This window comes from Astatotilapia calliptera, chromosome 18 (genome assembly GCF_964374335.1).
Source record: "Astatotilapia calliptera chromosome 18, fAstCal68.1, whole genome shotgun sequence".
Lineage (NCBI taxonomy): Eukaryota > Metazoa > Chordata > Actinopteri > Cichliformes > Cichlidae > Astatotilapia > Astatotilapia calliptera.
In genome coordinates this window covers 5,053,656-5,197,485 of record NC_137439.1, presented here as the reverse complement: position 1 = coordinate 5,197,485, position 143,830 = coordinate 5,053,656, and the positions used below count along the sequence as shown (strand labels likewise).

Sequence of the window (143,830 nt, the reverse complement as noted above, 5' to 3'; positions counted from 1 at the left end):
TTTTAACCCAGGTCATGAAGTAATTGCCAAAGCCGAATTGAGATAGTACCTTATAGAGATAATTATGTTCGACCCTATCGAAAGCTTTTTCTGCGTCTAAGGAAAGCAGAGCCATGTCTAGTTGTTCTGAGTTTGTGTAAAGTACATTCAGTACTCTGCGAATCCCATGCTGCGTTTGTCGGCCTTTTACAAACCCATTTTGGTCATTATCAACAAGAAGATGAAGGTACCGTTCAAGTCTGTTTGCCAGTACTTTGCTTATTATCTTGGCATCAGAGTTTATTAGTGAAATTGGTCTATAAGATTCACATTTTGTAGGCGGTTTCCCAGGCTTAGGGAATACCGTTATAAGTGCATTTCGCAAGGAGGGGGGAAGCTCTTTTGAATCATAGCTTTCCACCAGCATGTCATACAGAGGGAATATTAATTTATCTTTAAATATTTTGAAAAGGTCTAGTGGAATTCCATCTGGGCCGGGAGTTTTTCCCATTTTTAATTTATCGATTGCATTGGAGAGTTCATTCATCGATAACTGAGAGTCTAATTCGCATCGGGCTTCTTCAGAAAGTAAAGAGGTACTTATTGAGTCAAAGAAGGATTCTAGTGATTCTCGAGTCGTATCTCCTGTTGAAGTATATAGTTGTGAATAGTAGTGTTCAAAGAGTTCACTTATTCTATGAGGATCTGTGATATTTTCGTCTGCAGTTCTAATTTCATTTATTGTTTGTTCGTTCAGTAGCGTTTTTATACGCCATGCCAAAAGTTTTCCTGCCTTTTCCCCTTGGTCATAGTAGGTCTGTCTCAGTCTAAATAGTCCGGCTGAGGCTTTCTCAGTAGTTAATTTATCGTATTTTGCTCTTAATCTTAAAAGTTTTTGTTGGTTTTCTTTAGAGTCATTCAGGTTTATCTCAAGTTCCACTTCTTTTATTTGACCTTCGAGGTCCAACATCTCAGTATAGTTTTTATTTGCTTTGTTTTTGGTGTAGCCTATCATCTGTCCACGAATAAAGACCTTAAAAGCTTCCCATCTTACTGAGGCTGTAGTTTCGGATTTGTTGAAGTAGAAATAGTCATCAATATTTTTGCCTACATATTCCAAATATTTTGATTGTGCAGCCAGTGTGGTCTTAAACGCCAAATAGGGTTACGTCTAAAAGCTGCTGTGACTGAGAAGTTAAGCGTGGTTATTGAGTGGTCAGATATAAGCACACTTTTATATGAGCAGCTGTTAATTCTGGAGATAAGAAAGTTTGAGATAAGAAAATAATCTATGCGACTGCGGCTATTATGACTGGCTGAGTAGCAAGAATATTCTCTCCCTGTTGGATTTTTTAATCTCCATATATCTTTAAGATTCAATTCAAACATAAAGTGTTGTATGACTTGTCTAGATTTTGGATGGGAAGAGTCTAAGCCTGATGATCTATCAAGCCTGGGCTCTAGGGTACAATTAAAGTCCCCCCCAACAATTATCTCACCGTGAAGGTCTGTAATAGAGAGAAATAGATTATTATAAAAGTTGGAGTCGTCAATATTGGGGCCATATACATTAACTAATATTAAATCTTGATTCAGCACGGAGCATTGTAGAATAATGAATCTCCCTGCGGGGTCCAATATGGTTTTTTTTAATACACATGGGTACTGATTTATGAATGAGTGTTGCCACTCCTCTAGCATGTGTTGAGAAGTGGCTAAAGAAAACCTGACCTGGCCATCTCCTCCTTATCCGGTCAGTTTCATTCACGAGTAAGTGTGTTTCTTGAATGAAGACTGTCTTTGGGTGATATTGTTTTATTCTATCCATTACTCTTTTCAGTTTAATATATTTTCTAAGGCCTCTTACATTCCAGGAAATTAGATCAATATTTGAATAACTACTCATACAGTTTGTACCTTTAGTAATCTGGGTTTGACTACATCTCGTCTCTCCTGTCGAGACTCACAAGTTGTTATTTCAAGAGCACTGCACTTTAAAAACAATCTCTTATAAACCAGAAAACAAAAGAAAAAAAAAAAACAACCCAGAGATCTTCCATCGGTGTAGATCTCAAAACCTTCCCCCCCAAAGTCATAGCGGATTGGTTATGCATCAGATCCGTGTGAAGGAGCTGATAGAGCGTCCTCATGATTGAAGTTACAAACTTAGGTCCGACCGTATTAACTAAAGAAGTGGCCATACAAATGTAACTGAATGAAAAGATTTAGACATAGCATACCTAAGGCCATCTATATCATACCTGTACACCAGCAGCCGTTATATGTCCGGTTTGGAGTTGTTCATCAGAGTTGCATATATTTGATGTAGCGTTTCTGAGTGGGCGTGAAGTTTATCCCTCGTTTTGTTGCCGGACTTTTCGCATGAAATCTTCCACCTCCGCTGGTGTGTGGAAGAGGAGCCTGTTGTCATGGTGGAGAATCCTCATTTTTGCTGGAAAGATCAGTCCGAAGTTTATATGCATTTCACGGAGTTGTTGTTTTACCTGGTTGTATTGTTTCCGTTGTTTCTGGACTTCCGTTGACAGATCAGGAAAAAACATAATGTGATGTCCGTTGTGCGTTATTTTTCCCTTCAGACGTGCCGCTCTCATCACCCTCATCTTGTCTTGATAATTCAAAAATTACATGATGATCACATGGGGTGGGCCATTTGGAGTATTTCGCCCTTGTAGTCTGTGTGCTCGTTCAATGATAGGTGGGGATGGGAGCGCGTCTCGTCCCAAAACATCAATTAAGAAAGTTTGCAAGAATATTGTAATTTCTCCTTGTTCAGTATTCTCAGTCAATCCGACGAGTCTCAGATTAGATCTCCGGCTTCTATTTTCGAGGTCGTCCACCTTTAACTGTAGTTCCTGAATTTTCTTATGAAGGGAAGTCTCTTTACTTACGAGGGAAGAGACGTCGTCTTCAACTTTACTGATGCGAGTTTCTGCGGAGGTGAGCCTCTCCGAAAACACTCCAATCGCCTCTTTTATTTCTTGGTTTGATATTTTAACTTCTTGCAGTTGAGCAGTGAAATGTACTTTCAACGACTGAATTGCGGCCAAAACACTCGCCTCGGTCTGTTGAGCACTAGCACTAGCGCCTTCCATTTTCTCGGTTTCAGGTTCGTTGTTAGGGCCATCGTCTGATCCATCCTTTCCGGCTGTTTTAGGCTTGGACCTATGTTTGGTCGGCATCTTGGTTGTTTAGATCAGAACAGAAGCTTAAGTCGGTGAGGCAGCCGCTAAAAGATTGGATTTTAACCGCTGTTGGGCGTAGGCAAAGGACGTTGAGGTCGGAGCTCGAAGTCTCACTGCCACTCAGGTGGACGCCATAACCAGTCTCCCTTAAATAGATCTAACTGATACAAACTGTAGGTTTAATATTAATGTTAACACTTCAGAAAAGCGATTACAGTTTTACCGCTGGTCTGTAAATCTTTCTCAGGTTTCCAGATGTTATGCAGCTGTCTGAGCCGCTCTTCCCCGCTCCAGACGACGATGCCTTCATCCTCGTGTTTCACTACAAGCTGTTCTCCCTCTTGACTGATGCAGAGTTCCTCCTGTTCCTCTTTGATCTGTGGGGGATCTGTGTCCTCCTGGTCCAGATTGAAGTTCCTCTCCTGCTTCCAGACCTGCTGGCCAGCCAGATCTTCCTCCTCCTTACACTTCATGTTGATGTGGGACTTGAGGAACAAAGTAAAAAGAAAAAGATTAGACAGGTAAAGGTGCAGCCTCAGTCAGCAGGGCTGTACACTGTGAGCATGTTGCTCACATATGTGAGAGAGGTTTGTACAAATGTTTCAGAAGCACCATGTGACTCCCTCTCTTTGTTGGAAAGTCTTATTAATTCACTTTATAACTATTACTTTGAAGATAAATTTCTACCATCACAAAAATATTATGACCTCTTTAAAAACAAACAACGGCAACTACATGACTTAAATTCCATGTTTAGATGAAGGTAATGGTCAATGCCTTTTGACAGGGGAAAAACCTCCACACAGAAGAATCTTACTTGGCTGAATCATAAATTATTCACCATGATTAAAACTGCAGATGAGCAATAATCTGCATTTTATTTTAGCCAAAGAGGAATGTTTCTGTTTGTCTGTGATCTGACTTTTTCTGCTGGGTCCAAATTTCATTTTATCCTGTGTAAGTTTGTTTCTCTTCCTGTTAACTAGCAAAGTCAAAATCACCTTGATTCATTTAACTTTAATTCAATTATAAATGTAATCATTTTATTGAACAATTAATTTCATTTCAATGAAAAACAATTACTTAAAAGAAAGAGATTAAGTTGGAGAGAGACATGTGGCCATCTTTTAGTGAGTTAGACCCTGATTAAGGGCTATTTTTAAAAGTAAAGCCCATCTCTCAAAGTCCCTGCCGGCCTGCCTCCACCTCGGGAAGTCTGTGGGTGCAGACGGAGGTGAGGAGCACCACAGGCGGCAGAGAACTGTCTGTAGCCCCGGAGTGAGGCGTCGTGAACCGAAGCAGACAGCGAACTGTGGCACAGTGCAGAAAACCGAAGCTTTCCCTCCCTGTTTGGTTTTGATGTGTCTCATGAAAGTCTATTGTTAAAAGTTTACCTTTAAAAAAAACGGACGCACTTGTTTGATTAGCTGCTCTCTGATTTTAGCCTGTTAGCTTACAGACTGAGCTCAGATCGTTCCTGTGTTAGTTCATTGAGAACATCACAGTTTTACATACCTGCTGCGTGACTTCATCTCGGGTCTCCGGCTGATATACAGCAGTCTGAGCCAGTGGCGGATCTCATCATCCTGGACGACTGTTTTTAATGTTTTTAACCACGGAGATTTCTTCTGCATCATCAGTCTCTCATTGTTAAACTCTCCCAGAAACTGAAGACAGTTGTGCCATTTCCGCGCTTCTTCTTCTTCTATTGAGTAGACGGCAGACTACACATGTCCAAGGGTAATACTGTCCTCCTCAGGCCATTGGCATCAAGTCAAAGCCTTAAAGTCTGGTACTTTGCGCATGGTCATTTTTTACGAACAGCAGAATCACAAGACAAAGCGTGCCAATGTTTATACTTTTCACTGTGACTGCCAAATAGATGAAAAAGTAGATGTTAAAAAACAACTTATAGTTTTGTCATTGGGCTGGTAGAAAGCTATGAGTTTCTGTCCCTTTGTCTGACCTTAGAGACTTATTTTAAAAGGAAACATTACAATCCTTTAAAGCAAGTATTTTCACCTCTGTTCCCCCCTCTGTACTTAGCTTTTTTGTTGTCATGTCAGTAATTGTCCAGTTGATGGCTCCCTTGGATCACAAGCCTGTCTCATGAGTCCAAGTGAATATATTCTTAATAAACAGCTTTGAAGAATTTGTGACCAACTTTGTTTAATTCGGAACATCATCATCATGAGTCAAACTCACTCTTGGATCTACAAAATATTTAACAAAAACAAACATCACTGAATCATAAGGTATTTGCTCCAACTCTTAGTCCAGAAACACATGAGTGAACTAGATCAGCTGCTCCTCCAGTTCAGCTGTGGATTTATATCATTATTTATATTTGTAAAGTGGATATGCAGTTTTTCAGTACTAATATAAGCATTTTATATCATTGCTTTATTGACAGATGTTTGGTGTTCAAGGTCAGGCATCAGTTTGAAAAAAACAAACAAACACACTGAGTTGAACTTGAACTTCCTACTGACAAAAACTAAAATTGGTGCAAAAATAACCAGAAACATATAAGAAGCATCCTGGAGGTGCTGCAGACAAGATAGGACCAATAACATGTCAACAGGAAATCCTTTTTACTAATTTGTTTATTTCTTTTTAGATTTTTACTCTCCATTTTAAGCCATGATGTTTGCTGATACTGTGTTCCTACTGTTTGTTCTCATTAATAGTTCTGTTTTTAACATTCTGTGCTGAAGCTGGAGGAAATGTTTCTACAGTGTCAGATGATACAGCTCCAAACTAAATAAGTGACTAACTAACGATGCTTTAATACACTTTACTATAAATTATGATATAGTGCACTTTCTTAAAATTTCTTATTGCTCTGTAATTAATTGTTTTCTTTATAAATGTACAAATGAGAATAAAATCTGTGTGATAAAGGAAGGTCTGTAGACTTCTCTGTTAAGATCAGTGAAGAGAAACAACAACATACAAATACCTAAGAAAAATATTCAGTAAACATTTAGAAGATAGAGAAGTTTATGTTGTCATGTGGAGAAATTTTTCAAATAAAAATATCCATAAGCATTGATAGTCTCCATGGCTGAACAGACACAGGAAAGAGCTCCACCTATAAAACGTAAAAACATCAAGACAACATGTTGAAGATGTCGAGGTACTGCCCATAATGTTTGACTGACATCTGATTTATGTGCAGCACATAAATACCACAATAATGATGGAGAGAAACTAAAAGGGAACTAAAATACAGATTTAAACTTACAACAATATGAAAGACTTCAGTCTATTTCACTTTAATCAACTCAGCAGTGGTTCCATACCAGTAAACCAACAGTCCAGCATAGAGCGGCTGAGTGAATGTGGTCTGGACTCTGTGGAGGAGAGTCATGGTTTCAGAGACGCTGTAGAAGGACAAAATACCTGCTCTGTGATCCAGGTACACTCCTACTCTGGAGGAACGAGGACCTGAGACAGGAGTTTGGATGTTGTTGTACCAAAATGTAAAACTGTTGTTGTAACAATTTAATGACCAAGATTTGTCATTCCATCCAAATCCACATTCATTACCCTCTCCTTTTCTGCTGATATTCTTGTATGCGACTGCTACATAAACTTCCCCTCTCCACTCCACCTCCCAGTAACAACGTTCAGTCAGACTCTCTCGACTCAGGACCTGAGACACTTCAGTGAATCTGTCTGGATGATCAGAATAAGACTGTTGTTGATTCATTACTGTTACTTTTCTGTTCCCCTCTGATAATAACAGCTCTTTGTATGCTGTGTTTGGATCCAGTGTGATTTCACATGAATATTTTAAGAATCCAGCTCTGGTCTTTGGCTCTGGTTGTGACAGTGAAACATCCACTTCAGTGACTGTCAGTGAGATGTTTGTCCATTCCTCTCTCAGAATGTCCTGTAGTTTATCTCTGACCTCTGACACAGCTGCTGTCACATCCTCAAAGTAGCTCAGAGGACGGATATTGATGCTGGATGAGTCTGTAGACTCACTGAGTGCTGACAGTGAGGGGTAGTTGTGTAGAAACTGGATGTGATCCTCTGTGTGTGAGAGCTGCTTCAGCTCAGCATCTTTCCTCTTCAGCTCAGTGATCTCCTGCTCCAGCTTCTCCTGAAGCTCTTTGACTCGACTCACTTCAGTTTCCTGCTGGGATCTGATCTGCTGCTTCACATCAGAGCTTCTTTTCTGGATGAGATGGATCAGCTCAGTGAAGATCTTCTCACTGTGCTCCACTGTTTGATCAGCAGACTGATTGATGGCCTCCACCTCCTGTTGAAGCAGCTTCACATCTTTCTCTCTGTCCTGGATTCTCTGCTGGATGTTTTGTCGACTCACCTCCAGCTCTCTCTGCCTCTCAGTCCTTTCTGCTGCAGCTGAGACTGTGTCGTGGCCTTTATGTTCATCCACAGAGCAGAGATAACAGATACTCTGCTGATCAGTACGGCAGAACATCTTCATCACCTCATCATGACGAGAGCAGATGTTCTCCTGGAGCTTCTTGGAGGGCTCCACCAGCTTGTGTTTCTTTAATGGAGCCACATCATAATGAGGCTGAAGGTGTTTCTCACAGTAAGATGCCAGACAGACTAAACAGGACTTGAAGGCTTTCATTTTTCTTCCAGTGCAGACATCACAGGCCACATCTTCAGGTCCAGCATAGCAGTGATCAGCAGGAGCAGCTTGGAGTCCAGTCTTCTTCAGCTGCTCCACTAAAACTGCTAAAATGGTGTTTTTCACCAGGACAGGCCTCGCTGTGAAAGTCTGTCTGCACTGAGGGCAGCTGTAGGTTTTCTTCTTTTCCTCTTCATCCCAGAAGCTTTCAATACACTTCATGCAGTAGCTGTGTCCACAGGGAAGAGTCACCGGATTCTTCAGTAGATCCAAACAGATCGAACAAGAGAAGGTTTCTCGGTCCAGCTGAACTCCTTTCTGCGCCATTTCTCCTCTTAGTGTCAGTGACTGTGTAAGTTTCACTTCCTTAATATAGAAACTGGTCTGACCTGATCTGAACAACAAGTGTTGCTGCTGTGAATGGGGCCTGCCAGCTCTAACACACGTTGGTTACACCCATCTTCATAATGTAGATCTAAAGGGGAGGGAACACAGAAAGATATGGACAGACAGGAGGTGCTTAGCTAGAGAGCAGGAAGAAGAGGAAGGGTTTTCATGCTGCGATTCATTCCAGAAAGCAGGAAGAGGCTCTGTGTTTAATTGTTTTTTGTTCAAACCTTTAACTAAATAATATAAATGTCAATAACTGGATGCCTCTCTATTCTTTTTGTTAATCTGCTAAATGAATAGTTTGTTTCTTTTAACAATTCAAATAGCAGAAATGAACAGCTGACAGCTTGTCAGACTCAGACTGTAAACCATAGAGACAGTTTATATATACATTTAGTCAGGGCAGTGCAGAGATGTTTAAAGGGGCGGGTGCTCACAGTTAAAAAGGGCACATAGAAGCAGGCTGAAGAACAACAACCCACATTCATCAAGAATCTAATATGGAATCACATCACACTACATCACTGTCATCAGGTGGGCACAATGCAAAGCAAATGTAGCCTATTTTTTACCTGATGGGGTACAATGTTGCTGTTTGGGGGGTTGCTTCTGCTCTTGCTGCTGATAGTGCTGGAGGGCAGGGCTGTGTTGATCTGAGACTGTAGAGATTAAACAGTCCACAGGAGAGAGGGTAGCTGATTAAACAAGTGTTATGAGATAATAATAAAACGCAAAGATTGGTCACGGCGCTTGGAACCATAAGGCAACAAAACTGGGAAATAAACTAAGCTCTGCCTGTGAATCACTCTTTGCCTCTCTTCTTCCTTCCATCTCCTCATCTCATCTATCACATTCCACTTGCTGTCCATCTGAGAACGAGGCACAGTTTGCTATTGAATCCATCTATTATTTAATTATACATTTTAACAACTCTTGCACCTAATCTTAGGCAGAGCAATGAAATGCACAGCTTTGGAGAACCGATCGATGATGGTCAGAATAACTGTTACCTGAGGATGGTGGGAGACCAGTGATGAAGTCCAGTGCGATATGAGACCAGGGGCATCTAGGAACGGGCAACGGAGGCCAGCAGGAGGTGAAACCTAAACTGGAAAAAACTAACACAACACAGAACTGAAACCTAAAATGGAGATGCAGGGAGACGACACAGAATGATGCAGGAAAAAACACAGATGAACCGGCGAGGAGCACACGAGGACACATAGTATAAATACACACAGGGGGGACATGGAATGGCAAAGACACAGCTGATCCTAATTGACTACACGAGACAGGGGAAATGTGAACAGAACACACTAACATAAGACATGGACCTTCACAATAAAACAGGAAATGCACAGAGACACGGTACAGACACTAAATAGAGGGGAACACAGAAACCAAACTCTAAGAACTAACTAAGGCTACATTCACACTGCAGGCGAAAGCGCATTAAATCCGATTTTTTTGACCCTATGCGACCCTATATCCGATCATGCTACGACAGTGTGAACGGCACAAATCCAATATTTTCAAATCTGATCTGGGTCACTTTCACATGTGGTACTGAATACTGAATCTGAATATGCAAATTAGGGGAAATTTACATCAAATTAAATGAGTAATGGCTGATTTGATGACCAAAATCAATGATGGTACTTAGAAACACATGACATTACACATTACATTTTCATGCAGTTAGAAGTTTGAACCTGCAGCTTTATTAAATGAACACCTGGTATCCAACAAGAGTTTAGTTTAAACTTTAGGAACAAAAAAGTAAGAATCAACAGAATTAAACAAAGAACCAACAGCACAGGAAAGTTTAATCTTCATGAAAAACACATGCAGTGACTTCAACGTCCACAATAACACAATGTGTTTGGGCTTATGTGTGTCAGTTTCCAGCTTTAATCTTATGTAACAAGACCTCTTTATAGGTCAATAGAGGAATGAAGTCATTGTTGAACTACAGCTTGTGTGTGTGTCACCTCCACAACCTACAACAATAAAATATGATCTTTGAGTAGTGATATGGGAGTAAAATATACCATACTGATGTGAATAGGAGGTCATCTTTTCCCTCGGCTGTTAGGGTACCTGGGCCGTTGACCCAGTGTTTTGTGTTTGTGGTTTTTTGAGTCTTGTTTAATCATTATTCTGTTCTCTGTGTATCTTATGTTTCCTAGTTATCAGAATCAGAATACTTTATTAATCCTTCAGGATTAATAAAGTATTCTGATTTACTTTATTAAATCAGAATTCAAGGGCTTACGCTCTTGAATTTATTCAGTATTTGTTGTTTAGGTTGTCTTGGTTAGTATTTGGTCCCGTTCATGTCTTTGTCTCGTGTCTTCTCTTGTCCCTTGCTCTCTGTCCTTTTTGCTCTGCTGCAAACAGAAGCAGAGAAAACTGGAGCTTCTGGTCTTGGCCAGATCTCTTTTGAAAAAGACATTTTAAAGTCAATGAGACTTTTTACCAGATAAATAAATAAAGAATATAAAAGTCTTCTACTTTATGATGGAAATGTTCTTTCTGGCTCAAAATGACATCATTTATCTGAATCTGTAGAAGAAGAAACAATCTTGGAAAGTCACTTTACTCTGTGTCTCACTGGATGTTCAACGTTTTTAACAAAAGAGAAAAAGAGAAGCATTCTTTGATTTTAGTCTGTTAGCCCACAAGCTGAGTTTTTATCAGAGTCCTGCATGAGTCAGTGTTATTTCACTGAGACTGTCATGATCCAAGCCGCCAGGAACACACAGGCACAAATGTAATCTTCAAAAAAAAAAAAGGGTTTTATTATACCCCAAAAAGGACAAAATTATTACAAAAATTCAAAATAACAAAAAATAAAGTTTGTAAGAACCAAGTGGGCCCATAAAAGAGGTTACCTTAACAGACCGCTACTCAAAAATCACTTAACAAAACCATAACTCAAACTGACCTGCCCAAATGAGAAACAGCTCCAGTTATATAGCAAATGAATAAACCATTATATAAACCAAAGGTGAAAACTAAAGGGATAACAGATAACCATCATTCAAGAAGAACCCCATTCCCCCTGCATGATCACAATAGATGGTCCAGTCCACTTTATTGGCTTCTGCATTTAAACCAGCTCCACCCTCAGCCTCCTCTTTCAGCCAAACCAGGAAGGACTGGAGCGGAGGTCAGGTAACTGAGAAAGAGCAGAAATATAATCAATATAACATACCTATATAAAATAACAAACAATGCAAAGCAAAGTCTATGCCACCATTTGGGCTATAGTTTAGTGCTGTCATGCATTACAGGTAACCTCAAAATATCAAATTAGTTAACTTATGATCACAGAAACTTTAAAGCATAACGTAAACATAAGACAAAAGACCAAATGAATATTACCTAAGTGTCTCAGTTGTGTGGTTGCATGCACCCATCACACACTCCCCCCCTTCAGCAGTGAGCTGGAACAGCGAGAGAGATAGTCCGCTGTGCAGTTGTTCCTGCCTGCGATATGCTGAATGGTAAAACGGAATGGCTGCATCGCAAGGTACCATCTGGTAATTCGTCCATTCGTATCCTTCATTTTCTCCAACCACTGGAGCGCCTTGTGGTCAGTTTCCAGTGTAAATTCCCGGCCTAGGAGGTAATACTTGAGGGAATCAAGTGCCCACTTGATTGCTAAAGCCTCCTTTTCCACCGTCGAGTATCTCGTCTCTCTTGGGAACATTTTACGGCTAATGAAAGCCACTGGGTGTCGCTCATTGGGTGGTCCCTGTAGAAGAACAGCCCCCAGACCCCTGTCAGAAGCATCAGTTTGAAGAATAAAAGGTTTCTCAAAATCTGGGGTATACAAGACTGGAGTCTTACTGAGGGATTGCCTGATGTCCTGGAAAGCTGCCTCAGCCTCCTCCGTCCACTGAATCTGGTTAGGGAACCTAGAACCTGTTAGATCAGTGAGGGGAGACGCCCTGGCAGAGAAATGAGGGATAAATCTGTGGTAGAACCCTGCCATGCCAAGAAATCATCTAAGTTGTTTCCTTGTCTGTGGCAAACTGCAGGATTCAATGGCGCTGATTTTGCTCACTTGTGGTTTTATCACCCCATTACCTATGACAAATCCCAGGTATTCAGTTTCTGCCTTGGCAAAAACACATTTTGCCGAATTAGCAGTCAGCCCAGCTTCTCTGAGACGCTCTAGTACCTTTTCTAGATGTTTGAGGTGCTCCTCCCAGGTTTGGCTGTAAATCACAATATCGTCCAGATATGCTGCCGCGAACTCTGACAAACCACACAGTACCCGATCCATCAGCCTCTGAAAGGTTGCAGGGGCTCCATGCAAACCAAAAGGCAGGACTGTGAATTGGAATAGCCCCCATGGTGTCCGGAAGGCAGTCAGTTCCCTTGAGCGCTGAGTAAGTGGCACCTGCCAATAGCCTTTGCAGAGATCTAGAGTCGTCAGGTACTGGGCTTTCCCAAGTCGCTCAATCAGATCATCAACCCTAGGTGTAGGGTATGAATCGAACTTTGAGATGGCATTCAAGTACTTGAAATCAATACAAAACCGCAGGCTACTATCCTTCTTTGGGACCAAAACCACTGGGTTGCACCACTCGCTCTTAGATGGTTCAATGATCCCTAGAGACAACATTAAATCCACCTCCTTCCTCAAAGATGTTAACAGCCGCTCTGGAATCCTATAACTCATACGTCTCACAGACGCTCCATCCTTTAATATAATGTCATGTTCAATAACATCCGTCCCCCCAGGATTCTCCTGAAACACCCCAGAGCTGCATAACTCTTTCACCTGAAGCTGTTTTTCTTCTGAAAGGTGATTAAGGTCCACCTGCTGGAGCACCCCTGAAGGAAGATACCGCTCCTCTACCTCTTCCTCCTCATGAATCTCCCTTATCAAAAGAACTTCTGCTCTCTTTGGCCTCTCCACCCACTCCTTCAGGAGATTTACATGCAAAACTCTACTGGAGCGAGAGTGACCCGGAGTTGCCAGCCGATAGGTGGTTTCTGCTGAATCTGAAAAGGTCCCTGCCATTTAGCTAACAGCTTACGGTCATCACTCGGAAGGAGTACAAGTACCTTTTGTCCAGGTTCAAATGACCTCTCCCGAGCTGACCGATCATACCAGACCTTCTGATGTTGCTGGGCAGCTCCCATATGAGCTTGGGCTAGCTCAGTCATCTTCTCAAGTCGCTCCCTCATCTGTATAACATATGAGATGACATTAGTAGCCCCTGCCCCACTTCGGTCACCCTCCCACATTTCTTTCAGCAAAGAGAGGGGCCCCCTTACTTCGTGACCATATAACAGTTCAAAAGGTGAGAAGCCAGTAGAAGCTTGGGGTACTTCTCTATACGCAAAGAGCAGATAAGGCAGCCACTGATCCCAGTCAGTACCAGTGTCATTCACAAACTTGCGCAACATCTGCTTCAGGGTCTGGTTAAAGCGCTCCGTCAGGCCATCCGTTTGAGGATGGTATGGAGTAGTCCTTAGCCCTTTGATGCCAAGAAGCTGGTGGACCTGCTTTAATAAAGTTGACATAAAATTAGTCCCACGGTCTGTCAGGATCTCACGAGGGAATCCCACCCTTGAGAAAAATTGCACCAGACAAAAAGCCACAGACTTGGCCTTTACAGATTTCAGAGGAAAAACTTCAGGGTACTTTGTGGCATAATCAGTTATTACCAGCATGTAACGGTTCCCTGCCCTGCTTTTCTCAACAGGTCCGACAACATCCATCCCCAACCGTTCAAATGGGGTGCTAATAACTGGCAAAGGCTGAAGTGGAGCCCTGGAGGGGGTTTTGATGGAAGTCTTTTGGCACTGAGGGCAGCTTTTACAAAATTGGGCCACGTCAGCACGCAGGCCCGGCCAGTGGAAATACTTCCTAATGCGAGCCATGGTTTTATGCTTCCCTAAATGTCCTGCCCACGGCACAGAGTGCCCCAAATTCAGTACCACCTCCCTGACTCCACTAGGAACCATCAGCTGTACCTGTGATCTTTGCCGGCGATAAAGAATGCCATCTTTCAGAAAAAATTCCTCACTGCTGTTAATATCTGGTTCCATCTCATGTCCTTGTTTTTTGGCTTTCTGAAAAAAGGGTGCTAATACTGGATCATTGTGTTGCATCTCAGTGATATTAGCTGGGACTTTAAAGTCCAAAGGCATCTCAGGTTCACAGACGGGAGATGCTTTCACAATAGTATGATGAAACTTCTCTCGCCTCCTCTCCCTGCGGGACTTGCGCAATTTCCCGGGTGCCGTCTCTAATTCTGCCTCATAAAATGGCAGAGCACTAAGGGTCTGAGTGGCATCTGCTGGCTTCCTAGCTTGAGCCCTAGTTACTGCAACATTGCATGTGTGGCTATAATCCAAAAGGTCAAACAGCACAGGTAGATCTCGGCCTAATATAACAGGGAATGGCAAATTATCCGCAACCCCAATATTCAGGAGATAAACCTGTCCTTGCACCTTGATGTATAGATCCGCTGTTGGATAAGGCTTTTCATCTCCATGAACACAACAAACAGGAATCGTTTCAGTCATATTAATACTATTTAAGGGGACAAACTGTCTGTGTACAAGAGTCTGTGTACTACCTGTATCAATTAGTGCCTTTAATGTATCACCATTAATCTCAACTGATGTCATCTTTAACCCTCTGTCTAATTTTATCTCAGTTATCATGGCTTCGGGGCACAAAGCACATTTGGGTTAATTTAGCTGAGTTTTCAGGGCACATGGGCTTTGTATGACCTTCCATACCACAAAGATAGCATACCAAGGTTTTGGCCGGGGACTTCAAAGACCCATCGGGTGAATGGCTATATGAAGCCCTACTCACATTGGCAGCTCGTCTCTGCGGGAGTGATTTCCGGCTGTCCTTCGTTTTCCAAGTCATAAAGCTCCAAGGCTGTCCCTTTTTCCGTGCCGCCACAAAAACATCAGCCAGCTTTGCAGCCTCTGCAGCAGAGGGTGGATTATGCTCTTTTATCCACACCTGCAACTCAGGAGATAGCATTCGTAAATATTGCTCAAGAATGATGATTTCCCCAATGTCCTGAACGGTTTTATCTTCAGGGTGGACCCATTTTACATAAAGCTCCTTCAGCCGTGCATACAACTCTTTAGGGCTTTCTGCAGGGTTTACATCAAGAGATCGAAATCTCTGCCTATAGGTCTCAGGATTGATATCATGTTTATAAAGAATAGCTGCCTTAACCTTATCATAATCCAAAGAATCATCAACATCCATATGTACATATGCACCTCTTGCTTTGCCCGTAAGCAGCGGTACAAGGTGAAAAACCCAATCATGTCTCCGCCACCGACAGGCCAGTGCAATGCGTTCGAAGGTAATCAAAAAATGTTCAATATCATCCTCGTTGGTAAGTTCTTGCAACTTAGGCTCCAGAAAATGGGACTGACCTGATAAACCAGTAGCTGATATACTAGGACCAGCTTGAGGAACAATGTCGTCATCTAGAGATTCTGGATCAGGTGATTCAGCTGCCTGACCTTCAGGCACTGGAGAAGTGCGGGCTTGTACTTCTACCTGTAACAACTGAAACTGGTGTTGAAGTGCTTTAAAATGTTCTTCTTGCTTTGCACTTTCCTCCTTCTGTTTAACCTCTCTGGCCTCCTGCTGCCCCATATGTGAACGGAGAAGAGAGATCAGATCCGATATCGTTGGTTCCCTACCTCGGCCCTCAGTGCTGTCTACCCCTCCAGAAGTTCCATTCTCCTCCTGTTCTCCATCGACTTGTCCTTCTGAGCCCATTTGCTGGCTTGGTACATCTCCTTGGACTGCTCTCGCACTCCGTGCTCCTCTGCATGGTTTGATAAGGAGTGGGGGGGAAAGAGAAAAAAAAACAAAAAAAACCTGTGCCTTTTTTGTGTGTGTATTTTTTCTTTTACACTGGCTGAATCCCACTGCTGCCACCAACTGTCATGATCCAAGCCGCCAGGAACACACAGGCACAAATGTAATCTTCAAAAAAATGGGTTTTATTATACCCCAAAAAGGACAAAATGATTACAAAAATTCAAAATAACAAAAAATAAAGTTTGTAAGAACCAAGTGGGCCCATAAAAGAGGTTACCTTAACAGACTGCTACTCAAAAATCACTTAACAAAAACATAACTCAAACTGACCTGCCCAAATGAGAAACAGCTCCAGTTATATAGCAAATGAATAAACCATTATATAAACCAAAGGTGAAAACTAAAGGGATAACAGATAACCATCATTCAAGAAGAACCCCATTCCCCCTGCATGATCACAATAGATGGTCCAGTCCACTTTATTGGCTTCTGCATTTAAACCAGCTCCACCCTCAGCCTCCTCTTTCAGCCAAACCAGGAAGGACTGGAGCGGAGGTCAGGTAACTGAGAAAGAGCAGAAATATAATCAATATAACATACCTATATAAAATAACAAACAATGCAAAGCAAAGTCTATGCTAGTGATGGGCAGATGAAGCTTCGTGAAGCACTGAAGCTTTTCATCCAATTGGTTCACCCCAGCGCAAAGCTTCTTGAAGCTTCATTTGCTCTAGTAGGACACCTACTGGACGTAAAAATAATAGCTGGCATGAATTTGAAGAGTGTGGCCTTTTGCACACAGCCTGTAAATGTCAACAACAAAAGGAGTGTGTAAAACATGTATATTGTAGTGATGGCAGTATACTGTGTATATTTATACTGGCAGTATGGAAAATGATTATTTGGAAATGCTTAAAATGCAAATGATCATTTACTGTGAGGTGAGGTGTGGTTGGGGTGTGGACAGTGGTTGTGCGGTTGTAACGTTGAGGTATGGACAGCTACACAGTCCTGCCTGTTCACATTTTATTCTGTAAAAACTAAATTTTCACTGCTTTTATGACCTTTTTAGTGGGGAGAACATAGCTAGGATTTAATGATTTAACAAATCTTTTGAATCCTTTGTCCTCCACAATGCTAACTGGCTGGGAGTCCTCAATCACCATGCTGACCAGGTCTTCATCTATTTGAGATTGTTCTCCTGAGGAAAGACAATAAAGACAAAGCACAAATATAAATATCACACATGTAACTTATTACAGTTGTATAATATTGTTATATCATTTAGTAACATTACGGCATGCTATATTATCATGGCATTTGATGGCTCACCTGGTCTTGCTCCACAATCGGTGTTCCCCTTATTCTCATGCAAAGCTCTGTAGTGCCTAAGCATGGATGAGGTGTTGTTGTTATATCCCAGCTCCCTGGCACATAGCAAACACTTCACCTTGTACAAAAGTCAAGACAGCTCAACATAAATTGTATTGCAGCATCAGTATTATGAAAATACATCTTCTGTAGAAATTTACATAGCTTGTTGGGAGGAATAAAATCACAATGTTCCCACACAGGGGAGGACATCCTCCTCTTCTTAGCTGGCTCCATTCTCTCCTGACTTTCTCTCCTCACTCTCATAAACCTCCAAACTGTCTCCAAACTCTCACTAACCGCAACTCTCCATCAAACACCCACATTTTGAATGAAGTCTGAGGGTTTATATCGCTGTCATATCTCGCGGCAAAGTTCGAACCACTTCATGAACCAGTCACGTGGTACAGCCGGGCAGCGAGGCTTCGGACGTCATCATTTTCAGCTCCTCCCATAAATGAAGCAAGCCTCGATACGCGCATCGCGGAAACGCCCCCTCAATTACCCGACACAGGCTTTGAAGCCTCGATACAGAACGTCACATCACTACAGGTAACCTCAAAACGTCAAATTAGTTAACTTATGATCACAGAAACTTTAAAGCATAACGTAAACATAAGACAAAAGACCAAATGAATATTACTAAGTGTCTCAGTTGTGTGGTTGCATGCACCCATCACAGTGACCATCACAGTTTTACACACCTGTTCTGTATGACTTTGTCTCAGGTTTGCGGTGATATCCAGCACTCTGAGCTGATGGCAGATCTGGTCAGTCCACAGTAGCTTCAACCACTAAATTATCTCTAACACATCACCAAACCAAAGTCTTCCTGCTAAGAGTACATCAAAGGTGAAAAGCGAGCCTAGAATGTCATCATTTCTGCTCTCCTCTTTCTTCTTCTTCTACTTCTGGACCGCACACATCTGTCGCTGCCCTACTCAGGTCGATCTAATGAAAATCAGCCAGAAATAATAATCAGAAATCCAAATGTAGAATTTATAGTTCCCCATTGATGCAATTTGGTTATTAAATTTAAGAAGCAGTCTGTAATGCTCACCCCAGCATAGTTGAAGCAGATCATCAAAGCATGCTGAACACTTTCTACCATTCCACATGTGCATTTTCTATCCAGGTACTCAACAGCACCAAACCATAATTGTGAATCCATGGCTTTGATCTGGTGAAAATCACCCTACCCCTACTGTTCATCTTTACACACAACAGATGGTGTTTCTGTATCTTATGACTGAATGAAAAGTAATGACAACCGTTATTTTCAATCTTCCATTGCTTCTACCTGTTGTTTCTCTGTATTATTGTCGGATCTTTACCTTCGAATAAAGTGCCTTCAATATAAACTGCCTCGAGGTAACTTGTTGTAATTTGGTGTTTTATTAAGAAAATTGAACTATTGTGGCAGAAAAGTTGGATGCAAACCAAGACTAAAAGTCCTCAGGCAGGAGTCATAGCTGGGCTTTAGCATCTGGGTCACCCACTTTACCCAGGGAGCTAAACCAGCATCTCCAACAGGTGATTTGTTTGTCTGGCAGTTTCAGGCTGGGAAAGCTTGTTAAACTTTAACAAAACATTATTTGGCACCAACGTGAATGATTTGGGTCATGTTTATCACGTCTGAGTCAGGGAGCAAAGGTCACCTCCTTTATGCAGGATTTCACCTTATGCCAACAGGGGAAAAAAATCACGAGTTCTTAAACAAGCTGTAGGTCATGTTACTACACACATTTCAATATGTAAGCATTTCATCATGTTTTAGAGTCTCAGAGTTATTTCAGCCTCATCTTCACATATTTTCACAAATATTCACATTATCTCCGAGATCCAGTTGTGAAATTTTTTCCCTCAGTGTAACCGATTGCAACACAACAAATGACTGACCAGTGATTAGTGTTTTACAGTGATTACGACAGAAAGCCTGTTTCTGCCACTGCTGCCAAGCATTTGCTCTTTTCAGCTTGTTCAATTGTGGAGGTTTTTACATTCTTTACCTTACAATATAAAGCACCTTGAGGCAACTGTTGTTTTTTTGGCACTATATAAATATAAATGAATTGAACTGGTAGCAACTTTATGAATGAGAAAATGAAAACAAGTGTCAGTCAGCTGGTTCATGTCCAGCAGGTGGGGAGGAATCAGTGAGTCTGTTACTCCAGTTACTTACTGAGAGGTAAAGTTAAAGAAAACGAGTTTCCTTCATCGCACTAAACCTGCCCACTAAACATGACCCTGAATGAACCCATATGTAAAGGACTGTAGGTTTTAAGCAGGCTCACGTAATGGCAACACAATAGATGAGGAAAGTGGGGGAACTCTGACGACATCTAGTGGACATCTTGAAGATGACGGGTCTGAACAGAGAGCAATGCAGGTCTGTGGAGAAGATTGCAGCACACTGTGAAATATGAACTATGAATAATATCTACATCTGTAATGATGTAATCAAAATAGGCTCCATGTAGTTCAAGTTCTGTTACTGTACTTATGAAGCAAACTGCACACACAGAGTTGGCAAACATTGAGTTTACTTGCATTTAGGCAAAATGATATAAACACTTATCATGAGCCAATATAGCACATTTAACTGCTTTTATTTAGCAGGGATTACACAATACACAAAATAAGTCACAAACATTTTAATCAAATCTTGCAACATGTTGCTAAGAAGAACCAGGACAACCAGGTCAAAGCCATACTGAAGTATAACCTTCATTAACATAAATCACAAAGAAAACATATTTAAATAAAAATTGTATACTTGTCTTGAACTTTTTTAAATCTTTAGTCCTGTGTATCAAAACTTATTTATTGGCTGATAAAAAGGAATCACATCATGGTTGTTACAAGGAACAAGTGATGAAAAACTCATTTTCATGTTTGTTTTCTTCTATACTGAAGAAGAAATACAAGTTTCTGTGGTAAATATTAAAAGAGCATCCATGTTCAATAAATATTTGTGTCACCTTTAAAGACCAATAAAAAAATATCAAACTTAGAGAAACATAAAGTCAGGGCTGGAACAAACAACATAGAGTGCCCTTCACTGCTGTGGACAGGAAATGTACCGTGACTTGGAGCATGAGGTCATTTTCTACCTCGGGTGCTGCAGTGATTTGGTTTGTCACTCAGGTGGATCCTTAGATGAAAATTCAGTCCTGATTTCCAACTGAATCTTTCCCCACAGGAGCTACAAATATATGGTTTCTCACCTGTGTGGATCCTTCTGTGACTTTTCATAGTCGACAAGTCTCTAAACTCTTTCCTACAGACGTTGCAAGAATACGCTTTCTCACCGGTGTGGATTCTCAAATGAGTTTCTAGTCCTGATTTCTTACCAAATCTTTTCCCACAGGTGATGCAAAAATATGGCTTCTCGCCTGTGTGGATCCTTACGTGAGTTTCCAATCCTGATTTCCAAATGAATCTTTTCCCACAGGTGCTACAAGAATGTGGCTTCTCACTTGTGTGAACTCTCATGTGTCTCGTCAGGTTGGATTTACACTGAAAAGTTTTTCCACAAGTGTCACAGCTTACAGATTTTTTACTTGTATCAGTTTCACTCCGAGACTTATCTGTTCGGTTTTTGTGACGTCTCCTTTTCTTCAGCTCCGCATTTCTAGTTGATCCCGAGTCCACATGCTGGTTTTCTTCCTGTTCCTCAAGCTCTGGTTCAGGAAAGTTAAGAGCAAGGAGCTGGTCATCGTTTGGTTCTGATTCACTGAGGTCACTTTCCTCAAAACTAGAAGTCACCATAAAACTATTGATCTCCTGCTTCAGTACAATCTCCTCCAGCTCCTGACTGGTGCAGAGTTCCTCCTGTTCCTCTTTAATCTGTGGAGGATCTGGGTCCTCCTGGTCCAGACTTGAGTTCCTCTCCTGCTGATTGGCGACAAACTCCTCCTCCTTACAGGCAGTTTGCTGGTGGAGGTCTAAACGAACAATAAAAAAAATGTAATTATAGAAAAACACTTCTGAGAAGATAAAGTTTTAGTTAAAGTCTGTAATGAGGGCATGTTGCTCACATTTGCAGGTGAAATTAAAAGTGTGTAAAAATGAAGTTATTTGTGCACTCTGATGCAAATGAGAACTTGAGTTCTGACATTTTTCAGCAACATTAAGAGTAAAAAAAACCTTTCAAACAAAAAAGAACTCACTTATTACTGACTGACTGATGATCTATTTTGGAGTTGATCTCGAAACTGATCTACATCTTGATATTTTTCAAAATAATCTTCACTATTGGGGGTGGCTGTAGCTCAGGCGGTAGAGCAGATCATCTACTGATCGGTTCGATTCCCGGCTTCACCTAGTCTGCATTTCAAATATCCTTGGGCAAGATACTAACTCCAAGTTGCCTCAAGTTGCTCTTTGATCTGTGGAATGTGTGTCTGAATGTTGGTAGAAAGCACTAAGAAAAATGTGCTTGTGCGAATGGGAGTGAGTGGGTGAATGCACAAGTTTTGTAAAGCGCTTTGAGTGCTCAAGATTGAGTAGAAAAGCGCTATATAAGAACCAGTCCATTTAAAACTCCCTGTCATGTTTTCACGAATACACATTAAATAGATCTGACTGATACAAACTGTAGGTTTAATATTAATGTTAACACTTCAGAAAAGCCATTACAGTTTTACCGCTGGTCTGTAAATCTTTCTCAGGTTTCCAGATGTTATGCAGCTGTCTGAGCCGCTCTTCCCCGCTCCAGACGACGATGCCTTCATCCTCGTGTTTCACTACAAGCTGTTCTCCCTCTTGACTGATGCAGAGTTCCTCCTGTTCCTCTTTGATCTGTGGGGGATCTGTGTCCTCCTGGTCCAGATTGAAGTTCCTCTCCTGCTTCCAGACCTGCTGGCCAGCCAGATCTTCCTCCTCCTTACACTTCATGTTGATGTGGGACTTGAGGAACAAAGTAAAAAGAAAAAGATTAGACAGGTAAAGGTGCAGCCTCAGTCAGCAGGGCTGTACACTGTGAGCATGTTGCTCACATATGTGAGAGAGGTTTGTACAAATGTTTCAGAAGCACCATGTGACTCCCTCTCTTTGTTGGAAAGTCTTATTAATTCACTTTATAACTATTACTTTGAAGATAAATTTCTACCATCACAAAAATATTATGACCTCTTTAAAAACAAACAACGGCAACTACATGACTTAAATTCCATGTTTAGATGAAGGTAATGGTCAATGCCTTTTGACAGGGGAAAAACCTCCACACAGAAGAATCTTACTTGGCTGAATCATAAATTATTCACCATGATTAAAACTGCAGATGAGCAATAATCTGCATTTTATTTTAGCCAAAGAGGAATGTTTCTGTTTGTCTGTGATCTGACTTTTTCTGCTGGCTCCAAATTTCATTTTATCCTGTGTAAGTTTGTTTCTCTTCCTGTTAACTAGCAAAGTCAAAATCACCTTGATTCATTTAACTTTAATTCAATTATAAATGTAATCATTTTATTGAACAATTAATTTCATTTCAATGAAAAACAATTACTTAAAAGAAAGAGATTAAGTTGGAGAGAGACATGTGGCCATCTTTTAGTGAGTTAGACCCTGATTAAGGGGTATTTTTAAAAGTAAAGCCCATCTCTCAAAGTCCCTGCCGGCCTGCCTCCACCTCGGGAAGTCTGTGGGTGCAGACGGAGGTGAGGAGCACCACAGGCGGCAGAGAACTGTCTGTAGCCCCGGAGTGAGGCGTCGTGAACCGAAGCAGACAGCGAACTGTGGCACAGTGCAGAAAACCGAAGCTTTCCCTCCCTGTTTGGTTTTGATGTGTCTCATGAAAGTCTATTGTTAAAAGTTGACCTTTAAAAAAAACGGACGCACTTGTTTGATTAGCTGCTCTCTGATTTTAGCCTGTTAGCTTACAGACTGAGCTCAGATCGTTCCTGTGTTAGTTCATTGAGAACATCACAGTTTTACATACCTGCTGCGTGACTTCATCTCGGGTCTCCGGCTGATATACAGCAGTCTGAGCCAGTGGCGGATCTCATCATCCTGGACGACTGTTTTTAATGTTTTTAACCACGGAGATTTCTTCTGCATCATCAGTCTCTCATTGTTAAACTCTCCCAGAAACTGAAGACAGTTGTGCCATTTCCGCGCTTCTTCTTCTTCTTCTATTGAGTAGACGGCAGACTACACATGTCCAAGGGTAATACTGTCCTCCTCAGGCCATTGGCATCAAGTCAAAGCCTTAAAGTCTGGTACTTTGCGCATGGTCATTTTTTACGAACAGCAGAATCACAAGACAAAGCGTGCCAATGTTTATACTTTTCACTGTGACTGCCAAATAGATGAAAAAGTAGATGTTAAAAAACAACTTATAGTTTTGTCATTGGGCTGGTAGAAAGCTATGAGTTTCTGTCCCTTTGTCTGACCTTAGAGACTTATTTTAAAAGGAAACATTACAATCCTTTAAAGCAAGTATTTTCACCTCTGTTCCCCCCTCTGTACTTAGCTTTTTTGTTGTCATGTCAGTAATTGTCCAGTTGATGGCTCCCTTGGATCACAAGCCTGTCTCATGAGTCCAAGTGAATATATTCTTAATAAACAGCTTTGAAGAATTTGTGACCAACTTTGTTTAATTCGGAACATCATCATCATGAGTCAAACTCACTCTTGGATCTACAAAATATTTAACAAAAACAAACATCACTGAATCATAAGGTATTTGCTCCAACTCTTAGTCCAGAAACACATGAGTGAACTAGATCAGCTGCTCCTCCAGTTCAGCTGTGCATTTATATCATTATTTATATTTGTAAAGTGGATATGCAGTTTTTCAGTACTAATATAAGCATTTTATATCATTGCTTTATTGACAGATGTTTGGTGTTCAAGGTCAGGCATCAGTTTGAAAAAAACAAACAAACACACTGAGTTGAACTTGAACTTCCTACTGACAAAAACTAAAATTGGTGCAAAAATAACCAGAAACATATAAGAAGCATCCTGGAGGTGCTGCAGACAAGATAGGACCAATAACATGTCAACAGGAAATCCTTTTTACTAATTTGTTTATTTCTTTTTAGATTTTTACTCTCCATTTTAAGCCATGATGTTTGCTGATACTGTGTTCCTACTGTTTGTTCTCATTAATAGTTCTGTTTTTAACATTCTGTGCTGAAGCTGGAGGAAATGTTTCTACAGTGTCAGATGATACAGCTCCAAACTAAATAAGTGACTAACTAACGATGCTTTAATACACTTTACTATAAATTATGATATAGTGCACTTTCTTAAAATTTCTTATTGCTCTGTAATTAATTGTTTTCTTTATAAATGTACAAATGAGAATAAAATCTGTGTGATAAAGGAAGGTCTGTAGACTTCTCTGTTAAGATCAGTGAAGAGAAACAACAACATACAAATACCTAAGAAAAATATTCAGTAAACATTTAGAAGATAGAGAAGTTTATGTTGTCATGTGGAGAAATTTTTCAAATAAAAATATCCATAAGCATTGATAGTCTCCATGGCTGAACAGACACAGGAAAGAGCTCCACCTATAAAACGTAAAAACATCAAGACAACATGTTGAAGATGTCGAGGTACTGCCCATAATGTTTGACTGACATCTGATTTATGTGCAGCACATAAATACCACAATAATGATGGAGAGAAACTAAAAGGGAACTAAAATACAGATTTAAACTTACAACAATATGAAAGACTTCAGTCTATTTCACTTTAATCAACTCAGCAGTGGCTCCATAATAGTGAAGCCAAAGTCCAGCATAGAGCGGCTGAGTGAATGTGGTCTGGACTCTGTGGAGGAGAGTCATGGTTTCAGAGACGCTGTAGAAGGACAAAATACCTGCTCTGTGATCCAGGTACACTCCTACTCTGGAGGAACGAGGACCTGAGACACGAGTTTTAATGCTGTTGTACCAAAATGTAAAACTGTTGTTGTAACAATCTAATGACCAAGATTTGTCATTACGTCCAAATAAACATTCATAACCCTCTCCTTCTCTGCTGATATTCTTGTATGCGACTGCTACATCAACTCCTGCCCCTCTCCACTCCACCTCCCAGTAACAACGTCCAGTCAGACTCTCTCTACTCAGGACCTGCTGCCATACAGTGAATCTGTCTGGATGATCAGAATAAGACTGTTGTTGTTCCATAAATGTTACTTTTCTGTTCCCCTCTGATAATAACAGCAATGTGTTTGCTGTGTTTGGATCCAGTGTGATTTCACATGAATATTTTAAGAATCCATCTCTGGTCTTTGGCTCTGGTTGTGACAGTGAAACATCCACTTCAGTGACTGTCAGTGAGATGTTTGTCCATTCCTCTCTCAGAATGTCCTGTAGTTTATCTCTGACCTCTGACACAGCTGCTGTCACATCCTCAAAGTAGCTCAGAGGACGGATATTGATGCTGGATGAGTCTGTAGACTCACTGAGTGCTGACAGTGAGGGGTAGTTGTGTAGAAACTGGATGTGATCCTCTGTGTGTGAGAGCTGCTTCAGCTCAGCATCTTTCCTCTTCAGCTCAGTGATCTCCTGCTCCAGCTTCTCCTGAAGCTCTTTGACTCGACTCACTTCAGTTTCCTGCTGGGATCTGATCTGCTGCTTCACATCAGAGCTTCTTTTCTGGATGAGATGGATCAGCTCAGTGAAGATCTTCTCACTGTGCTCCACTGTTTGATCAGCAGACTGATTGATGGCCTCCACCTCCTGTTGAAGCAGCTTCACATCTTTCTCTCTGTCCTGGATTCTCTGCTGGATGTTTTGTCGACTCACCTCCAGCTCTCTCTGCCTCTCAGTCCTTTCTGCTGCAGCTGAGACTGTGTCGTGGCCTTTATGTTCATCCACAGAGCAGAGATAACAGATACTCTGCTGATCAGTACGGCAGAACATCTTCATCACCTCATCATGACGAGAGCAGATCTTCTCCTGGAGCTTCTTGGAGGGCTCCACCAGCTTGTGTTTCTTTAATGGAGCAACATCATAATGAGGCTGAAGGTGTTTCTCACAGTAAGATGCCAGACAGACTAAACAGGACTTGAAGGCTTTCATTTTTCTTCCAGTGCAGACATCACAGGCCACATCTTCAGGTCCAGCATAGCAGTGATCAGCAGGAGCAGCTTGGAGTCCAGTCTTCTTCAGCTGCTCCACTAAAACTGCTAACATGGTGCTTTTCTCCAGGACAGGCCTCGCTGTGAAGGTCCTCCGGCACTGAGGGCAGCTGTAGATTTTCTTCTTTTCCTCTTCATCCCAGAAGCTTTCAATACACTTCATGCAGTAGCTGTGTCCACAGGGAATAGTCACCGGATTCTTCAGTAGATCCAAACAGATCGAACAAGAGAAGGTTTCTTGGTCCAGCTGAACACTTTTCTGCGCCATTTCTCCTCTCAGTGTCAGTGACTGTGTGAGTTTCACTTCCTTATTATAGAAACTGGTCTGACCTGATCTGAACAACAAGTGTTGCTGCTGTGAATGGGGCCTGCCAGCTCTAACACATGTTGGTTACACCCATCTTCATAATGTAGATCTAAAGGGGAGGGAACACAGAACGATATGGACAGACAGGAGGTGCTTAGCTAGAGAGCAGGAAGAAGAGGAAGGGTTTTCATGCTGTGATTCATTCCAGAAAGCAGGAAGAGGCTCTGTGTTTAATTGTTTTTCTGTTCAAACCTTTAACTAAATAATATAAATGTCAATAACTGGATGCCTCTCTATTCTTTTTGTTAATCTGCTAAATGAATAGTTTGTTTCTTTTAACAATTCAAATAGCAGAAATGAACAGCTGACAGCTTGTCAGACTCAGACTGTAAACCATAGAGACAGTTTATATATACATTTAGTCAGGGCAGTGCAGAGATGTTTAAAGGGGCGGGTGCTCACAGTTAAAAAGGGCACATAGAAGCAGGCTGAAGAACAACAACCCACATTCATCAAGAATCTAATATGGAATCACATCACACTACATCACTGTCATCAGGTGGGCACAATGCAAAGCAAACGTAGCCTATTTTTTACCTGATGGGGTACAATGTTGCTGTTTGGGGGGTTGCTTCTGCTCTTGCTGCTGATAGTGCTGGAGGGCAGGGCTGTGTTGATCTGAGACTGTAGAGATTAAACAGTCCACAGGAGAGAGGGTAGCTGATTAAACAAGTGTTATGAGATAATAATAAAACGCAAAGATTGGTCACGGCGCTTGGAACCATAAGGCAACAAAACTGGGAAATAAACTAAGCTCTGCCTGTGAATCACTCTTTGCCTCTCTTCTTCCTTCCATCTCCTCATCTCATCTATCACATTCCACTTGCTGTCCATCTGAGAACGAGGCACAGTTTGCTATTGAATCCATCTATTATTTAATTATACATTTTAACAACTCTTGCACCTAATCCATAATAAAGCAATGATAGAAAAATGTTATAGAACAAAAACTTTGTGTTTATTATGTCTGTGAAGGTTCTCAGTCATCCAGGTCATCGTAGTCAAATCAGCTTGCAAAGAAAAGCGTCTGGACTTGTTTAAGTTGCTTGAAGACTGTTGAAATCTCCCAATTCTTTGAATCTTTGGGCTGAAGGAAGGACAATACTCGGTGTATAAATGCTCAATCAACAATCATTTATTTCCATACAATTCAACAGTCAGAGCATTACAACGTCCGGACGGGAGAGATGCCTGCAGAGGTTCGACAGCATGTCTCAAAATGGTAGCAACTTTCACAGACTTTTATAGCTAGTCACAGCCCCCCTCTTTGTCATAAAAGCTGCATCTTCACATGTTTTTCTAATTCTTAGCGAGCCTGGCTCCTGACCTTGCCTCCCTGTCTTTCTGTGTGAAGCAGGAAGGGGGGTAAGGAATGTGGTTTTATCTCTTCTGCCCAGACACCTAGTTGGTCTGTGCACAGATTTTTGCCAATTTGTTTTTAAGATTTTGGTTCATTCTTTCCACTTTTCCCTGAGATTGTGGATGGTAAACTGTACCATATCTATGTTGCAACCCCAACATACATTCCACCTCAGCGAGATCTCGATTTTTAAAGTGAGTGCCATTATCTGATCTTACCTTCTCTGGGAATCCATGCCAGGGGACATAATAATTCACCAGACATTTGATCACTGTTTTACTATCCTCTCTGCGCGTTGGCCACGCCTCTGGCCAGCCAGTCAGACCATCCACACACACCAACAGATATCTAAACCCTCGAACAGTGGTTATCATGTCAGTGTAATCAATCACAATTTCCTGATCTGGTCTTTCTGGCAAAGGAAACTTACCCATTTCTGGTTTCACGGTGGGCTTCGGATTGTATTGTCCACAAATCAGGCAGGTTCTCACATGTTCCCTTACCAGGTTTTTCATGTAGGGATGCCACCAATGACACAAATCCCTTTCCATCTGGGCCACTCCCACATGACCTAGCCCATGAGCTTCTTTGATTTTCTCCTGGGCCACTTCTGCTGCGAGCACTGGCCGCCCATCGGGCCCTCTCCACAATCCTTCTGATTGTACGGCCCCTCTTTCCTGCCACACCGCCTTTTCCTCGGGTGAGGCTCCTCCTTGCGCCTTTTCGATGTCCTCTCGCTGTTGGGCTGGCAGGTCTCCCCATTCCATACCCATACTTACCATTTGTTTTCCTTCCTTATAGCCTGCCGCCCGTTTTGCTTCCTCGTCGGCTGCTCTGTTTCCTTTCGCCACCCAAGTGTCAGACTCGTCATGCCCTTTACACTTTATGATAGCGACCTCCAGAGGTTCTTTCAGAGCGTCCTCCAGCTGTCTCATTTCCTCCTCATGTTTGATCGGTTTATTTGTGGCTGTTCTGAATCCAGCCCTCCTCCATTGCCCCAGCTCCACATGTGCTGCTCCAAAAACATATGCTGAGTCAGTATAAATGTTAACTCTTTTTCCTTTCCCTAATCTCAGAGCTTCTATCACTGCAATAAGCTCTGCTCTCTGTGCTGACTGAGGCCCTTCTAATGTTCCTGATTTCTCCACCAGCAGCTGTTCTCCAACTCCTTTCACCACTGCATAGCCTGTTTTCAATCCTTCACTCGGATCTCTAAAACAACATCCATCTGTAAAATAATCATCTGCCTCACTCACCGGTTCTGCTCTCAAATCAGACCTTACTTTCTCTTCAACCTCTACTATTTGTGTACAGTCATGAGGTGTTCCCCCCCCCCCCCATTTGATCTGCCATGTTAATCCCTTCATGTGTGAAGGTCAAGTTTGGAGACTCCAGAATCTTAGTCAGTCTCTGTTGTCTCAGTGGGGTCATTGTAAATACCTGTGAGTTCACATAGGCCACCACACTGTGTGTTGTGAGCACTTTCAGTGGGTGCCCTCTCACAATGTGAGCCACTTTCTGAATTATTTTTGCTACCCCTGCTGCATGTTGTGTGCACATGGGGTGTCTTTTTTCTGTGTTATCCAGGCCAATGCTGATATACATCAGCACTTGTCTCTTTCCCCCTTTTTTCTGAAACAACACACCATTTACTACTCCATTTGTTTCAGAAACATCAACTGAGAAATCAGAGTTATAATCGGGGATTGCCAAATCTGCTGCACGAGACAGGGCCTGCTTTAATTCAATGAACCGCATTTCAGCTTCAGTGGTCCAGTTGAGATTAGCTGTGAGATCTCTCATGCCGTGTTCTTTCACCAAATCCCTCAAAGGTTTGGTTTTGCCCACATAGTCAGGAATGTAGTGTCTACTGTAACCTGTGAGCCCAAGAAATGACAACATTTCTTTAACTGTACGTGGCTGGGGGTGTGACATAATTGTTTCCCTCTGGGACGCCAACATGCCCACCGTCTGCATCGCCACCACACGACCTAGAAATGTAACTTCAGTTCTGACAAGTTGGAGTTTTTCTCTACTTACTTTAAAGCCTGTTTTAGCCAGCTGACGAAGCACAGTCATTGTCGCTTGAAAACAAGCATCAGCTGTTTTAGCGGCAATCAGCAAATCGTCCACATATTGGATCAGTGTGCATCCTTCAGGTAATACACATGGAGAAAGAGCATTTTTAAGTACCTGATTGAAAATGCCAGGTGAAAGGGCAAAACCCTGCGGCAGCCGTGTGTAACGCAGCTGCTGGCCCCTGTAAGTAAATGAAAAAATATCTCTTAAGGATGGATGCAGAGGGAGACAAAAGAAAGCATTTGCCAAATCTATGCATGTGAACCACCGCTGATCTGGAGATAAATTAGTCAGAGCTGTGTACGGGTTTGGTACAGGTACTGTTTGTGTCTTAAGGACAGCGTTTATTGCCCTAAGGTCATGTGCCATGCGATACTTGCCCGTGCCTGACTTTTCAACTGGGAGGATCGGAGTATTCCATGCAGAGGAAGACGACTCCAGCACACCCACCTGCAGGAGCCCTGAAATAGTTTCTGCAATCCCATTATCTGCCTCTGGGCTGTGTCTGTATTGTGAACGCCAAATAGGGGTGTCATCCTTTAACTCAAATGTGACGGGTGAACAAAATGTTAAACCCACATCAGTTGGACCTTTAGACCACAGAGTGTCTGGGAGTTCTGTTAAGCCTTTAACAGCTTCCTCATGATCAGATTTCTCCCTGCCATGTGTGCGCTTTAAAAGTTTGTGCTCTAACACACTCTGATCAGTAGCAGTCACAGAAATTCGATATGTTTTACAACTGGGTGAGTATGAGACATCAGTGAGTTGTGTTTGTTGCCAATCTGTGGCCCTTGTGGCTGTTCTCACCATGGGGCCTAAATCTTTTGCTTGATGACCCTCGTGCACTGCCAAAGACACATGGGGAACCGCTTCATCCCCCATTCTATACCAACTCATTTTATCTTCAGGGAGTGGAACAAACGCTGCCACTCCAGCTGTACCAACATAAATGTCCTGAGAGTTAAGCTCCCAAGTTGTCTCATCTAAACACTCATTAAACAATTCCTCAAACCACTCAGTGCACTCGCGATCGTAAAACAAGGTCACGTGGTAGGGGTCACGCAAGGGTGAGTAAACCGACATGGACATTATCCAGGGACGCCAGAGTTGGTACTGTGCCAGAATTCCATCTGATGTGGTCAGTCGCGCCCAGTAAATCTGCGCTGTGCGTTCACAATCCTCAGATAACAGCCACTGTCCTCTCATTCCTGATTGCAAACAGGACAGCTGTGTGCCATCTTTCAAAGTCACTGTTAATCCATCAGCTCCACACATGATAGTAGCTCCAAGCTTAATGAGCAGGTCCCTGCCCAACAGATTAACTGGAACTTGTGATGAAATCATGTATGAATGTGTTAAGGACTGGCGTCCTAACTCCGTCTTTAGAGGGACGGTCACTGGCAAGGTCATAGGTACCCCAGAGAAGCCGATAACACTGATTTTTGTGTCTGTGAGTGGGATGTCGTCAGGAGCCGTACGAATGGTGGAATACGTCGCTCCTGTGTCCACTAAAAAGGGCAGGTTACGTCCATGAACCCTCAGTGGCACCAGGGGGTCTGCCCCTCCCCCTATGCCCAGGCCTCTCTGTGGGGTGTGTCAGTATTGTCCCTGCTGCCAGTATTCCACTGAATACTGGCCTGGAGGAGCCATCTGTGAGTTGGGGGCCGACCATTGTCCACGCCCCCTTCTGGCCGAACGTGGCATGTTGGTATTGAACTGCTGAGGTGGTTCTGGGCACTCTCGAACCCAATGTCCAGTCTGACCACAGTTGAAACACACAGTACCTGGCACGTACGGACCTCTAAGCGCACCCCTTTGTCTACCCATGCCGCCGCCTCCTCCCCGTTGACCACCACGTGAACCCCAATTTCCTCTACCGACCCCACGGCCACCCCAATTTGTGCCTCGCGCGGGTCCCGGTGTGTCTACTGGCAATGCATTAGGATCAACATCAGTCCCCATTTGCTGGAAACCTTGAGCTACCATTACTTTTGCTATTTTTTCATCCTTTTTCTTGTCATTTGCCTTTCCCCTCATTTCACCCAGCTGTAATTTCAACAATTGCTCTTTCATGTTATCTGTCTCCTCAGTTTTAGCCATAACCTCATCATGAGCTGTCTGCAGGCGATGCACCAGATGTTTCTCCCACACGTGAGACTCCGCCCCCTCCATGTCGGGATTATCAGTCATGGCCACTCTGACCCTTTCGGGCACACCTTTTAACACAGCGTCTCTAAACCACAATTGTTGCATCCCCTCTCTACCAGGATGCTGGCCAGTGTTAAGGGCCCATGTGGCTTTAGCCTGTTCTATGTACTTCCTTGGAGTTTGATCAGGCTTCCACAACAACTTCAAAATCTTAGCAGCATTTGGAGTGGGATATTTTTCACGTAATGCATGAGATATTTCATTCACAACACGGCAGAACGGGGTGCTATCAACCATCAATGCTGTACCTGCTATTTTTTCTATGTCATCCAGTGCTGTGCCTTTGACACATCTGGCCACCACAGCTCTGAAATCACCTAGGGCCAGTTGAACACCTGTTGTTGCTCTGTCAAACTCTCTCAACCACCCCGCACCTCCGTCCGTAATAGGAGGTAATAACTCAGTCAATGCAGTTACATCTCCCACCCCGTATGGTTTGTATTTCATGTGACCCCCAGCGGTCACCACCAGGGGGAATGTCCCCGGCAGAGACAAAGTGTCCCTATCTTCCTGGCTCCGACGCGTCATGGGGTGTGGTTTGTTTGCAGGTTTGGGCTTGACTACTCTGCCTCTTCCTGATTTTTCTCTAGCTCCGGCCCTGCATCTAATTTCTGCTTTTCCCAGACACTTACTGGCGTATTATCATCCAGTGTGCCGGATAACCAGCCCTCGTATGCGTCCCCATCGGGCCCGCACACCTCACCTTTCTCAACCTGTGGTGCAACAACTACTCCACTACCTGCCTCATCATCATCAGAAATTTGATGACGCTGCTCTAGAGTTATTATAGCTGTTTCAAGCAGCCGCACAGCCCGCTCTTCTTCAGTCTCTACCTGCTGGGGAGACTGTTTCATGGGCGGTGACTGCACTCCGCCACAAGCTCCCTCCTCATTAACAAAAGTGGAGCTTTGCTTTATTCTTTCACTCTTCGGGGCTGGAGTAGGTCGTTTGGGCTCTTTAGATATATCACAATCCACATAACCTCCTGTCACTTCTAAAACTTGGCCATTCTCACCAGAGAGACAGCCCTGCTCCACCCTCAGCACAGGGTAAAGGGGGGCGGGGGCCTGATAGGGAGGGGGAAAACCAGTGAGCGATGACTTCACCGGAGAAGCCGGCAGCATCAGCTTCTCAGGCTCCTCCCTTCTCTCCCTCATCCAGTGCTCCACCCCCTGGCATGTCACAGCCCACCTCGTTACACGGGCTTTCTCCTCCTGAATTTCCTGCAACTTTTTCCCGAGTTTCCGCCTGCTCCAGAAAGAGGCCTCCTCTAACTGTGTACTAATCTCCTGCTCTTCTTCCTGGAGCTTCTGTGCTATTCCCAGAAGCAATTTTGCCAACGAACCTCTTGTTTCTCCTCTCACTCCTTCCTTATCACACAACTTTTTAACTTTCGCTGCCACAGCTGCAGCCTTTGATTTTTTTCTCACCCACGCTGCCAGGTCGCATGACCCTCAGCGCCCGCAACAACTCCTTCACCTGCTCATCAACAGTTTTCCACTCACCCTGCATCACTCCTTTTTCTATGTCAGATTTAAGACCCGACATATTCACACCACCACACACTTCTCACCCTCTCTCTCCTTTTTTTTTTTATAATACTTTTTAAATGTTTACACCACAGAGTAATACACCCAATTATGCCCGTCTATCTCTATGTGGCTCCAAATTCCCTCTTTATTCTAATTTCACACTCGTCAGGGGACAGGCACACAACAATTTCAACCACTGAAACGAGGAATTTTAACCTTTTTATTTCTTAACTAATCTAGACTCAACCTTTGTTCGCAAAATGTGTCTTGTTCTAGTCCGGAATAAATGTGAACCCGCGATTACGCTGCGGTCCCAGTGTTATTCTGTAGCTATGCGGGGGCCCTCACCTCCCCAAGTCACCACCTCGGCACCCGGACGCCGCCGGTCCTGGCCGCGCGTCCACGAACAGGAGGGTCGCCACTCCTAGGGCAAAATTATTTCCACAGGTACACTAGGCATCAACCTTTGATCCTAAAATGTGTCTTTGCTCTAATGTCCTCCTAATCAAACACATCAACCGTCACTGTCACTGTGTTCACGCTTCACACTTCACACAAAAAACACACTCAGAGCGCGCCTCACTCACACTCAAAACAACACCTAGAGCGCGCTTTACACACAAGACAGCACCCAGAGCGCGCTTCGCAGCTTCGCACACACTCTCACTCAGAGCGCGCCTTCACACACACACACACACACAACACTTTTCTTCAGCGGGAATTTTACACAGAAACCTCTGAGCTCAACTATTAGATCTTCTTAAAGCACACTGCACCATAGACCAAAATACCCCTTTCTCTGCGCTTATGACCGCCACAACGGGGCAAAGACGCATCATAAAAGTGATGCTTGCATCCCCGAAGTTATACCTGACATCATAAACCAGGTTTTGCTCTATGTACTTAAAATTTTACTTTGTATTATGACCGCAGCCCTTAAAACTCGACTGATGCCACAAACCACCGTCAAACCTCTATCCAATGTACTAAAACTAGCACCAACCACTACTGCACTTCACGGCCGCACCACCGGAACACGGGCGTATCATAAACCAAACCTACGGACGTGTTTCGCTCTCGCGTTGCCAGCGTTCAACTGCACCGTGAAGCCAGCATCTGCTTTTCCTTAAATCAACTTCTATTTCATAGCCGGCAAAAGCCAGGACGTCACTGACACCATAAACAAAATAAACAAACCTCGACTTCAATGTACTGGACTAATGGCCGCGTCTTCAGAAGAAATTCTAACGTATTATTGCTACAGAAGCCAGTATTAGACAAAATTAAATGTGGAAGGTAAAGTGGCTGCAACTAGCTCAACGTAGTATCTTATTAGTTTCTCGGTAGAAGCAGTTTATTTAACACACTGGAATTCAGCCTCAACTTATGTTGTTAGTATCTTGCGCCAAAAACCAGACACCGACAAATTTACTGTGAAAATACATGTGACTCAGCGAACAGATTAATTTGGAAAGCCCAATATGCACATTTGGTATAATACAACAGGCTGTGCTTACCTTTTTGTTGTTAGACCGGTCTTCCGTTCGCCTCGCCCCACTTCCTCAGCACACCAAAGATCCGGGTCACACGGCACCAAGTTGTTGAAATCTCCCAATTCTTTGAATCTTTGGGCTGAAGGAAGGACAATACTCGGTGTATAAATGCTCAATCAACAATCATTTATTTCCATACAATTCAACAGTCAGAGCATTACAACGTCCGGACGGGAGAGATGCCTGCAGAGGTTCGACAGCATGTCTCAAAATGGTAGCAACTTTCACAGACTTTTATAGCTAGTCACAGCCCCCCTCTTTGTCATAAAAGCTGCATCTTCACATGTTTTTCTAATTCTTAGCGAGCCTGGCTCCTGACCTTGCCTCCCTGTCTTTCTGTGTGAAGCAGGAAGGGGGGTAAGGAATGTGGTTTTATCTCTTCTGCCCAGACACCTAGTCTCCCTCTTGCAGCCTTCTTCACATGATTCAGCAATAAAACATCTCAAGAAAACAGTGTCAGACATTCACAGCTGATCAAGGATACAGAGTAATGCACACTTTGTCTAATGAACTACAAATGATTATGTTTCTTTTATTCAAGAGTATAATAGAGACTAAACTACATACATAGCACACCATTAGAACTAAAGGATAATATATGGCCTACAGCTGTTAAGCTAATTTACTACATTGACTACTGGTCATAAAATGGCATATGTTTAACTACTAGTCTCAACAAGACTTTTCACCTCTCATCACCTCTCATCCGAGAAGCTTCTTCAGTTCTAAGATCAAATGGTGGGGAGTCCCAGATTTAAAACTAGTGGGAGTATCCCCCCACAGAGGGACAAAAGGACCCCCTGATGATCCTCTAATCGCCTGAGCCAAGGTATGAAAGCCAAGGTGGCTTGCCTGTTCCATTTGCCCATTAGTTTGAGATGGAAACCGGATGGTAAGCTGACTTGAGCCCCTAGTTCCTTGCAAAACTCTCTCCAAACCCAGAACGTGAACACATGCTGTGTAAGAATCTGGCTGGTGTTCAGAGCTGATGGGAGCTTAGGCAGAGCAATGAAATGCACAGCTTTGGAGAACCGATCGATGATGGTCAGAATAACTGTTACCTGAGGATGGTGGGAGACCAGTGATGAAGTCCAGTGCGATATGAGACCAGGGGCATCTAGGAACGGGCGAAGGAGGCCAGCAGGAGGTGAAACCTAAACTGGAAAAAACTAACACAACACAGAACTGAAACCTAAAATGGAGATGCAGGGAGACGACACAGAATGATGCAGGAAAAAACACAGATGAACCGGCGAGGAGCACACGAGGACACATAGTATAAATACACACAGGGGGAGACATGGAATGGCAAAGACACAGCTGATCCTAATTGACTACACGAGACAGGGGGAAATGTGAACACTAGGTTTAGTTTAAACTAAACTTTAGGAACAAAAAAGTAAGAATCAACAGACTTAAACAAAGAACCAACAGCACAGGAAAGTTTAATCTTCATGAAAAACACATGCAGTGACTTCAACGTCCACAATAACACAATGTGTTTGGGCTTATGTGTGTCAGTTTCCAGCTTTAATCTTATGTAACAAGACCTCTTTATAGGTCAATAGAGGAATGAAGTCATTGTTGAACTACAGCTTGTGTGTGTGTCACCTCCACAACCTACAACAATAAAATATGATCTTTGAGTAGTGATATGGGAGTAAAATATACCATACTGATGTGAATAGGAGGTCATCTTTTCCCTCGGCTGTTAGGGTACCTGGGTCGTTGACCCAGTGTTTTGTGTTTGGTTTTTTGAGTCTTGTTTAATCATTATTCTGTTCTCTGTGTATCTTATGTTTCCTAGTTATCAGAATCAGAATACTTTATTAATCCTTCAGGATTAATAAAGTATTCTGATTTACTTTATTAAATCAGAATTCAAGGGCTTACGCTCTTGAATTTATTCAGTATTTGTTGTTTAGGTTGTCTTGGTTAGTATTTGGTCCCGTTCATGTCTTTGTCTCGTGTCTTCTCTTGTCCCTTGCTCTCTGTCCTTTTTGCTCTGCTGCAAACAGAAGCAGAGAAAACTGGAGCTTCTGGTCTTGGCCAGATCTCTTTTGAAAAAGACATTTTAAAGTCAATGAGACTTTTTACCAGATAAATAAATAAAGAACATTGTAGCGACTTCCACAGTCGCTACAGGCCGGGGATGGAGCCTGCCTATTTGCCTGACGCGCTGTCAAAGTTACGCAATAATGCGAGAGATGGAATTGTTTGCTCGTTTAATTAAAGTGCTTTGAGAGTTTACAGAGTAGTATCATCGGCTCCTGATTCAAACTCTTACAACATCACAGGCTCTAATATAACGAAGCGAAACATGTAGTGCAGCGGTCAACAAAAACTACGGCTACCCAGCCCTCCTCTCTGTCAAAATCAAAACCCGTGAATGACAGAGTGACAACGCCCATTTATGTCACCGCTAGCACCCACGTGACTCCCATAACAACCAAACAAATAAAAACCCAGTGATCATCAAAATTCAATACATTCAATTATGGCTCCTACACACCAGCCCCTAATTATTAGTATCCCTTCTAATAATTACCCATAATTAACCAAGTAGGAGACATAAAACATGCAGAGAAAAGTCAAGCATTTACTGTATTTCAATATTACCCGCAGGAATCCTATAGGTAATCTTAAAGTCTATCTTTAAAGAAAAATGAGAGACATTTTATGTCCAAATACAATCAAAGTCTGATAATTGGACCCAGAAGTCTTTAACTGTGATCTGCCTCCAGCAGTAGACACAGTTTGGTAATAGGTCGATCCAGGCAACTAGTCTGAGTTTTAATCCGAACTTGACGAACGAATCCTCTTCGGTCAGGAAAAGTCTTTATCACACGTCCCATTGGCCAAGAGTTTCGAGGTGCCGAACTGTCCATGATGAGAACCAGATCTCCCACGATGAGGTTCCTTTTTACTCCAATCCATCGCTGACGTTCCTGTAGTAGGTATTCCTTCACCCATCTTTTCCAAAACAAGTCAGACATGTATTGGACTTGTTTCCATCTTCTGTGTGTGTACATATCAGTGGAATGGAATACTCCTGGTGGTAATATCGGTGAGGTCTTTAACAGAAGAAGATGATTAGGGGTCAAAGCTTCCAGGTCGTTAGGATCCATTGAGGCTTTGGTAATTGGGCGGCTGTTAATGATGGCTTCAACCTCACAAAGTACTGTATGAAGACCTTCTTCATCCAGGTTTTGTACTTTCATTATGGAATTAAGTACTTTGCGAACCAGTCTTATCAGTCACTCCCAGGTTCCTCCGTGATGTGAACCTCCAGGAGGATTAAATGTCCATTTAACTCCCTTTTGCAGAAAGACGTCATTGACTTTTACATGGTTCCAATGTTCAATGGCAGTTCTAAGTTCACGTTCAGCGCCTATAAAATTGGTTCCGTTGTCAGAACGCAGTTCTCGAACCTGACCTCTTCTTGCATTGAAACGTCTGAACGCATTAATGAAAGAGTCAGTATCCAGTGATGGAGCAACCTCAATGTGAACAGCACGGATAGCAAGGCAGGTGAATATAACACCATATCTCTTCACCACGCTCCTCCTACTTTTTACACTGAAGGGTCCGAAGTAATCCACTCCCACCCGCGTGAATGGAGGTTCATCTGGAATGATTCTTTCATTGGGCAAATCCACCATCTGTTGATTCACTGGTGCAGCATTAAGACGTCGACAGATGACACATTTAGATAACACTTTTCTTATTGCTGTACTAGCTCCAATCAACCAGTACTTTTCTCTTAGCTTAGACAGCATGTGGTTACGACCACCATGTCCAACTTCCTGATGTATGTGTCTAAGCAAGAGCTCGGAAATGTGTTGATCCTTTGCTAGTATTATGGGATGTTTCACCTCAACCGGCATCGATGATCTACTGAGTCTCACACCCACTCTGAGAATTCCATCTTGCAGCTGTGGGCAGAGTCTTCTTAGAGGACTTGATTTTATAATGGGTTGTCCCTTCTCCAGACTCACAAGCTCCAAGGAAAATCTCCTCCTCTGACAGAACTTGATAATGACAACCTCAGCTTTGTCCAGATCTTCCACTGTAAGATTCTTAATCACAGATGTCCTCTTGAAGTTCCTCAGCTTTTCTTCCACAAATGATTTCTGTTGCTCTTTGGTGACCTCTGACTGTGGTAAGCTTGAACACAATTCTCTCCTTTTCTTCGCAAAGGACAGAAGCAAGTCCTTAAATTTTAACAGCCATGCCACTGACTTCTTAAGACGTGTCCAGGTGGAAAAATGTTTAAACAAGCGAGTAACAGAATTTTCGCCAGCTTGCTCAACACTCACTGTGGCAACTGTTTTTACCTCAGGATCATCAGATGCAAGCAGACTGATGTCATCTGGGTAGACAGGCCATTCACTCCTAGATTGTAGAAGATACTGAGGCCCAGACAACCACTTTGTATTCTTCATAAAAACATCGACTTTCACTCCTCTTGAGGCCATATCTGCTGGATTACTGGCAGTGTCCACATATCTCCATTGCGAGGAAGATGAAACTCTTAAGATTTGTGAAACTCTGTTGGCCACAAAAACCTTGAATCTTGAAGTTTCACTCCTGATGTATTTAAGAACAGAAGCACTGTCTGTCCAAAACACAGAATCCAGAAGTTCCATCTGCAGCTCTTTCCTCCAGAGTACATCCAATCGACTGGCCATGGTTGCTGCAATGAGCTCCATTCTCGGGATGGTAAAGGATTTAAGAGGAGCGACACGCGCTTTTCCCATAACAAACGCACAGTGTCGTTCTGAACAGATGTTTTCAATCAGCAGATAGGTCACTGTTCCATACCCATCCTCACTGGCATCACAGAAATGGTGCAACTGAGCACTCGTGATTTCTCCAAATCCATCAGGTTTCAAACAACGACTCACTTCAAACTTGCTCAATAGCTGGAGCTGCTGGAGCCATGTTAACCATCTTTTGGAAAACAGCTCGGTTACATTATTGTCCCAGCCGATTCCTTCCTGGCATAGATCTCTTAGGATTTTCTTAGCAGTTAAGACCACAGGACTTAGCATTCCAAGAGGATCATAGATAGAACTGACAATTGAAAGGATTCCTCTTCTGGTGAGCGGTCTGTCCTTGAGCACAATCTTGAATTTAAAAGAGTCTGATTTTATACACCATTCCACGCCCAAAACTCGCTCGGTCATTGAGGAATCCAATTCCATGTTCAACTCTTTCATTCCTATGGCTCTGTGACTTTCAGGAATTGATTCCAGCAGGCGAGTGAAAGAATAAATGATGACTCTCCTCCTCTCTCGGAGTCAGGGGACATGTTGCATGTCATCTCGGTGTCTTGGTACGCAGTGGTGCGGTGATGATGTGCTGGGCAGGGCCAGTTCAGAACAGAGTCAAGGGCATCGGGGTGACGGCAAGTTAAATGTCCAACTGTTCCCTGTCTGTTGGTGATCCACTTTTTGAGCAGAAATCCTCCTTTGGCACACAAAGAAACCAACTCGTGGTACATTAACACTGCTTCCTCATCAGTTTCAATGGACACAAGACAATCGTCCACATAAAAACAGTGCAACAACTTCTTCACAGCTTCCTCACTGTAGAGATGTCCAAAGTCATCCGCACACTTTCTGAGTGCAAAGTTGGCACAACTTGGTGACGAAGTTGCCCCGAAGAGATGTACATTCATCCTGTATTCAGATGTTGGTTGTTCCAGATCACCTTTAGGCCACCAGAGAAATCTCAATAGATCTTTATCTTCAGCTGGAATCATGACTTGATGGAACATGGATTCAATATCTCCCATAATTACAACTGGCTCCTTCCTGAATCTTGTGATCACTCCTATTAAAGAGCTTGTAAGATCAGGTCCTTGTAAGAGTTGGGAGTTTAAAGATGTTCCCTGATAACTCATTCCACAGTCAAACACAACTCTGAGTTTCTTCTTGGTCGGATGGTAAACACCATGGTGTGGTATATACCACAGCTTGCCATCATTGCGATTGATCTCCTCTTCCGGGACCTTTTCAGCATAACCTTTAGCCAGAAGCTCATTCATGAAGACTTTGTACTCAGTATGAAACACTGTGTCTCTCTCAAATCTCTTTTTTAGAAAGCACAGACGTTGTTGAACAACTTTCTTATTGTTTGGCATACTGATACTGGCATTCCGAAAAGGTAATGCTATCTGGATATGACCACCCACATATTTGGCAGAGTTAGTCACTATTTCCAGAAATCTCTGATCCTCTCTTGACAATCCAACCTGCTCATCAACTTTGCTCTCAGGAAAGTCATTCTTGAACCGTTGCTGCCAAAGCTCCTCCAGCGTGACAACAGAAATTCTGTTGACTGTAACTTGTGGATGCTTCTGATCACCTGTAGCTTCACAGTTTCCTGAAAGTGGTCCATTGATGGTCCAGCCAAGCCTTGTCCTTATGGCATACGGTCCTCCATCAACACTACACACCACTTCCAGAGGTTCCAAGGCTTTGGGAATGTTTGTTCCAATCAGAAGTTCGATTCCTGCATTTATTTGAGGCAGGGTTATGTGTTTTAAATGTGCCCATCCTTCAATATCTCCTGGTGTTGTAATATTTCCCTTATGTACAGGCATGGACTCCTGTGTGTACACTTTTGGCAGTTCCAGAAATTCGTCACCACAAAGAGCGGCAACCTCCAGTCCTGATAAAGTGTTGCTGCTCACAACTCTTTCCTGGCCCATGCTTCTGAGGAGGATGTTTCCTTTCCTTCCCTCAAGGTGAAGTCTGCGCATCAGACTCTCAGTGCAGAAAACTGCTGTGCTCCCTTGGTCCAAAAAAAGCATATGTTGTAATAATGTTGCTTCCTTTCTTTGACTTTACTTGGACAGGCACAATGGGCAGTTTACAGTCCTGGTCTCCAGCCCCTGTAAGACCACTCGACACTAGTGTGCTTACATGCGGCTGCATGTTCCTGTCGGTCTTTTCAGAAGGTGAACTTTCTTTGTGCAGGATGGTGGGATGTTTCCAGCTGCATTTGGAACAGGAAATCCTCTTACGGCAATCTTTACTGATGTGTCCTATACACAAACAGCCAAAACAGATGCCATTTTCCTTTAAGAAGGTTCTCTTCTTCTCATGAGCCATTTTTCCCAACTGTGCACAGACGTCCAACATATGTCTTCCTCCACAACAAATACAGACGTTCCTTCCAACCTGATTATTTTTCATTTCCATTTCCGCAGGCTTAGGTGTACTCTCCACAACTTGCATAGTGGTGGCAAAGCTTTTTCCTTTATTTCCAGGTCTGCCTTGATACTTGGCTTTACTCATTCCTTTTGTTGGTAAAGAAAGCGGAGAATCTTGAATATTACCGAATACAGGATCAGTTAATATTCTTATTTGCTTCTCCAAAAAGTCTGCAATATCCATAAATTTGGCTCTTCTTTTATGCCTTTCTTGCAGGTCACAAACATGGCTTCTCCATTTGTCCCTAAATTTATACGGCAATTTTTTAATAATGTTCACCATATTAGAAGGCATGTCCAAATTGCTCAGATGCTGCACCTCCTCCATTGCATTACAGCATCCCCTGAGGAACAAACTGTAGTTCTGAAGAGCTTTTACTTCCTCTGTTTTAATTGATGGCCATGAAAGTGCCTTGTCCAGATATGCAGCTGCGACCTTCTGTTCATCGCCATAGTGCTCCTTTAACAGTGATTTTGCTTTGCGATAACCACGATCTGAGTTCATTTGTTGACAGCTTCTCACCAATTCCTTTGCATGGCCTCTTGTGTACTGTTCCAAAAAATATAAACGATCGCTGTTATTCTTCGTATTGCACTCAACTGCATTCTCAAATGCTTTAACAAATGAATAATATTGAAGTGGATCTCCATCAAAATGAGGTATTTCTCTCTTTGGTAAAGAAAAGAGGCTTTGTTGTTGGATTAAGAGTGTTGTTATTTCATTTTGTTTAGTCATTACTCCAATAACATCATTTTGTGGTTCCGGTTCCACCATACCATTTGTATAACAGTCATTTTATTTTATTTATTGTGGACTTCAGGAAGCACACAGCTCCACATTCCCCCCCATCATCCTGTCTGACACCCCCATCACCTCTGTGGACTCATTCCGCTTCCTGGGTACCACCATCACCCAGGACCGGAAGTGGGAGCCCACCATCACTTCCGTCATCAAGAAAGCCCAGCAGAGGATGTACTTCCTGAGGCAGCTGAAGAAATTCAACCTGCCAACACGGACGATGATGCAATCCTACACTGCAATCATTGAGTCCATCCTCACCTCCTCCATCACCGTGTGGTACGCTGGAGCCACTATCAGGGACAAACAGAGACTGCAGCGTGTTGTGCGCTCTGCTGAGAAGGTGATTGGCTGCAGACTCCCATCTCTGCAGGACCTGTACACCTCCAGGACACTGCGGCGTGCAGCCCGGATCTCAGCTGACCCTTCTCACCCTGGACACAGTCTGTTTGACCTGCTCCCCTCAGGCAGGAGGCTCCGGTCCATTCGCACCAGAACCTCTCGCCATAAGAACAGTTTGTTCCCCTCTGGTGTCGGACACATGAACAATAACCGTATGACTGTTCCCACCACTAACACATGACCCTACGCTGTGTCACTGCATTATTCCATGTTTGGCACTGATCACCACCTGCACTCATGTATATATCTATCTACTTAGCACTTTTAATTCTTATTCTTATTTTATATTTTTATGACAGTATGTTTGCACTGAAGCACCGCAGCAATTTCCTAATGTTGTAAACCTGCTCAACATTTGGCAATAAACCCTTTCTGATTTCTGATTTCTGATTTTGTCCATTTGCATCAGATGGGTTTGAAGGAATAACTGAATATTGTCGAGGATGCTTATTTTGAGAAGATTCAGTCAGCACAGCTTGTTGCATGACACATTCCTGGGTTTTATCTTTTCTCCGGTTTTGAGTTTCAGCATTAGTCAATGAATTTTGTTTTGCAGAAATGTGAGGTATAAATTCTAATGCATCAACATTAAGGGTTTGTTTAGATCTTTCATGGGAAATGTATGAATTCATTCCATCTGAAACTTTTAAAGATCCTTTTTTGCTTGTTATACTTTGAGCTTTAAGGACATTTATTGTAGCCATTTTTTCAGCAATTTCAGTGTCCAATTTTAGCCTTTCCTTTCTTTTACGAAGACGTTCCTCCTCTTCTTCCAGTACATGTTTCTCATCCAATAATTTCTGCTTTATCATTAAAGCTGCCAACTCTGCCTCAGCTTTCATATGAACAGATGAAGTTGAAGATTTTGATGAAGAAGTTTTGTGGCTTTCAACATTTGAAACACTATCACTTGGCTTGATATCATCCTCCACTTCTGTCTCAGTATTTGATGTAACATTGTTTTCCAATAAATTGATTTGCTTTGGACAAACAGCAGAATTTTGTTCTCTTTGATTTATCCAGTTCTGAATTTCATTTAAAAACACATTGGTGTATTTCATGATGCTTGAAAACCATTCCTCTTGTTTTATTACTTCTTCCTCTGGCACCAAAGACAACACCTCAACATGTGAACTTGAAGCCTTTTCACACAGTGCCTTTAAATCCACCAAATACTGCTTAATTTGAGAAAGATTTTCATTGTGTTGCAGGAGCGCTTTCATTTTTTGTATTAGTCCTTTCATTTTATTAACATATATTTTGCATTCATTTTGTGATTTTTCGATTTTATTCAACAATGCCTTTCCAGTCATTTTTCTTTCTCTCTTTCCCCCAAAATCATTAAAGGAACAATCATCACCACCTGTTTGACTCATGATTTTCCCGTTTGTTTGTTCGATTTTTTATTTATTTATTTTAATCTTCAGTGATTATCCATTAAAACATATCCACTGGAAGCCACAATAGACTTTGACCATAAAATCCTTTCAACGTAACGGCACTTTAATTGTCCATTTGAACGTCATCCAAGCAGCATAATTAATAAGACGCAGCGCAGTCATCAATCCAAGAGCGCAGCCAAAAACATTGCACATTTAACCAACATTCATTCCATTCAGTGTCTCCTCTTGAAACATCTCAGCGCTAATGCAATGTCGCTTCCTTTTCCACAACCAGACATGCACAGGTATTCTTACCTGCGCTCCTCAGAATTGCGTCAGGTGTGTCGGTGCTGCTGGGCTCACTCATTCAGATGCGCTGCACTTACTTGTGGCTTTCAGGTTCCTTGATCTGATTCCTTTGATCCTGCTTGCGGCTGGCTTCTCCAGAATGCCGTTTTTTGTTGACTAAAGATATAGCGACTTCCACAGTCGCTACAGGCCGGGGATGGAGCCTGCCTATTTGCCTGACGCGCTGTCAAAGTTACGCAATAATGCGAGAGATGGAATTGTTTGCTCGTTTAATTAAAGTGCTTTGAGAGTTTACAGAGTAGTATCATCGGCTCCTGATTCAAACTCTTACAACATCACAGGCTCTAATATAACGAAGCGAAACATGTAGTGCAGCGGTCAACAAAAACTACGGCTACCCAGCCCTCCTCTCTGTCAAAATCAAAACCCGTGAATGACAGAGTGACAACGCCCATTTATGTCACCGCTAGCACCCACGTGACTCCCATAACAACCAAACAAATAAAAACCCAGTGATCATCAAAATTCAATACATTCAATTATGGCTCCTACAAATATAAAAGTCTTCTACTTTATGATGGAAATGTTCTTTCTGGCTCAAAATGACATCATTTATCTGAATCTGTAGAAGAAGAAACAATCTCGGAAAGTCACTTTACTCTGTGTCTCACTGGATGTTCAAAGTTTTTAACAAAAGAGAAAAAGAGAAGCATTCTTTGATTTTAGTCTGTTAGCCCACAAGCTGAGTTTTTATCAGAGTCCTGCATGAGTCAGTGTTATTTCACTGACACCATCACAGTTTTACACACCTGTTCTGTATGACTTTGTCTCAGGTTTGCGGTGATATCCAGCACTCTGAGCTGATGGCAGATCTGGTCAGTCCACAGTAGCTTCAACCACTAAATTATCTCTAACACATCACCAAACCAAAGTCTTCTTGCTAAGAGTACATCAAAGGTGAAAAGCGAGCCTAGAATGTCATCATTTCTGCTCTCCTCTTTCTTCTTCTTCTTCTTCTGGACCGCACACATCTGTCGCTGCCCTACTCAGGTCGATCTAATGAAAATCAGCCAGAAATAATAATCAGAAATCCAAATGTAGAATTTGTAGAACAAATGACTGACCAGTGATTAGTGTTTTACAGTGATTACGACAGACAGCCTGTTTCTGCCACTGCTGCCAAGCATTTGCTCTTTTCAGCTTGTTCAATTGTGGAGGTTTTTACATTCTTTACCTTACAATATAAAGCACCTTGAGGCAACTGTTGTTTTTTGGCACTATATAAATATAAATGAATTGAACTGGTAGCAACTTTATGAATGAGAAAATGAAAACAAGTGTCAGTCAGCTGGTTCATGTCCAGCAGGTGGGGAGGAATCAGTGAGTCTGTTACTCCAGTTACTTACTGAGAGGTAAAGTTAAAGAAAACGAGTTTCCTTCATCGCACTAAACCTGCCCACTAAACATGACCCTGAATGAACCCATATGTAAAGGACTGTAGGTTTTAAGCAGGCTCAGGTAATGGCAACACAATAGATGAGGAAAGTGGGGGAACTCTGACGACATCTAGTGGACATCTTGAAGATGACGGGTCTGAACAGAGAGCAATGCAGGTCTGTGGAGAAGATTGCAGCACACTGTGAAATATGAACTATGAATAATATCTACATCTGTAATGATGCAATCAAAATAGGCTCCATGTAGTTTAAGTTCTGTTACTGTACTTATGAAGCAAACTGCACACACAGAGTTGGCAAACATTGAGTTTACTTGCATTTAGGCAAAATGATATAAACACTTATCATGAGCCAATATAGCACATTTAACTGCTTTTATTTAGCAGGGATTACACAATACACAAAATTAGTCACAAACATTTTTAATCAAATCTTGCAACATGTTGCTAAGAAGAACCAGGACAACCAGGTCAAAGCCATACTGAAGTATAACCTTCATTAACATAAATCACAAAGAAAACATATTTAAATAAAAATTGTATACTTGTCTTGAACTTTTTTAAATCTTTAGTCCTGTGTATCAAAACTTATTTATTGGCTGATAAAAAGGAATCACATCATGGTTGTTACAAGGAACAAGTGATGAAAAACTCATTTTCATGTTTGTTTTCTTCTATACTGAAGAAGAAATACAAGTTTCTGTGGTAAATATTAAAAGAGCATCCATGTTCAATAAATATTTGTGTCACCTTTAAAGACCAATAAAAAAAATATCAAACTTAGAGAAACATAAAGTCAGGGCTGGAACAAACAACATAGAGTGCCCTTCACTGCTGTGGACAGGAAATGTACCGTGACTTGGAGCATGAGGTCATTTTCTACCTCGGGTGCTGCAGCGATTTGGTTTGTCACTCAGGTGGATCCTTAGATGAAAATTCAGTCCTGATTTCCAACTGAATCTTTCCCCACAGGAGCTACAAATATATGGTTTCTCACCTGTGTGGATCCTTCTGTGACTTTTCATAGTCGACAAGTCTCTAAACTCTTTCCTACAGACGTTGCAAGAATACGCTTTCTCACCGGTGTGGATTCTCAAATGAGTTTCTAGTCCTGATTTCTTACCAAATCTTTTCCCACATGTGCTACAGAAATACGGCTTCTCGCCTGTGTGGATCCTTACGTGAGTTTCCAATCCTGATTTCCAAATGAATCTTTTCCCACAGGTGCTACAAGAATGTGGCTTCTCACTTGTGTGAACTCTCATGTGTCTCGTCAGGTTGGATTTACACTGAAAAGTTTTTCCACAAGTGTCACAGCTTACAGATTTTTTACTTGTATCAGTTTCACTCCGAGACTTATCTGTTCGGTTTTTGTGACGTCTCCTTTTCTTCAGCTCCGCATTTCTAGTTGATCCCGAGTCCACATGCTGGTTTTCTTCCTGTTCCTCAAGCTCTGGTTCAGGAAAGTTAAGAGCAAGGAGCTGGTCATCGTTTGGTTCTGATTCACTGAGGTCACTTTCCTCAAAACTAGAAGTCACCATAAAACTATTGATCTCCTGCTTCAGTACAATCTCCTCCAGCTCCTGACTGGTGCAGAGTTCCTCCTGTTCCTCTTTAATCTGTGGAGGATCTGGGTCCTCCTGGTCCAGACTTGAGTTCCTCTCCTGCTGATTGGCGACAAACTCCTCCTCCTTACAGGCAGTTTGCTGGTGGAGGTCTGAACGAACAATAAAAAAAATGTAATTATAGAAAAACACTTCTGAGAAGATAAAGTTTTAGTTAAAGTCTGTAATGAGGGCATGTTGCTCACATTTGCAGGTGAAATTAAAAGTGTGTAAAAATGAAGTTATTTGTGCACTCTGATGCAAATGAGAACTTGAGTTCTGACATTTTTCAGCAACATTAAGAGTAAAAAAAACCTTTCAAACAAAAAAGAACTCACTTATTACTGACTGACTGATGATCTATTTTGGAGTTGATCTCGAAACTGATCTACATCTTGATATTTTTCAAAATAATCTTCACTATTGGGGGTGGCTGTAGCTCAGGCGGTAGAGCAGATCATCTACTGATCGGTTCGATTCCCGGCTTCACCTAGTCTGCATTTCAAATATCCTTGGGCAAGATACTAACTCCAAGTTGCCTCAAGTTGCTCTTTGATCTGTGGAATGTGTGTCTGAATGTTGGTAGAAAGCACTAAGAAAAATGTGCTTGTGCGAATGGGAGTGAGTGGGTGAATGCACAAGTTTTGTAAAGCGCTTTGAGTGCTCAAGATTGAGTAGAAAAGCGCTATATAAGAACCAGTCCATTTAAAACTCCCTGTCATGTTTTCACGAATACACATTAAATAGATCTGACTGATACAAACTGTAGGTTTAATATTAATGTTAACACTTCAGAAAAGCGATTACAGTTTTACCGCTGGTCTGTAAATCTTTCTCAGGTTTCCAGATGTTATGCAGCTGTCTGAGCCGCTCTTCCCCGCTCCAGACGACGATGCCTTCATCCTCGTGTTTCACTACAAGCTGTTCTCCCTCTTGACTGATGCAGAGTTCCTCCTGTTCCTCTTTGATCTGTGGGGGATCTGTGTCCTCCTGGTCCAGATTGAAGTTCCTCTCCTGCTTCCAGACCTGCTGGCCAGCCAGATCTTCCTCCTCCTTACACTTCATGTTGATGTGGGACTTGAGGAACAAAGTAAAAAGAAAAAGATTAGACAGGTAAAGGTGCAGCCTCAGTCAGCAGGGCTGTACACTGTGAGCATGTTGCTCACATATGTGAGAGAGGTTTGTACAAATGTTTCAGAAGCACCATGTGACTCCCTCTCTTTGTTGGAAAGTCTTATTAATTCACTTTATAACTATTACTTTGAAGATAAATTTCTACCATCACAAAAATATTATGACCTCTTTAAAAACAAACAACGGCAATTATTATTATTATTATTATGACTTAAATTCCATGTTTAGATGAAGGTAATGGTCAATGCCTTTTGACAGGGGAAAAACCTCCACACAGAAGAATCTTACTTGGCTGAATCATAAATTATTCACCATGATTAAAACTGCAGATGAGCAATAATCTGCATTTTATTTTAGCCAAAGAGGAATGTTTCTGTTTGTCTGTGATCTGACTTTTTCTGCTGGGTCCAAATTTCATTTTATCCTGTGTAAGTTTGTTTCTCTTCCTGTTAACTAGCAAAGTCAAAATCACCTTGATTCATTTAACTTTAATTCAATTATAAATGTAATCATTTTATTGAACAATTAATTTCATTTCAATGAAAAACAATTACTTAAAAGAAAGAGATTAAGTTGGAGAGAGACATGTGGCCATCTTTTAGTGAGTTAGACCCTGATTAAGGGCTATTTTTGAAAGTAAAGCCCATCTCTCAAAGTCCCTGCCGGCCTGCCTCCACCTCGGGAAGTCTGTGGGTGCAGACGGAGGTGAGGAGCACCACAGGCGGCAGAGAACTGTCTGTAGCCCCGGAGTGAGGCGTCGTGAACCGAAGCAGACAGCGAACTGTGGCACAGTGCAGAAAACCGAAGCTTTCCCTCCCTGTTTGGTTTTGATGTGTCTCATGAAAGTCTATTGTTAAAAGTTGACCTTTAAAAAAAACGGACGCACTTGTTTGATTAGCTGCTCTCTGATTTTAGCCTGTTAGCTTACAGACTGAGCTCAGATCGTTCCTGTGTTAGTTCATTGAGAACATCACAGTTTTACATACCTGCTGCGTGACTTCATCTCGGGTCTCCGGCTGATATACAGCAGTCTGAGCCAGTGGCGGATCTCATCATCCTGGACGACTGTTTTTAATGTTTTTAACCACGGAGATTTCTTCTGCATCATCAGTCTCTCATTGTTAAACTCTCCCAGAAACTGAAGACAGTTGTGCCATTTCCGCGCTTCTTCTTCTTCTATTGAGTAGACGGCAGACTACACATGTCCAAGGGTAATACTGTCCTCCTCAGGCCATTGGCATCAAGTCAAAGCCTTAAAGTCTGGTACTTTGCGCATGGTCATTTTTTACGAACAGCAGAATCACAAGACAAAGCGTGCCAATGTTTATACTTTTCACTGTGACTCCCAAATAGATGAAAAAGTAGATGTTAAAAAACAACTTATAGTTTTGTCATTGGGCTGGTAGAAAGCTATGAGTTTCTGTCCCTTTGTCTGACCTTAGAGACTTATTTTAAAAGGAAACATTACAATCCTTTAAAGCAAGTATTTTCACCTCTGTTCCCCCCTCTGTACTTAGCTTTTTTGTTGTCATGTCAGTAATTGTCCAGTTGATGGCTCCCTTGGATCACAAGCCTGTCTCATGAGTCCAAGTGAATATATTCTTAATAAACAGCTTTGAAGAATTTGTGACCAACTTTGTTTAATTCGGAACATCATCATCATGAGTCAAACTCACTCTTGGATCTACAAAATATTTAACAAAAACAAACATCACTGAATCATAAGGTATTTGCTCCAACTCTTAGTCCAGAAACACATGAGTGAACTAGATCAGCTGCTCCTCCAGTTCAGCTGTGGATTTATATCATTATTTATATTTGTAAAGTGGATATGCAGTTTTTCAGTACTAATATAAGCATTTTATATCATTGCTTTATTGACAGATGTTTGGTGTTCAAGGTCAGGCATCAGTTTGAAAAAAACAAACAAACACACTGAGTTGAACTTGAACTTCCTACTGACAAAAACTAAAATTGGTGCAAAAATAACCAGAAACATATAAGAAGCATCCTGGAGGTGCTGCAGACAAGATAGGACCAATAACATGTCAACAGGAAATCCTTTTTACTCATTTGTTTATTTCTTTTTAGATTTTTACTCTCCATTTTAAGCCATGATGTTTGCTGATACTGTGTTCCTACTGTTTGTTCTCATTAATAGTTCTGTTTTTAACATTCTGTGCTGAAGCTGGAGGAAATGTTTCTACAGTGTCAGATGATACAGCTCCAAACTAAATAAGTGACTAACTAACGATGCTTTAACACACTTTACTATAAATTATGATATAGTGCACTTTCTTAAAATTTCTTATTGCTCTGTAATTAATTGTTTTCTTTATAAATGTACAAATGAGAATAAAATCTGTGTGATAAAGGAAGGTCTGTAGACTTCTCTGTTAAGATCAGTGAAGAGAAACAACAACATACAAATACCTAAGAAAAATATTCAGTAAACATTTAGAAGATAGAGAAGTTTATGTTGTCATGTGGAGAAATTTTTCAAATAAAAATATCCATAAGCATTGATAGTCTCCATGGCTGAACAGACACAGGAAAGAGCTCCACCTATAAAACGTAAAAACATCAAGACAACATGTTGAAGATGTCGAGGTACTGCCCATAATGTTTGACTGACATCTGATTTATGTGCAGCACATAAATACCACAATAATGATGGAGAGAAACTAAAAGGGAACTAAAATACAGATTTAAACTTACAACAATATGAAAGACTTCAGTCTATTTCACTTTAATCAACTCAGCAGTGTCTCCATAATTACAGTAAAGCCTCAGTCCAGCATAGAGCGGCTGAGTGAATGTGGTCTGGACTCTGTGGAGGAGAGTCATGGTTTCAGAGACGCTGTAGAAGGACAAAATACCTGCTCTGTGATCCAGGTACACTCCTACTCTGGAGGAACGAGGACCTGAGACAGGAGTTTCAATGTTGTTGTACCAAAATGTAAAACTGTTGTTGTCACAATCTAATGCCCAAGATTTGTCATTACATCCAAATTCACATTCATATCCTTCTCTGCTGATATTCTTGTATGCGACTGCTACATCAACTCCTGCCCCTCTCCACTCCACCTCCCAGTAACAACGTCCAGTCAGACTCTCTCTACTCAGGACCTGATACCACCATCCAGTGAATCTGTCTGGATGATCAGAATAAGACTGTTGTTGTTCCATAAATGTTGCTTTTCTGTTCCCCTCTGATAATAACAGCAGTTTGTTTGCTGTGTTTGGATCCAGTGTGATTTCACATGAATATTTTAAGAATCCAGCTCTGGTCTTTGGCTCTGGTTGTGACAGTGAAACATCCACTTCAGTGACTGTCAGTGAGATGTTTGTCCATTGCTCTCTCAGAATGTCCTGTAGTTTATCTCTGACCTCTGACACAGCTGCTGTCACATCCTCAAAGTAGCTCAGAGGACGGATATTGATGCTGGATGAGTCTGTAGACTCACTGAGTGCTGACAGTGAGGGGTAGTTGTGTAGAAACTGGATGTGATCCTCTGTGTGTGAGAGCTGCTTCAGCTCAGCATCTTTCCTCTTCAGCTCAGTGATCTCCTGCTCCAGCTTCTCCTGAAGCTCTTTGACTCGACTCACTTCAGTTTCCTGCTGGGATCTGATCTGCTGCTTCACATCAGAGCTTCTTTTCTGGATGAGATGGATCAGCTCAGTGAAGATCTTCTCACTGTGCTCCACTGTTTGATCAGCAGACTGATTGATGGCCTCCACCTCCTGTTGAAGCAGCTTCACATCTTTCTCTCTGTCCTGGATTCTCTGCTGGATGTTTTGTCGACTCACCTCCAGCTCTCTCTGCCTCTCAGTCCTTTCTGCTGCAGCTGAGACTGTGTCGTGGCCTTTATGTTCATCCACAGAGCAGAGATAACAGATACTCTGCTGATCAGTACGGCAGAACATCTTCATCACCTCATCATGACGAGAGCAGATGTTCTCCTGGAGCTTCTTGGAGGGCTCCACCAGCTTGTGTTTCTTTAATGGAGCCACATCATAATGAGGCTGAAGGTGTTTCTCACAGTAAGATGCCAGACAGACTAAACAGGACTTGAAGGCTTTCATTTTTCTTCCAGTGCAGACATCACAGGCCACATCTTCAGGTCCAGCATAGCAGTGATCAGCAGGAGCAGCTTGGAGTCCAGTCTTCTTCAGCTCCTCCACTAAAACTGCTAACATGGTGTTTTTCACCAGGACAGGCCTCGCTGTGAAAGTCTGTCTGCACTGAGGGCAGCTGTAGATTTTCTTCTTTTCCTCTTCATCCCAGAAGCTTTCAATACACTTCATGCAGTAGCTGTGTCCACAGGGAATAGTCACCGGATTCTTCAGTAGATCCAAACAGATCGAACAAGAGAAGGTTTCTCGGTCCAGCTGAACACTTTTCTGCGCCATTTCACCCAACAGTGTCAGTGACTGTGTGAGTTTCACTTCCTCAGAACTGAAACTGCTCTGATCTAAACAACATAGGTTTCTGTAGCGAATGGGATCTGTCAGCTCTTATACGTCACCACATGTTGGTTGCACCCATCTTCAAACTGCAGATCAGAAGGGGAGGGAACAAGGGAACATGTGGACAGAGAGGAGGTGCTGAGTTAGAGAGCAGGAAGAGGGAGGGTTATCAGACACTAATTCAATCCTGGAACATGTGAGCCTGTGAGTTTTTCATTTAAAAATAGCACTGCTCAGCCTTTAAAGTTGTTAAATAAACTTAACATTTAAAAGACAATCTTTTTATGTAAATTAGTTTAAATTATCATTTTAGTCATTACAGGATATCAAATACTGCAGCTGAACTAAGAAATTGTTGTAGAAAAAAGCAATAAAAGGTCGTTCCCCCTCTGTCCCCTCCTGGTCACCTGTGCCTCAATTTTATGAGATGAGATGGATCAGCTCAGTGAAGATCTTCTCACTGTGCTCACTGTTTTATCAGCAGACTGATTTTATTCCACAACCTAGACATCCACATTACTCACACTCTCATAACACATACATATAGGGCCTTGGGATCGGGCATGTTATACGGTGTCCAGAGGACAGTCTTTGTATTCAACCTCACCTCTGGCGCTGGTGCCTATGGAGCGCCAGGACTGCCATAATGAATTAATTAAATACACCATTAAATAATGAATTAAATGTGGCAATAATTAATTAAAATTGGAATTAATTAATTAAATAAATAGTTATGACACATGTAATTAATTAATTATTGACACGTTTAATTAATTATTTATGTATTTCACATTTTAATTAATTATTCCATCCATCCATCCATTCGCTTCCGCTTATCCTTTTCAGGGTCGCGGGGGGCGCTGGAGCCTATCCCAGCTGTCATAGGGCGAGAGGCGGGGTACACCCTGGACAGGTCGCCAGTCTGTCGCAGGGCCAACACACATTTAATTAATTAATTATTGACACATTTAATTAATTATTTAATGATATATTTATTTATTTCATTTTGGCAGTCCTGGCGCCTGGCTCTCATCTTGAAATAATTTTATCTGTCAGCCTCACCCATCAAACTCAGGGGGCGGGGTTAACGCTGATCAAGTCAAAACCATTGCTTAGGCCTGGTGGCCATTGTTTCTAGCACACAACAACCGGCATGTGGAAGCTAACAGAACTGAACTTTGAAAAACCCTGTTTGTGTGTCACCAAATACCGTTTTAATATTTTTTTAGCCGAGAATGTAGTGGTTTAATCTTCATGTGTCTGGTCGGTTTGTCAAGATACAGCCTCTTTGCAAAAGTGCTTCGATGATTTCGGAGACGTCTGCCCAGTCTCACGGCAAAGCGTGGGATAGACCCGCTCGCCTCGCAAGCAATCCCACCGACAAAGCGCAGGCCCCGGTACACAGCTGTAGTAACCCCCGCTGACTTCTTTTACTGAGGTTATATTTATCGGTGTTTTATTTCCTGATGTTCTTATGTGTCCTACGTGTTTCAGTCGCCAATTCTGAATTATAACTAACATTAAAAACATGTTTAAGGAGGAGAGAGAGCAAATAAATCTGTTTAACATCTGATCTTTGGGTTTTTGTTCAGTAATCAGCGTGACCTGTGTATAAACGCATAAAAGAGATAACGTTGGTGTTTCTGTCATGTAGTAACTGCTGGCTTTAACTGTACAAAGGTTGTTCGACACTATGAAACACATACAGACTTCATGATGTTCGGCTAATATTTTTATTGTGAATATTAATCATGAGGGTAAACGGCCCTGTACACCACGGAGCGAGGTCAGCATATCCACGATATGCAGAGTTTCCCAGCTGACTAACTGCCAACTATTCCAGAGACGTGAAAATATACAGCATAAAGAAAAGTGTAAGAGACCCAGCAGCAGATTAGAATAACAGTTATACATTTAATAAATCACCAAATGAATCCAAGAAACGAGCAAACCTGTTCCGACAATTTGAGTTTGTGTTCCCTCAGCTGCAGACTCGCTGCTGTTTAAATGTTTGAAAAGGAAGATTAGATATAAACAAACGTCAAACGTAGACTCATTCTGCCTTCACATTTGATATGAGGCCACACAGTAAAAAACTGTCAATTTTACACTTAGAGAGTTGATTTTAACTCTGTTTCAGATAACATTTGGTCCCACTCAAAATTAGGGTAAAATTTACTCTATGGCCAGTGTTAACTTTTTAGTGTTAATTCTACTCAGTTTAGTGTCAAAATTAACAACAAAATGTGTAAAAATATTTAACACTGAGGGTTATTCACACTGTTTAGAGTAATATGATTTCACTTTATAGAGTTATTTTTAGTCCAAGTTCACTCTAATGTGTAATAATATTTCATTTTCATTATTTTTTCATATTTATCATATGATGCTATATTTCTAAATGGCTGTGATCTATCCTATATTATGAAAATAACTACAAACATACAGGTTACAGTAACAGCATTTATTAGCATAACAAACTCTTACAAATGACAGTAAGTAATGACAGTTGTCATTCACTCCATACGACAGTTGTATGTCAAAAGGCCTGGGATAATGCAGGCTGTCAACATGAAAGACAACTAAATCTTGCTTTGTCCTGGTCAACTCATAAGCATGGAAATGTTCTTGAAAGGCTACTGTACATAATGGCAAAATGAGAAGTACCAGTTTCTCATGTATTATCAGAACTGACTCAATCTGGTAAAACACAGGCATTTCAGACACTACTTTGCCACAAATAACCAAATGCGGGCGGTAAACAATACCATTCTGTTTAGCCCAGTTCACTTTCATAACTTGAACTCTATTGGGCAGTTGCATTGCTATTGCAATTCCAGAACCTCCTTTTACCATATCTAAAGACACCATTTTTCCTGGACCAATGTCTAACCGACTAAAGGTTGTTGAAGATTGCCAAATGTATGCCATATAATTCTGGTGTTTTTTTGGCCAGCGTTTTGGTGATATTTTTGAATGATTTGAGCAGTTTCTTGAAAAAATTGTGCTTACCTTCATAGCGCATGCACCAACTATGAAGTACAGGCCCTATTTTTTGGATGCAGCGAGGATAATGGATAAGAAAATGGTGCTTTGGTAAAAGTTTTTTCTGGGGATACAACATCTTGAACAGTTTGTGGTGTTCCACAATCAAATGTTTTAAATATACACACATACCTTGAGATAACATAGGAGAAAATACAATGTTAACTATCTGTAGTAATAAAAGTAGTAGGCCCCGATGTTGGTCAGTAGAGGTTACCAAATCTCCAAACATGAGGGGAACATTCCTCAGTAAGCACCATGTCTGAATAGCATTCAGTCCCAGATCATTAGACTCTCCACCTAAATTCACAGCTACTGGCCTATTGTTTTTCTCCATGAATCCATAATCAAAACTTTGTATTCTCAAATTCACTTCTCCCAATGTAAGATGTTGTTCTTTTAAATACAAAAACAATAACTTCAGTTTGTACTGGGCCACTCCTTCCAAAACATCATGCATCACATCAACTGAGAAGTTCTCAGTTGTGTGAAAATATGTCAGTGAATTCAATAAGCATGAACTCTTTACACCAAAAACATAAGGAAGCAATGGATTATTAGACATTTCCTGACAGTGAGCAGTGTGGTTGTCTTTGGTGCGCAACACTATTTTGGGGGAAATCTTCAGAGAATTCTGTTTGAAAGTCATCTTTATCAGCTAAACAAAACCTGCAACAGTACCTTGCACTGAAAGACTCCACCAGACCAAACAAGCTATGTAAGCCTAAATTATCACCAGTGACCTGTACCACACTACCACGAACATAACCACCGAATAGTGGAATCTCAATACCATCGCTCTCTAACACTTTAATGTCTCGAACAATAGGAACAAGAATTTCACTAAAACCATAACGTTTCAGATCTTGTGCATGAAATAAGGCACAAAGGTGTATGTTGGCCAAAAAAGAATTCCATTTGGGAGAGAAGTTTCTTAAGGTAAAATATACTGCACCCAACTTGTGAATACCTCGCTTGGAACCAAGAGGATTTGCAACCTCAAAGTCATCATAGAACATTTGGATCTGAACTGTGTGCTTTTCTGTTGAAAAAAAGAGGGCGTGTCTTCAATAGAGATCCATCACAAATATCTCTGCGTCTTGAATCACAAGTGTCTGATTTTTTCAACATTTCTCCAACATGCTGACTCTTAAATATTGATTCCAATGTTGATAAAACTGGAACATACATGAATTTATCTTGAACAACTGCCTGATCATATGTTCCAGTCTTTTTATTTCGCCTTGTGTCAGATCTTGAGCCAATTACACATTCAACTGGTTCTACAGTTTCCCAGTTGTCTGATAAATATTTTGACCTCTTGTACTCAGAATTAAGAACTGAGAAAGGATTCTCTAACTCATCAAAACATGCTTCAACTTTCTTGAACATTTCTGTTTCTCTTTCATTACTAAATACATGCTTAATGACTGTTTCTTTAGCATGTTGTTGGATATCTTGAACAATCTCTTCCATGGAATTCACTACAGAATTCACTACACTTTGGCCTACACCTGCTGCCTTTAGATCAGAAATAACAGCTGCACAACTATTTACAAGGTCTGCTGAAGATAATTCCGACTCAGCCTCTAAATCACTCCACCCCCTTGGAACATCTCAGGCCCTCCAAGGTATGGAGGCTTATTTCCCCTCACCACACTCCCTGCTGGTGGCTGATGCCCTCAGACATCGGTGCGTTCTTGGTGTCCAGGGCTGGACGCTCAGGTCTGTACCAGCTCACTCCCCGGTACGGCTGCTTGGTGGGGCCTGGTGCCTGTGGCTCGGTCGGGCCCCTTGCGGGGGCTCGATTCACTCTGGCACAGCTGACTGCCGGCAGAGCCCGCGTGTACGTCACTGCCGCCCCCTCTGGCTTCTGCTCTGTGGCTGTTGGGTGACCCCTCATCTGGGGTTCTCCTCAGCTCTTCCCAGGAAGGTGGCACGGTTGCCCCTCCGGTGGTCCTCTTTGGGCGCTCGCACTCTGGGGGCCTCTGGATGTCTGGGGCCTGGATCTCCTCCATGCCTGCTTCATGCCCTGGGGGACGGGGCTGTGGCTCCCCACACCAGCAGATCGTTACATGGAGAAGCCTTTTGAATAGACGAGCACTCATCCACACAGGTGTTCACACACACAAGCTACACCTTTCTTGGCTGCTACCTCAAACCACATTGTGCGATGTCAATCTTGCGTGCTGCACAATCACATTCAGTATTTAATATTTACTGTTATTTACACTTAGCTAGATTATTGCAATGGTGTTGTGTTATTATGTTGCTCTCTTTTTTGCTTGTTTTCTCTTATTTTCTTCTCTCAACAGGTGACCTGGGAGATATTTTTTAAGTGCCCTTTCTCACTGTCCCTCTTCCCCTTTTCTTCCTTCCTTCCTTCCTTCCTTCCTTCCTTCCTATCCCCCAGTCATGTCTGTCCTATCTGTAACAACTGAAAATAAATTAAAATAAATAAATAATAACAAAGGTTGATCAAATGGACCAATATGGCAAGGCCGTGATGGTCCATTTGGTAAATTAAGTTAGTTGGGCATCTTTTTTGGCCTTCAGACAATAATTCTGATGGCTAAAAAACGAAACGGGACAACAACAAGAAAAGAAAGAAAGAAAGAAAAAAGTAATAAAAATGTATCTAAAACATCTTTTAAGATGAACCTTTTTATGATTGAGTAAAAAAAATGCTAAAATTAGAGTGCAGTGTTGAGTAAAATGGTTTTATTAAAATTTAATTGACCCTTTGAAATTATTTGTTGGAAGTCTTAAATCCCACTGAACAGGGGAAGAGAAAGAGACAGAGACACAAAGATAGCAACACAGAGGTAAATAAACATGGAGACAAGACACTGAGAATAAGACAGAAGGGGAAATGCCCAAAGTCTCATATCTCTGACAAGTTAAGTCACTTTTATTCATAAAAAAACCCAGAACTTAAATATAATTATAAACCACACATAAACATAATCATAGAACAATTAAAAGTATAACATACCAAAAACACATCAAATGGAGAGTGAAGCAAATATTATTAATAACAACAAATGCACATATTAATAATATAAACCAAAATCCTTCAATAAAAAGGCTACAAACAGAAACAACAATTTGAAACAGCAATAAGAAAACAGTGAAAGTGACTACAGATATAGACCTTCCTAGGGAGGCCTGAAGTGCAAACATACCCTCTACACTCCCTTCATAAAACAGGGGACCATGATTACCACCATAGTTGGCCGGTCTGAAGGCACTGACCTCAACTTCCATACAATGTTTGAGCAGGACAACCAGGACAGACCCACAACATACAGAGCCTTAAGTGACCGCAGGCAAATCTCATCCACCCCACCACCACAGTGATGGGCAAGTCTCCCTGCCCACTGTACAAAATGTGCTTCACAGACGTTGTTTCATGTTGTAAAGATTGTGCCTTAAAAAAATAGCCACAAGAAGTTTTAAAGAAATCTTTATTTCACTTTTAAGACACATAACCAACACCAACATACGAATCAACAGGATGAGCACATGCTGAAATTCAGTCTTCATGAAAATCAAGATTAAATCACAAAATGTTTGGTCTCATGTGTGTTTCTTTCCAGCTTTGACTCTGTGGAGTAAAACCTCTCCACTAAACAAAAAAATAAAACATCTCAGCAACTTTTTTGTCACCTCCACAGCTCAACACGATACAAACATCACATCAAATGAATGTAAATACGTGTTTCATCTTCATTACAGGTTTTAATGGAATATGCAACAAACAGAATTAGGGCTGTGACATATCATATGATCTGCAATAATACTGGTATAAATGTTTACAAAAAAGTGTGTTTAGAGGAACATCATGTGTTTGCATTCACCCCAATGAGTCAACCCCAGTCATGTCTCACAGCCAGAGCCATATGTCGGGCTCCAGTCACAGTTTGGTAGCTGAATGTTCGCAAAATATGCAAGAAAACTTTTCCCACTGAAAGTGAAAAAAGCAAACCTGTTACAACACTTTAAGCAAAAACACACTTGAGTACAACCGGGCTGTGAAGGCACGTGAGCAGGAGATACTAGCAGCAGTGATGTGCGACCCAAAGGTAAACAAATGATTCAACCATGCATCACTGGAGCACTCGCGAGTTACATTTCATATAACAGCAAGAGCAGTCAGTGGATGGAAATTACTGATGTGCTACACGGTGGAAAAGCAGGAGGTTAAAAAGCTCGACCCAAGATGAAACAAACCAGGTAGAATTTCTTTTCCTTATATGACAGAATTGTGCAGGCTCCGCATTACAAGGTTATTTTGGATATTAAGCTAGAGTGTAAGCACTTGTAATACACTTTTCTTAAAACTTCCAGGAAAAACACCCCTGAGGATACTTATGTGCTCATATTTCATGTATGCCGTGTCACTAACATTGCACTATAATGTTGTTCATAGAGTATTTAAAGGTAGAATGGGAGGCAGAGCCTTCAGCTTTTAAGATTAGACTTAAAACTTTCCTTGTTGCAGATGGGGGTCCCTCCCTGAGCCTGGTTCTGCTGGAGGTTTCTTCCTGTTAAAAAGGAGTTTTTCCTTCCCACTGTCGCCAAAACGCTTGCTAATAGGGGGTCATATGACTGTTTGGGTTTTCTCTGTTTTCATTGTATTATTGTTGGGTCTTTACCTTACAATATCAAGCACCTTGAGGTGGCCACATTTTCACACTTTGAATTAGCTAAGCTGTCATCAGTGACAGCAGCTCACTGGAAGAGAAAGATGGAAAATCCATCATTTACTTACACATATAAATGCTGCTGCCTGCCGAGCTGATAAAATGTACATTATTTTTTTTAAATGTAAGTTTCTTGAAATATTATTTTGAGGCTATATCTCCCACCCCTACATACAATAAACAATACAGAGTTTTTTAAGGAAGGAGGTCATCTGATCTGCTCTGATCTGGCTTCTCAGTGGACTGCTTCATCTGACAGTTCTCCCACTTTTAACTAGTGTGAATCCTCATGTGTCTTTGTAACTGTATCCTCTGAATGAAGCTTTTCCCACAGGTGCTACATGAATGAGGCTTCTCACCTGTGTGAATTCTCATGTGAGTTTTCAAGTTTATCATCTGACTGAATCCCCTCCCACAGGTGCCGCAGGAGTGCAGCTTCTCGCCTGTGTGGCTTCTCTGGTGTCTCTCCAGTGTTGGTTTCTGACTGAAGCTTTTCCCGCAGGTGCTACAAGAATAAGGCTTCTCACCTGTGTGAACTGTCATGTGCTTTTTGAACGTTGATTGGTCTCTAAATTCTTTTCCGCAGATGCCACAAGAATACGGCTTCTCACCTGTGTGGATTCTCATGTGAGTTTTCAAGTTTATCATCAGGCTGAATCTTTTTCCGCAGGTGCTGCAAGAATGTGGCTTCTCACCTGTGTGAACCCTCATATGTCTCGTTAGTTTGGATCTGTACTCAAAGGTTTTTCCACAAATCTCACATTTCACAAACTTTTTACTTGTGTCAGTTTTACGCTGACTCTCTGACACAGGAAAGTTGTCTTGCTGATCTCTGCTCTCTGGTTCAGGAGAGCTGGAAGAAAGGAGATGTTCACTGTCCAGCTCTGGCTCACTTTCCTCATAAGTAGGAGCCACCATGAAGATAATAATGCCTTCAGTCTCCTGCTTCACTACAAGCTGATCTACGTCCTGACTGGTGCAAGGTTCCTCCTCTTCCTCTTTTATCTGTGGAAGCTCCGGATCCTCCTGGTCGAGGCTGAAGTTTCTCTCCTGGTCCCCAAAAACCAGTTCCTCCTCACATTCATGCTGTTGTGGGAAAGCTGAGGTGACAAATGGACAAAATTACTTGTCTTAGATAAATATAGAAGTATAACAAGAATGACTACTCGGCAGTGGTGTCTACAGCTGTCCATTTCCAACTCTACAACAGAGTTTAATCAAAATATCATCAGAAATATCATCATATCATTTACCCAGACCTGGAAACTGTTAAAATAAGATTTCATGCACTCACTTCTAACACGTTAGTAAATTTCTATGCACCAATCACAGTTTGTCCACCAATTACTGTTGGAAACATGTTTATGTAAATGATAAGACAAACATCAGACAGAAGGGGAAATTTAAAAGTAGGATTAAAATATGGGGATAAAAAGCAGCGAAGCTCTCAGAAAACCTCGACTAACAATCAGCTGAGTTTATTTAAACACTGGCCTTGAAGAACTCTGATGTGTTTCCAAAATATCTTTATTGAATGAATTAAAGTCATATTAATTTTTAGGTAAGACCATTACGGTTTTACATACCCCTGCTGTGTAAGTTCATTTCAGGTTTCCAGATGTTATCCAGCTGTCTGAGCTGCTCTTCTTCAGTCCAGATGAGGCCTTCGTCCTCCTGTTTGAGTACAATCTTTTCTACGTCATCGCTGATGCAGAGTTCCTCCTCTTCCTCTTTGATCTGTGGAGGATCTGGGCCCTCCTGGTCCAGACTGGAGTTCCTCTCCTGGTTGGAGACCTGCTGGTCATACAGGCCCTCCTCTTCCTCACACTTCATGTTAGGGGGAGATCTTGAGGAACAAAGGGTCACTGAGGAAAAAGGTTAATAATGTGATGACAGGAAAACACATCTGAGCAAATATAGTCCACTCTGAGCATGTCCTCATATGTGAGTGAAATTTAAACTGTACAAATGTGAAAAATGAAAGTGTAAGTTACTCTCGAGCTCTGATACTCTTATTAGGAAAGTTCAGAGTACAAATCATTCAGGTAGCTGCTGCCAGCTTCACGCTGCAAGTAAATGTTTGTCATTGTTGTAGATTAAACTGAAAATCTCACAGTGCCATAGCAAATAAGTACCAGTCAGGTTTCACAGCCAGTCATTGCACAGAATCAACCCAACTAAAGTCATCAGTGATCTGAAGATTATTAGGGACTCAGAGTTTCAGTCTTAGTTCTATTTGATCTCATTGCTGCCTTTGATACTGTTGATCATGACATTTTAAATCAAAGGTTTCATCATTTAGTTGGTTTAACTGGACAGTTCTCAATTGGCTCTCGACCTTTGACCCAGTTAAACCTCTCAGGTCATCAGGTTCAGATCTGTTAACTGTTCCCAAAATCAGATGTAAGTGTGCTAAGAGTGTGTTCAGTTACTGTGCTCCTGTTCTTTGGAGCATGCAGCCATAGTTTGCCTGCTGTGGCTGCATTCAAAACTAACAACTATGTTTCCATGCTTTGTGAATAACACTGACATCTGTGAGATTTGAGCTGATTTAGTTCGAGTTAAGACTGTTTATTAGAACATTACAAAGTTATTTTAAAAACTTCATCATTTTCTTGAACCCAAATATAATTCAGTTGAAAAATATACATTTTAACATGAGGTGAGGATGGTGGGGGAGGCACGATGGTCTTGTAGGGAGTTAGACCCTGATTAAGGGGTATTTTTGAAAGTAAAGCCTATCTCTCAAAGTCCCTGCCGGCCTGCCTCCACCTCGGGAAGCCTGTGGGTGCAGACGGAGGTGAGGAGCACCACAGGCGGCAGAGGACTGTCTGTAGCCCCGGAGTGAGGGTCAGAGAGCCGAAGCAGACAGCGAACTGTGGCACAGTGCAGAAAACAGAAGCTTTCCCTCCCTGCCTCCTTTATCTTAATCTTCTAAATAAATCTTCTATAAAGGCACTTTCTCTCGGTCTCAAGGTTTGTTTAATGCTAAAAGTTCACCGTAAAAAAGAGACGCACTTGTGTGATTAGCCGCTCCCTGATTTCAGTATGTTAGCCTACAAGCTGAGCTCTGATCAGGTCCTACATGAGTTGTATTCTTGTGTTAGTCCACTGAGACCATCGCAGTTTTACCTGTTATGCGTAACTTTATCTCGGGTTTCCGGCTGATATCCAGCAGTCTCTGCTGAAGGTTGAGCTCATACTGGACGATCAGACGTTCTGTTAACCTCAGAGCAGATTTCTTCTGCAGCAGTCAGCCAGTCTCTCCACTATTGCGTCAAACCCTGAAATGTGTCTCAGTCGTAGCACCAAAATAAACTCTTCCAGCTAACAGTCCGTCACACATGAAGCTAGCATCCATCAGAGCCTGTGAGCAGCACGAAGCAGCTCCCCACTACAGCAGCTGCATCCATAGGCCATGAAGGCCGAACCGAGCGGCTTTAAATGGGACTGTCTCGCTTACGTCGCGCTGCGCCTGTTGCCTAGCAACCGCCACAGAAGCGATTCATTGGTATCCGAGGCCGAGAGACGTTCACGGACAGGTACAAGGTCGTTAAGCTGGGTCCTGGAGCCAACAGCAATGTTAACACCGACGACATGTAAATTGTATGTTACACTTGGGAAAAAATGTATCAAAAGTGGAAATAAAATATTTCTTTATTCATTTGCATTTCATTTATCCCTTTAACTCTATTACTTCTCTGAGACAAATATTTGTCTTTGAATATACTGCACCAACTACAACCCCCTGAAACCTTTATGCTTGTATTTAACAGTGGAAATACAAACTCAGCATTCATAACAGGAGTTCTAGAATAACACATGAAAACTTAACTAAAAGATGTTTAAACAGAACTTGAAAACTGAGAAACTTACAGAACTCAAGGAAACAGACTGTAGACCACGATGTACCATTTTATGAGATGTTTACTGGTCATGTTAAACCATGGTGATTGCTGATACTGTGTCCCTGCTGTTTGTTCTCATCAATAGTCCTCTTCTGTTTTTAACAGAAGCTGAGGGAAATCTTGCTACAGTGTTGAATGATACAGCTCCAAACTAAATAAGTGACTAACTAATGATGCTTTGATCCAGTTTACCAGGATCTATGACACAGTGCACTTTATGATAAAGGCTTTATTCAGCCTAAAAACATGGCAGAATGTAAAACATGTGGACAAACTGAGCTGAGGTGCTTTAACCTCCTCTACATCCCTGTTAGCAGGATGAAGGCACCCTCTTGTGTTGTGCATCAGTTTCAGATTTCACTTGTTAACCTGCAGGAAGACAAAACTTCACTGAGCCTTCAGCAGCTTCAACATCATCAGTAAAGACAGATTTAAATATGTGTAACATCACACTGTGTCAGTTTGTTCACAGGAGTCACAACCTGTAACACTGATGCAGCATTCAATGACCATGGAAAGATGGGAGAGAAGAGTTTTCAGTTTACAAATTTCCTAAAACATATCAGAGTTGGAAACTGCGGAGCAACTTTACTTGTGATGGTGTGATGCATCAAGAAATGTCTTCAATCAGACAGTAAAACAACACTAATTTCTGTGTAACGTAAAGCTGTTTTAGTGAAGAAAGCTGAATCTTCTGCTCTAACATTGAACTCTGAACCCATGGTTTTCGCAGATTAGTTTGACATTTTCTTTGTCAGATTTGAGTGAGAGTGAGTGAGAAAAAAAAGTGTTCAACATTTGATTTATAAGAAAAATGTGTTCCAACATCTAAAATAACATTTAACATAACAAATGATCTGCTCATTGATTACAATCTCTATTTGTCTCGCTAAACAGATAAAAGGGTCATGTATGAGTATTTAAAGCGCCCAAAAACAATTTTCCACATCAAAGGAAGCAGCTTAAGAGGATTAAATTCTATTGTCACGCTTAAATTCATGCAATACTTTTCTGCATTTTAAAGACAATATGGAGTACACAATATGAGACCAGTGTCACCCCAAATGTAACTACAAACTCTAAAATCTGGTGGACAGGTGATAACCAAATGTAGAAAATATGCACCCCTAAATGTTTTTAATGACTAGAGAGGAATATACCAAGTGTCAGATTATTTGCAGTTAGACAGTAAGACAAAAAAAAATCTAATTTATTCAATCTGCCTCCCAATATTCCTAAGGACATGATACAACTGACCAGTGTCAGTAAAATTCAGAAAAAGAGAAATGATTTCACATGATTGACTGAATTGCATTATTGCTGTCACACACAAATATATCCTAGGCTTAAAAAGGCTCATGACATCATAATTCAAAACAAATGGGCCGGAGCCAAACATGCAAACAGTTGACAAATTAAAGGAAAACTTTTGTTAGTAAGGTGTTTGTGCATCATGTGCTTCCAAAGCAGCTTCAGTATTTCATGGTTTCTACATTAAACCCATAGCATATACTTATCAGCTTGTCAGTGACCCTCTTCAGACCACTCCTATTAGAAGTGTATCACCCCAGGATAAAAGTCATAACAGCTTTGTATTGTTTTGCAGTGATTTTTCTCATTGACAAAAGGACCCAAACAAAGGCAGAAAAGTACCACAGTGCAACAGAATCACTGGATTCCTCCTCAGAGAAGGGATCAAGGGTTCATATTATTCCTTTAATTTCTTCCTTGTTATAAATAAAACTCAAAAATAAACCTTGCTTACGTTTTACTATATTTTTTAAAGGAAAGTAGCCAAATTTAAAGAAGTTCTACATGGATGGAAGATCACCATTTCTCAGGATCTCAGCTTTCTTCAGAAAAGGGGCCTTCTCATCTCTTTTTGTCTACAAACTAAATGTTGGTTGATGTAGACACGCAGGTACTCCTCCACCACATCAACATCCTGTATCAGGATAGACAGAGATCTTTTAGCTGTCCTCGTCCTTCTGAAGTTGATTCCTGTCTCTCTGACCTGATCCACATTCAGAAGTAGATGCTTTCTCCCAGAGCACTCCACAAAATTATCCACTAGTGCTCTGTACTTTAGTTGTGTACTTTAGCAAAGCTAAAAACATATTCATGAATTTAGAAAATGACATCTTTCTGTTGAAACCAAATGGTGAAATAGATAATCTTTGCACAAAAATATCACCCAGTGTCTATCGAGTCGTAAAATGGGCAAAAGTCAAAAGAGTAAAGTCTACATACACTGCAACCAAATAAAATGATATTTTTTTCTTTCAGATGTTAGTGTTTACTCATCTGGATTCTGTCTATAAAACACTGTGACGCTAAAGTACAAAAGTACAAAAGTACAGAAGTACAGAAGTACCAACCCATTCTGAAGTTTAATCTTTATTGAAAACTGTCAAAACACAAAAATGTTCCCAAGACTCAAATATTTAAATGTATTTATTTAAACACAAACTTCATATCATTGGTTTCCAGTAGCCTTTAATCCTGTCAATGAATTATTTTTAGTCACAAGGAGAACAAAATAAATCGTGAAATTAAAAAGCAAACAAATTAAAATCTCCACTTTTTATCTTAAAGCAAATGTTTTTTGTTAACAAAGGTAAAAGAGTTTAAAATAACATTAAAAATAACAAAAATAAAATGTTAATGCAGAGAATTGTGACTGAAGCACATCAGTCCCAATTCTAATGACTAATCAGTCTGCTGTCATTGTGGAGGAAAGGTGTGTTATAGAGGTGTTACAAACACATTACAAACACAACACACAGTGTTCCACTCCTGTAAAGGTGGAAGGGGCCATTCCCCCCCAAGCTTGTGTTTATCTTCATCTTCAGGCTACAGAGCTGCACATTTTTCTTCCACAGTGGTGACATTAACACAAAATCTCTCCCAACAGACATATAAACACATTCCAACTGCTATTTGTGAAAAAAAAACTTGCTGCACTAGATTTATACTGGATCATTTTTGCCATAATGTCATACACAAACAAAAAGACTCAAAAATTTAAAATTAATACCAACCTCACTCTTGCAGCTGATAATTATCTCAATTTATTTCAGTTTGCAGAATTCAACACTTGTTTCAAACACAAACCATCCACTAAGATAAACTCCAGCATAGAGCGGCTGAGTGAATGTGGTCTGGACTCTGTGGAGGAGAGTCATGGTTTCAGAGACGCTGTAGAAGGACAAAATACCTGCTCTGTGATCCAGGTACACTCCTACTCTGGAGGAACGAGGACCTGAGACACGAGTTTTAATGTTGTTGTACCAAAATATATAACTGTTGTTGTAACAATCTAATGACCAAGATTTGTCATTACATCCAAATCCACATTCATTACCTCCTTTTCTGCTGATATTCTTGTATGCGACTGCTACATAAACTCCTGCCCCTCTCCACTCCACCTCCCAGTAACAACGTTCAGTCAGACTCTCTCTACTCAGGACCTGATACCATACAGTGAATCTGTCTGGATGATCAGAATAAGACTGTTGTTGTTTCATAAATGTTGCTTTTCTGTTCTCCTCTGATAATAACAGCCATGTGTTTGCTGTGTTTGGATCCAGTGTGATTTCACATGAATATTTTAAGAATCCAGCTCTGGTCTTTGGCTCTGGTTGTGACAGTGAAACATCCACTTCAGTAACTGTCAGTGAGATGTTTGTCCATTCCTCTCTCAGAATGTCCTGTAGTTTATCTCTGACCTCTGACACAGCTGCTGTCACATCCTCAAAGTAGCTCAGAGGACGGATATTGATGCTGGATGAGTCTGTAGACTCACTGAGTGCTGACAGTGAGGGGTAGTTGTGTAGAAACTGGATGTGATCCTCTGTGTGTGAGAGCTGCTTCAGCTCAGCATCTTTCCTCTTCAGCTCAGTGATCTCCTGCTCCAGCTTCTCCTGAAGCTCTTTGACTCGACTCACTTCAGTTTCCTGCTGGGATCTGATCTGCTGCTTCACATCAGAGCTTCTTTTCTGGATGAGATGGATCAGCTCAGTGAAGATCTTCTCACTGTGCTCCACTGTTTGATCAGCAGACTGATTGATGGCCTCCACCTCCTGTTGAAGCAGCTTCACATCTTTCTCTCTGTCCTGGATTCTCTGCTGGATGTTTTGTCGACTCACCTCCAGCTCTCTCTGCCTCTCAGTCCTTTCTGCTGCAGCTGAGACTGTGTCGTGGCCTTTATGTTCATCCACAGGGCAGAGATAACAGATACTCTGCTGATCAGTACGGCAGAACATCTTCATCACCTCATCATGACGAGAGCAGATGTTCTCCTGGAGCTTCTTGGAGGGCTCCACCAGCTTGTGTTTTCCAAAGGCAGGAGACCTAAAATGAGGCTGAAGGTGTTTCTCACAATAAGACACCAGACAGACCAAACAGAACTTCACTGCTTTCATTTTTCTCCCAGTGCAGACATCACAGGCCACATCTTCAGGTCCAACATAGCAGTGATCAGCAGGAGCAGCTTGGAGTCCAGTCTTCTTGAATTTCTCCACTAAAACTGATAACATGCTGTTTTTTTCCAGAACAGGTCTGTCAGGTGTGAAAGTCTGTCTGCACTGAGGGCAGCTGTAGATTTTCTTCTTTTCCTCTTCATCCCAGAAGCTTTTAATACAGTTCATGCAGTAGCTGTGTCCACAGGGAATAGTCACCGGATCCTTCAGTAGATCCAAACAGATCGAACAAGAGAAGGTTTCTCGGTCCAGCTGAACTCCTTTCTGCGCCATTTCTCCTCTCAGTGTCAGTGACTGCGCTGTATGTGTTTCTTTTTCAAAAGGTGCCTGATGAGTCATGCAGTTCAAATTCTTGGAACTTGTACAGTGGGAATAGGAGAAAGGTGAGGGAGGTTTTCAGTTTAACTTACTGCAGGAACAAAATTGACCTGAAAGAATAAGTGTAATAAAAATGTAACACATTAACATGCAACCAAGATTTACTCACCATATAGACATAAAAAAGTACAAGGTACAAATCATTGCACAGATGAACTCTTGCAGATATTGAACTTGTTTGTGATTGAACTTGTTTTCAGGGGATACAATCTCTCAACTACAAATAAATATATATGCATATATTTTCATGCAGTTAGGTGAAAAAGAAAGTACACCTTCTTTCACATCCAGGTGTAAAATAACATATAAAAATGATTACTTGAAGTTATTGCTGCAAAAGATTGTTCTACAAGCTACTGAAACATTGGGATTCAAGCAAAAATACTTTTGTCTTACCTTTGTCTCTCATTATAGAATCCTTGAATAATACCGCGGAAAGGTCAGCTGTTTCAGAGACGTCCCCATAACCTGGCTACTTATGGCAGGGTTGATTATGGTTTTTTGCAACTGCCTTTACAGCAGCTTTTTTTTAAAAGGATTTCCCATATTATAACAGCAGGTAAATGAAATAAATAAACAATTTAACCAGTCTGACACGTAATAAAAATGACCTTTATTTACTCAGAGGTTGGAACATTTCTTTGTATTACTATGATTACATGTAAGATAAAAATTAACTTCATTCAACTTTGCCACTACAAAGTCCTCTTAGGCAGTGATAATGTATTTCTGATTTTATCTGCAAGGTGTACATTGTAGATATATATATATTTTTTATATATATACATATACTGTGTTTGTATATTATAAAAACACATGCATGGGGCATGTTAAAGAAACATAATAATGGATTGGATTTATATAGCGCTTTTCAAGGCACCCAAAGCGCTTTACAATGCCACTATTCATTCACTCTCACATTCACACACTGGTGGAGGCAGCTACGGTTGTAGCCACAGCTGCCCTGGGGCAGACTGACAGAAGCGAGGCTGCCATATCGCGCCATCGGCCCCTCTGGCCAACACTAGTAGGCATAGTCTCTCTTCCCAGCAGACATCTGGTGCAGAGTTAGATAATGATTATAATATTTATAAAATAAATTAAAAAATAAAATAAAATCCCAGACCCCAACTGTCTGGGCCTGGCAGAGGTGATTGAGGTGTTGTTGTAAACCCTGATGGGTTTCAGTGAAATCTAAAATATTGATATTGCTGCTCTTTTGGAAAGGCTGCCATGTGTCTCTAATTCAAGAGTTGCATTTTCCAGACGCACTTGACACATCCAAACAACCTGCCAGCTGTTTGCCCTCTTTATCCTCACCTTTCCCAGTCCTGATTATGTTGCAGGTTTCTTCCTGTTTTCTCACCACTGTTGCCAAGTGCTTGCTCATAGGGTACTGTTGAATCATGGGGAGTGTTCCTCTAATAGAGATATTAGACTTATTAAATGCCTTGAGATGACTCTAACTAACTAGCTTAAAAAGATAAAAGCTTTTTTCAGTTTGAGCAAAAACTTGTAAGTGAAAGCAGCTTAAACTGAGCAAAGGTCTGGGGGTGCTCAATGTTGTTTCTTTTTGCTGCCCACACATGTAACCAACACTGCTCCACTATTTAGTTTTTCTCATTAGTAATGAAAAACTGTCTAAAGCAAACCCTGTGCTCCTCTGGCTATGGAGCTGCGATGAGCTTTGAGGCCGTGTTGGTTAATTTCTACCCTCTAGTGGTGAAAGCTGTTTAATACAGCTTTATTTGGTTTAAGTTTGAAACACTGACACCTGAGTCACCCTGCAGCCAGCATGCATTTTAGATGCATCTTCATATATCCTGAAATTGTTCAACTTATTCAGACATACAAACATGGCAACATTTCTCTTTGTAAAGTTGATGGTACTTTGAGTTTTTTATTTTAGATTATCATTTGGACTTTTAGTCTTTAGTTCTGCTTACTTTTGTATCCTGGGTTCTCTTTACATTTTGAGCACTGGCTTGTATTTACTTGTTTGGGGTGCAGTTTAGTAGAGCCTCCTCAGTCTACTTTTGTTTCTTGTTAAGAATTTGTCTCTCTCCCATTTGTTACATCCTGTTTTAATTTGATACACAGTTGTTTCTTGTGTCTTGCATTTGACACAAGACAAGCTTCCTTTGTCTCTTTGTTCTTGATTAATTTCAGATGTTCTTGTTTCCCAAGTGTTTCCTTTCCTCTCTCGTTAGCTGTGTATGTAATATATTGCGCCAGTTTCCGTTTGTCCTTTGGCAGAGAGTCAGTTTGTCATTTCTCTGTTTGGTCCCAAGAGTTTAGATTCTGCAGCTTTCATGGAGTTTTAACCTAATTGGTTGGTTGGTTTTACCTTGGTTTTGTCTGTGGGTCTTGGACTTCGGTAGTTTTTGCCACCCCTATTACTGACAAAATCAAAATAAAATGTATTAGAGTCAGGGTGGACATTGTTCTAGTTTTTTGTGTTTCTATTTTTTTGAAATTATTGAAACAGTCTATTTGATGAACCACCTTTCAGTTCTCACAGAAGGAAAATCACTGATATATTAATGATGGTTCAGTTACACTCAATTATTTTTGTCATGCATATCGTCAGTTCCTCTCCTTGTAATTTGGGTCTTTCCCACCAGAGAGAAGGAAACAAGGAAGCAGCACAAGGAAAGAGGAATTTAAAAAAAGGTAACAAAATAAAACATCTTCACTTTGTTGTCACAGCTCCACTGACTGTTTATCATTTTGTTACAGTCTGTCGCATTTTCTGATCTCAGATGTCAAATAAATACATAGTGTTCATGAAAACTGTTTTATTTAGGCCTACTTTTAATGACATTTAAACACGCACTGGAGTTTTTTGATCTTTTTATTTATCACACATTAACGGTGAGGGACAGAAAGTTTGAATATGCAACCAATCGTCTTACAAAAAATCTCACAAGACTAAGAGGTGCTCCTCACACTGTGGTTTGTATATTCATGCTGTGTTGCCTCTTTAGTACATAAACAATGTAGGATAGACTCTTTCTCTGTCTATTAGATACATTTTTGAAATTGCAATTTCCCTCATGATGACTCAGTGATCATAATTAGAGAAATGAGAAAAGCCCTAAGTGTCAGAGAAAGCTGTGACTGTGAATCAGCATGACCACATACGGGACCTCCTCTAAGATGAGTGAAACCATCATTAATCCTCCCTGTGCTTCCCCTACTGTGACAAATTAAACATACACTCAGTTTTCAGATTAAATATCTTCATGTCTAAAGCAGTAATTTTGATACCTTCTGCAAGTTGTGATAACATATGCATGAAACATAAAGGTAAAGCAGGTACAGGTAAAATTCAAATCCAAATTTTAATAATAAACTACATATTAAAGATTATTTGGTTCCCTTGTGATTGTCAACTGATTCGATGGAATTGTGGGTAATGTAGTTGGAAGAATTGTTTCAGCACTGAAGTTTGATTCATGTGTTATGAGCTGAGTAGCAGCAGCAGTGGTTTTTCAACCAAATCTATTTGTCCTTTTCTTCCCAGATATCCAGCCTGGGATCCTGGAGCCTGTCCTGGAAGCAACTAAATCCTGTCAGTTATGATACTAACAGCAGGTGATAGGAAGTTTTCCTGCCCACTATACAAACTCACTGGTAAAATACAGTCTTTGCTACAATAACACCTGTGTTCAGTTAACATTTACTCCTAAACTACAATTTAAAAAGTGAATTTTTATACTTAGATTACCTTTTAAGTCCCAACTTTGAATCTTGTTTCAAAGTCTGGGGAACTCTAATGCGACTACTTTTAGCACTTGCAGATATGTATTTATTAAATGCTTTTAATCACACACTGTAATTTAGCTGTATGCATATGTAAAGATATTAATGTGCATAAAAAGACAATAAATATTAGTGTTAAAGTGTGATCAAAACATAAAATATTAAAAAGAAATTCACAATTTAAACTAATGACCTCCTTTCCCCATAAGGCCCCAAAATGTGTCTGAGAGGATTTAACTGCATAGACCTCGAGATGGTTTATAAAAAGGTATAAATCTTAATATGACGTTTGTTGTATTTTGTGAATAATCACTCCTTTATTTGTTATGCAACAATACAAAATGATTTACAGGCATAAAAGAATTTCACAAATACATAAATAAACACAAAAATATCGTTATTTGCTTAGAACTAAATAACAGCAGGTGATGAATGAAATATTAAGTGTTTATATGATGCTCATCAATCCTAAATTTTGACCTCATATACCATTCAGCTGTTTTAAAAAGCCACAACTGATGAAAAATCAAGAGCAGGAGATTTGTCATCAACCAGTCACCTGCCTGTCATGCTGGGACCACACCACACAATATCTTTGTGTTTAAAGGGAACCTGAAATGCTACACACGAAAAGGCTAATTTATACTATTGAGCCTTGTTCTCAAAAACAGACATAGATGTAAAATTATCCTTGAATTTTGCTGGAAGTTATAGTTTTAAAAACATGTTTAGCTCCATCTTCTGTCAGTGCAGAACGTGACGTCATGTGATCGGTTGGTTGATTGCGGCCAATAGACTTAAATTAGTTTATGTTAGCTAACTAGTGACAGAATCGATAACTCAGAGGAAAAGTAATGATACTAAAACTAAAAATCAATCTAAGAGGATCACTTCTATGCTGCCTCTGACTACAACAATGAGCTTCATGTTAAAACCAAGAATATACTGTCCACTTTCACTGTATGTCTCTTTAGCAGGACGTGGCTGGTCGCTGTTTGGCTAGCTGCACTCAGACAGGAAAATCCACCTGTTAATGTTCGAGTTTGTAAAGCACTTTCTAAATGAGGACTGTGTGGAGGAGAGCCTGTTTGAGACAGGTGACAGGTGCTTTCACCGGGCTGACATAAACTGGTTTTTCCTCCTCTGGCCAAGTTTACTGAGCAGCGCAATCAGCTGATGCATTCAGCACTTTTTATGTCATAAGATAATCTTTCTCTTCTTGAGCACATCCAGACACTTTACAACATAATGGCCCATTTTTCCTGTGGACATGCTGATGAGTGTTAGGGTTTCTAATACCCTTTGGTAAAAAAAAATAAATACCTGTTATGTTTTTGGTCTGATACTCATGTAGTAACCTGTTATGTAGTAAACTGGTTGTGTTTCGTTAAAGAGAGAATTTTTTTGTGTTGCATAAAATAGTGCTGATGGCATCTTGCCAATATCTGCTTTGCAAGCTGATGTCACGGCTCAGTACACCCGACCTGGTGAGGAACAGGCTCTGCTCCACACAGTCCTCATTTACAAAGTGCTTTACAAATCCAAACATTACGACTAACAGATTAATTTTCCTGTTTGGTGCAGCTAGCCAAACAGCAACCAGCCACTTCCTGCAAAAGAGACACACAGTGAAAGTGGACAGTATATCCTCAGTTTGTTAACATAAAACTCATTGTTGCAGTCAGGGGCAGCAAAGAAGTGATCTCGTTAGAATGATTTTTAGTTTTAGTATCATTACTTTTCCTCTGAGCTATCGATTCTGTCACAAGTTAGCTAATATAAACTAATATAAGTCTATTAGTAACGAACTAACCACATAACGTCATGTTCTGTACTGACAGAAGATGGCGCCAAACATGTTTTTAAAACTTTAACTTTAAGCACTTGTTTCTTAAATCCTGCTTCACAGACAGTTTTACATCTATGTCTGTTTTTAGAGCAGGGCTCAATAGTGTAGATTAGCCTTTATTTGTGTAGCATTTCATGCTTCTTTAAATAAAGCCGACTTAATCCTTGCTGTGACTTGACTCATAGGCGTAATTAAATGTCTAATTTCTCTCAGCTCTATGTGAAGGACCAACCCAAGGAGTAGTAGTGGAGTAGTATGTCACAAGATTTGAGTCTTATGGGAAGTCAGCATTTGTACTGTATTAGTTTGTACTACACTAGTTTTGCACACTTGCCACATAGCGACACTGTAACCTAAAAACTACGCCTAAGTCAATTCAGTGTTAATTTGAAAGTCATATAAAGCCTTATAAACGTGAGTGACCAGCCTCCACCTGACTGATAGCAAATAATAAAAGTATAAATTTAAAAAATCCATACGCCTGTTTTCAGATGAGCCTGGATCTTTCATTAGTTACTGAAATCATCTTAGAGGCCTCAGTTTGGTCAGCCATTATTAGGGTATATGGTGTGGTCTCAGCTTTGGGCTACTCTGGTTCGATTAAAAAAAAAGACAGCACTATCTGATCATTTCTGTAGATGTTTGCTTAACAGGAAGAAGCTAAATTGAAACTCTGTGTTCTCACAGCTCTATAAAGTTGCCTCCCCTCCACATGTCCTCTGGAAACCACACCTCACCATCTGCTTTCAAACTTTTCATCCGTCAGTGGCGTTTAAGGAGTTTGGACAAGAAGCCAGAAGAGGCGGGACTGTCGGTCTGCACCTCTTCTTTGGCTTTGGCCTTCTCTCCGAGGCCAAGCTCCCCCTCCAATTGCTCCAACTCTGACTGGTCCAGCAGCTCAAAGTCCTCCACCTCGCTGTCCGACTCCTCGGTCAGCTCCAGCAGCCTGCTCGATTCTGTGAGTCCCGCCCGCTTGGGGTCTTCAGTTGGCGTCATGAAGCTGACTGCTGCTTCTATTCTCTCCTGGATGGCAGCTGTGACTGCAGCGGTGATAACTTCACCTGCCATCTGGTTGACCAAATCGAGGGCATTGGTGGACTGGTCTTGAGGTTCGTGCTTGGATTTGATTGGATCCTGGAGCCGAGTTGGAGGTGAAGCAAGGCCGAGGCTGAGGTCGTCGTCGTCGTCGCCATTGGTGGTCATGCCATTATCAAGTGAAGGGAATTCAAGTAGGCCACCAATGAACGGTTCTTCTCTGTCAAAGTCTGATCAAAGTGGCCCCGACACAAAAAGGAAGAAACACCAGTTACCTAAATATGTGAGACACAAAGTAGCTCTCGGCGTCAGTCAGAAGAGCGTCAAATGAAACTTACCCTCTGAGTTCTCAGTCTGTGGTGTGTGTCCCTCTGACAGGTTGAAAGTACCATTGTCTGTCCATGTGACATCTGACACCTCTGTGTCCGAGACAGACATCTCTTTACACACTGTGGAGTCGAGCTGGGGGAGAGAGACACACGCAGACGTCAGATTTTATAGTGCAAACCCAGATCTGAGCTGGTAATTGGTTGACTCAGACAAAGTGGTGACATCCGGGACTAAAAGATGAAGCCGCATAACAACTAAGTGCATGAAACTGCAGAATCCTGAAGTCACTTGAGGCTTACAAGGCATACAACACATTCTTTCCGCATTGCATTCATTATATTTGCACAGCGATTTGAACGCTCTAATAGTGAGCGTGACAGGGAAGTGCACTCAGTGAATTCAACCAGCAGCTCAGTGTTTGGCATGAGGAGAAAAACGTTAAAGCATTTCTTGCCATTGAATTTGTCCCATGCTGATGGTGATGTGGATCATGTGTATTGAATTTTACTAGCTTTAACTGGATGCTATCAGTCAACAGAGGCATAATTACATTAAGATGAGAAGATGATTAGCCAACCTTTGGAAACATAGAGGAGAGGTCTGACTCAATGCCTTCTTTCTCATTCTGAGCCTGCAGGAGTCGCTTTTCTAAAAGAAAAAAAAAAAGAAAAACATGGATAAGACTGATTTAGTTCTCTGGCAAAATACTGGATAAAAAAGGTAAACTGATTTTTACATGATAACAAATCTTTTTAATGTTTATTCGCTATTTAAATAAGCATTTTTATAAAAAATCTACTCCACATTCAGTGTACATTTCTACAATAGTTCCTACATGCTATGCAGCATTTCACAATAATGTCAAATCTAGGTCAAGCCGTGACCTTAATGTCAATTTACCTGCACACTTAACTTTGGGTCAAATGAAAAAACAGTCTTAATGAACTGCAGAGCAGAAACGACAGACCCTTACATTATGCTTGTTATGTGTTGTTGAGATATATGGCTCATATTGCATATGCCAAAGGAGACTTTTACGAGTTGCAACAAAACTTCAGTTAAAGTTTTTAAAGATTTGTTCTGGTTAGGTCTACATAATAGAAAAATAAAGGTCATATAGGTTTGCAGCAGTTTGGCAGGTAGTTGTCTTAAAAAAAAACACATGGTGAGTCACTTCCTGATCTCATGTCCTTGTTTGGATAATGAGTAAAAACAAATTGCATGATATTTACCGTGGTTCTCTTTGATTTTCTGAAAAAACTCGCCGATGCCAAAGTCCAGCTTCTGCAGAACTGGCTCCAGCCACGAGCTGATGTCATGAGATGAAATCAGAGGCCACAGAAAGACACCCAACACTTCACAGAGGAAGAAAAACAATGTCAGCTTATTTTGCAGAATAAAATGTGTACAGCAAGCTCAAATTCAGCATGCGATATTCATCATATGTGCTGTTTAACTTGTGCTGTCCTTGGGATTCCCATCTACTTGTTTGCTATTCAACTATGGACCATTTTTGGCCCGAGGACAACACAAGGGTTTCCTCTCGGAAACCAGACAAAAAATGTGATTCAAATGGGTTTTTCAGTTGATAACTTGACCTTTTGTTGAGCAAATCTTTGAGGACTCACCTAGAATATACGAGATAACGATCCCTGGAATGTAGCGTCCTAAGACAGCAAAGAAAGTGCACACACTGCAAACCAGCAGGCAAAACTAAAACAGAGAGGCAAAAACAAAGAACTTTTTGCTGTCAGTTACAAACTAAACTCCCCCTCAACAATAAACTGTTTTAGTATTTCTGGTTTTACAGATATGCAAAATCCCTCCAAGCTTCAGCTTCAGACACAAATTACAGACAGTGAAGTTATAAAGCAAACAGGTATTTTCCAACAATGCTGAATGGTAGAATTGTTTTATACAGATTTCAATAATTTATTAACTAATTGTTATACTAAATATATATATATATACAGTATACATATATGCTTTGTTCATGACATACATCAGGTATGTCGTCTCTGCCTCACCTTGCCTGGGTTTTGCTTTTTGAAAGCTGATGTCTCTTGCAGGAAGAGTCTGAGGGAGTCAGTAAGCTGAGGTCCAACCCCAGTCCGGCTGTCCTGGCCTGAATCAATGATCTCCCAGCTATAAAGAGACAAAGACAGAGGAATGTTAATTAAATTGAAGATAACACTCCTGACTGTGCTTGAAACAATGGGCCTCTAAAATGTAAATTTGGAGGTCTAATGATGCTGCTACTCTAATAGCCTCCATAATTTAGACATGAAAGGCTAAAATTGTCGTGGTCGTGAGTCTGTTGCCCAGAGTTCTGTGTTTTTTAAGTTTTCTAGTTCTGTTGCATTTCTTGCTTTAGTCTGTTTTCATAGTCCCCTCCAATAAATTGACTGGACTAGATCATGCTGACACACTTTACGGTGACTCCGCATTAAAAATAGGACCAGCATTTGACAAACTAAGAAGGGGATTACATTGCTGTCAGAGGCTTGAAATTCTGCTTCGTTGAGGGTCATTAATAAATTTTAGTCCAAGTAAAAAGCCACTCCAATGCAAATGCCATTGTTTAAATTAGGAAGCCTACAATAACATTGGCACGATGACTGTGCAGACAGGTGTGGGATGGGAATAGGGATGTGAAACTGGTTTCCATGCTGTGGCACTGCTGGGAATTCTGGGCCACCTGATGATTTATAAAACTTTCCGCTCCAGGATGGGAGTTCCCGAACATCACCTCCTATTTAAGCTCCACTATCAGCCTCTCGTGTTCTCGTCAGATATAAAACAGCTATGAAAGGCACAGGTGTGGCTCGTGTGTAGGTCATGTGTGATAAATAGATATGAGTATGAGGCAGCTAAAGTCATCTTTCCTCTCTTAGCTACTTTCAATTCCCCAGGCTGTAATGCAACGTAATATTAGTAAAGCTAAAATGTGATAAATGAGCATCTACTAGTGTATAATGTAACACCACAAACATCTATCACCAGGACAGTGATTCTGGAAAGGTCACCTCTGAATGGCTCAAAGAACAAAGAAAAAGATTTTGTAATGGCCTAGTCAAGATCTGGACTTAAATCAGATTGATGTGCTTTCTCACGACCTCAAACAGGAAGCAAAATACTACTTCTAGAGCTGTTTAGCCTACTATCTTCTCGTGAATATGATGGAAATAAATAGCAAAAATTTGCAGAAAGAAAAGCATAAATCTGGACCCAGTTATTACAAAAATCTCAAACTCAGTGTGAGCAGTCTCTTACACTAAAATATACCTATGAAATGTGATCACTCTGCAGAAGAAAGCCTCAGTCTACCCTGCACCTTTGTCTCGTCGTTGTCAAAGTTTATTCTGGTCTCCTTTTTGGTTTACTTCTTGTTTTATTTTAAAGGTTAGGTCTTCATATTTCTTTCTGTGTCTGCTTCCTTCCTTTGGTATTTGCCCTGTCCTCTTTAGTGTTTGATTAAATTCACCTGTAGCTTGTTACCTTTGTTTTCCTGCTGTCTATTTAGCCTAGATTGTTGTTATTGTTTATCCAACCTAAAATAAACAAGAGCATTTCAAGTTCAAACATAAATCCATAGTGTACTAAGAGAAATTTCTACTGTTGTTCAGACCAAATTAATCTGTCATTGTCAGTGTAAAAGCTGGAAATGTCTCAACCATGTTCCTCATATTAAATATCCCACTTTATCCAGCTGAGGATGGAAACTACATGTCCTGTGGTTGCAGCTGTCCTGGTGGAAACAGCTGGTGGGAAATGGTGATGGGGCTCAAGTTACTACAGCAGCTAGACAGGTTTCCACCAGTTAACCAACAAATATCAAAATACTGACAGTTTTGTAGATTGTGTTACATTTTACACAGAACCTAACTCTTTTCTGAGTCTGATTTAACTCCAGTGAATGATTGATGCAGTAAACAGTGTGGAAGGGGAAGCTTAACAAATACAAGTAGGATCACTACTGTAGCCCAGTGGCTCTGCAGCGTTTGGCAGCTTAAGGCCACGTTTACCTCCAATGACTTACGCTGAAAGTCTGTCACTAATAATATGTGTTCTTTCTTTCTGAGTGCAACTTGATACAAATTTACCAGCACATGCTGATAAAGGGACTGGACATTTGTAAAAGAAAAAAATTACTTCCAGCACGGTGTGACTTAATGTGGTATTTCTGACGTATCCCAGATTTATCCCTATTCTTGGCAGGTCTTTAGGAAAAGCTTATTCAGCCTAAGTATTGCATATTAGCATTTGCTGGCAGCTGCTAATACTGGAAACGATCTTCACCAAGGTTGGTTTTCTTCTTTCCTTGCACAGCTTTTAACTCCATATTCACAGTTTCACTGTCTCACAAACAGAGCATTAAACTAACTAAACTTGACTACTAAGGTGATTTAACTGATACCATCCTATGCATGCAACTGGTAAATCTCATATGGAGAAAAGTTGTTTACAGTTGCTGTACTTCTGCAAGCCACTTTGCAGCCCATCTTCTGCCCAGAACCTCATTTTTTTGCTTACTAACACAATCAGTGCCATGTCTGCAGTCATCTCCATTATTCTTTCATCCTTGACCAGCATTAAAGATGGACTCCACCAATTCGTCGTTATTTTTACTTTTATTACACTGTCCGATCCAACACAGATCATTTGCATTGACTCAAAATGATAATCCAAATTGTCTGTATAAATTTGTAATCTGCTACGATCCAAAAACGCCCTGTATTTGTGTTGAAAAAGAGAAACTGTTTTAGTTCAGCCATAGAAATTAAACAGTCAGAACTTATCAGTTAAACTTCCACTTTATCTGCAGCTCAGTCCAATTCTCCCTCCCCACAATCATGCTTCAGTTTGGCACCTAGGCCACGAGAAGCGAGAGTATCTCTTTTACACCCACCTGACCCACACACCCAGCCTTGTCTCACATAACCCTGATGACGAAAACTCAACCCGCTGATCCCCTCTCGACTTCCAGCGCCCTGTAGGAGTTTGCTTTCCAGGCAAGATGGTGTGCTGAACATGTGACAGTAAAATTGCAAAGCAATTATAGCAACATGGATGGGCTGACAAGGTAAGAATTTATCCATTCCACGAAAGCCAGACATCTCCCTAAAAAGACATGCAGCTCTTCTGTAAGGTTTCACCACATTTGTTTGTTTGAGCTTGTTGCTTGGTAATTTCTTTGGCAAATCCAGCTTTACAGCTGACACAGAGGCCTCGTGGATGTGATGCGATACAGTGCCATATGGATGATTGCTTGTTCTGAAATTAGTAAATCCCATTTAGTTTTCCATCCAGCTTGACTTTTACAGTAATATTTGCATCAGCTGGGAAATGAATGCACATTCAGCAGATGTTTTGACCTACTTTGATCTTGACCTTTCTGGTGGGGGTCACCAGACAGACGAACTTTCTGCTCAGGGGACTTTCTTGATTCTGTTGTTGCATTAAGGCTGAAGAAGGGAAGCTAGGTGTGATTTTGCCTGACTAAATTCCTTCTAAATACATGCTAAAATCTTGAAATCTGTTCATTAACACTTGTTAACACTACCCATTATATTAACCTCATCATCTTCATTGCAATCATGACACAAGAAGTGAAGGAACAAACCAAAACGCTTTCAAAGAAATGTTAAAATCTACCCATTTCTCTGAGCAGAGTAACACACTTTTCACGTTAAAAAGTAAGCTGGTGGCAAGTAGCCATCTTTCATCCTCATTTGTATACTGACAGGCGACCTTAATAAAATTGTTCGATTTTTATCAAGATGACCAATCAGACTTGTCTATGCAGACATTGCACTAGAGTTTACCAACAACCCATACTCCTTGAGGCAGCCTTGGAGCCCAAGCAGACTTGGAAAATGTGTGATTGGATCGGCAACTGCCCCCATTCACGTCCACAACCGGGTGGACCAACCAACCAACAGCAATGATGTCAGTAAACACACCACAAAATCTCAATGGGAATGGAAAAAAACACATTTCAAGACATTGACCCAGCCTTCAACTCCCCCAAAAATTATCCGATCAAAAGTATGAATATTGGGTTTATGTTTACACTTCTTGGTAGCCTCTATCTGCAAGATTTTCCAGTGAATATCACCAGTTTCTGACTTTAGATTTAACCAAAAAGTGTTTGCACAACTTAAAGTAGTAGTCAACCTTCAACATGTGCATTCTCAAAACTCCTGCCCCATGCTCTCTGGATACTTGTTGAGAAAAGACTATATCATGTTTCATTGCCCCAGACTCTTACACACCACCACTGAGCACTGTTATCCACTGGTGGGTCACTATTAGTCACATGTATGAAGGATTCAGGCAATAGTCCAATAGAAACTAAAAGGCTCTGAAACAACAGAACACGGAAAAAGCGGCACATCTGAGCCTCTAACAAGCCCAGTGACTGCAGTTTAAAAATAGAAAGACAAACAATGCAAAGAATGGCGGCAAAAACATCTCAGCTCTTCACTTGTGTCTGCCCCCCCGTTTATGTGGGTGTTTACCACAGAAAACCTGACTCTGACGCAACTAATACCTGATTATGTTCTGCGTAGAGACACACAGGTAAAAAGACTGATATTAACAGAGCGAGAAATCAGAATTCCAGCTGATGGAGTTTACATTTAATGCCTTCGTGAAAGAGCAGTCTGCATGTGTCTGCGTATGAAGCCAAAACAAGCAAGTTATATAAGAAACCAGTGGAACAGACAGACATGGCCCAATGACACAACTTTTCAAAGTTCATCTGTTCTGTGGTGCTTCTTTATTCAGACTGACATCAAGAGTTGAATGTATTATAAATTTAATAATTTTAGTATGATCTAACTTTACGTTGAGATTCTTTAGTAAGTTCAGGTCACCCTCCCAACCCCCCAAAAATAAAAGTTTTCAGTTTTTCTTTAAAGTACTTGAGTTTGTTCAGTTAAAAGTGCTACATCATCTCCTTCATTTCTGCCAAAAAAATCAGTAAATCTCAGATCCATGCGTTTTCAAGCCTACAATAAAGGGACAAATACAACTAAAATTGTCCAAATATCTGCATGTTTCCAACTGTAAAAACAGCTAAATTCTTTCTACTGGATCTGGATTAGCAGACCAGACAAGTCATTGCTCCTTAAATCTATTCTGGCTTCCTCTCCAGGACACAAATTTGTACCTCAATCCTGCCCCATGGTCTTCAGGAGACATCTCAAGGTCTTCAGGCACCTTCAGAGGGCTAAATGGTGCAAATAAAACAGCCAGGTAAAAACTGGATCACGGATAATGGTAGAAAAAAAGAAACACCTAATTTAAATGTTTTCCAGTTGTTACAAAATGCAAACCTAGGCTTGAGGTAAGCTCAGCTTTTAAGTGTGACACACTGCACGAGAGCAGCTTCTGTTTATCCTCAATGAAGCCCCGCTTGGAGTATTTCAAGTGACCCCATCTAAAAATAACCGAGTCACACTACATTCCATCCGGCAGCCATCAGGAGTACAGAGGGATGGGGTTGGGCTAGGTTGGGCTGGTTTGGGTGCAGTTGGGTGGGGTGGGGGGCAACAACAACAGCCTGTATCAACAACACCGATCCAACAACAACGGTCTCCTAAACACACCTGCTCATGTTTCAGTGACATGCATTGGACAAACAGATGAGAAGAAACACAATGTTGTCTGCGTGTTGATCGATGCTGTCAAAACTTTTAGCTCAAGGGAAAGTTTGACGCTTGTCATGCCCTTTTCCTTTCAGCATTGTGCGGGCCTCGACCCCAATTCGCTGTCACTTATGGACAAACAGTTTCCACCCTTTTGTATTTGTCTGGGTGTTTAACCCAAGAGGCAAAATCCAGGAGTCAAAAGAAGTTCATGTAAAGACCACTTCAGGACGGCTCCAAAGACGAGACGTTACTGTAGCAACGTGTTTATGGTGTAGTACAAAAAAATAATTTTGACCGATTTATTATAGCTTTGATGTCACGGACCCGGTTCCGGGGACTCGGGGTTCGTGAACAGTGTGGACCTTTATTGTTATTAGTGTATTGGATGTATGTTTGCTGCACTGTGTTCTTGTGTTCAATGCTGGTGTGTGAGGCTGGAGGATGAAGGACAGCCACCTGCAGGCCTGATGGGTGTGGCCCCGCCAGCTGCTGGTCACGCCTAGCTTACCACACACCTGCTTCTGATCAGGATCGTCGGGGGAGCTACTTAACAGAGCGATGGAGCTTCCTCCGGCGCAGGATCGTTGAGTTAGACTCCATGTCAGTGTTTGTAGTGCTGGTCAGTGTATGCCTGCTGGAGTTGGTGCCATAACGGCTGTGTCTGTGTTTTTTCCTCAGGAGAGTGGAACACAGGACTGCAAGACACACGGGGTGTGTGAAGGCACAGGGGCAGAGAGCACGGGATACCAGCACTTGGGAGAAGACACGTCACGGGAGTCGAGGGAGCACTTTTGGAGATTCAATGTGTGGTGTACATTTACCTCACTGTAAATAAACCCACTGTTCATTTCATTAAGTCCAGCGTTTGGGTCCTTTCTCCAACATCCCCCACGGTCTGCCCCCCAGACCGTGACATTTGACTGATGAGGTGTAGCTGTCAGCCAGCTTCACCTGAACTGGACTTCTTAGCCGTGTTTGTGCTATTTGTACCTTTTGGAGTATTTTTATGGAATTATCATAAAAATAATATGCTTACTTTGTAGTATAGACAAAAACAGAGAGATGCCAACAGGTAAAGGTTATCCAGATACTTTTAAGACGAAAAGCAACAAAGTCTGGATGTAATCACTGTTATTCTTTATATATGACTTAATCACATCACTTGACTGTGATGAAACACTCATAGCTGGTTTATTGTGCTGTTTATACTCCAGCGGACCCCAGGTCCAATCAGAGCGGGCACTCTGAAACACACCCACTCCACCCCAAGTGATCTGATTGGTTCAAGTGCTTCCAGTCAGTCTGAATCTGTTCCGGCGGTGTGGAGACAGCTGAGTCACTCACACACACACACATGCACAGTAAGTAATTAGGCACACATTGCACTCAGGTTTCACAACTCTTAAGAAACTTTGCAGTTGTTGTGGGAACACAGAGTAGCTCAGCACTGAGTCTTTCCTCGAAGCCAACGCCACAAACACAAATTGTATGAGTCGCATGACGTTCGTCTACATCTGTAAGCACCATCATTTAAACACACAAATGGCACTGACATGATGCTTGACCAACAGTTCTTTCACTTTCCCAATAACAGTTTTATTGCATTTGGCATTTGTTTACATCCTGTAACTCTTGACTCCACAAATCCACAAAGCTGGAATAATTTATAACACCTGTGTATGTGCTGGGCTTTTTTGATCACTGGATAGTTCTCATATTTATATAATGATAAACCTGAGAAACAATCACAGTTATCTCTCTGTTTTGGTTCTATGTTCTGCTGTGTGGCTCAGCCTGACTTGTGTTATTGAGCTTCCAGGTGCAGCAGGAAGCAGGTTTTACCAAATAAGCTATTACACCCACTAAGCACCAAACAGCAGACAGGCACACGTAAATGTCAGCTGTTAAAGTAAACAGCAACAACAGCTTCAACTCTTCTGGGAAGGCTTTCCACAAGGTTTAGGAGTGTTTATGGGAGTTTTTCTTCCAGAAGCACATTTGTGAGGTCAGATACTGATGTTCAACCTGCCCTTCTCACAGTCTCTGCTCTAATTCATCTAAAGGCATTCTATCAGGTTGAGGTCAGGACCCTGTGGAGGCCAGTTACGGTTTCCCACACCAAACTCGCTCATCCATGTCTTTTTTGACATGTTGGAACAGGAAGAGGCCATCGCCAAATTGTCCAAATTGTCTTGGTATGCTGAAGAGTTTCTTCCACTGGAAATAAGGGGGCGAGTCCAACTCCTGAAGAACCACCCGACAACACTCTCCTGGTAACCTCCAACCCCAGATTCATCCTTTACATTGCCAGAAGGAGAAGCATGAATTGTGACTCCAGAAAGCACATCTGCACTGCTCTAGAGCCCAGTGGTGGCATGCTTTATATCACTGCATCTGACGCTTTGCATTGCGCTCAGTAATGTAAGGTTTGGATGCAGAAGCTCGGCCCTGGAAAAGCATCCCATGAAGATCTCTATGCACTGTTCTCGAGCTAATCTGAAGGCTGTTTGAAGTTCGGAGGTCTGTAGCAACTGAATTTGCAGAAAGGTGACAAACTCTGTGCACTATGTACCTCAGCATTCGCTGACCCTGTTCAGTGATTTTACGTGGTGTACCACTTCATAGCTGAGTGGCTGTTGTTTGTAATTGCTTCCGCTTATATAATGCCAATAACTTTTAGCAGAGAGGAAATTTCACAACTGGACTTGTTTTGCAGGTATCATGGTTTCACTCTGGAATCCACTGAGCTCCTGAGAGTAAACCATTCTTTCACAAATGTTTTTAGAAGCAGTCTGCCTGCCTGCTTGATTTTTATATACCTGTGGCCATGGATGTGTATGTTCCTCAGGAGTTAGTGGAGACCACACGAGAGTGAAAAGGAAACTAACATTCACCATTTACACAACATGACTCAAAATAAATGCCAACTGTTACTTACATTACTTGCGACATTGTTTTTTCAGTTATCAACACCCCTCCCATGCCCCCCTGCACAAACACACACACACGTAGATATACGTGGCTGGCTCACACTCCTCAGCTGTCAGCTCACATTGTGGGTCAGCACCTAATCTCCTGCAAGCCTTTGCCTGAGACGTGCTCTGTGCCTGATGTACAATTACCCACAAGACAGCTCTGACAGGCAACAGCAGGTGGCAACAACACAATCCCATCCTGCCAGCCAAATGCCACAGAGACAGATAGAGGAAGAGTACAAGACAGACTGTGGAAGTGTGGATATGCAAATAAGGGCAAAAGAAATCTGAAACAATCAAAGCTCCCAACATAAACTGCAAAAATTTAGTGCGAGACCTAAGCTCCACACTACAGCCAAAAATAAAACCAACATATCAGTGCTAAAATCTGCAGTTCCTCTAACGGCCACTTGAGGCTGTCCCAAAGTACATCAATCCCCACAAGACTGTTGAAATTACTCATTTCACTGCAGAAACAAACATGTTTAAAGTTTGATTTTTTTAAAAAAAACATTTAAAAAACTCTTTAAGTATTTTATGCCCTCAATTCAACTGCACAGTGGAAAATATTTTTATAATTCTACTTTTTTGGATTTGTTTAAAAAGCTGGCATCTTGAAATGAAAGCTGTGGTGACTTTGATGCACATGTCTGGAGTCTGGGAACTAGCTAGTTGAAGAAGTTGGTGATCCAATTATTTATTAGTCTGACACTTAGCACAAATTAGCAGCTATCTTCATGATCTACAATCTCATTCAAATATGGCCACTTAGCTCTAATAAATTCAAGTCCACAAACCAAAAGGTGACTTTGATGTAACTGTTGTACAGTTGGTACAGTTTTGTTCAGGCATTTACTCACATTCATTATGAGGCAGTTGAAACTTGGACACAGCTGCATGTTCGAACAGGAAAATGATCCCAAAAAAACATCACAACTGGTTTTGAAATGGATAAAGTAGGCTAACATTAAGCTTCTGGAGTAGTTTTCCCAAAGTCCCGACATCAAGCCTACTGCACATTTGTGCTATGTAACCAACCAGATTAAATGAATTCTACCAATTCTGCCAAGAGTCACTTGAATGAGTGATGAAACATTTCTCCCACGTCCAGATGAACAGAATTAACTTTTTGGCAAATATTAGTGGGCATGTATTTATACTTTGACCCTGTGTGGATTAAGGAAAATCCCCCCAAAATGCAAAATCGTACATCCAATTCTTGTTTTTTAAAGCCGTTAAAGAGGTACGCTGTGCAATCATTCCACCCAGGAATTAGAACAGTTTCAGAAATCATTAAAAGCCCAAAATTAACATGAAGTCCATGCACATGAGTGTAACGTCTTGATGCATTCTCAATCATCTTTCGCCATCTTACAGTGATTGCAGCCATTCCCCAACTCTCTGTGAATGGTACTCATGGCCATTGATCAGTGGTCTTTGAGCAGCGGGTTTTGGTCAGTGGTTGTTGATCAATGGTCATGAGAATTTGCATAATTAAGATTAAGGAACTGACCTCCCAGCCCATTGTTCCTTCAGTGGGCTGGTTTCAGTCATTATGCAAATGTTCTGTTTATAAGATTGAAACCTGCAGTCAGCTGAGACTGAAGAAGTCACCTGGATGAGTGACGAAACGTTTCTCCCACAAAACGCTACGTCCAGATGAACAGAATCAACCTTTGGACACATGAGTGTAACTTCAAGCTACAGCTGTACTTCTCACACTATTAACATTTTTCAACCAAAAGTTGTTGTCATCAGCTCCACTGACTCAAACACTGAATACATAGAAGATAGAAACTGGGTGAAAAAAGTCCAAATGAAGATTACAAGTGGACCTTTATTTATTAATCAGTTTGGTTTTACTTGGATGAAAAATCTTCAACTGGGTGAACTATAACTGAAATGAAACAATTACTATGTCCATGATATTAAAATGCATCTTGTGAGGTGTCTGTCATTTTAAGTACAGTGTAAATTGCCCCTGACCTGGACTCACCCAACTATCTGTTATATAACTCAGATGTGTTGCATCCAGCCTGGCGCCCACAAATCCCTGTCACCTCCGCTGAATCCCATGGAACCTTTAGAGCCGGCATCGAGTAACGGACGACCTCCACCCCTTGCACCACTAACACCATTTGAATGTGACTCCCCCTTCAATGCCTTTACCACTTGGTCACAAAACAGACTGCCAAATGGGTCATGGCTCAGCACCATTAAATGGGGATCTGAAACTCTGAGAACGTGCATTAAGATATTTCTATTTTATTTATTCCACAGCAAAAATTTTATTTTTATCATGGTATTTATAAAGAACAATCACTGAATGGTACTTTAATGAACAATTCAAATAAATGGGAACTGTCAGAAAGTACAAAGTAAAAGAACAAAGAATAAACCATGATCAATACCACAAATTCAAAGATTTGATGTCATCGCTTATAGTTTTTTGAATTTCTTGTAAATTCTCACATATTCTGATTATTTACATAAAGGATGACAGGATTTTCTCTTTGAACTCGACTGTATATTTACCTGTTTTCAGCTCATGCTGAGCAGGTTTATATGTAACTTTATACAAGAAGAAGACCAAGAAGAAAATCTTATGAATTTCCTTTTAAAACACGATCACAAAGCTTTTTCTTTTAAAGATTCTTGCAGCACAAATCATTTACCCTCACCATATGTTTAGCTCCACAGTGACATAAACATACTTCAGGTAATGTAAAACTGTAAAGTATTAAATGGTGCTCACTGACAGTTAATGAATACTATAACAAAACAAGAGTCCATAAAACAGATTTGGAAACAGACCAAATCTGACCAGTGAAGGACTGTACAGTAATTATTCTACAGTTACGTATCCTGAAATATTGAATCAAATAATGTTGTTATTTAAAGAGGAACTATTATTCATTTTTTTATTTATCCATCCATTATCTTCCGCTTATTCAATTGAGGGTTCAGTGAGTGGGGATATTGAAAGTATGGTGATCTCAGAGAAACATTATTAAGGCCTTGGAAACGAGCAACACATACCTTCTTTGAACCTTATTTTCAGATTTTAATGCCGTTTAAATCTGTGTTGTTATTTAACAATTTTCCTTCAGTCCGAAAACTTTAGGTCACAGTTTAACAGCTTGGGTGTCAGATTTTAATGGAAAAATACAAAGAGATGACTGAGATCACTATTAGATTAATATTTCATGTTTAAAGTTATGCGTAGAAATTGTAAAGTCACACTTTTGCCTAAACAAACTGAATAATTCATGATTGTGTGCTCAGGCTCCATCCAGTGGCAGAAATAAAAAACTAAGGATATGGATGGAAAGACAATCATGTAAAGAAATTATTCTTGTTTTCTTACAGAGAGGAGAGAAGGAAAAAAACATGCTCATAACTGAGTTCTCTATTGTCAATAGTACTTTAACGTGATACACTTTTTGAAATATTTCTTCACAACAACTGAAAGTTTTGTAAATAAGTTTGTTTGTTTAGTTCTTCATGGAAATTATGTGAGAAAAATGTCATTCATCCTTAAGCCATCCTTTAAGCTCTAAACACCACGTCCAGAACACCTCACTATGAATGTGAATGGTACTTATGACCATTGGTCAATGGTGTTTGATCAGTGGTTGTTCCTAAATGGTCATGAAAATTTGCATATTATGATCAAGAAACTGACTTCACACACAATTGTTCTAGTTTCAGTCATTGTGCTAATGTACTGTTTATAAAGTTGGGGAAACCTGCAGTCAGCTGAGACTGTAGAAGTCACTTTCTCCCACTGAAAACACTACGTCCAGATGAACAGAATGAACCTTTTGGGGTCATCCATCCAGTTTCTTCTACAATTCAGATAATGGGGGTGTGAAGCTTATACTATGCTGTCTTAAGGCGAGAGTCAGGGTATGCCTTGAAGAGCTCACCCTCCATCACAGGAGAGAGAGACACACAGAGAGACAGACAAGCATTCACACTAACATTCACACCTACAGCAAATTCAGAATCCGTAATTAACCTAACACCATCCATGTCTTTGGACTGTGAGAGGAGGAGCCACAGTAAAACCCACGCAAACACAAACATCACACAGAAAGGCCCCTGGCTGGATTCAAACCAGAGTTTGAAAAAATGTAAAAATTAAAAACTTCCAACTGAGATAAGCGTGAAGGGAAGGATGGTAGTAAGACCTGCTGTCATGCATGGTTTGGAGACACTGACAAAATGACAGGAGGCAGAGCTAGAGCTGGCAGGTTTAAAGATGCTGGGATTTTCACTGAGAGTCATTAGAAAGAATAGGTATTTGGACATATCAGGTTGAGGTGTTCTACTGACAAAGTTAGAGAGACAAGGCTGAGATGGTTTGGACCTGTGCAGGGTAGGGACAGTGAAAATGTTAGACAAAGGATTTAAAGATGAAGATGCCAGACAAAAAGAATAGAGAAAGATTCATGGGTGTAGCGTAGGAGGACAAGCAGATTGTTGGTGTGACAAAAGAGGATGCAAAGGACTGGGTGAGATGGATGATCCACTAAGAAGAAGATGAGATGGAGAAAAACTAAAAATCTGTGTAATTTACAGCACCTGTTTGATGCATGTGTAAAAAATGTGACCTGCTTCTAATAAGAATCTTTTAAGCGAAAAGGCACAAACACGGACTATCAGGTCTAACATCCTCATGTTGGTGTTGTTCCTGGATCAACATAATAATGTTAGTCTGGGAGCATCATTGGATATGACGAATCACATTGTCATATCATTGTGACTTTGGAAAAAAAACTGCCGATGTCCACTCAGGAAAGAAATCAAAAAATGGGGTGTGAGGGTCAGGGTTAGGGTTGGAGAACAGGGTGTGATCGCGGTCAGGGTTACAGCCTCAGGTTTACGATTTGGTGTGTGGTGTGAATTTGTTTCCACGTGGCAAAACTATTACATCACTACAATCTCATTGGTCACTTGTGATGTCCAACCTGGACCAACATTAGCTTTGTTGATCCAGGAACAACATCGACATGATATCAGCTCGTGCTTGCTATTAATCTGTTTAGGCATCTCTGATTATCTAAGTATCAACACTAAGCAGCCAGTCACAAGCTTGCAGTTAGAGGGAGGTTTCAGATCGTGAATGCAGCTCTGTTCATAGTAAAGGCATACCCCAGGACATACAGATTATAGTAATGGTTAATTACAGTTTAATCTGATACCTTCTGATACACGTCAGATTCTCCAAAAGCCTAGAAACTTTTAAAACTGCTCTTAAAACTCACCTCTTTTCATTGGCTTTTAGAAAGGTTTAATTTATTTGTTTATTTATTTTTTATTTTGATCAGCGAGGTGTTTTACGAAATTGTGTTCTATTGTATTTTTATCTGTATTTACTGTACAGCACTTTGGTCAGCCTTGGTTGTTTTTAAATGTGCTCTATAAATAAACTTGACTTGACTTGACTTGACCTTCCAGCTGCATGTCCTGTCTTTCAAAAAGAACCAAATTCATTCCATATATTTACTTTCTGTTGATCAACTAATCTGCTAATTAAGTAGGCATTTGAGTCATGCATCACAAGATACGCGCATGAAGTGAAACTGTAGGTTTCACTGTTAGACAAATCACACAGTTTAGTCTGACACACACAGGCGATATTAGCAGGGGGATTAAATTAGACAGTCATATGTGAGCAATCAGCTCTGCAGGGCTGCAGCTGAGAGTCAGGACGAGACCCGGCTCTCGCAGAGGACTCAGTCATGCATGATACAGTATGAGAAGCTACACGTCTTTATATACTCTGTGTTAGGAAACCTTCCAGTATATTTACAAGAGATGATTCAAATTTAAGGCAGAGAAGTTGTTTTAGAATCACTGCACATCGGCAGAGCTGAACTGCTCATCCAAACCATGAGCGCCAAGAAGCTTTTAGAGAGTAACAAATAAAACACGTTCCCGTTTTAAATGTGCATCTGCTTTGCTTCTGACAAATCGTGTTTTACCATTTTTAAATGCAAATGCCTCTGAAATATCCTCAGCACATGCAGACATGTATAAGAAGCATTTCAGAGGTATAAATTGACTCAGAATCTGACGTTATTTAAGCAGAACATTATATAACCTGTTTTTTGTTTGTTTTTTCACAAGCTTAAGTTTTAGCCTTGGCTCAGCTTTAATAACGCACTTAATCGTCTTTAAACTCATTATTTAAATGCACCTTGGATGTTGTAACTGTTCCTTTCCTTGGATTTTGTCCTTTATCTTTGACCTTTTAACTAAGAAAAAATCACCTTCAAACTACAAACAACTGAATGATGCAGGAAGCACGACACAGTTGATCAACTTTTAGCGTTAATCCACCAAAACATTAGCTGCAGTAGCAATCTGGGAAGTTGAAGGACAGCCAGTGTCCAGTCTGACTGTTTTGGAGTTTTGCATTGTCACATGGACCTCTGTTGGGTGACATTCAGAAAAGTCAAGGCTGCAGTGCATCTGTGAAAGCAGGGGTAGCTGCAGAAGTAACCCACCAGAGGCAACAATTTAAAAACCTTTGGAATGAAGGTTTCAATCACTGCCAGGTGCCGATTAATATGAAAGACAACTCAAAAGTTATGAAAATTCAAATTCTGCAAAAGCTGGATGATTTTAAGTGTTTTGGTAAAGATCTACTACAGCAACCCATCTAATATGTGAAATAAAATGACTGAAAAGAAAAGAAACTTCATCTATATCAAAACGCCACCTTGTCCTTTGTGGTCACACAGACTTTTTCTAGGTTTCAGTATATGAAGCATGGATGTCTTAAATCTCCATTCATGATGAGGTGACTAATGAAGTTATGAGTATTTCACAATCAGAGCCACTGAGGGCTGGTCTGAAAAGGCCGGGATGTTGACAGTGAACACTCAGCTTGAAGCTTCTCAACACAACTCATTTTTTTCAAATACAACCTACGAATAATTACTGAAACATGCTGAAACATTTAATGAGTAGCAGTATAGAACAATGCATCGTCAGCCCAAAGCTCCTGTGTGATTTTGTATCTGTAAAAAATAACTGAGTTCATGGAGTGTGTTTACATGGTCATGCTGCTTGTGAGGTTTATCCTGGTTATATCCAGGAAATTACGTCTGCAGAGAAACCTGCTGCTACAGGTTCCTGTATACATGATAAACACTTGTATCCTGGTTACTGATTAGTGCATGATATTTGCACAGGAACGTGTGACAGCAGCAAACACAAATTAGCAGAAAGGGCTGGTGTGACATTTCTGTAACTGTGACTGCAGGCTTTAACTCCTTCACACCCCAGAGACTGAAATCATTTCCCTAAAAGATTGTTTGTGTTTGTGTTGTATTACTTGGCTTAATCTGCTGCAAATAGTCAGCAACACACCACCATATTCAGGTTTTAAGAAAACAGAGCAATGGGCTCATGTAGTTTTAATGAAGGATATATTTGTCGTGGTCCCTGAGTTTTGAATTTCTTGTGAACTGATGATTCCATAACCAGGTTTCTTCCTCTTAAAATTAAGTTTTCCTTCCCACCATTGCCAAGTGCTTGTCTCATTGGGAGTCATGTGACATTTGGGGATTCTTTCTAATATTACAGAATAATGCACCTCGAGGCGTTTGTTGTAAATTAACACCATATGAATAAAAGTGAATTGAATTTTTGTTTTTGAGAATCCACTATGAGCTTTGTTTCCTATTTTTTTTTGTAATATTAGTGAGTGTTTAGTTTAATATTGATAGAGTTTTTATTCACTTATGTTTATAAGTCTTGTTTATGTTCTACTTCGACAGGGTTCTCTGTGGTTTAATTTTCAATATTTTCAGTTGTATTTACAACTTTTCAGTTGTATTTAGTTCCCTTTTGCTCCCTATTCTGTTCCAGTCTAACCTCTATAACTTGTCACGAGACAAAGAAAGACAATAACAATCTTGTTTCCCCATTCTGTTACTTCCTGTTTTATTTTGGTATTCGTTGTTCTCTGTGTTCCCTCTGTCTTGTTATGTTTTCTTCAACTGTGTTCTCCACCTTTTTTCATTTCCCTCGTTACCTGTCTGTACTGTCTCAGTCGTCCCTCTGTCCTTTGTCACATTGCCTACATTGTTATGTCTCGTTGCTCTGTGTTCCCAGAGAATTACATTCCTAGTTATCCCTGGTATTTATATTTCCTGGCTCTGTTCGGTAAATGTTTTGGATTTTGGGACTTTATTTATCTCTTGGTGCTAAAAGCATTACAGGTTCAGTTTTAATTGAACCTCAGTCTCTGGCATAATATTGTGCATATGTCCAAACTCAAAAAGAGATCATAGCTAGAGGTGATTCATGAAGCAACACTGTGTAACGCCACCACACTGCTGCCAGTCGATTCTTTCTTCAGTTGAACAACAGAGTAAGACGTCTGATTACTGAAGCTGATTACATCAACTTGATTTCAGGAGTCACAAACATCCAATTAAACTTTCCTTCGTGTGATATCAACAATTTAAGCTGACCAACTTTTTGTTTTTCAGCCAAGATCCTCTTCACCTTTCAGTTTGTGAAAAACAAGTTGTGTCAGACATAATTTAAATCTAAGATCAGATGTGGTTTGAGCAGAAGCTTGATGCAGACATGTTTGTTCTTGATTTCTTTGTTTAAATTAACTTCACTGTCCTATGGATGCCTTCAGGTTCAGGAAACAATGAATGCCGCAATAGCATCTTCACCAATATGAAGATTTCTTCCTTCAGAGCAGCTCTGCCTCTCTGATATGTTTTAAAATCCAAACACTCCCATTGTAATGTTCACCAAACACACATTATTAACAAACCTGCACATCACAATCACCTGCACTTAAGTGTCTTACCTTGTTGTCATGCTGTGCCATAACTGGGCTCCTGTGAAAAAGAACCACAGATGTGTTATTCATCAGCACTCACGCGCTCACACCCACTGCAGAAACTGTGGCAAAGAGAGAGCTGAGCCTGAAGGCTTAGCTATTGATTTATTGGATGATCTACATTCCTGCCCTCACCTATCGAGCTGTTGGTGGTGACGGTAAGAATATCCCCTAAACCCGGATAGGTGGTAGAAAATGAATGGATGGAAACAATGATAAAATGGCAGGAGCAAACTGTAATGTAGTTACCACAAGCTATGATTGGGCTCTAAATGTAATATAACAACCATGTAATAAAATAATGTTAAAAGAAACATAATTTGTAGATGAAATAAATGCTTAACAAAGACCCTTTTCATGTTTCCAACCACAGGTTAATTAGATATAATCGTTTTTTCTATGGGGTGGCTGTAGCTCAGGTGGCAGAGCAGGTCAGCCACTAATCAGAAGGTCGGTGGTTCGATCCTGGCTGCATGCCAAAAATCCCTGGGCAAGATCTAACCCCATGTTTGCCTACTGATGGTGGTCAGAGGGCCCGGTGGCGCCAGTGTCCTGTCAGTGCGCCCCAGGGAAGCTGTGGCTACAACGTAGCTTGCTATCAACAGTGGGTGAATGACTGAATGTAGTGTAAAGCGCTTTGGGGTCCTTAGGGACTGAGTAAAGCGCTATACAAATGCAGGCCGTTTACCATTTTTTATTGAGTGTTGATATAGTGCTAATGATTACGGTGATGTTATGAAATTATACTTAATGACGTGAAGTATGCAAAAACAGTTTTCTTTAACAGAAGTGTTAGGTGATGATAATGAAAGTTTTCTACAAAGAGAAAACTATACTGATAACATTAAACTTAAATAACTGCTGACATCAGGAGTCCAATGTGTTCAAAGTGTAATTGTGAGCAACAGTCAGGCTGATGAGTCACCATCCGCCATGAAAGATGATGCCTCATCCTTACTCATCGGGCTAATAAGCCAGGATGAAGCTGAAATCACGTAAACATCCGAACCAAATAGATTTGTTTGGTTTCAAAGCAGCCATTTATAACTCTGGTGAGGGAACATCTTGGGTTTAAGCTGAACGGCTTATTTATTTCATTTTAATTTTCCTCTTCATTTGTCAGGGATGGAAAAAACATTTATCTACTAATAAAAAAGATCCACTGTATCAGATTTAGCTGTTAGCTATTTTTCGTCCGCAGTCCCTGAAATATAAATATAAATAAAGAAATCACCAATAAATAAATTATAGTAATAAAAATGCTGTTGACATTTCAACATAATAGACCAAACATTTACCAATAATTTCAAAACCACAGACAGTATCCACATCCCATATATCCATTACGCTCATAAATATCAAATACATCTAAATAATATATAAAAGCCTTTTTAAAATCTGAGCTCCTCGTTCATTCGATGCATCTTTTTGTAAATGTTTTATATTCTTGTCAACAGCTCTGTTAGTTTATAGGGTTTGTGCTACAGCCACATCACAATCCTCCCCTTAAACACTCCCTGGTGCTTCCTTTTTTCTCTGTCTTGTATTTGTTTGGTGCCTCCCACCCTTGTTTGTCTGTCTGTCTGTGTTTTTGTTGTGGATGGGTGTGGGCGAGGTCTCCCTTATTCCTGGCTCCCAGCTCTGCTCATCCTGCACACCTGCCAACAATCAGCCCCACCCAACCTGTTCATCTGCCTTCCATCCACTGTGTTAACGTTTTCTCCAACCATTCCTCGCCACAATGCAGTTTCTACCTCAGTAATAGCACTTTGAACACCAAATTAGAACTTGCTTGTAGTAAATCTGCTCTAATGTTTCTTATCACAAAGCTTTCTCCATTTTTTCTTCTTCAGGAACATCACCCAGCTGCCCGCCAGTCTGCTTATCCCACTAAAACCAGCTTCAACCTCCTTTACACACTATTAAGATCTCTGTACTTGGGTTCCACCTTTACAGTTTTGGTTGTAATAGATCATTCATTCTTTTCTATATTTAGGGTATTTATTTTTTTACATCTTCTAATCTGAGTGTCTGTCGTCTTTTTAATTACCAGGGGTTGATTACTCCCACAAAGGCCCCGCATACATTATAATGCTATTACTACATCTGCAGCAAAAGTGGTCCTGACAATAATCTGTCCATTTTCTCAAACACTGGATGCGACGCTGCAGCCTGCACCAGCTTTTGGTTCACAGTGACATTACACAAGACTACAGCCTGGCCCTACTTCAGCATCACTTGATGTCTCTGTCACACAATACACAGACTCCTGGGACACAAAGTCATCACTCAAAAGTGTTTAAACTGATTTCAAGCAACTTTTTGTAAAGCACCTTTACACACCTTGTGCACTTTGACAAACACTTTAGTGTCAGTTGGTCTTTTATCGGTGTCAGTATTTGTATTTAAATGGGTTTCGGGGCAGTTATGACTGAAGATCCAGAGTTATGAGATTAAGGCAAGGCAGTTCCTTACTAGTTATTCTTCTCTTTAATCGACTGATCATTTGGGGGTTACCTGCGGATCTGGACCGAATTACATCTCGGGTGGTGACCATGATGACCAGCAGGGCCAGGAGGAAAGCCAGGAGGGTGTAGGCCCGAAACGAGTCAAAGGCCACAAACCTGCAGGGAAACAGAACAAAAGTTTCACTCACAGCAGCTCACTCAGGTTGTTGTGATGCACTCCACAGTTTAACTCTGTGGAGGTTTTAGCAGATCGATGTTTATTTTTGTGGAGCTGTTTATACAAGATGATAAAGCTTTATATTTTGATTTTGGATACATAATTTTACATCCGTGGATGTAAAAAAAAACTCACCATCTATTGTGGAGCTAAAATATTCTCATATTCTTTTGCTATAATGAAAAAATGACCCTGTGTCAGAATTTTGAGCTTTTCTGCTTTCCTTACTCAAAAAGTCAGGATGCAGAATTATAACAGATCTGTGTAACGAAGACTTTATAACAGCAATCTATGCTTTTCCTCTTTCAGTACATTAACCACTGCAGCAGTAATATAGCAATGCTGGAATATATAAAAATACTAATACAAACAAAATTAAATGAACACTATTTGGGGTTTTAAATGTTTTTTAAGTGCTTTTACTGTTGACTAATTATAAATGTAACTCTTATTTTTAGGCCATAAAATACATTTCAAACAATATATTGTAACAGAATGAGAAAAGTGAAATTTGTTTAAACAGACAAACAAACATAAACTTGACGAATTTTGTCTCATGAAGTCCCAAATTATTGTGATTTGTTTGTTTTTTTGCTCATGGTGGTAGCGGTTTGTTTTGACAATGTCCCTGATACAGACATTACATACAGAAAAATATAAGAAACATACAGAAAAATATAAGAAACATACAGAAAAATACAGAAAACAGTGGCAGCTGAGTATTTACAACCCCTTTTTAAAGATCATCATTATTATTATTAGTGTGTGAAGTATAGATGAATTTAAAAGTAACAACGTCAAATGATTTAAAAGATATAATAGAAAGAAAGGACTAAAGTTGAAATAATTACGCCTTTAATGTGGAATTACTAGGATGTCATGATTTTTTAACAGTATATTTAATATTTAACTTAAAGTCATAATTATTATTATTATTTATTTATTTTTATTAACAGGAGCTCAGTGCTGTGAGATATCCCTGCGTCATGATGCCTACCCGAACATCGCGTTGGCTGCAGCAAACAGGGCTGAAGTCCTGCATGGTCTCCGCCTCCAGCTGACCAGGCCGGTGAGGCGACACCCTGCGCGGCCGGGAAGGGTCTCCTGATCCCGGCTTGGCGGTCCGCCGGCCGCGGCCACCTGCCCACCTCCGGCGGGTCCTGCTTCCCGGCTCCCCAGCATTGAAAAACGACCGGGGTCCCTCCGCTCTGCCCCTCCGCTCCTTCAGCAGAGATGGGTGTTAAGCAAAGCGGAGACTTTACTGAGCTATTTCCGATTCTGAGGTTTCAAAATAAGTGTCTCATAACGCGTTCACTTTTTGAAAAAAGTCTAAATGTTCTTTTTGCAATTAAAACTAATGCGTTTAAATCATACAGTCTTATTAAATTACTTTTTATCTCAGGAATATATAGTTTACATTATTATTCACAGAGCAAAGATACATAAGTGAAACAAATGCAGTAACAAAACATATGATAACCAATTAATAAGTAGCATGAAAGTTATTTTTTAAAGAAAATAAAATGAAAATATAAGTAACTCAAAAGTGTGCTTAAGTGCTGTGTTTGAGTAAAAGTAGTGCTGCTCTGGAACAGTGCATGCAAGGGGTGAAATTAAAAGAAAGAAATTAAATGTACAACAATTTTCTATCATTTGTATTAATTTTTCTTATTCTAACCAAAGTGTGGTAACTTTATATTTGAAACCTAGGTTCTAGCTTCTTATAGTTGTAATTAAGCAATCATTAAAATTATTTGCATTTCTTTTTGTCTTATTTTTTCTGCCTTTATTTTGAAAGACACAATCATCATGCTTCCTGTATAATTGTCTCAACTTAAATCAGCTGCACACTTCAATTCCTGCCTCTTGTGTTGTTGTCGTTCAGGTTGGTGACGTCAGGTGTGTGTGTTCGTGTGTGTACATTTATTGGAGTGTAACGTCTTTTGTTTGTGTTTTATTGTTATCATTATATAGCCTTTGTGTGTAAATGACGGAATTACTACTATATACTGCACATGTAACTACACCTATGTTAACTGCACTAAATAAAATGGAATCAGATGTTTCTCAGCTGCCAAAGTTAAAAGACTGAAGAATAGCTGCTTGATGCTGGCCTCCACCCATCCTGAAAGAGAAACAGAAAGTCAATATTTAACTTGCATTCATCAGAGACCCATACTATGAACAGATCTGTTTATGCCCAAACTTTAAACATGCCTGGTTTCTAAGAAATTAGCTTGAACAGCTTGGTGGCTCATGTTTGTTTTTCTGCCCACTAGTGGTAAAAAAAATCACTTGGTTGAGCTTTAAAATGAACTTCTATGAACTGTGCAATAAAACAGTACAGAAATAAGATAAATGTCACTACAAGTGATTCATGTTATTGTTACTGGACAGCCTGTGTTTGAGTTTCCTCCCACAGATCAACAATCATGTTTGGCTAGCTGAGATTCTAAGCTGCTGTGGACCCAGAGGTGAGATGGACGCAACTTTAAGTAAAAGAAAAAACAAAACAAAAAAAAACATATTATATTTTAACATTGAGGTACAAAATGTTGCAAGTGCTTCAGAGCTGTCAAAAGCTACAGAGCAGGTTGTTTTGGTTTTTACACTGGTTCCTTTTTCATTCCTTCCAGCATCCTTGTACCTGACAATTTTCAAAGAAATGCATCTTTTTGTTTGTTTGCAAACTGAACTTACAAAAAAAATCCATCTAACTCAGGGGATGACAATAAGCTTCAGACACCAAGCTTTGTACCATCACCTTGTTGCAGAACCATATGATTTGTTTCTTCAGCTGATTCTGCAGAAAAAGTATCGCAAAGTAATTTCCTTAAAAAACAGGAAAGAAATCCAGCAAAGACCTGACACATGACTTGGTTCAAGACTTTTGCACAGTACTGTGCTTATTATAATGACCAATATCAAAGTTTCCATAATCTTTGTGACAAACGTTTCCCTTTGCATGTGCCAGTTTGCCATTGCAGGGTAAATCCAGCCCTGAAACCACAAAACCAGTTTAGTCTTTGAAATTACTGTGTGAGACGATTGTGACTTTTATTGGGCACTTATCATTAGTTTTCTTAGTTTCGTAATTAAGGTGGCAAACAGAACAACAGCTAAATGACACTGCGTGAGAGATGGCAGACTGGGCTACCTGCCACACTCGACGGAATGAGCCCATCTTAACAAGGAAAGCTCACATCTACAAAGAGACGTTGACCCATTTTGCTCTGCTGCCTGTGCTGTTCTGGCCATAAATCAAGATCAGAGCTCACTGCCAAACCAGGATCTCCAACATGGACCTGCTCCACTTTCCACTGCTGGGTCCACTCCTTCAGTCCACACCAGTTCACCAATTCTGACACATATTTGCATCAGCGGGCCTGGTCTCAAATCATAGGTGTCCTTCATGGTAAGACATTCTCTTTTCTTTGTTGTTTCAAACTGTTGACTGTGAATTTCAGCTAATGAAAACTGGATCGTGGGATTTAAATTTGCTGTAACCGCGATGGAACCCAAATGGCTGATTTTGTGCGTTACTAGCTAACTGTTTCAGAAAACAGCAGCATTCTTACAAATAAAAAGATAATCCATAAGATTTCATGCAGAAACGTTAGCTGAAACAACCATCTGCACCCATCTAACCTGATAAATGGACACTAATACAGGAAATACTAAATGAAAATACAGGTTCTCATTTTGTAACATTATGCATGGTATTACATATGAATTTGACTCAGATGTGGGTAGATTTAGGTAGCGCCAGAAGGATTGTGAAAGATTGTTTAAAAAAAGATAAAACCATGTCGGCTACTAGATGTGAAACAGGACTTGTAATGTTGCTGACCCCATCATCCACCCCCACCTCCACAGGATCTTTGTTTCTGAGACAGGAGTGTCGTTATACACATGGCGACACTCATAAAGATAGAAGTTATTTACCTGTTTAGAATTATCACCGTGGATTTAGAAGAACCAGGCATTTCTCTAGGGATGGATGAGAAAACACATTTCTGTTTTTACGTGGACACATAATTTTGCATATTTACACACATGCTCACAAACACACACACCATAACATCCATCCATCCATCTTCATCCGCTTTATCCGGGGTCGGGTCGCGGGGGCAGCAGCCTAAGCAGAGAAGCCCAGACCTCCCTCTCCCCAGCCAGCTCCTCCAGCTTATCCGGGGGAACACCAAGGCGTTCCCAGGCCAGCCGAGAGATATAATCTCTCCAGCGTGTCCTGGGTCTACACCTCACCCAGGAGGCGCCCAGGGGGCATCCTTGTCAGATGCCCGAACCTTACTCTGAGCCCCTCCCGGATGGGTCATAACATACCATAGTTTATTTATATAGCATTATGGCTGACCAAAGTGTTGTACAACACAGATAAAGTTATTTATATAGAAACTCATTCAACTTTTCATGCACACTTATTTTTGCAGACCATTAACAGGGAGCTGCAGTTGTTGTCTGTTTGTGTGTGTTACCTGGGTTTTATCCATGCTGCGTGTTTACAATGCCACATTATGAGGGTGTGTCTTCCTCCCAGAGACAAAAATGTAATCCATGCTACGTAAATTATTAAAGGTGAGGACATGATTTCAGGTTGGCATGTGTGTAGGCAACTAATGGTTAAGTCTACAGCAAGTGTGGTATGAAGGTAAGTCACGGAAGTCATGAATACAGTAGTGTGTGTGTGTGTGTGTGTGTGTGTGTGTGTGTGTGTGTGTGTGTGTGTGTGTGTGTGTGTGTGTGTGTGTGTGTGTGTGTGTGTGTGCGTGCATCAGTCACTAATTGGGCTGAATTTCATGGAGCAACAAAAGATCAGACTCGAAAATTCCAGCTCTGGTTTGTACAGGCTCTGCTTTGTTGTCCTTTCGCCTCTGTTTGCTGTGTTAACAGTTATGTGTCTCCCTCCCTCTCTCTGTCTCTCACTCTCTCTCTCTCTTTAGGTCTTTCTCTCAGTGTCTCTCTCACCCTTCTCCCCCCTTTTTTGTGCGGCTCATGAAAGGCTTTTTACTCCAAATGAAGCACGGTCAACCCAACTGCTTGGAGCCAAGCAACCGCCAGAGGCCAAATCCTGCGAGGGGCTTCACCTTCTCACATGTCTCTCTTCTCGCTTCACATTGAAACACACACACACACATTTTAGGAGACAGCTGCAATGAAGCCTAGATCTTCAGTGAAGAGGACCTTCATCAGTGTCTCCATCTATGGGAAAAGTACCGGTGCTGAGCTTGGACTTGAGCTTTTGGTTGGATTTTGCGTTTGATCTTAGAGTTGGATAAAGTTTGAGCACAGGATGATGCTAGAGATGCAAAACCCCGAGGATAGTGGTGGTGGTGTTGGAGGTTCTAGCTTTGTGGACATGCTGGGCACTGAAGAGATGGAGTGTAAGATCTGCTACTGCGCCTACAACCTGGGGAGTCGAAGGCCTAAGGTGCTTGAGTGCTGCCACCGTCTCTGCTCCAAATGTCTCATTAAGATCCTGGATTTGGGTGAGTCGCCTCCCAATGCCTTGGTGTGTCCGTTTTGTCGCTATCTCACTAGACTGCCAGGAGATGCTGTGAGCAACCTGCCAGATGACTGCAACCTGGTGGCAACGCTGGCCCTCCAAAACAGGAATCAGAGAAACCGGCAGTTCCACCAGGAGGCAACTACGGAGCTGCTCCTAAGCCCCATGCGCCTGAGCTCACTGATGAGCAGCAATTCACCTGTGATATCTACTTCCTCCTCCACATCTTCCTCTACCCCTTACTCCACCATCCGCAGCTCCCCTAATTTTGTGGTCATTACTATCATGGAGCCTCCGCCCGCATCCATATCCACCCAAGACATCCATCCCTACCAGCAGATACATGGCTCTCACCTGTCAAACCAGGACTACCACTCATCCAGTCAGGACTCTATGGCATCCATCGCAGAGAGGTGGACAGTGTGGAACTGTGCAGCCCTCCTGTGCCAGACTTCAGCCCGGGCATTGGTATGGGTCCTGGGGCTCTTGTACTTTAGCTCCCTGCCTATGGGGGTTTACCTGCTCATAATGCAGAGGACAACACTTGGGGTGCTTCTGGTGAGCCTGGTTCCTGCCAGCCTCATCGTGATCATGGTCTATGGGTTCTGCCAGTGTATCTGCCATGAGTTCTGGGACTGCTTACCATCATAATGCAACCAAATGAACAGGCAATGCTTTGCTTTGAACATGCTTGACAATAGATCTCCAGAATTGACTAATGGGGATGTTACTGTGTAGCTAACCATGTGAACTGTTATTTGAATGGCATAAAGGTGGAGCTCATACATCTTAATTTGTGCAGTTTTTAGGCTGATAATTTACTTACCTAATAAAGCTCAAAATGTCAGATAGCTTCGACTAAAACACTACTTCTGAAGTCACTGTTTAATGTAATGCATTATGATGTTATAGTTCAAAATCTAAAGGAATGTACAGACTGTTCTCATCTCCACATTGGTGTGGCTGATTTACATACATGGTGTCCTCTTTAACCTATTCCCTGATACATCAGGTTAGCTATTAACCAACAAGCTTTCTTCCGAGTGCCACGAGTGGCAAACATAAGGTTTGAACCACAGGTGGGTGCAGCTCCTGTGGTCACAGCCAGAGCTGTGCACCTGAGATGATCATATCAGAGCTATCCTGTCATCGTGCAGAGTGAAGATTAAAAATAAAACTGACAGAGTATTTAGATCAGGCTGAACTTTTGGCTGATTGGGATTACTTTCACATGACTAACATCATCATTTGAAAATTTGGCCATGTTTAGGCACGAGCATCTGCCAGTGTAGCAGTACATATCTGAAAGAACATGAGAAAAACACAATAGGTACCTTTAATAGAGATATAATATGCAACCTGCAGATCAGCAGCAGAGCTCTTAAACGTTGTCTCTGAGATCTTAGATTTGATCTTAAACACACTCATTGCTTGTGTCAGAGGGACAAATCATTTTGTTCCGATTAAAGCCCTGCCAGCTAAAATGATTAATTCCCTCAAATAGAATAAAAGGAGGCATAATAATAATAATGTTTGCTGATAACTAACATTGGAGGGAAAAGCAGGATCTAGCTGATATAATTTGTCAAACATTAAGCTAGTGGGGTTTTTTTTAAAGACGTGGGATCTCTGCTGTTAACGTCTATTCACAGAGTACTGTATTATTAGTCTGAGCCACCAGAGGGTGCTGTGACCATCCACCCCAACATCCACCTTCACTGCTGAGGTTTTGCTGGATGTCCTGTCCTTGCAAAAGTCTTTATTTCCAGTGTCTTTATTCAGGCTGTTAATCCTTGCAAAAAGATGTCAGCTAATGGAGTGACTGATAACTGACAGAACATCTCTGTCAATTAAAACAGTTAGAATCTGCTTCAGACCAGCTCAGATTGTTGTTTAAGATTTTGGTGCAAATGTAACAGCAGTGTTTACACTGTAAGTTTGAAAGTCAAATTAACAGTCATGTTTTCATGCTTACTTGCTATTGTCTGGAGCGGAGACGTCTGGAGAGATAACTGACTGAGAGAGCAAAGTCAAACACAAGCTGATAAATGAGTATGAGATGAATAACATTGTACTGCTATCATTTGTGGCTTATTAAAATAGTCTTTAACCTCTGATGGCATTTTTTGTTTTACCTTAATATAATAATACAAATACAAACCTTTTAAAAGGTGCCAAATTGACTACCAAATTACTCATTATTTTATCTTGTACTGGGTTAGACTAGTTTTTGTCTTCAGATCTACCTTGGCATAAACTGAGCAAGATGTTGGAACTTCTTCTCACAGATTTTAGTCCATATTGACATGATGGCATCATGCCGTTGCCGCATGATGAGAATCTCCAGGTTCTTGTATCAACAGTTCTCCCTGAACCGTTGATAAGGCATCCATGTTATTATGTTCCATCCATCCATTTTCTTCTACTTATCCAGTTGTTTACACCAAATTCTGACCTTCTCATCTGAATGTTGCAGTATTGTCAATCAGACGTTGTCTTGACCACATGTTAAAGTTTAAATCTGTTGAGCTGAACGATTGGTTAATTAGATATTTGCATAAGCAGTTGAACAGGTGGATTTGGCACCAGGTGGTATTCCTGTCACAACTCCAAAGGGTGCCTGCAGCTGGAATTGAACCAGCAACCTTCCACATATCAAGTGAGTGTGTTAACTTCTACAAAATCATAAATTTTAATTATGCGTTTTAATTCATGTGATTAGTGGAGAAGCATAAACAGCATATTGTGACGTATATATATGCATAAAAACAGGGGCTTTATTACATCGCTCTACAGCGTCACCATTGGTTAGAAAGCGAGCTTTAAATACCACTTTATTTGATTATTCTGCTCTGAATTGCTTTTTAGAAACTTTTATTCTTTATTTTCTGTCAGTTTTATTCCTCTTTATTTTGAAACACCCAGAACTTTTTCATGTAAAATCAGTACAAACTAAAATGTGATCAATATGGAATATTGTAATGGATAAATACAGAATTAAATTATAAAAAAAGCACTGAAGCTAAGCCTTGCTGTGGCTCAGTAGAAGAAGAAGGAAGAGGGTCAATCCCACCAGAGCCCTTCTGTGTGGAGTTTTGTTTTTACTTTCGGGGGTTCTGGTGAATTCTGGAAAAGAGACTCTTAATCAGTTTCACTTCCTGGTTTAATATCGTTCAAAAGGACACACCAACCAGAGATTCTCAATGTGTGAAAATCATTATTTCTGTAAAAGGTTGCTGTTGATTTAAAATACTTTGCTTGTACAAACTGTTTTTATAGCTTATTTTGCTATGATCCTGGTTTATACTGCATTGATGTGTCATTAGCCTTTTCGTGTTTGAGCTGCTGAATATAAGATGAGAACAGAAAATATCCCTCTCTAAAAAAAATTATTAGGATAGAATAAAGAGCTTCAGTTTATAGATGAATACATTTTCCACCAATGGTTTCAAATCCGAGCTTTCATTTCTGTTGCACTATTATTTATTCATTCATTTGTTTAAGACACTGAGGAGCTGTTCCCAGCACAATTTGTACCCATTCTGCTTCTACAGCACACGTCTTGCTGATGATAAACAGCCAAGGCCTAATGTGTGTGTTTTCCAGGGGATGTGAATGTGAGCAACTGCTTCCCTACAGGGAGCGTAACATCATTTCAGATTCCTTTTTAGTGATGCAACGAACATTCCCACATGTTGGCGCGAGGGACATTCACAGACCATGTGAGCCAAACAAAACAAAACAAAACAAAACAAAAAAACCCTTTTCGTTTATAACAGTGATCAGAGCTGCTGGAAACACAAACAAGACAAAACACGATCTTTAAAACAACTGTTTTTAGTTCACGGGCAGGCATGAATTATGTATTATTGCCAAGCTTTTGTTTTACTTTCTGTCTGTGTGTGTTTTGACTGAGCTGGTTTCCTTTAATTTAACTATTAAAATATCAACTAACAGGGCTGGATTAGTGCTGAACTACACAGAGAGGCCCCAGACAAAAATATTCTCTGTTAATTAATAGGTAATTTGATTAGCTGCATGTCAGTTTAAAGTTCAAAACTCTGATGCTAAATACTATGTACTGTAATGTTTATAGGCCCTTTAAAAAATACAAGTTTAGGGAAAAATTATTACATAAAAAGTCCACATTAATCATAAGATACAACTTTATTAACACTAAATTTAAAAACCACCTTTCCTTAAACATCGGCTACATAATTACCCCTCACTGTCTCTGGCCTGTATTTGTACAGCCACCATCCATTCCAACCACCTCCCTGATTAGCCCATAACATTTTCTCACAACAGGAAAACACTGCAAAATAGCAACGCAAATGGTAAGAGGTCGTCTTTAAATTTACCTGATAAATTCATAGTACACATTGCACATTAAATTCGTGTTTATTTAACAGTTAGTTACTACATGAAGCACAGTAAACTCTGAAGAAAGTGCTAATATTTTTTCAGAGAAGGAAAAGACACTTGTACCTAGTGGAGGCCGGGGTTGGTGAAAGGGATTTGGTAAAAAATGCAACTCACTCCGACCTTAATCAAGATTTTGAACTTTTTGTTTATACCCTAAACGTAGAATCATTAGTATCAACCTTTACTCCACTTTTATTACCTGTGCAATCGACTACATGTTGCATTCAGTTACTGTGTGCAAGTTACATGTGCTGTAATTATGTTTAACTTCTGCCCAGTGAGGCTACCAATATGTATCACCGGGGCATCACTGTTTACAGTCTAGCAAAAATAGAAATACAGAGATGTAAACTGAACATAAGAGCAATTTGATTTAATAAACTTCTTCATGTTAACAAGTATTTAATAAAACATCTTTTATAAAGTAATACGGGTTCAGTCTCGTTCACAGTACAAAAAATCTATATAAACAAATAAATGTATTTTAATGAAGCAAACAGTCATTGATATGATGTAGTAATTAGATGTCAATTAATATTTAAAAAATTGGCAAATTAAATAAGATTAGCACCAATAACCCCCTGGCTGTCAACATGTGTGAGACTGCAGGCAAAAATAAAAATGCAATTAATGTGCAGTACACTGTTAATAAACTAGAAGAAGGCACATCTATAGATATGTTACTTACACACTGAACTACTGTAATTAATTATTATCAAGCTTCTCTATAAGCTCTCTGAAAATCCTTCAAGTGAGAGAAATGCTTCTAATGTTATAGAGTAGGGTTTCTGGAGGACTGGGGTTTTTTATTCATGTGGTTCCGTAGTGGAGTGGTGTACATGTTTGACAAACAAGTGTAAGATACCTGGTTTGATTCCATGAGGAAATGCAAGGTGAACTGAACCAGGAGTCCTGACAAGACCCCCCTTTGGTGTTCTGGGTATTTGGTAGCCACCATGGCCCAATCAATCATGCAGTGCAATTGGCCATGGTGACCACTTTTGAATATGGTGCAGCTGAAAGTAGCTTTTTTTGTCACTTATGATCTCTCCATGCTCCTCTTTTCTGGATTTCCTTTCCATCAGTCCCCCTACTTGATCACCACAGATAGCTGCCCTTCCCCAAGCCTGGCTTGAAGTCTCTTTTTTGTTAAACAAGAGTTCTTCCTTCATTTGGTTGCCAAAAGCTGCTTGTATGCTTGTTTATATTATTAAAACCGAAATAAGTGATGCCTTCAAAGGGTGGTTAGCACCTGCACCTTGTGTTCAAATCCAGCCTTTCCTGCCTCTCCTGTATGTTCTATGTATGTTCTCCTGCATGTTCTCCCTGTGTCTTTGTGGGTTCTCTCTGGGTATTCTGGCTTATACCCAAAGTAGTGGATATGGTTAAGTTAGTAAGTGGTAGATAAAAGAAAAAAAAAACTTCCACAAATAAGACCATATAGATTTTTCACCTTACACTGTTATAGGATATCAAAAAGAAAGACATATAATTAAGTGTAAATCTAGTTTATAAACATCAATAATTAAAATGTAATAATAATGATAGAGCTTAAAAACTGAAAACAATGATGATGACACTAATCATGAAGACTTGCTGACAGTGTTAACCTTGTAATCTACTGATAAGATAGTTTTTAGCTCATTCTGTGTATTTTCTTCACATTCCCATAGGAAGTGAGTGGAGCTGTTTTCAGCCAATCAGATCAGCGGATAATGCTCCGACAACAAACAAAAGATCGAGGCTAGCCGAGCTCATCATACTTTGTCGATCCGTCTAGGCTAACGTTAGTAGTTACTTTGCCCCCAGCACCGACTAGCTCCCTGTTTTTTTTTTTTTTTTTTACTTCTTTGCTCAGATCCCGTGGGGCAGTCTCATCCTCTTGTTTCTATTTGTGTTTTAGTCAGACCTAATGTCAACCTGAGTCATTTTCAGCGATCGCTTCGCCTTTGCTGGCCAAGCTAAACGCGTTAGCCAGGTTAGCTGCTCGGCTAACCAGCTCTGGCTGCCTCTGCAACAACCAGCGAAGCCAATTAGCTTAGCCTCCTAGCTTGCTAGCTTTGCTAACTCCCCTTTAAAACTTGACACTGACGGACACAAGTGGCTCTGGCTTGTTGCTGACAAGCCAGTTTACTAAAACTCGTGTCGTAGCCATGTCTGGACAGTCATCCGGCGGTGGGTTTCTGATGTCGGTAGTTGTCCACGGAGACTCGGCTCTGAACGAGCAGGAAAAGGAGCTCAATCAACGGCTCCGACGGCTCTATCCGGCCGTTAACGAAAACGAGACTCCACTTCCCCGATCCTGGAGCCCGAAGGACAAGTTCAGCTACATCGGACTGTCTCAGAACAACCTCCGTGTACACTATAAAGGTATGACAGAAACCCTTAATCGGGAATTTTTGTACTTGTGTTACCAAATGCTAACGACATGTTAGCTTAGCTTGACGGTTAGCGGATCAAAGCCAACTGCCGTTGAGGCTAAAAACAAAGTCTGCTAAGCTAGCAGCTTCACCAACAACAAGACAGAGGACATCTTGCAACCCGACCAGCTGGCGAGGTGTAGCCACAGCCAAAATTGACCTACTAGCTTGTTAGCTTTCCTGCTACCTTGTGAGACAGCTCGTCAGCTCCATTTATAGTCACCGGGAAGCTTTCACGACAGACAACCTGGCCAACTCTCTTGTGAAATATATATTTTTAAAAAAACATCCTTAGCCAAATTACATCTGATGGTTTGGGTGCCAAAATTACAACGTTCAGTGTTATCCAAAATGAACCAGAGCTTGACAACCCTCTGTTAGGCTAATGTAACATTATTTTATTTATTATTAATTGTCAGGAAATGCTGTGTCAAATATCGTGATTATCCCGGTCAGAGGCTCTGCTAGGCTTCCAGTGAAGTGGCTAGTGTTGATACGATATGCAGAGATAGTTGGACTAGTTTCTATCTAGAGGGCTTTTTCTCTTTCTTTTCTTTTTCTTTTTTCTGGTGCAGGCCTACAAGAAAAGGCTAGTGTGTTGTTGTTGTTTTGTTTTGTTTTTTTAAAAAGGTGCAACTGCTTCCTGGGTGTGTACTGCTATTCTGTGTCTGTCTGGCCCTCTGCACACACGCTTCCTTGTTGCAACTAGAATGTTCTGCCTTTGTGCAACAAATCCACCTGAATTTCTTACAGCAGCTGCAACTTTAACATTCAAACACTGTAAAACTTTTACATGTACTGACCTCCAGGGAGCAATTCTCCACTTACTGAACAGTTTATTCTAACAGCAGTGTTAAGCTCTAAAATTCAGGCCTTCTGTGATTAACCATGTTTTAACAGAATGCCATAGTTGTAAATGGAAACCCTTTGAGTTTAGTTAGATGGGTTTTGGTTCCAATTCCAAATATAAATTCTCATATAAAACCCTCTGAAAAGATTGTTCTGTGAGTTCTACTGAAACTAAATTTCAGCTGTGTCCCAAGGCCTACCAGAAATGTAAAATACATTGTAATGTAAAATAGCAAATACTTTACAAACTGACATGTCAGTTATGTAAAAAAATTTTTTTAATTAAACATATTCACATTTCACATGGTTAAATGCTAATATTTAGTGGTATAGTTGGCTAGAAAATGAATAATTCTTTGGTGGGTTAAGATTTCGTTTTGGAAGATTACATTTATCTGACATTTTATGGACAAAAGCATTAATTCTATATTTGAGAAAATAATGTTTCATATGTTAATACAGTAATAACAGAAAAATGTCATCAGAGCAAGAGAGAATAGCATTGGTGTTACTCAGTGATATAATTCACATTTGTACACCTCACACCCAAAGACTGTTTTAAACAGCTTTACTGTGCAGAAGTTTGTATAACAGACAATACTTAAAAGAACAGTAGAAAATCTACACAAGAAAAGTTATTATTCTGTAGACACTGTGTTACCAATTAACCGCTCTGTAATAATGTCTGTAATTAATGATAATGATAATATTAATACAGGTTATTTGTAATCTCACTTAATAATTAACATGGTCTTTGTTTTTAGTCAGTACTGATTAATTTATTGATCGGTTCATTTACCCGACTCTAATGGTTTAGCTATTTTGGTTACAGATGAATACGTTCAAGACTTGTGTTTGCCAAAAATGGAAACCACTGTTAATTCTGGGTTCAGAAGTGTTCTTGTAAGCTGATCATCTTTAAACTTTATATAATTATAAAGATTAAATGATTGAGTTGACTAATAAATTAATGTTTCATGTAAAATTTTAATGATCGTGTTTTCCTGTTGCTCTTTCAATCTGGGAGCCATATTGCCAGTAGAAAATTTGTAAAATGGAGGTGAGGTGTTTACTTCACTTGATCTACATCTAGTATATATTTCCTTATATTTGAATGTGGTTCTGGGGTATTTGAAAGAAAATAATTAACTGTGATAAGTAACCAAGTGTCTTTATTAAGACATACAAAAGCATTTAAAGAAATCTTTAAATTATGACAAATTGTACTGTAAACTCAGGGCCTGTATTATGGTCTAGACATACATTTACAAATGTATGTTGTTTTTACATGAAGGCAGTCAGGTCAAATGATGCTGCTGTTTATTGTTTATATCCTACATATAAAGAACCAGCCATTAAGTAAATGTATTGGATATTGTCAGATATTCTGTTGGCAGCATACTGAGAATTTCCCTCTCTAATGATATTTAGAACCTTATTAATAAAACCAGTTTATTTGACTATCTATTGTAATAACTAAACAGTTACTGAGTAACATACAGCAGTGTAAACATGTGATTTATAACCATCATGGTGCTGTTAATAGCTCTACACTGTGGCTTCATGTTAACCTTAAAGACTGAGATTATGAGCCGCTCAGATTTAAGACGTTTGGAGTGACAATCTTCTCACCAACGACACATCTTTTGCTCAGGTGTGTTTATAAAAATGTCACCTGGTATATCAGCATAATATTTCTGTATTGTTCAGCCATAGTGATACAAACCTATATATGTTTTATAGTATGTTCATCCACATATTCGTAATGGCAGACCATTGAATGTGGAAAGTATGTAACCATGGAAAGTAAATTATGCAGTACTTACAAGTAAAATATGCACCTCGACAAATAGTGGGACATCCAGTATTTTCCTTGAGGCTGGTTTTATTTATAGATCCAAACTTGGGTTGTAAAATTTTTATAGTGTAGTGTCTCTGCAGAGTCCTTAGCTCTCGTCTGGTCCAATCTCAAAGTAACTCTGACATTATTTTCTCAGTGTGTGTGTGTGTATGTGTGTATATATATATATATATATATATATATATATATATATATATATATATATATATATATATATATAAAATTGTTGTTTTTTTTTTTTTTTCCATTGGTGGGTAAATCTGCTAGTGAGGTGAGTTTTGTGCTTCTCAAACGTTTTGATCCGACTTAATGATTGCTAGCCTTTGCGATTTAATCCCTTACACAGCTTCTCATGGCAAAAAACCCTACATACATCGTAAACTGGGCTTTAAATTAAAGTGGTATTTGGTCCTTAGCCAGAGTAACTGCAGAGAAGCCTCTGCGTCTTGGCACTCAGCACATGTATCTCATGAACTATAGTCATTTGTACTAACTGCGCACTTCTGTGTTTTACCGCAACCTAAAGGTCATGGAAAAACACCCAAAGATGCTGCATCAGTGCGGGCCACCCACCCTATCCCAGCTGCCTGCGGGGTCTACTACTTTGAGGTGAAGATCATCAGTAAAGGCAGAGATGGGTAAGAGCAGCCCTAAACATTCCAGACATACACATTACTTTCAGCAGTGTTAATAGTTTGGGCTCATAGATGACAGTGAGTGGTTCATAAGCTGGTTAGGTAAACTGTCGAAAAAATTTGAAACTAGCAACCTGCAACACTGCAAAAAAAAGAATGCAAAAAAATATTTGTGGTTATTTTTGTTTGAAACTAGACAAAAGCAATAAGCAGAGGGACCATGAAGAGACAAACTTGTTCTTAGGTGTGCTGGCCCACTCAGTGTATCAAATAATAACCAATAAAATTACCTCCAATTTGATCAAACTTCTTTTAGAGTAAAACATTTAATAGATAGCCTGGATATAAAACTGATTAAGAGCTTGCAATGTCTTCCAAAAAAAAAGTGCAATTTTGCCCCATTCAGCAAAGCTACTCTCATTACAGCAATGCACAAGCAGCTCATTGTCAGATGCTGCTCCTCACTCTTCTCTGAACAGAGCAAACGAAGAGAGAGTCATGTCTGCAGCAGGAAAGAAAGATGCTGTGTTCACGAGGAAGTAGTGGCAACTGTTCATCTACAAGTAGGATGCAGTCCATGGTGACAAATATTGTTGTCATATAGACTGTATAAAAGATGGGCACAGCGCTGCGGTCCTAGAAAATGAAACCAGTCAAAGTGCCTTAAAGCTGCTTTCTTTTTAATGGCCACCAGGGGGCAACCCTTGTGGTCACAAAGGGACATTTTCTAAGTTGGTGTCGGCAAAAATGTGAAAACAAAGTATTCATACCAGGCGTTCACAAACCAGTGTGGGACCCACAGTTGGTACATCCAACCTTTATTCCGTTTGCCTGGTGTTGGATGGTTAAAGTTGCAGAACAGCTCAAAGGAATCGGTAAATGTAGCAATAAGTTCGAGACTAGGTGACCAAGGTGAGAGGGTAAATAGTTGAACACTGGGGGGAAAAAAAACCCCAAACAGTCATAGGAGTGAAATTGGCTCTACCAGCTGTGCATGCTGGTGTGTTCATGTATCAGTATGTAAATGGCAAACTGCACGTTTGAGTAATAATCCAGGACTGCTCAATGTCACCACCTTGACGTGCTTATTTAAGGATGTTGGCATTAAACTTGTAGTGCCCTTGTGCTGTGCACTAATGCTCATGCAGCAATGCTAAGGCATGTGAGGTTGAGAAAATGAAAGAACAGCTTTTTCTGTTTTGTGGTTGTTTTTTGGTTTTCCCTCAGTCATGCCTGTGACACTCATTTATCATGACTGATGAACTTCTCATTGGGAATGATAAACCTTTTGTTGTTGTTTTTTTACAAAGTGAATAGTTGCTGAAAGCATAAAGTCCAAATAAGTGACAAGTCTAATCTGGGTTTACATGAGCCATAATCCTGCAGCGTTTTGCCTTGTGGAGTGTAATTGTTGTTTGGTCCTATGAGAGTGGGAGGTTGAGATAAAGCAGTTCAGTTTCTCTTCTCTAGAAAGTCCTGATTTTTTTTTTTTTTTCCTCTTACATTGTTTTGTGTTCAATCAGAAATGATTTAAATTATGTCCTCCAGTTAAATTCATTTTTATTCTCCTTTTATTCTCCTTTGGGTCATGCCTAAAATTCTTAAAGGGTCTAAATGGCCATGTTTGGGAGCGTCTTTGTAAAACTTCCTAAATAATTTCATAAAAAATATTTAGGAAATTATTTTCTAACTGTTCAAGACTCCAGCCTGTAAACTGTAATGAATTCTTTGGATATCCATTATCTTAAAAGTCACACATCATCATGTTTAGGTACCACATGTCCTTTACATCAAAAAGGATTTTAGAAATTCGTACGAGAAGACTGCAAAATAATGAACATGATTAAAATCTTCAAAGTGCCTCAGGTTCATTCGTAAGACATCAGGCATTCCCTGGTTGTTTGTAACCAGTTGGTCATGCTTGACCCCAGATAAGTAAAAAAGTGTTCACATTTAACTGAATTTCTATAATGGTGTTTGGAACACACAAGGATAAATATGTGTTTCAGAAGTTCAAATGTTTAAAACATTTTCAGAAGTGGTTTTTAGAACATAGTTGGACTAGCAGCTTTGCTTTACATCTCAATTACTCTGTCACTCCAGCACTACAATCAGAGAGAAATGCATGCATCTCTACTAACTTGTGATTATTCTGCTGTTTTCATTATTTCAAGTAATAATTTTTGAATTCAAATATAAGAAATAGGATTTGGTAAATGATTGCTTTAAATGTGCCAGAAAAATACATCTAAATCTGTTTTCTTGGCTCAGAATGAGCCAATGGAGGGGGGGGGTGTTCATACCACAAAGGTAGATCTTTTTGGGGGAAACAAAATTATAATATGTTCAATTAAGTTAACAAAATGTGTATATTAAAAAAAACAACTTCATTACATTGTGTGTGTTGAATATTCCTTTGTTTATAGCCTTTTTTGAGGATGCCAAATTTGTAGGGGTTTGCAATTTTTGCATAGATCAGCCATGCAATGAAAAAACTTGATATATAAATCAGTGGCAGCTTCATTCTCTTCATTACTAAATGAAATGTTCTATGTTTTTTTTTTTTCTTTCTTTTTTTTTTTTTTAACTTCAGATCTGGTGACTACATTTACAATCCCATGACATTGAATTGTAATAATTTCTGTTACTCATCAATAACCACATTAATGTTAGCTTTTGCCCTCATTGAACAATGTTATGGTAGCCCTTGTCATCAACTTAAATTATTAAAAAATAAATGACATTAACCTAATTAGACAGACACCATTTTGAAGAGATTACGTATGTGAGAAATTGGTGTTTACCGTGTTGAATGTAGCTTGACATGAGCCATGTCTGTCTGTGGTATGATTGACTTCAGCTTACATGTGTAAAATGGCTTCTTCAGTCTCTTTCTGCATAAACGCACAGCTTAACTCTCGCCTGTCTGTCCTACAGGTACATGGGTATCGGCCTCTCAGCTCAGGGTGTAAACATGAACAGACTCCCTGGTAAGTTGACATATTTTGTGCATTTGTTGCTGCTGTCTTTTGGTGTCTTTATCTGTTATATTCTACACTAGATATGTCTGGGATTTCTGTGGGTGTCATCTTGTCTGAACATAACTACTAGAGATTAGATTTGGATAAACTGGTTGGAGCCGTGACTGAGTCTGTTCATTGTGGTTGTTAGTTTGAGAAAAAAAAGAAAAAAGAAAAACAAGTAATATAAAAAACACAATTCAGATCCTTACGTAGGCTTACTGGGAAATCTTCTATAAGGTCAACAAGGCTTTAACGTAGAGCTGGGCGATAGAACGATAACGATATGTATCGCGATATAACTTTGACTCGATAGAGAAATTAAGCTATCGCGATAGACCTCGCCACTCTTGTCCTCAAAAAAAAAAAAAAAAAAAAAAAGGTCAGCCAATCCAAATTAAGTAGCGCAGAGCCGAACCAATCACAGCCGCAGCATCACGTCGCGTGACTTGTTACGTACAGCACAAGTGCCAAGCCGCACGTGTGTTTGTTTGGGAAGCAGCCAAGCAGCCAGCGGGTAATGGAGCCAGCGCGTAATGGAGGAAATGAGTGTGCCGACTAGAAAAATCAACCGAGCGTGACCGAAGAGAAAACAGATGATGGTTCCAATGCCGGAGAGATTGTCGAACGGAAGAGCCATAGAAGTTCCGTAGTGTGAAGGTATTTCGGCTATTTCAAGTCTGACAAAAAACAGAGTAGCGTGCACTGTAAATTGTGCCGAAAGCAAGTCTGGAAATACAATAAACTGGTGCATGCGTCACACTGTGCGCCACGTTATTGTTTCGGTGAAATGAATTTCTACAATACTGTTAATTCTACTCTCTGCAGTGTTTAAATGCTTACATATACACACAGTTACTGTCCGTCCACACATACGACTCTGTTCTGCTTCTATGCCCCAGCTTTGTTTACTTTTTCCCACCGAGGCTTCTAGACTTGTGATTGGCCAACATTTCTGCACGGTTAGGAATCTAGCGCCACCTGCTGCTTTGGCATGTTCATAGCAGCGTTTTCCTTCATTTCTGCCTTTGTGTGGACGGGATTATTTTTTAAAACGAAAACGGAAAATCTCCGTTTTCAAAGATACCCGTGTACGTGTGGACGTAGCCTCAGTCTCTGACTGGAAGCGCTAATTCGTCATTCGGCTTTTGTCAGACTAAAGTAACTGTTAAAACTGTTTGAAAAGCTCAGCTATACAACAAGGAGAGATTGAGAATTTCCTTTTAGTTCTCAGTTTATTTGATATTGACAAAAGTTAGTCAGTTTTGTCTGTTCTTCTGTAAAACAAACTAAGATTTATTTTTAGAATTAATATTTTGTTTCTAAGTGGAATTGACAATTTAGTCTGTTTTGTTTGTTCTATTTTGAAACTTAAACGCTTTAGTGGCTGCCTTTTGTGTAGTTTGCAATATTTGCCTTTATTTATCTGAAAAAGTCTCATGTTCCTTAACTCATTCACTGCCAGCCATTGGCAGTGAATGAGTTAAACCCATTGACTCATTCACTGCCATTGACGGCTATAGACGTCAATGGCAGTGAATGAGTTAAGTACATCTACCCTGTTGAACTTATTATGGGAAATAAATATTTAAATAAAAACAAGCTGCTGATTATTTCACATTTTACTTGTGAGCAACGGCACATTTAAATCTTACAAATATAGTTATTTGGCTTATATCGTGATAGATATCGTTATCGCCTGAAATGAAAAAAACATATCGTGATATGAAAAAATCTCATATCGCCCAGCTCTACTTTAACGTTTTAGTCAACCTGTTTTAGGATTATGTTGCTATACAAAGGCTTATAGAAAAATGAAATAAAATTGAAATTGGTTGCAACCAGCATGGAAAAATTGAAGCTAAGTTCATATGTTGAGAATTGATACCTGTCAGGACAAGCCAAAGGGTTTATATCCAGAGATCTCAGTAATGTGTTGTGTAGCTCTTGAGTGAGGAGCAAGGATGAATACTCTACTGAGCTTTTATGTATAGTTCAGGCCAAGGTGTTGTGTCGGCATATCGAAAGTGGCTAAATGAAGATTTCTCGTTAGTTTGCTCATAGTGGCCTAAAGCATCTTAACTTTGATGAAACTGCCAAAAAGGATGTCATAAGAAATAAGTCTGTTAACTAATTATTTAAAAGCTCATAAATTATACAAAAGCAGATATTACCAACATAAACACCAGCCTATGAATAAACACGATCAGTAGCTGAAATTTTTATTTTATATTTGTAATTATTTATTCATATAAATATATTTTTCCTGTGAGGCTGTGGAGGACATGTTGCCCCCCCCCCCCCCCCCCCTCGCTAACCTCACAGTTTTCTGCGAAGCACAGGCCTCTGGTGGGTGGAAAGTTTAAGATTATCACTGTGTAATCAGTATATCCTAAGGTGATGTTTGACCTTTGTCATGCTCCCTTCCAGTATTTTTTTTTTTTCGTTGTCTGTTGATTACACAAGTGTTGTGCTTAAAAGCATTCTCAGTGTATGCACTCAATCATTAACTCGTATCCATGATTGTTGGAACAAGAACTTTTTTTTAAACACTTGTGCAATTAGGTGTAATAAAGTTGTTGTTTTGGATTTTTTTTGAGCTGCTTCAATGTTTTAGTGAAGTCAGAAACCAACACATGAGGTAGTGAATGTTGATGGTACAATAAAATGTCATGAATATCATCATTAATTGGACGCTGCAGACGTCAACCCTACGCTCCCCTGAGGTTATCAGGCCAAACAGGACCCCAGATACCCCACCACCAGTTTGAAAGCTGGACCCACCCAGGAGCTCCAGTCTCTTCACACAAAGATAACAGCAGGCCTAGTGCCAACCGCACAGTCTCAGCTGATGGATAGATGCTAATGAAAACTCAGTAATAGCTAGGTTTCATTTGACGTAGACGTGACGTCGACGTAAAGCGCGAAATTTGACTGGCGGTCGGAAGTGAAAAAGATAAGCGCAAAATCACAGACAGACAGTACGCAAAATGCCTATGTCCTGTTGTGTTTACGGATGCTCCAGTAGGTCGACCAGAGAAACTGATAAACGGTATTTTAGGGTACCAAAAATAGCCCAACGAAGAGGAGAAAAATGGAAAATTCTAACCGAAAAACGTAGGAAAAAATGGATTTTAAATTTACGTTTACAGTCGGGAGGAGCAGAGTCTGCCAATGCCCGTGTCTGCAGCGACCACTTCGTCAGAGGTAATGTTATGTTTGCAAACGAACTTATTAGCATTAGGTTGTCGTTAAATTCTCGTTTACTTAGTGCTTTTAAGTTAGTAGTCTAATATTGACTTGATTGGGACTATAGGCTGCCCAAGTGCTTTGGATGACGAAGAGTCGGAGGACTGGGCTCCGACGGTCAATCTCGGCTACGAACGAAAACCCAGATCGGAATCAGTTCTCAAACGAGAGAAAAGAATGAAGCTTAAGGCAGAACAGCATCGATGTGCAGAGGCGATTTTGGATATGCAACAGACGGCTGAGAGCCCGGATTTGAGCCTAGTGACAGTGGAGAACAGGCTACTAACCCTGCCATACAATTGCAATGAGCTGCAATCACTTCTCCATCCTCCTTTGCAATTACCCAAGTCTTCAGAGGTGTCTCGTTAGACCGCTGAGAATGGTTTACCTTGAAACAAACAACTGTCACTCTAACGAAGTCCTAAGGATGTGGCATGTTTGTTGACGTTAAAGCCGCTACCGCTAACTGTTAGCGTGTTTAAGATAAAGCAATATAAGAACAAACACTCACCCTTGCAAACACCAAACTGTATCCATCACGGAGACGTTTTGTTCCAAGGTTGTGGACCCACCCGCTGACAAAAAAATTGTACGCCTCCAGACTCTTGAAAGCTTTCATTTGCTGCCTAGTGTAGTAAGAAGTCTGGAGGACCAAGTAGTTGGTGATATCCACAGCCTCGATAGTAGGCAAATCCTTTACTTCTGTGGTGTATTCGGACATTTTCAAAGAATACGGATCACGTCCGATATATTTTTTAACTATCTGTTTATATCTCTCCCGAGAAACGGGGTCTAAAGTTGCACAATAGCTGCTCTCCTGACTCTCCACAGTGTCCTCCATGTTTACTTCCGCCCTCCACTCAAAAATCGCGCTGCCTCCGCACGTCATCAGAACCACGTGACCGCAACCCAACTATTGTGAAGAACTGATGCCAGAGTGCTGCTGAGTTGAGTACTGTCCTGCAGTGATGACTGTGGAAACGGCAGGATTAATCCTGCTGCTCGACAGTAACTCACTGGATCCTGCCACATGGTTTCTAATGTTAAAACAGCCCCAAAGTCCTGTGTGCTGCAGCAAAGGCTGCATCCCCTTAAGTCTCCCTGAGAAACAAGTACTGTGCAAACACAGAGTACTCCAGGTTTTAATACACACAGGTATTCTGTTCACATTAAACCTTTGCTCATCAGTAATTTTCTTTCTTCCATTTTATGCTCAATACAAAAAAATATTTATTTTCAGTGAAATAAGGGGCATCACATCAAAAATGGCCTGCAGTCTGCAGAAGGTTAAACAAAACAAAGAATTGAAGGTTAAAAATGCCACACAAAAATCTCCCAATTCTGGGAGTACATCCAGTTTTCTGGAAGAAACTGAATGAGCTATGTCTTTCTGCAGTCAGCATGAAAGCAACAGCAAGCTGTTCCACTGATTGAGAATACCGATTCCCCAGGTTCAGTTCTCATAGTGTCCTTGAGCAAGGCATTGAATCTTGCAGGTTTGTGCTTGCTGGCTCACGGTACAGGGCTGTGGGTGAAGGTGTGGACACATACATCTGCCTTTTTTCTGTTTTAAGTGAGGATATTTCAGCTCTACTGCTCTCAGCACTGTGTGATTCTTGATCCAGGTCATGATATTACACCAGCGTTTACTGAAGCGTTGGAATTATGACGTCACATGTCTATTTTTAGACTTAACATGCGAATTTCTGGCCTAATAAAGTTTGGTGATAGGGAAATGTCTGTAAATACTCACAAATGTTAGAGTTGGGTTTAACTTTCAGCAGATACGAAACAGCTTGGTCCAGCTATTTTGTTGTTTGACAGCTTTTATTTCATGTCTTATTTGAGGAAATCTAATAATTAGATTAAAAAAAAGAGTCAGCACTCAGAGAATCCCACTTGAAATCTGGGAGAACGCTGCCAAAGCAAAGATGAAAATCCTTTTATGACCATATTTTAGGGCATGTATTTAAATCAGACTTTACTGATGATTCTACACGTGTGACCATTAATATTGAAGTGTAATTTAAATAACACTTCGTAAATATGTTCCCAGAGGGATTTTAAGATTGCTGCTGAGTGGCAAGATTACTTCATAAAGGTTTTGACGCTGCCTCTCCGGTTTAATCACACTGCGTTCGAACCATTTTGGCGGCCTGCTCACAGCACTGTTGTCCTCCTCAGTAGCGTAGCTTTTGGTGTGATTTGTCACAAAACAAATTTTGAAAACATTATGTTGTGTTTTTTGATCTCCCGTGTCATCAGTGCCAGTATGCTTCTAGTTCAGTCATATTTACAATACTTATAGGGGCCACATTGTACTTCTGACCCTAGAGCTGAGTAATTTAAACTGACGTATTGCTTTAGGTTTTCTAAAAACAAATAAATAAGTAAATAAATACTGACATGTAGCACATGTAGGAGGAGCTCACTGTTTGTAACGCTGGCCCTTGGTGACAGGTAAAAGCTACAAAATGTGAGGAGGTGTGTGTAAAGTTGTGTATAGGCTTTGCCTATAACTAACCCACAACTGTGTTCAACCATAAGAAGTTTCTCTGTGTGAATAATCAGCTGCAAAGTATATCATTATTTTACAGCACTGTACCTTTTAATGTGGGTTTGTAGGAATATTCATATTGTGAGACTGACCATTATCATTCAGCCCTCCTATGGGCTGTGTGTGTCTGTCCGTGTTTGTCTTTGTGTTTCTGAGTCTGAGATTCAAACAATTGCTGCGTTTTAACACTTTTTCACCTCATGTTCTCACACTTTTCATTTGCATCGCTGCAGGTTGGGACAAGCACTCTTATGGTTACCATGGAGATGACGGCCACTCCTTCTGCTCGTCTGGCACCGGGCAACCTTATGGACCCACGTTTACAACAGGCGATGTGATTGGCTGCTGTGTTAACCTCATCAACAACACCTGCTTCTACACAAAGAATGGCCACAGCCTAGGTACAGAAAATAATACCCAATAATGCTGCCATGCAGTGGTCTGTGTATTAAGTTGCAGAAGGACTGCAGTGTTTCCAATATATTTTTTATCAATGTTTAAACAGAGATGGCATTTCTCTCAATAAGAGAGAGATGAGTAACAGTTTTGTTTTTTTAAATAAATAGTTGGCAATCGCGCTTGTCCACTATATTTTTCCCACTGCTTGCCCACTTGTGTTTTGAAAGTTCAATTGCTGCTAACCAGTTAGCTCCAGCTCTTCCTGTCTTATCTTTCCCCTAATGGCTGGCTCACTGGCCAGGTTTTTGTTGGACTGTAATATTATTCCCCTCCTTCCCCAAAAGGATCTCAGCCTGCAGCACCTTGAACTGCAGCTTTTGAAAGTAGTCTTGCTTCTGTCCTGTCGCGCTACTGTAAGCTGGATGGTTACTCTGACCAGAAGCTGCGGTAGATGGAGGATTGGCTCACTTATGTCCCTTTTATACCCCGCTCACCAAAGCTTTGTAGTTGGAGACTTCCAAAGGAACTTTGATTACATTTGTGTAGTTATTTATTTCTCACAAAGGGATTGGAAAATTTAATATTTTCTGAGGAGAAACTTTGCCATGATGTAAGCTCATTTTACAAACACGGCTGTAATAGTTTCACAGAAGTTGTTACTGAGCCAAACACAAAACAAGAGGCCACTGCAGCAAGTCCAGCTTGTGATATATTGCTTTTTTTTTTTTTTTTTTTTTTTAAAGTTTTGCATGTTTCTATGAATTGTCTTGTTGTTGTTGTTGTTGTTTTAAATAATCATTCTTTGTTAATTAAATGTCTCTGATGTTTTTTGCTCTTTTTTTGTTTTAAATTATTTTTTCCACTTTACTGCACAGCAAAGAAATGTTACAAAGCTCGATAGTAAAAGCAATGTAAACATATATTTATATGTATGTATGTTCTTCATAATATAAGCATCCAGCAAATCTGTCAAAAAGCTTTTAATGTGAAGGCTTTGCAATACTTTGTATAATTTAAAAATTACATCAAATTTGTATTTTTTAGATAATGCTTTAGTGATAATTTCCTTCATGATTAGAAGACCGGGTTCACAGTTAAATCTGTTGGGGAGACGGTCTTTCTCGCTTATGTGACATTTATGAACTGCAGCAAGATGACCGTAACCAGATTACCTCAGCACATGTAAACACACGAACTGTGGCCTCACGCTGTGTGCAGAAATGGAAAGTACTCTTGTTCTTCATGCTGACTGTTTCTCTCTTCCTCTGCAGGTATTGCCTTCACAGACCTACCAGTAAGTACTGAGATTTTCTTCACTCTTTGTTGTAAAGTAATCTTTTCCATAATTAGCACAGCTGTAGGAGATGATGCTATTTATGGAAATTAAATGTGTCATTTCCTGCAGAATGTCCACTGCAGTCAAAATGTTTAATCATGCAAAATGGATTAGAGGCTGGAAAACTCGGGAGCTCCGAACACACCGTCAGCTTTTCTCAAACACTGTCAAACTGGAAGGCCTTTCTTCTTCTGTCACATCTGTAGTGATTGTGGTGTCTGTGTAACCTTTGGCTAAAGTTTCTTTGGCTTTATCCAACCATAAACAGACACTTGAATGTTCTCTATTAAGAATTTATTATGTGTTTAAAGCAAATGAAGTGTACTTTCTGTATTTACGTTATGAAGTTCAGAGGTTCACATTTATTAGGAGGCTTTAACTCAAAGTTGTCAGGTGTTTGACACAGTAAACTGCTTTATATAACACTTTTTGTACTATGGTTTCATTTATTTTTCCACAAATGGATGAACAGAGTTACATTAGTAAAGCATCTAGTGCAGGTTGTAGGCCTTGAAATGTGGGGGAGAAAAGTAGAACGTAGAAAAATTGAAAAACGGCAAAACAAAGCACAGTTTTTAAAAAATTATATAAATTGATATTAGCAGGAATATCTTTACTGTGTATAAAATGCTTCTTATGTGGCACTGATTTCATTATCTAATTATTTTATTGGTTGGACCAATAAAATTAAATGGAAGACTCCTAAATTTAAATCTCAGGGACGTCTCTCAAAGTAGAAAGAAGCTTTTTAAAACAAAGTCAGCAAACTTTATAAGCTGTGTTTTTTGTTTGTTTGTTTTTGTTTTTTTTCCCTCACAGAGTTCACTCCTGGTGACAGTTAATTTGATAATGCTTCAAAGTAGCTGCTTAATAAATGTCTGAAGAAAGTATTTATAAAAATAAAAAAATGTTTCTTTTAAGCTGCTGTAAACTTGCTGTTTGATCCAGATCTTCCATCAGAGTCATGTTGACACATTTTCCACTTTCATTTAGTGGGGAAAACAGCTTGAAAGTTTAAAAACTATTTACAGTGTATGAGCCAAATGCTCATGCTTCTTTTTTGTTTTAAAGGGGGTTTGTTTTTGTTTTTTTTCTACTATTTGCTGTGTATTGTGTCAGACAGAGGAGATAACTGTAATATTGCTATCTCAGGCACACAGCTGTGAGCACAGAAGCCCCAACCTCCTGCTGTTTAAAACTTCCGTTTGTAAGCAGCAGCGAACCACAAATGGTTTGCCCCAAAGGGGGAGGAGCTAAAATGTTTTGTTGCTTTTGTTTTGTTTGTTTTGCCTAAGGAGCTGCACCAAGAACGTCCAACAGTATGGAGCTAGACTTGAGAATAATGGCCTACTTTTTCAAATGGAACCAGAGTTTTGAGTACTCCTTTGTTTCTTAACAAGGCGACACGGTCAGCTCCTATTCTTCGTTATGTGAACGACTCCCACACCCACTGGGTCTTGATTCCAGTGGGATTCATGCATACGTTACCAAAGTTGGGATGTTTAGGGAGACACTTGTTGCTTGGTTGGTAGCAAATGAAAACGGGTGCCGGCTGTTATTGAAGAAGAAAAATAAGAGTCTTAGCTAAAACAATAATCCATTGAGCAGCCAAACAGACTTGGATGTGAGCCAGACATTCATGTTCCTCCAGAGCTGTGCAGTGAAGTGCGTCACCTCGACGCAGCTGACCTTTCTGGTTATTGAACCATGACAAAGACAACTGTGAGAGACACACACAGCTTTGTACTGCTGTTCTTATGTGGGCTGTTATCAGCGGTGTTATTCCCAACTCCTAGCCTAAATCTAACTCTAAAAAAGTTTAGTGTTTTGTAAAGTTTTTGTTGTTTGTCTTTCTTTTTTTTTACATTTTGGTATTTCGGTATTAATTTATTTTAAGGACACTTGCAGCCATCCAAACACAACACGGTGAATGTGCCTTTCCACCAGTCACCACTGCCTCTGATTAAACCAGAGCTCTGGTGATTGGTAGAATAGTAGAACAATACATCCAGATATGCAAATCTTAAGTGTTTTTCATTTAGCTCTGTCTGATTACTGTCTGTCAAATCAGGGATTTATATTTAAAAAAAAAAAAAAAAAAAAAAAAAAAACTTTTTAAAACAGTCTTTGTTGCAAAGTCAGCAAACCTTTCAGTGGCTTTTTATCACAGATTCTGTACTTGCAGTTTTTATGGCTGTGTGATAAGTGAAATTTAACTCTGGTGCTGCTTCAAAATAAGTGCCCAGAGACATTTTAAAATGCCAGCTGAGTGAGACTTGTTTCTGGAAAGGCTTTGGCTGTAGTAATTGAGCTTCATTGCTTTCAGTGCTCCCGTACTTTCTACTTTTTATTCACCAGTACTCATGTATAGTGCTGTTGCTCATTAAATCATAATCAGAAATCATACAACAATTTGGATTATGTCGTGTTGGAGTGTAGAGTCCTCCTTGTTTAACATCAGTAGTTTTCCAAAACTGTGTATTAGGGAGCTGCACTGTTAGCACGTGGGATTGCTGTTTCCTTGGTCTGAAAAACAAATGAGGTTTTTAATGAAGTTACAGGTAACAACAGGAATAAGCTGAAAAATAAAATGAGAACTGCTGTTTAGTTTGGGTAGTATATTGGTAGATGTTGCCATAAGATATGCTCCATAGCATCAAATGAGTATTGAACAGCAGTCAAAGATGATCGGCAGAAAATAAACACAGCAACCTTTCAATGACCGAACCCAGTTATATTATAATTAAATCATATTAATTGTTCCCCTTCACAGTTCAATATGCTTCAAATTGTAAGACAAAGAGTACCCACCAGTATTCCTTTATTATTTATGTCTTCAGTTGAAATTAATTTGCTCTAGGCTGAGTGCAGTACGTGGGACAGAGTCGATAAACAGGACTATGAAGTACTAGTAATGTATTGGAGGACAAACTAAAATTAAAAAAAAAAAATCATAAAATGAAGTGAAATGCACAATAATCAAAAAGATCTTTGCTGGGTTGTTGACTGACAACATTTTTTTAGTTCTGTCTATAAAGCAAAATTAATCAAAAGTCAAGTATTTGGAAGTGTCATCAATTCTGATGAAGTCAGTTCAGCAATCAGCTGATAGTCATATTATGGTCAGTGAGTGCGATAAGGCCCCCCCCCCCCCCTTTTTTTTTTTTTTAAACGACGCTGTGAAAACAGGCTGAGCTCTCTGTTCAGAAGATGCACTGTCAGCATCCTACCACGTATGAGCTTTGTCAGCTACTAAAATCACATTTTAAGGCGTAATTGCAGACAAAAGCTTATTTCCTGAGATTTTCCGTTTTCCTGTTTTTACCCTTCATTGTTTCTTCCTGTTTTGATTAATTGTCCAGATTGCATTCCAGACTCCGTTTCCTCTATCACTCTTACCTCTCTTTATCGCTCCCTGCTGCAGCCTAACTTGTACCCGACCGTGGGCCTTCAGACTCCAGGGGAGGTGGTGGATGCAAACTTCGGGCAGCACCCATTCGTGTTTGACATTGAAGACTACATGAGAGAATGGAGGACAAAAATTCAGGCCCAGATTGACCGCTTCCCCATCGGAGAGCGCGAGGGCGAGTGGCAGTCCATGATCCAGAAGTAAGAGAGTTAGAAGGCTCAAATTATTTGCATGTAGTTTAAGCTAAGTACATTTATTTTATTTTATTTTTTTAACTGTGGAATATTAGACTTGCCATGCTTTGTTCACTTATGATGTCTGCCCAGTGATAAGGTGCCACGAGGATGACTTCTTAGGTTAAGAATAACCTAGAAATTGACTTCAGTCTGCTTCCCTCAGGAAAAAAAAATAGCTGCGAAAATTGTGGAAAACGAACTTTGCAGGAAATGAAAGATTTTGATATGTCCATTTTTAAAAAGCTGTTTTTTATTTTATTTTTTTATTTTGTATTTTTTCAGCCAGATGGTCTCCAAATAGATGTCCCTATTATGATTTCAGAAGTTTAAGTACAAGTAGGAGAAGTGAAAAGTTAATCTGTGGATATGTTTCCTATACCAAAGCTTTATCCATGTGATGTTACCACCACGTGGCTCCTAACGTGTGAGTGAGCCATGCTGAATGTTCCTGACATCTTCCACACATGAGAGCAAAAGGGGACTAACCTGACCTATTTAAGGCTCATGAGGAACAGTGTTATAATGTTCAGTTTCTTTGTTGTACACGATTGTCAAATCTCAAATTTTATCTGCAAATTTAACAATTTTATCAGGATACAGAATAGCAAGTCTTAATCAACAAATTTAATATCTGATACAAGTGATGATTTTATAGCCCACTGAAATAAAGACCATTTTGTTTAGCACAATCTTACTGGTTTGCTTATTAAAATCCATACATGCTTATGAATGTGTGGATTAAAGGACTTTCATGGTTAAGTACATTTATGTACAGATTTGACATCATATTTGGCACTTTAACTCTCACTTCTGCTTAACTGCTTGATGTAATGTGGCAGAGCTAGTTGTAGCAGACATGGAAAACCATACGGAGAGTTATTACCATCATTACTCCACATTTCACAGCTGATTGGATTTTAACTAGACCATAAATGGTTGAAAGTGCTGGTTGTTTCAGTAGTACCAGCGGCATATTGACCAGATGGAGGAAAAGGGAGTACTTGACTTTGTGACCTCAAGGTATTCTTCTGCATAAAACCAGCTGCCTGCTTCTCCTAAGTTAACGCCTTTGCAGGGTCTAAGTACTGGCTAGTTTTATGCACTTAAACACACACTGTTACACACTGTTGTTTCACAGATAAAGTTAATAAATAAATAAATGTTGTAACATAAAACAACTCTTACTTCTGTTTTCCTGTTCAGCTAGCGATGTTGGTGTGGGTGCATGAATTACTTGTTCTAAGTATAAAGTTCCTCTTGGTTCAAATGGGTGTGAAAGTGTGTGTTTTACAAGTTGTATAGTCGCAGTTAACTGCTTATCTACTGACAGAGTTATGGTGACTGCAGTAGGTCTCACACGGTGTTCATGTCACACAGACACACACTCAGGCTTGTTATCTGACTGTTTTAGCAGTACAATCATTTACTAATTCATGCTTACATGAACAGGAGACAGCTGACCAGAAATTTACATTCATGTTGGATCCAGAGCTTTTGATCAGTTATTGTAGACTGAACAGTGTTCATCTTGTATTGGCTAAATGAAAAAGTCTTAGAAGGATGCTGTAGGTGACAGGACTACTACTAACATGAAGAGCATCAAGGCCCAGATGGATTGTTCCTCACCGAAGAGCTGGAGCTGTGATTCAGAAGGGAAAGATGCAGGGCTTGGTTTCCCTTCAAGCTGTGGCCTGGCAGGATTAGCTCTCTGTTGCTATGATTACTTGTCCTGAATGGATTTAAACTCCATTTGATGGGGATTGGAGTTGGGGGTGGGAGTGAATAAAGGGACTTATTGCCTTTATCCAGATGTCGCCTCACAGGCAGGAATAGAACCAAGAAGTTTCTGATCTTACACCAGTGCAGTGTATTGTCTCTGTGGAACAATGGTAGCATGATGATCAGCCGGTGAGAGTGGCATTATCTCGTCATATAACGGCCTGAAGCATGAAGTTTGGTTTAGCTCTGCTGCACTGAGGGAACTCGTCATCGACATAGTAATGGGGTGTTTGGGTTTAGCCGTGCCTCTAATTTGATTAATGAAAAGTCAGACACATACACTCAAAAAACATACCATGCTCATATTCATCTGCATATTTTTATTCTTGAACTCTGCCAGAGTAGCTTTGCATTATTCACATTTCAAAATAATCCTTATGTATATTATCCTGGTCCTTGCGGTAGCACCTGGAAACTTTCTATTGTCTGCCCTGGATAAACAGAATTTGAGCAGTAGCTGAGCGTGGCTTCTGTGCCTCAGATGAGCACATAAGGATGTCCCCCGCGGGTTACCTTTAAAGGGTCATTCTGGCTAATAAGACTTAAGTGTTTGTAATTTCAAGTTAGTCTTTCAGGTTTGTGGACATTAGAGAAGTAAAGAGTGATCAGATGAAGAAAGCGGAAAGGCCAACAGCTGAACACACTCGGAAGTGAAAAGAAAAGAAATATGAACTGACTTTCATTTGCGAGGCACGGTGTACAGACAGACTTCCTGTTTTAACTTGACACCCTCCCCTCACCCTTGCCACAATGGTGTGCCCACAGCCCACAGTTTTCCTGCGCAGTGAGGGATTGTGACTGATTGTGACTATACCACAAAAGGATCATTTTATTTCCTAGGCTGAGTTATTAACTTGGTGAGCAAAATTGTGACATAATAGAAAGAACGGATCAGAGAAAGCTACACAAATGAGACCAGCGTAGAGTTGAAGTTGTGTCTTGACAGTGAAAACGACAAAACAAACTCAACTTTAGTTTTGTATATAGTAGCTGTTTCAGCTTGAGACTGTCAGCAGACTCTGTTATGCTATTGCTGTGGTCCAAGTTCTGAAATACAAGCAGTTCAAGAGAAATTTGTGTGTAGTGGTGCTGTAGAAATTTGGGTGTAATCAGGCCAAAAATAAAACCTGCTTTATCTCACTTGTTGTGGTACATCCCTGTTCAAAATCAACTCAGTCGAACCAGTTTTTTTTTTTCTGTCCTGACAGAAAAGTTCAATTAATGTTACTTCTGCTGAGGCAACATTAACAAATAATGAAAGCAATAAAAACAATAAAAGCAGTGCTATTGTAGAAAATCTGCTTCTGCTTTGTCTGATCAGTGTATTTTGGTTTTTGTTGTCTCATCAGGATGGTGGCTTCTTACCTGGTGCACCACAGCTATTGCGCCACAGCTGAAGCCTTCGCCAAATCCACCGATCAGGCCGTGCATGAGGAGCTGGCCTCCATCAAAAACCGGCAGAGTGAGTGCTCCTATATTTCTATATCTATTTCTTACTCCCCATTTTTAAAGTTGACACTGTGCTGTTTTTGTAGATTTAAAAATCATAAAGGAAACAAAGTGGTTGGTATGGTTTCTCTCTGCGAGACGCAGTCAGCCAGCATATGTTGATTTCTAATACTCTACAGTATACAGTTCTTGAATTTAAACATCAGTGTATATGATATACACATTTTCCCCATACAAACTGTACTTGAACAGGAGCCTGATCATCAGAAACCATAAGGGAGAAGTGACACAGTAACATTGGGTCGTTATAGGGCTTTTCTTTTTTGTTTTGTTTTTTTCAAAGATGCAACAATGTATCTGAGTGCAACTACAGGCAGAGTAAAGCTAATGGAGCCCATCATAAAAAAGATGTTGGGATGACCCTCCCTTCTTACTGGAGGTGGAGGTTGTTAACGGTAGCATTCAAAACCTTCATGTGTGATTTCACTGTTGGTTTGTAGAGATCCAGAAGCTGGTGTTGTCGGGTAGAATGGGTGAAGCCATTGAGACCACCCAGCAGCTGTACCCCAACCTCTTGGAGAGGAACCCAGACCTTCTCTTCATGCTCAAGTAAGAACATGGTTGTATATAAAATGTATGTTTTACATGTTACACTTGTTTTATTTGTTTTATTTAGATGGATAACATTATTGGAAAAGTTAACAAAGCCATAATCTAAACCCTTTTATCTGTCACGCACCCTCACACAGCCTCACTATAGACAGTGAGTTATTCAATAATTATATTTAAAGGAAAGGGGATAAGATATCCCTTAAGATACGATAAGATTTCCTGCATTGCTTTGAAAATGGCTTCGCTCACTGCCCAACTTGGATGGAATCAAACATTCTGCCCTTTTTTAAATTCTCTAAGCTGAACGACTACTCTCTTTCACATATGTAGCTCTATACTTAAATACCAAGTTAAGTACTTTTTTAAAATTTGTCCTCCTGTCTTTACATCCCTTTCTTTATTTCCTCTATTTCCATCTGTTGTTGCTCTGTGTGCTTTTTCACCTTATTCCACCTCTTTATTTTCATACCATCCTTCCTAACCCTTCTGTTTTCCCCCCTTTTAATCTTTCCTCACCTCTTTCCATCTTTCCCCAGGGTGAGACAGTTCATAGAGATGGTGAACGGGACAGACAGCGAGGTGAGATGTCTGGGAGGTCGCAGCCCAAAGTCTCAGGACAGTTACCCCGGGTCACCCCGGCCCTTCAGCAGCCCCAGCCACAAAGCCAGCAGCTCCCAGCCCTACCTCACAGGTGCAGTCCAACATTATTCACATCATCCACAGTGTGAAAACTTCACTTATCTTTGGGGGGAAAAGAGGCCAGAGGCAAATAAAAGGGGAAAAAAATATTTCTTTCTTTCCCTGACCTGAGCACAAATATACATCAGCTTACAGACACCATCTCTACACCCATGTTTGAATCTGTGTCTGCAGCACAAACTAAAGCCCACCACATTTTTTTCATCTTGAATGACACAGATGTTCCTCTAAAAGCAAGGTGCAACAAAAATACAAAACAGTGTTTATATTACTATTTAATAGAAAAGAGTGGATCTCCTGAACCAGTTGTGAGTTGCTCTGCCGTACCTGGAGACCAGCTGATCACTTTCAGCTGTATCTCATTAGCATGTGTGGCAACTGACTTGTCTCTTCAGGAGCGTTAACTACACATTGCCGTGGTGTGATTGTTTCTTATGCCCTTTAAGCATCTGAAGCAGCATAAATACCTCATTGATTTTTCAATGAAATAAAATGGGATGGGTAACAGGCTGTGAATGCATTTCTCTTCTTTGTAATGGTGAAGCCAATAAACTGCCAGTGAAGCCTTTTTCTCCCTCTCTCCCTTTTTCTTCTTTTTTTAGTTGCAGTAATAAATGTTAAATATTTATAATTTATTGGCTCCAACTCAACACATTCTGCTCACATTTGCCGGCAGCATTTGTGCAAAGCACACAATAAAAAACTGAACAAATGACTATTAAGTTAGTTAGTGCTGTGGAGCTCTTTAATGACAAGATAAGGGGTGAAATACTATATAAAATTAGACTATTGGCTTTCTGTTTTTGTTTTTTACAGCTTTGTCCTGTCACTTTATATTGTGACTTGTTAGAGAGAGTGATACAAGATCATGTAAACTTTTGCTATTGTGGAGAAGATGTTTCACAATTAAAAAAACTGTAGTTTAATGTGAGTGTCAATTCTATAAATGCTATAAACAGTTTAGCGCAACTTATCCATAGATAAGATAAGGAAGGAGTGATGAATGATTTAAATGTATGCACGCACGCACGCACGCACGCACGCACGCACGCACGCACGCACGCACGCACACACACACACACACACACAGAGTAGATCTAAATTTTCAGATCAGAGCATTAGGATTTTTCAGTCATTGTTTGTTTCGTTATTATTCAACAAAACATCTTATTTGTTGCTTTGTTTTGTCATTCTTCTGTATGTTTTAAATACAGTTATTGTAGTTTTGTATATGTAATGTATTTTCATAAAAGTGAATTACTGTCATTTGTTATGCATGTAAAAACCAAACTATGGGTAGTGGTTGGAAATCAGCTGCGAGCGAGCACATCAGAATGGATGCGTTACTTCTATTGTGTTTAGTAATTGGAGTTTTGTCTGTCACTTTAAGAACATTTGAAATCATTTCAAATATGTCAAACTTATTTGCAGGGTTTGACAGCAACTGCTGTAATGGTGTGACGTCTAATAAGAGCCACAGCTCCTCCCCTCACAGTCATAAGCCCTGCCCCCCGGGCTCTGGCTCCACTCTCCCAGCATCCGACATCAGCCTCAATGGGAGTCGCAGCCAACAGCCGATAACCAGGTATGGAAACAAAGCACTCACACAGCAGTAAAAGCTGGAGGCGTTTATTTGGTTTTGAGTTTTTTTTAACTAGCATATCTTTACAATTTGACTTTAAAAGATGTAAATTTCATCATGTGACCTTAACTTTTCCTCCATCCCCCCCAAATTATTTTCATCTAAACTAGTTAACAGTAAATTTAGACTTTTAATCAAAATAAGCCAGCATCACTTTATAACAATCATTTATCCATTTTCTTATTCACAGTTGAACAATTATGAATTCATTATTAAACCATGTAGTGGGACACATTACATCAGTATGCAATATAATTATGTATTTGTTAATTTCCAAATGTTATTGTCATTAGTGAGTCTGTCCTCGTTCTCAGGGGTTCAAGTACTGCTGTTAGGTCAAAGCTGCCGGCGTCTCAGAGGTATACGTAAAGCGTCTGTTGGTCCTGTGAGCCACGTGTCATGGCATCCAAACCACAACCTTTTACTAAGGCTAGCCTGACGCCTAGTAATATGAAACTAAACTGCATGTGAAACTAAACAAACTACAGTTTTCACATTCACTCCTCCGCCTGCTTGCTCACAAAATCTTTAAGACAAGAACTATAAAAATCAAATTTTACAAGGGCTTCAAAATATTTAGATGTACTAAAATATTTATTCAGTATTTATTTAACCATTGTTGTTAAACATTATCTGCCCACATAATGTTCATAGATGGTTCAAACTAGACATTAAAATGAATATAATGAATAAGTAATTTGGTAAGTAATTGTCTTAGTAATTTGGTTTCCAGCTTTCATTGAGGAGAAATTTCTTCCCTTGAACTTTCTGTGATGTGATTGGATAATTTACCAGATTCAACAATCTATCAGAAACATGTGCCTTTACACTTCAGACAGTTATTTTTATTGATGCTGGTTACTATTTGTCATTTTTGGTTATGGTTATTGGTTATTTTTAATATTCTACGCTCCACTCAACAGACAGGAGTTGTTTGTTACCTCCTTGTCGAACTAATCTAATGCAGAGGACAGGGCAGTGTAGACTAATGGCGACACGAAATTCACTTCCACAGTTTTTGAACTTGGGAATAAACCCAACAACTTAGATAGGTCTAGGTCTGAGACGTTTTATGTGATGAGGATGTTGGTCCCTAGGGATAGGAGTTACTTTAAAAAAGTAAAAATGAGCTATGGTGAATCCTATAGATGTTTAATGTAGCGCTGTTAGTATTAATTGTGTTGTTCTGATGTTTATGAGCCTTGTTAGAACTAAAGATGGAAATCGTGTCCGTCCTGTAATGGTTGCATTAATGCTGAAAACTTGCGTAGACAGAAATCACTCAGGAAGCCATAAAAATATCGATAAATAATCAATTTTAAATAGAAGCTGTGCTGGCAGTGATTTTAAATCAGAGCAGTATAATATTAGTGCCTCCAGTGGTGTGTTAATGCATTCACTTGGCAAGCAAAAGGTTGCTGGTTGGATTCCAGCCAAAAGTAGCTTCTACAAATCCAAACAGTATCCACCTGTAGAAGCTGCTGACAGTTTCTTGTGTCTTCTCTCAGTAATGATGTGGATATGGAGGTCGATCACTTCACCAACGGAGTGACAGAATCGTCTTCCAATGGTTTTCTCAACGGCACCTCCAAACACACCACGGAGCCTGACGACTGTGACGCAGACATGGGTGAGCAGAGCGTGTGGAGACATAAGAAACTTGATCTGAGACTTTGGATGTTGCGTTATCTAGCAGCTTCTTTCTAGCAGCCTTTTTCTTCTTCAAGATGTCATGCACACATTGTGCGTGTCACGCAGCCTTAAAAACACTTTTCTTTTCATTTTGAATTGACTCTACAGAGGTGGAGTCGGCACAGTCTAAGAGGCAGCTGTGCGGCGGAAGCCAGGCAGCCATCGAGAGAATGATCCATTTTGGCAGGGAGCTCCAGAGCATGAGTGAACACCTCCGCCGTGAGTGCGGCAAGAACTCTGCTAACAAAAAGATGCTCAAGGTAACACAGGAATCTCTGTTATTTACTTGGTTTATATTGTTTGTTTTTGTGGGGTCTGTTCACCTTTTGTGTTTGTATTTCAGGCATTTACAGTTGACTTCAATCATTTAAGCCATTTTCTTCACATAAAAATATGCCTGCCTTTGTACTGTATATTTATAAAAGCTTCAGATGTTATCTGTTTGTACTAGCTCCCAGTAAAATGCCAAAATGAGCCAGGTTCAAATCAAAGGCAGTGTAAAGGGGTGCTCATGTTCTAAAATTCTGGTCTCATTTAGAGCAAATTGATGGTGAAGGTGTTCGACTTTGGCAGGTACCTACATTGATGATCCTAGCATATGAGCATTCAGTCTGTTTTTCAGTGACATCTCGTTCCAGTTAAACAAATTGTGACAGCAACAATAGTTGCCAGAAAACTGCCTCAGTGGAAGGATTAAAAAGCAAATGTCATAGATGGGATTGAGGTTTTGTCATTTAAAATCCGAGATAACGGGGCTCATTTTCAATCTCTCCAAAAGGATGTCTATACTAATGACCTCAAATGTTCAGTATTAACATTATTTTATTTCATTTTTTTAAGGGAAGAAAGTATAGCTCAAAAACAGATTTTGTGACCTCTGCAGTCAGTCATGATGTAATATATTTGTTTTAAAATGTACAGTCAGTTCAGTTGTCTTAAAGGAACAGGTCAAACTGTGGGAAAATTCTGTTTGAGCTGAAATGCTAACACAAAGAATGTTCAGCTACAGCATGTTGTAACAAAGCAGGTGAAATGAAGTGATGGGCTGTGGTGTGATCACTTTCTGCTCTCCCGTCTTCTGCTGCAGGACGCATTCAGCCTGCTGGCCTACTCGGACCCGTGGAACAGCCCAGTCGGATACCAGCTGGACGCCATTCAGAGAGAGCCGGTCTGCTCCACTCTCAACAGTGCAATATTAGGTGGGTCAGCCATGAGCAGTGCATGATCCAGTCTACAGTTTTCAGTTAGCATTTTGGATGTAGGAGGATAAAAGAGATTGATGGGGACTGTGGGTAACCCAAATCTCAAAAAGAAGCAAAAAAACGCAGATTGTGATAAATGCTAAAAAACTTTTGCATGTGGTTTGCTGCAGAAATCTTAAGACAGACAGGCAGCATATCTTAGGGACTGCATATTACCAGGACATGTGTTTAAATCCAGGTGAACTAACCTTAAAGATAAAGGTGTCAGTGCACCTGCTATCCAGCCGAAGGCAGAACTGAGCAGGTATTCTCATTCTGAGTGAGCTGGAAAATGTGACTTGCTTCCAAAACACCAGTGATTTTTTTTTTTTAACCATATATCAAATTGTCCTTTGCATGTTGATATGTTGATTCTGATTATCATGTAATGTGATGTTTTTAAGCTCAGAAATTCTTTACAGACATTGTTAAACACAATTTTCCTGCAGATTCTGAAGTTTTTTCAGTTCAATAATCTGAAAATAAAGCCGTTCAATTAAAATGACTTCCAGATGCTGTATGACTGTCCAACAAGCACTGCACCTACCAATTCCTGATATTACCTGCAGTCACAATTTTCTTTTTTTCCTTTTTCTTTCCAGAGACTCACAACCTGCCCAAGCAGCCTCCCCTGGCCCAGGCCGTGGGTCAGGCCGCCCAATGCCTCGCCATGATGGCACGAACTGGCAGCGGCTCCTGCGCCTTTGCCTCTGTGGACGATTACCTACACTAGCCCCGTGCGCACGCAGACACACACACACACACACACACACACACACACACACACACACACACACTCTCCAAGGGCCTGTCCAGAAATCCTTCTTTCCAACTCCTCAGTCAGTGTAGTCCTATTAGCCGAGGAGGCATTCCTCTGCACGCCGTCATAGAACGTCAACCATCTCACTCGCTTCTGGTTCTGCTTTTGCTGAACGCCGCTGAGGGTCAGAAGACATTTCTGGGCAGATCCTTAGAGTGACACCACCTCCTTTTCCATCATAAATATGAAATTACACCTCCACCTTCGGTTGGCTCCCCATGCGTCTGCCTCCATCTAACTGACAGTAGCTGACTTTAAAAAATAATCGAGGGGGGGGGGGGGCTGAACTCATGTGGACGCGCCACAGTCCCCGCATTCCTGGGGGAGGAATCAAACCGGGGGTGGACAGACTGCTAAAAAATATCTCTGGTCAAACATAAATGGGGAGGGGAGGGGTGGCGGGGGGGCAACAATAAGAAAACAGACGAGTGGCCGCCATGGTTGACCCACCATTAACGTGGTCCCTGTAAACCTGGGGCTTACCAGGCAAACACACACAGAAAACACACACAAATAAACACGGAGGCAAGCTGATGCTGATGCTGGGATTGAAAAGTCCACCTCACCGAGGCTTGCTCAAACTCCGGCCAATGCGAACCTTATGGCCTACCCCCCCCTCCGTAAATCTTCACCCTCTCTGCACCGCCTCCCTCCTGCTACCTTCCACTGACTTCAGGACATCGGCGAAGATATGTGTGACGTACATGGACTCGGGACTTCAGAGAAGCGAGAGAGAATCTACAGTCTCGACTCAGCGTTCCCTATTTTTAATCTTTTGTTTAGTTTTTGTTTTTCTTCGGCGAAGTGGGCAGACGTGGGGGGGGGGGTTACCTGGCTCTTGTTTTGTTTAGTTTTTCCAGGTTTACAAGGCATGGTGCAGATGACGATGATTATTCTTATTATTATTCTAATTATCAATATATTAATTATTGTTACTTGCATTCACAGTATATTTGTTGAGCGCCAGCGAGAGCAAGTTCCTCCAACTTATTATAATAAAGGTCCCGATTCTACCGATTACCAGTGACGAGCGTGTGTACATGTTAACGTTTAAATATGAATTTAACAAAATAAAATTATATCAATAGAGCGACATATTTAGTTATAGAAATCACAGAAAAAAACAAAACAGTCCTTTAATGCTTTGTACTGACACCAGTGACCCCTGAAGTGTTCTGGTTGTTCCCAGTTTGTAATATTTTCCTCTTTGGTTGAATCCAGGGTTCCTACACAGGTGAAAGTTGACACAAATTCCAGGCCTGGAAAATTCTGGAAAAAAACAGGTTTTTAGTTCTAAGAACTTGGCTGCAGATTTTACATGTTGTCCATGAAGTCACTACAGCCGAGCTGAGAGCGTCTTCAGACACTTCTGCTGGATTTTCTATGATGACTGCGCTGTGTAGGAGCCCTGCTTTGACCTCTGACTGCATTTTATCTGTTACCCTCCCTCCCTCCTTGGTAAACCCTCAGCCACACAAAAGATTTGTCCCAAACATTGTTAATATTTATTTTTGTATCTCTCTATGCTAATCTTTAACCCCCAACAAACTCAGGAGCCAAAATACCCTCTTGTTCATCATTCTTGGTTTAGAAGCAGCTGATTGGCCCCTGTGCCTCTATTGAATGCTGACTCGACTTTTGGTCATTTAAATCAGATGAGAAAAACTGAGCTGGTGTGAAATCGGCCTCTGAGGTAGCTCAGCCATTTAAAGTCAAACTTAAATTTCCTGTCTCCTAAAAGAACAAGACAAAAAAACAGAACAAAAAACTGTGTTTTTGTTTTTTTTCCTTGAGTACGTCATAAAGTCAAGACCCCGCCCTTAAAAAATAAATAAATTAAAAAGAAGAAGAAGAAGAAAATCCTTCGATTTAAATGTGGCTGACCTCTACTTCAGGGACTTCTTCCCGTGCACCTTTCGACTGCGTTCAGTGTTGCCGCTTCTGTTACATCACTCTGTTGTGCTCTGCATTGTTGATCCCAGATCCCAAACGTCCGGTTCCATCATTCTGACCCCACTTTTATGCTGAAGACCACTGATAATGAGAGCCAAGTCTCTCAGGTTACAGCTCGTGAGAACAAACGGCAGTTTTCAGTGCAGGAGTCCACAGGGTCCACGCACAAAGCCGTGCACGTCACCAGCGTGTTCGTGATCACACTGAATGGATGAACAATGTAAATTGATCCCTCGGAGTGAGACTGTAATGCCTGAGGCAGAACATTTGTATAATTGAAGTGAAATTGTGTGGCATGTGTGCCATCATTCAGCAGCTGGTCATAGAGTAAATTAGTCAGATTTGATGCCCTGCAACTTCTTACATGTATCAGAAATGTCAGAACAGGACTTCCAACTGATCTGTGTTTCAGGTAACCCTGCAAATGATCCACAGGTGCACAACATAATGACCTTGGATCAGCTACATTTAAATCGGTGATGGTTTTTGTTTTTTATGGCAGAGCCTCAGAACTTATATATATTTATATATATGCATTAATCTGTATCTTTACCTGAAGATGACCTTATTCATGACCATCTCCAGTCCTCATCCTGTGTTAACTTGGCTCCAACTGTCTTTAATCAAACCAGTACCGTCATCAGTGGGTGCCAAAACCTCACCCCTCTCTTTGTATTAATGGAGAGGCTGTTAGTTCAGCTTAAACCATAGAAACAGTAAATACTTTTAACTTGGATAGCAGAAATCTAAATTCTTTTATTTTTCCTAATGATTACCACCAAATTGCCCCCAGAGCTTTTTTTTTTTTGTACTCAGCAAAATGCTACCAGGGAGTAAATCTATCCAGTTTTTATTTCTGAACTTCCTGAAAATGCATACAGGTGTTCATTTTTACCCATCACCCCTCAGAGGAGAGCTTTCGTGACCTTGCGGGTTTGTTTTATTAACAGAATAGGGTTTTTTTTGTTTGTTTTTGGCCTCTTAGTCTGTAAAGATGTAAAAAGAAAAAAGACTTTAAGAAGAAAAAAATCCAGAATTGTCACCTGCACTGTGGCTTCCACGTTAAACCAAAATGTATCGCAGCTGTGTTTTTTAGGCCTGTGTTCATGCTCGCCACTCGCAGAGAAACAGGAAGGCCGAGGCTTTCGCTTGACACAACATCCATCTTTTCCTCTAGCCCCTGGCCCTCACATCCACCCAGGAATCCAGAGTTGGTATTTTTCCTCACGGTGGAACCAAGCTTTCTGTACTTTGGTTTGTTTTTCTTTGTTTTCTTTTTTTTTTGTTTGTTTGTTTCTTTGGATCGCAAGCAGTCACGGCATCGTTTAGAAAACTTCTTAGACAAAGTGTCTGTTGTCTCTTTCTGAGTAAGGTCTGAAACCTATGCATGCCATAGTAAAGTGGTGGTAAGATCAAGTTAGATGTCTCTTATTTTATTCTTTTTGTTTCTCCTTCTTTTAGCCAGTTCACGGTGTATAAGGAAGATGTCAACCAGTAAGTTGTCCACTGCTGACTGTGTGTCCATTTGGAGAAAAAAAAATGTGCAATTTGTGTGAGGGTGAAAAGATTTATATTAAAAATGACAAATGATGATAGCACGTGTGTGGATGCTGCATGACACCTGAAGCAGAAGTTTAAATCGAGTTCAGTTTAATTCAAAATGACGTGTTCAAAGATTCTTCTTTAACTCTGGGGTTTCTTGCACTTTTACAATAACTGAAACAAAATTCAGTGAATGAAGCCCAATGACCAGCCTATACCATATTAGTAGAACTGACGACTGTGGGAAGGAAGAACCACCTTTGATCAGACTTGGGGAGGGCCAGCTATCTACCAGCCCACTGGTAGGGGAGGTGAGGGAGAAATTGAAGGCATAGAGAGGAAAAAAAAAATATTTAAGAGGGAGAGAAAATAAAGGCATATAAACTCATGGGGAGTGAATACAGGTGAGTGGAGACTGCTCAGTG

The 143,830-nt window shown here is 40.5% G+C and overlaps 8 protein-coding genes, 2 long non-coding RNA genes and 1 pseudogene across 12 annotated transcripts in view; 4 read left to right on the top strand and 7 right to left on the bottom strand.

The window, feature by feature from the left end:
- LOC113010321 (tripartite motif-containing protein 16-like) overlaps positions 1-8,170 on the bottom strand; it is a 17,152-nt gene extending 8,982 nt beyond the window's left edge. Inside the window, exons 1-2 of the mRNA XM_080292672.1 lie at positions 4,698-8,170; positions 2,241-3,667 (exon numbers count right to left, since the gene is read on the bottom strand). Coding sequence (XP_080148798.1) covers positions 6,451-8,121 — 1,671 coding nt within the window. The 5' untranslated portion in view covers positions 8,122-8,170 and the 3' untranslated portion in view covers positions 2,241-3,667; positions 4,698-6,450. The remainder of the gene's footprint in view (positions 1-2,240; positions 3,668-4,697) is intronic.
- An 11,742-nt stretch (positions 8,171-19,912) lies between these two features.
- LOC145421819 (uncharacterized) lies at positions 19,913-23,974 on the bottom strand. 2 transcript variants are annotated; one of them, XM_080292680.1, is made up of 3 exons: positions 23,328-23,974; positions 22,028-22,297; positions 19,913-21,333 (listed from the first exon to the last, which is right to left on the bottom strand). In XM_080292680.1, the coding sequence occupies exons 2-3, from the start codon at positions 22,283-22,285 to the stop codon at positions 21,178-21,180; spliced, it is 414 nt and encodes a 137-aa protein (XP_080148806.1). In that variant the 5' UTR covers positions 22,286-22,297; positions 23,328-23,974; the 3' UTR covers positions 19,913-21,177. The 2 variants fall into 2 exon arrangements, with proteins under 2 accessions (XP_080148806.1, XP_080148805.1); XM_080292679.1 differs by having other exon boundaries at positions 22,036-22,297.
- Positions 23,975-24,199: 225 nt separating this feature from the next.
- Positions 24,200-41,658, bottom strand: LOC145419395 (tripartite motif-containing protein 16-like; annotated as a pseudogene). Its single transcript, XR_013903183.1, has 3 exons — positions 36,650-41,658; positions 27,394-27,480; positions 24,200-26,905 (listed from the first exon to the last, which is right to left on the bottom strand). The product of XR_013903183.1 is annotated as a tripartite motif-containing protein 16-like (transcript).
- A 5,794-nt stretch (positions 41,659-47,452) lies between these two features.
- LOC113010298 (uncharacterized) lies at positions 47,453-65,557 on the bottom strand. The gene is made up of 5 exons (XM_026149320.2): positions 65,250-65,557; positions 63,704-63,982; positions 62,391-63,217; positions 49,578-49,839; positions 47,453-48,875 (listed from the first exon to the last, which is right to left on the bottom strand). The coding sequence occupies exons 2-5, from the start codon at positions 63,948-63,950 to the stop codon at positions 48,031-48,033; spliced, it is 2,181 nt and encodes a 726-aa protein (XP_026005105.2). The 5' UTR covers positions 63,951-63,982; positions 65,250-65,557; the 3' UTR covers positions 47,453-48,030.
- On the bottom strand, positions 51,520-54,619 carry LOC113010243 (tripartite motif-containing protein 16-like). Its single transcript, XM_080292656.1, has one exon. The coding sequence runs from the start codon at positions 54,307-54,309 to the stop codon at positions 52,636-52,638; it is 1,674 nt and encodes a 557-aa protein (XP_080148782.1). The 5' UTR covers positions 54,310-54,619; the 3' UTR covers positions 51,520-52,635.
- A 2,907-nt stretch (positions 65,558-68,464) lies between the features above and the next one.
- LOC113010233 (tripartite motif-containing protein 16-like) lies at positions 68,465-72,555 on the bottom strand. The gene has a single exon (XM_026149218.2). It carries the CDS (start codon positions 70,843-70,845, stop codon positions 69,097-69,099), a length of 1,749 nt encoding a protein of 582 aa, XP_026005003.2. The 5' UTR covers positions 70,846-72,555; the 3' UTR covers positions 68,465-69,096.
- A 2,382-nt stretch (positions 72,556-74,937) lies between these two features.
- On the bottom strand, positions 74,938-101,297 carry retreg1 (reticulophagy regulator 1). The gene is made up of 9 exons (XM_026149284.2): positions 101,054-101,297; positions 99,889-99,995; positions 97,339-97,369; positions 79,891-80,008; positions 79,492-79,576; positions 79,096-79,218; positions 78,441-78,511; positions 77,872-77,995; positions 74,938-77,763 (listed from the first exon to the last, which is right to left on the bottom strand). The coding sequence occupies exons 1-9, from the start codon at positions 101,236-101,238 to the stop codon at positions 77,261-77,263; spliced, it is 1,347 nt and encodes a 448-aa protein (XP_026005069.2). The 5' UTR covers positions 101,239-101,297; the 3' UTR covers positions 74,938-77,260.
- Positions 86,000-86,374, top strand: LOC145421833 (uncharacterized). Its single transcript, XR_013903190.1, has 2 exons — positions 86,000-86,118; positions 86,197-86,374. It is a non-coding gene; the product is annotated as an uncharacterized LOC145421833 (long non-coding RNA).
- Positions 101,298-103,324: 2,027 nt separating the features above from the next.
- On the top strand, positions 103,325-107,697 carry rnf182 (ring finger protein 182). Its single transcript, XM_026149352.2, has 2 exons — positions 103,325-103,471; positions 105,018-107,697. The coding sequence occupies exon 2, from the start codon at positions 105,368-105,370 to the stop codon at positions 106,229-106,231; it is 864 nt and encodes a 287-aa protein (XP_026005137.1). The 5' UTR covers positions 103,325-103,471; positions 105,018-105,367; the 3' UTR covers positions 106,232-107,697.
- Positions 107,698-111,636: 3,939 nt separating this feature from the next.
- ranbp9 (RAN binding protein 9) lies at positions 111,637-143,458 on the top strand. Its single transcript, XM_026149217.2, has 14 exons — positions 111,637-112,375; positions 115,662-115,773; positions 118,708-118,760; positions 124,830-124,997; positions 126,267-126,289; positions 129,756-129,940; positions 133,105-133,217; positions 133,705-133,813; positions 134,353-134,507; positions 135,947-136,100; positions 137,666-137,787; positions 137,958-138,109; positions 138,937-139,048; positions 139,693-143,458. Exons 1-14 carry the CDS (start codon positions 112,159-112,161, stop codon positions 139,821-139,823), a joined length of 1,806 nt encoding a protein of 601 aa, XP_026005002.1. The 5' UTR covers positions 111,637-112,158; the 3' UTR covers positions 139,824-143,458.
- On the top strand, positions 121,097-122,890 carry LOC145421830 (uncharacterized). Its single transcript, XR_013903187.1, has 2 exons — positions 121,097-121,997; positions 122,107-122,890. It is a non-coding gene; the product is annotated as an uncharacterized LOC145421830 (long non-coding RNA).
- Positions 143,459-143,830: the final 372 nt, after the last annotated feature.

What these genes read in the sequence shown, in the direction of transcription:
- LOC113010233 (XM_026149218.2), bottom strand. Translation starts at nt 70,845, where the DNA reads ATGACTCATCAGGCACCTTTTGAAAAAGAAACACATACAGCGCAGTCA.
- LOC113010298 (XM_026149320.2), bottom strand. Translation starts at nt 63,950, where the DNA reads ATGAAGTGTGAGGAAGAGGAGGGCCTGTATGACCAGCAGGTCTCCAAC. An exon ending in ACATGAGGATTCACACTAGT is followed by an intron (nt 49,840 to 62,390) that starts TAAAAGTGGGAG and finishes TTGTTCCTCAAG; the next exon opens with TCCCACATCAACATGAAGTG. An exon ending in GAAAGATTTACAGACCAGCG is followed by an intron (nt 48,876 to 49,577) that starts GTAAAACTGTAA and finishes TTGTTCGTTCAG; the next exon opens with ACCTCCACCAGCAAACTGCC.
- ranbp9 (XM_026149217.2), top strand. Translation starts at nt 112,159, where the DNA reads ATGTCTGGACAGTCATCCGGCGGTGGGTTTCTGATGTCGGTAGTTGTC. An exon ending in ATCAGTAAAGGCAGAGATGG is followed by an intron (nt 115,774 to 118,707) that starts GTAAGAGCAGCC and finishes TCTGTCCTACAG; the next exon opens with GTACATGGGTATCGGCCTCT. An exon ending in TCTCAACAGTGCAATATTAG is followed by an intron (nt 139,049 to 139,692) that starts GTGGGTCAGCCA and finishes TTTTCTTTCCAG; the next exon opens with AGACTCACAACCTGCCCAAG.
- LOC145421819 (XM_080292679.1), bottom strand. Translation starts at nt 22,285, where the DNA reads ATGAAGTGTAAGGAGGAGGAAGATCTGGCTGGCCAGCAGGTCTGGAAG. An exon ending in GAAAGATTTACAGACCAGCG is followed by an intron (nt 21,334 to 22,035) that starts GTAAAACTGTAA and finishes TTGTTCGTTTAG; the next exon opens with ACCTCCACCAGCAAACTGCC.
- rnf182 (XM_026149352.2), top strand. Translation starts at nt 105,368, where the DNA reads ATGATGCTAGAGATGCAAAACCCCGAGGATAGTGGTGGTGGTGTTGGA.
- retreg1 (XM_026149284.2), bottom strand. Translation starts at nt 101,238, where the DNA reads ATGCTGGGGAGCCGGGAAGCAGGACCCGCCGGAGGTGGGCAGGTGGCC. An exon ending in TGGCACAGCATGACAACAAG is followed by an intron (nt 80,009 to 97,338) that starts GTAAGACACTTA and finishes GTCTCTTTATAG; the next exon opens with CTGGGAGATCATTGATTCAG. An exon ending in CGTTATCTCGTATATTCTAG is followed by an intron (nt 79,219 to 79,491) that starts GTGAGTCCTCAA and finishes TCCTCTGTGAAG; the next exon opens with TGTTGGGTGTCTTTCTGTGG.
- LOC113010243 (XM_080292656.1), bottom strand. Translation starts at nt 54,309, where the DNA reads ATGGCGCAGAAAAGTGTTCAGCTGGACCGAGAAACCTTCTCTTGTTCG.